The 124,734-nt window shown below is 42.0% G+C and overlaps 9 protein-coding genes across 11 annotated transcripts; 4 read left to right on the top strand and 5 right to left on the bottom strand.

The window, feature by feature from the left end:
• Positions 1 to 3,102: 3,102 nt before the first annotated feature.
• On the top strand, positions 3,103 to 12,303 carry prickle2b (prickle homolog 2b; the record flags this gene model as incomplete). The annotated part of the gene is given in 7 exon segments (XM_071537273.1): positions 3,103 to 3,199; positions 3,202 to 3,215; positions 3,973 to 4,110; positions 6,686 to 6,889; positions 7,521 to 7,707; positions 8,912 to 9,793; positions 10,015 to 12,303. Coding segments are annotated over 7 exon segments (2,478 nt in total), but the record flags the coding sequence as incomplete, so codon positions are not given.
• Positions 12,304 to 23,418: 11,115 nt separating this feature from the next.
• Positions 23,419 to 34,986, bottom strand: slc2a9l1 (solute carrier family 2 member 9, like 1). Its single transcript, XM_071537279.1, has 12 exons — positions 34,960 to 34,986; positions 34,426 to 34,521; positions 33,444 to 33,604; positions 33,233 to 33,357; positions 32,958 to 33,087; positions 32,398 to 32,546; positions 31,632 to 31,819; positions 31,361 to 31,471; positions 24,870 to 24,971; positions 24,190 to 24,265; positions 23,973 to 24,100; positions 23,419 to 23,604 (listed from the first exon to the last, which is right to left on the bottom strand). The coding sequence occupies exons 1-12, from the start codon at positions 34,981 to 34,983 to the stop codon at positions 23,419 to 23,421; spliced, it is 1,476 nt and encodes a 491-aa protein (XP_071393380.1). The 5' UTR covers positions 34,984 to 34,986.
• A 593-nt stretch (positions 34,987 to 35,579) lies between these two features.
• On the top strand, positions 35,580 to 40,107 carry psmd6 (proteasome 26S subunit, non-ATPase 6). 2 transcript variants are annotated; one of them, XM_071537271.1, is made up of 8 exons: positions 35,580 to 35,831; positions 36,261 to 36,466; positions 37,406 to 37,551; positions 37,747 to 37,966; positions 38,222 to 38,330; positions 38,697 to 38,865; positions 39,709 to 39,786; positions 39,889 to 40,105. In XM_071537271.1, exons 1-8 carry the CDS (start codon positions 35,687 to 35,689, stop codon positions 39,983 to 39,985), a joined length of 1,170 nt encoding a protein of 389 aa, XP_071393372.1. In that variant the 5' UTR covers positions 35,580 to 35,686; the 3' UTR covers positions 39,986 to 40,105. The 2 variants fall into 2 exon arrangements, with proteins under 2 accessions (XP_071393372.1, XP_071393373.1); XM_071537272.1 differs by having other exon boundaries at positions 35,672 to 35,714; positions 39,889 to 40,107.
• A 115-nt stretch (positions 40,108 to 40,222) lies between these two features.
• On the bottom strand, positions 40,223 to 72,169 carry LOC139659055 (ataxin-7). Its single transcript, XM_071537270.1, has 13 exons — positions 72,032 to 72,169; positions 69,258 to 69,355; positions 63,274 to 63,486; positions 63,014 to 63,082; positions 56,798 to 56,902; positions 52,163 to 52,460; positions 51,046 to 51,380; positions 50,149 to 50,231; positions 49,687 to 49,961; positions 49,047 to 49,239; positions 47,287 to 47,408; positions 45,883 to 47,035; positions 40,223 to 43,384 (listed from the first exon to the last, which is right to left on the bottom strand). Exons 3-13 carry the CDS (start codon positions 63,476 to 63,478, stop codon positions 43,367 to 43,369), a joined length of 2,856 nt encoding a protein of 951 aa, XP_071393371.1. The 5' UTR covers positions 63,479 to 63,486; positions 69,258 to 69,355; positions 72,032 to 72,169; the 3' UTR covers positions 40,223 to 43,366.
• A 307-nt stretch (positions 72,170 to 72,476) lies between these two features.
• thoc7 (THO complex 7) lies at positions 72,477 to 75,158 on the top strand. The gene is made up of 8 exons (XM_071537276.1): positions 72,477 to 72,506; positions 72,795 to 72,915; positions 73,038 to 73,165; positions 73,305 to 73,391; positions 74,073 to 74,130; positions 74,280 to 74,346; positions 74,476 to 74,545; positions 75,006 to 75,158. Exons 1-8 carry the CDS (start codon positions 72,488 to 72,490, stop codon positions 75,065 to 75,067), a joined length of 612 nt encoding a protein of 203 aa, XP_071393377.1. The 5' UTR covers positions 72,477 to 72,487; the 3' UTR covers positions 75,068 to 75,158.
• Positions 75,159 to 77,012: 1,854 nt separating this feature from the next.
• On the bottom strand, positions 77,013 to 81,338 carry LOC139659062 (interferon-induced GTP-binding protein Mx). Of its 2 annotated transcripts, none has more exons than XM_071537277.1 (13): positions 81,254 to 81,338; positions 80,943 to 81,145; positions 80,508 to 80,645; positions 80,179 to 80,333; positions 79,845 to 79,983; positions 79,549 to 79,747; positions 79,361 to 79,439; positions 79,138 to 79,260; positions 78,757 to 78,898; positions 78,501 to 78,659; positions 78,273 to 78,349; positions 77,885 to 78,142; positions 77,013 to 77,749 (listed from the first exon to the last, which is right to left on the bottom strand). In XM_071537277.1, the coding sequence occupies exons 2-13, from the start codon at positions 81,127 to 81,129 to the stop codon at positions 77,525 to 77,527; spliced, it is 1,881 nt and encodes a 626-aa protein (XP_071393378.1). In that variant the 5' UTR covers positions 81,130 to 81,145; positions 81,254 to 81,338; the 3' UTR covers positions 77,013 to 77,524. The 2 variants fall into 2 exon arrangements, with proteins under 2 accessions (XP_071393378.1, XP_071393379.1); XM_071537278.1 differs by having other exon boundaries at positions 80,943 to 81,168; positions 81,254 to 81,317.
• A 1,054-nt stretch (positions 81,339 to 82,392) lies between these two features.
• LOC139659054 (uncharacterized) lies at positions 82,393 to 85,043 on the top strand. Its single transcript, XM_071537269.1, has 3 exons — positions 82,393 to 82,576; positions 83,313 to 83,717; positions 83,923 to 85,043. Exons 1-3 carry the CDS (start codon positions 82,393 to 82,395, stop codon positions 84,813 to 84,815), a joined length of 1,482 nt encoding a protein of 493 aa, XP_071393370.1. The 3' UTR covers positions 84,816 to 85,043.
• A 195-nt stretch (positions 85,044 to 85,238) lies between these two features.
• On the bottom strand, positions 85,239 to 97,380 carry LOC139659060 (interferon-induced GTP-binding protein Mx3-like). Its single transcript, XM_071537275.1, has 15 exons — positions 97,250 to 97,380; positions 92,591 to 92,681; positions 91,458 to 91,660; positions 90,960 to 91,061; positions 90,572 to 90,634; positions 90,287 to 90,441; positions 89,965 to 90,103; positions 89,487 to 89,685; positions 88,367 to 88,445; positions 88,025 to 88,147; positions 87,729 to 87,870; positions 87,270 to 87,428; positions 87,092 to 87,168; positions 86,759 to 87,001; positions 85,239 to 86,081 (listed from the first exon to the last, which is right to left on the bottom strand). Exons 2-15 carry the CDS (start codon positions 92,665 to 92,667, stop codon positions 85,857 to 85,859), a joined length of 1,986 nt encoding a protein of 661 aa, XP_071393376.1. The 5' UTR covers positions 92,668 to 92,681; positions 97,250 to 97,380; the 3' UTR covers positions 85,239 to 85,856.
• Positions 97,381 to 102,842: 5,462 nt separating this feature from the next.
• Positions 102,843 to 124,418, bottom strand: synpra (synaptoporin a). The gene is made up of 6 exons (XM_071537274.1): positions 124,401 to 124,418; positions 124,206 to 124,271; positions 104,829 to 104,953; positions 103,705 to 103,903; positions 103,239 to 103,430; positions 102,843 to 103,094 (listed from the first exon to the last, which is right to left on the bottom strand). The coding sequence occupies exons 1-6, from the start codon at positions 124,416 to 124,418 to the stop codon at positions 102,843 to 102,845; spliced, it is 852 nt and encodes a 283-aa protein (XP_071393375.1).
• Positions 124,419 to 124,734: the final 316 nt, after the last annotated feature.

Below are 124,734 nucleotides of genomic sequence, written 5' to 3'. Positions count from 1 at the left end.
TATAGCAATTTCTAGTTCCCAACCTGAAATGCAAGTCATTCAAGCTGTGGAAACATGTTGTTTGACCTCTCACAGAGGAGCGGAAGTACGCCTGATGTGGGGCTTTTCACACCCTGCCATACACTGCAAGAGAGCAAGACGGAGCGCGAGGAGGGAGGGATGGGCGAATATGAGCTAATCTCCAGGATCTAAACGCTGGCTTTAGGTTTCCCCATAGGGAGTCAGCGCTCTGTATACGTCTGCTATTCAATCGCCAGTGGTGTAAAGTCACCACTCTGTAACAGGAGATTTCAGACCAGGACTGGGGTATTCAACAAACGTGTCTGACGGATTATGAGGGATAACTCATAAACATCAATACTTGTAGCTCGGACTGTTCAACTCCCCTGGGTGTGTGCGTGGATTTCCGTCAACAAAACCGTGTTTACAGAAGTAAGAAATCATTTCCAGTTGATTTATTCTCCACTTCAAGTCGTTGAAATATACAGGCTCAATAAAAAGAACATGCGTTCAAAACAGCCTTGCATCTTTATCTCCAAAGACAGCCATTATTGAGTGTGCTGGAGAAGTTATTGGGCCGCAGTGTGAAGAAGCGCCTGCCAAAATTCTCTCTCCCACTGTCTCTTCTTGCTCTCTTCCCTCCATCTCGCTCAAATAAAACGCCTGGAGGTTGCCAAGATACAGCTTGCCGAGGCCAAGAATGTTACTCAGCAGTGGCCTGTAACTGGTATCTCTCCACCGTCACACAGCAAGGGCTGCAGTCCAATGTAGAGTCTGTTGTGCATCTTCCACAGTCTGATTTTCATCTAGTGGTGAAGATGAAAGCTGCTTTATTGCATCAGTCACACACAGGATATTTAAACGGAGTAAAACGAGAAAAGAACAGAATTCAACGCAGGGTTATCATGCAAACACTTGTCTTTGACTTAACCAATAAGGACAATAGAATACAATAGAATAGAACTTTTATTATCTTGGTCTTACTTCAGGCCCTGAAGTAATCACAGACATAAACACAGACACAACCATCCTATCTGCTCTCATAGTTATGAAAACACCATCTCCACCGCCATGTTTGGCTGATTCTACCAGTGTTTTCCTAATAATATAATATCTAGGATGTCCAATAACCGCTCCAAAGTGGCTTGTTGAGAGAAAGTCAGGACTGGTGGCTGGTTGTGTCTTTTCCCCTGGCTGTCTGGCCATTAAGAGCGATAGAAACCAGCTGTGTGAGGCGATCTCTCCTGTCACTCAGCCTCTCTCCGTCGTGAAGCCCTACCATTTGCTTTAGCCTTTAAAAACACGCCTTTCGGTACAGTTCGAAATGCTGCCCTGTCTTTAGTTTCGTCTGCTTTCGATTACAGTTATTATCACAAGCTGGCTGCTCCTCCTGGCTCTCGCTGCAACTGTGTGTCCACTGTGTGTGTGTGTGTGTGTGTGTGCGCGCATGTGTGTATCTATCCTAGATCTTTTCCTCGGGGCAGTGTGCCTTTCACCCCTAGAGTGTAACCCTGTTGTTGTTGGAAGCATGTTTTGTGATTTATCATTTGAGGTGTGTGTGTGTGTGTGTGTGTGTGTGTGTATGTGTACACACGTCTGCAGCATGCATGTGTTTTTTTCCTCATGTGCATGTCGGCGCTGTGTGAGTTATTGTGCTTGACCACAGTCGGTCTTTCATGGACTATCCGGAGAACCCCCCCCCCCCAGCGCCCTAAGCCGTGCCGCTGGACACGGATCCCGCGTCCCCCGCCAGCACCGGCCGAAGCCAACAAAAGCAGAGCACCAGGAATTAGGTTACACTTATAACAAGAGGCCCCCGCTATAAATCCACCCCAACAACAAACATGCTTATATAATGCTACTTTCAAGAAACGCGCTTTGAAATATGAGGATTTTGAAGAGCGGTGTGATGATGTGTTGGAAAGAAGCGTCGGCTGTATAGAGGTTGTTTCTGAGTCGATACGTACTGATGCGTGTCGACATTATTCAAGTTAATCTGTGTGTGTGTGTATGTGTGTGTGACAGACTCTGTGTTATCATTGCCAAGGACAAAGCTGATGGGTTCCAGTCAGTAGATCCATTCATTAGAAAGATAGGCCATTAAGATTGGCTTGGCCCTGGCCCCCTAGTCAGCAAGTATTGATCGTTCTCTCTCTCCTCCACTCCCAGTCTTCTCTATGCCTCTCGCTCTGTTGTTTTTGCTCCTCTCTCATTTCATCAGTCTAGATTGTCCTTTTTGTCTCTGCTACTTCTAACTTCTGACTTTCTGTTGTACTTGCTTTCTCTGTTGCTGTCTCTGTCCATTTCTCCAACATTTTGGCATTCTCGTGTCTTCTCCCTTTCTCACCTCACCCCTCTCTCTCTTTGACCTTTGTCCTCAAATCTACCTTTAAATCCCATCCCTTTCGTGGCTTGGTCCCCCTCCAATCGCATTCATATATGACCGCTGGCCCCCTATTATAACGCGGCCCCCTGTTACACTGTAATAAAAAGACCGCAATAAATAACACAGAGATGACATTCATTGTCGGCCCCTGTAATGTAAAGAATGTCCAAGTGATTTGGAATGGTGAGATTAGCATTAATCCTCCTGTCGCACACACGCTACATACATGCACGTGCACACACACTGCTGCACGCATACATGTTTAATTACGTGTGTGTGCATGCGTGTGTGTGTGTGTGTGTGTGTGTGTGTGTGACAGGTCCATAATACATTCCCATGTCAATGTGCAGAGAGTGAGGGGCGAGGTTCCATTAAGTCTCCACCGGTGGGCCATAAATCAAAGTGTTTCTAAGTGTGTGTTTGCGGGAACATATGTGTGTCGGACCTCCGTTTGCATGCGCGGCTCCACTCGGTCACTCCAGGTCATAGGACTCCTCACTCCATCTTCCTGCAGTCACGTGTTTTCATTTTGTAAAGCAATATAGGTTTATTTCAGCTCTCTCTCTCTCTCTCTCTCTCTCTCTCTCTCTCTCTCTCTTCTCTCTCTCTCTCTCTCTCTCTCTCTCTCTCTCTCTCTCTCTCTCTCTCTCTCTCTCTCTCTCTCTCTCTCTCTCTCTCTCTCTCTCTCTCTCTCTCTCTCTCTCTCTCTCTCCCAGGTTCACCAGTATTACAGCTCCCTGCCCGAGGACAAGGTGCCCTACGTGAACAGCCCAGGAGAGAAATACCGCATCAAACAGCTGCTCCATCAGCTGCCCCCCACGACAATGAGGTGAGAGACCCAGAGACCATACTGCCCCTCCCCCCTCCTCCCTCCATCCCTCCATCCCTCCATCCCTCCCTGCCTTCAGGGCAAAACAGAGATAAGAGGGGAGAAGGGCACAGAGACGGACACAGCAAAAATGGAATCTGTCTTCTTAATGGGCGGGAATGGGATAGTGAGGTGTGTGTGTGTGTGTGTATAGCTGCTTAAACACATTAAAGGTGTAACATTTTAACATCAATAAATCATTACCACATTAATTTCGAGACATTAGTATAATTACCGAAACAAATGAGACCACCGCCATCGACCAGGAAGACCAGCAGCCTCTACCTGCATTTTACATTGCTTGCCACCGGGTCGGCTTTTACTGTATTGCTTTACAGCACCAAGGGATATTGCTTTACGGCACAAAACAGGAAGAGGGAGCTGAGTTTCTCACAATGGCAGATGGTGGAAGGAGTGAAAGGCTGATGGAAAAATCACTTCCCGCATGTTTATCTTCTTACATAAAGTGAAAGTGGTCTTAATCTTGGGAAACTCTAGCACTAGCAATACCACTGGTGTGAGATAGAGGCTGCCTATCATCTTAGCCACGGTCTTGTTTGTTTACGGTAAAACCAAGGTATCGCTATTAATTTGACAATGATGCACTGATGTTAAAAGATGCTACACACTGCATCTTTAACTCTCTATTCTCTCTATCTGTCTGCATAACTGTTTAACACTTAACAAATTTGCGTTTATGCGGTGTGTGTGTGTCCAGGTGCGCTACTGTAACAGCCTGGACGACGAGGAGAAGCGGGAACTCAAGCTCTTCAGTAACCAACGGAAGCGGGAGAACTTGGGCCGCGGCAATGTGCGACCGTTCCCCGTGACCATGACGGGGGCCATCTGCGAACAGGTAGACAGAAATATCTAAAATGCCATATTTGCATCGTTTTCCCCGTGACATAGCGGGAAGGATATAGGACAAGATCAAAGATGCTCTGACAGCAGCCCATCGTTTCACTTCTAAACATGTATCCCGTGACAAGAGAGAATTGAGCGTGACGAGATCAAGGTGTTGCCATGTGGCAGCTGGAATGAAAGCACCGAATCATGTGACAGACATACTGAATGGCCCGCTGGCATTTCAAGCCTTTGTTATGATGTATGAGAGGAGCTCTGTATTGACATATAAAGGGGCAGAGATACGACAGCGGTCGGCCTCTACAGTGGAGTGGTGACCTTGTCAATCTCACCTCAGTGGGTTATGGAGGTCTTGTTCTTGAGAGGGTCTTCAGGTGGTGTGTGTGATTGTGTGAGCTCCTCAGAGAAAGCTGTCTCTCATCCACACACTGAAATGGTGACTGTTTTGATTGTTCATGTGTTAAATCTTTCTCTTTTCCTTAATACCTCCAAGTAAAGTTGCTGGTTAAACCTCAAGGCACATGAAGGCCTAGATAAACAAGCCTGGACTGATGTTGTGCAGCTGTTCAGGATCCTGGAGTTACTCAAATACACTTTGACATTCACAATTGAACCGGTCGAACTGCCCTACATCTTGTCTTTCCAAAACTATTTCACTGCAGCACACAGTGTCCCATCAAACATTTAACATCTTGTGTATTCTTGCGATGGGCTGATGGGACTGAGAGCAGTAGAGAGTTCTTTTAACAACAAACTGGCCTCAGTTCAGCACCAAGTGTACAACAGGCATGAGCGAGTGTGTAGCTGTTCTCTGTTATGTTGGTGCCCCGGTTGTATACCTGCTTTACAGCTTTTGTTTTTCATTTGCTTAGTAGACTGCCACAGCACACACACATACACACACGCACACCAGGGTTTCCACCAGGGGTCCACGTGTCCTGGAAGATTTCAATGTCCCGGACAAATGGGAGAAATTCCGGTCAAATATTATCTGTGTTTATTGAGCTTAAAAACAATTGATAGGCAGGCTATATAAAGAATGACATCATCAAGGCATGTAGATTTATAATATTTTTTATTGAAAAGTAGGCTACTTTTGCTTATACATTACATTCCAAATAACTTAAGTCCCGTCAATAGACTCACATGCATAACGCTATCTCTCTCAAACACACACACAACGTTACCATGCAAAATAGAAAAATATCATCATCTACTATGAAAATTTGCACTTTACTTCGTTCCTGACAGTATTTTGTTGCCAAATAGCCATATGCTTTCACCATTACGCAATGCCAAATGCCAAAAACTGCGTGTCCCTCTCACCATTACGCAAGTCCCGTTAACCATCATCGCACATTGCCAATTGCTAAATACGCAACCTACAACCAAGAAAAACAACACAGTAAATATGTAAAAAGCACAGCCCAGCAAAAAGTCATGAAAATAAACTTGTAAAGGCATCTTACCTTCACCCGACGCACACACACATCGCCCCTGATTGTTTTTAATGTAGCGTAATGTATTAACCAATTTAAAATAAATCCTCCCCAGTTGTGTCTCGTGTCACTTAAATCAACTCACATAGTGCAATATTTATTATTACTTTACTGAAAGAGACTTAAAGCTACTCAAAGCTACTCAAAGCTAGTCGTCGGGAGCAGGTCGGGAGATAGACTGGGAGTAGAACTCAACCTGTTGCTGTAACTCAGTCTCAGTAAAACAAGGAGCACAATGTTCCAATAATTGTGCTTAGAGGGAATTATTTTCACCAGACATTATGACCAGCGAGATTTAAATATGTCGGACTTCAACAGATTTTCCCGGTAAAAAAACGGTAATTACCGGATACGGAAACCCAGACACACACACACACATACACACACACACACACACACACACACACACACACACACACACACACACACACACACACACACACACACACACACACACACACACACACACACACACACACACACACATGCTGGAGCGTTAGGGAGCAGATTGTTGGGAGAGTGTCTATTGATTGAATTCCCCTCCCCCCTCTGGCCTGGCCTTCACGCAGCAGTAGGCTGTGTGCCAGTTAGATAACCTGATTGTAACCCCCCCCCCCACCTCTCTCTCTCTCTCTGTGTCTCTCTCTCTCTCTTTCATCTCCATTTTCCCACCCCTCTAAATCTCCTCTGCCCTACCTGACCCTGTCTGTCTTCCTATCTTCTCTTCCTATTCCTACCGCCATTCCCATCTTCCTCTCCTCTTTATCCTCTCGTATATCTCTCCATCGTCGTCCCTCCCCTCTGCCCCACCAATCTTCTCCAGCGGCCCCTCTCCTTCCTGTACGCCTCCTCTCTGTCTGTCCCTGTCCACCGCCCACACACACCCCCACTGTCCCCCACACACACACACACACATATACACCCTCCTGCTTTCAATTCAATTCAGTTTCAACGCAAAAATGCATTATTTGTGTAGTTGATTACAGCGAGTCCTGATAGAAACAAGGCTGTTGTGCATGAACTCCTTTCTCAATAACTCTCTCCCCCTTCATCCTCCCCCCTTTCTAGTGCGGTGGCCAGATAAACGGCGGCGACATCGCGGTGTTTGCGTCGCGGGCGGGTCACGCCGTGTGCTGGCACCCCGGCTGCTTCGTGTGCAGCATGTGCGACGAGCTCCTGGTGGACCTCATCTACTTCCACCAGGAGGGGAAGATCTACTGTGGCCGCCACCACGCCGAGAGGCTTAAGCCGCGCTGCACCGCCTGCGACGAGGTATGCGCTCAACACATTGCGCACGCATGCATGCTAATGTGCTAGATCCACATACAACCTCCTTGAATGTACCTGCAATGTGGGACAGTGTCAGTGGAGCTATTTATAATATATATATATATATACGCACGCGCACATACACACACGGAACCACTGCCATAGATACGCACAGGCGTTACTCCCCAACACACACACACTTTCATTATTCAACGCATGGGTTTTTCCAATGTAATGGGGTCAGCTCTCTATCGTCTAATCTCCCCACCATTAACACTCTCTTACACGCTAGGACAAGGACACTTTGTTTCAATTTACAGGGTGCTTAGTACTTAAAAGGAACCCCAGTGTTTTAACAGCGGCGTAATTAAAAGTTAAAGCACCGTCTAGAATTTGGCAACTCCCCGCACACATTAGCCTCCTACACAAGTCAATGACAAAGAGGATGATCTAAGAGTAGCAACCTGCAGAGGAGAAAGTGGTGCGTACAGGGGGGGGGGGATGGCAACCCAAGCCTTTGTCCTGTCATTCACCGTACAGTAATAAGCCAAGGGAGGTTTTACCCCTGAGAAGCCATGATAAACGATACCGCATCCCTCTCTCTCTCTCTCTCTTACTCCCCCACCTTCCTTAGATCATCTTTGCGGACGAGTGCACCGAGGCAGAGGGGCGTCACTGGCACATGAAGCACTTCTGCTGTTTCGAGTGCGAGACGGTGCTGGGGGGTCAGCGCTACATCATGAAGGAGGGACGGCCCTACTGCTGCTCTTGCTTCGAGTCCCTCTACGCCGAGTACTGCGACTCCTGCGGGGAACACATCGGTACGCTGCGCTGTGACACCACCGCCACCCACTTAGGAATAGTTATACCATAGGAGATATGAAAAATGCCATAAAGTATGATACGGTCACTATAAACTCACTATTGAGACCTACAGACACAAGTCCCTATAGGAATATAATTTATAAGGGGATTTTTCTGTAAGGGGAAGATGAATGTGCAGCTGTTTCAGATGTAGTTACAGGTTTTATTGAGGGAGGATGGAGGAGTGACCTGGTTTTTGTAGAGAGTAACACAGTGGAGAAGAGAGAGAGCTACAGCAGAGAGGATGTGGCCTGATTTTCTTTAAGCATTTTATCACTGAATGATATCATCCAAAAGTGGTCCAGTGTTAGAGGCAAGGGTACAAACAAAGGATCATTGAGACCTTGGCTCATAGGAATGTATATCATGCAGCATGAAGATAGCCTGGGGCAAGGGCATTTCCATTTCAAGAGACTTTTCACCTTCAAGATTTGCTTTTATCCTGGTCACATTCACACAGTGTTAATTGATTGGTTATGTTTTCAAATTCAAACATCTCACAAGCTGAGAACATTGCAGCGTTAAGCAAACCCACTGAGAGAGGAACCTGGCATATTTTTCAGCAGTAAATCTTCCATATTAGCACCTCTTGGCCCCATGCCACCTCCTGTTAGAGTTGTGTGTTTGTGTTTGTGTGTGTGTGTGTCCCTCAACAGGATGCCCAGCTGTGAGTTGGCACGTCCCTCTCAACAAATTTGCTCTGTAATTATTTGTCAGACAGGATACAGAAAAGTATTTGGCTAAAAAAAAACTCAACTGATTATAAATTGAAACCATCAGAAAACATGCTGAAACCAGATGGCAGCCATTAGCAAATAGCTGGTTTTCTTCCCCCCTCCGACAACTCCAAACATACTTAAAATGCAATGTGTTTATACAGTGCTGGGCAAGCTCCATAATGAGTTTGCCTCAAACTCAGTTAAGTGTTACAGCCTCAGGCTCCATTTTCTCACTCCATCTCACTCAACCACCAACTTGTAATATCCTACTCTGTTCCCATAAAACAGCATTTTAAATAGGACATTTCTCACATTTTTAATATCAACCTCTTGGATAAGGATGAGGAGTTTTGTATTTTACTGGTAGATTAGCACTTAGCTACACTGTCCATCATTTTCCCTAACCCTTGTGGATGAACATATTTCTTTGTCTTTCCTGCAGGCATTGACCAAGGCCAGATGACGTACGACGGGCAGCACTGGCACGCCACCGAAGGCTGCTTCTGCTGCGCCCGCTGTAAGCGCTCTCTGCTGGGCCGCCCCTTCCTGCCCAAGCAGGGCCAAATCTTCTGCTCACGATCCTGCAGCCTGGGGGAGGAGCCAAATGGCTCAGACTCCTCTGACTCTGCCTTCCAAAGCGCTCGCTCCACTAGAGAGTCTAGACGCAGTTCCAAGGCGGGAAAGAGTGGAGCAGGAGGGCAGGCTGGCAGATTTTCAGGCGAGGTGGACCCACTGTCCATACAAATGGATCTTCTGAGCCTGTCCAGCCAGACACCCAGTCTGACTCGTGAGCCACCTGCTTGGCAGAGCCAGGACCAAGGAGGTGACTGCTATGCTTACGAGTCCCAATCTGACCCTGCTGCCAACCCCACGCCTCTCCAGCTCCTCAGCCAATGCAACGTCAGGACTGCCTATAACCCTGCCCCTTCTGGACAGAACGGTCAACCACAGGATCACAGGATCAAGGAGAACGGAGGTTTGAAGAGGCCGCCCATCTCGGCCGTGAAGGGCCACTCGCTGAATGAGACCTGGTTCCATCAGCCAGGTCCAGAGGACTACTATCCGGCCAAACTGAGGACCCAAAAGAGCTTCACCGAGGTGTCCCACAGCTCTCAGCACCACAACGGCTTCTCCTCTGACAAGCGCTCAGTCAGCCTGCATGGGTTTCAGAGGGACAGGGACAGAGAGGTGGGGGCACCACCACCGCCCCAGGTGGGGAGAAGCCGGAACCCCATCAACGCACTTAACTTCACCGAGCAACTCACCCCTCTGGAGCAGACCCCAAGAGGATCCATGGAGTCTCTGGCCCTTTCCAATGCTACAGGTTGGTATGGCATTAGTCATTAGATCTCTGCTTGGCTTAGTTGTCTGCTTGGCATTATGTTAGAATGAGATGTTGTATTTGAAGATGTTTGTTTTTACTATTCCCAATATAATAAATATGGTAGGTAGTGTATAACTTCTGCTGATGATCATGGTCTTCTCATACTCTCCCTTGAACAAAAGGCAAAGCTGACACTGAACTCGACTCTTTTTCATTTTCAGGCACCTCAGCAGACGGAGGAGGAAAGCGTCAGGAGCACCTTTCTCGTTTCTCCATGCCTGACCTGAGCAAAGACTCTGGAATGAACGTGTCAGAGAAGAGCAACATGGGCACCCTGAACTCCTCTGTGCAGTTCCGTAGCTCAGAGTCGCTTCGCAGCCTCACCGCTGGTCAGCCCTACATGGAAATGGATCCCCCCATGTCCTCCCAGTACCCAGTGCAGTACTGCGACCCCCCTGGCATAGGCGTGGGCATGGGCATGACTCATGTGCCGCCTGGCTTCACCTACCAGGAGGAGGATAGGGTCAGCTTGGTGAGCAGTGCCAACGCTGCGCGCCTGCCACCCATCAGTGAACGCAGGGTTGGTGGTGGAGTAGGTGGAGGAGGAGGAGGCGTCAGGGGAGCAAATGTCCGAATAGAAGCGCCGGAGGAAACCCCCCAGAGGCGACGGCACCACCACCACCGGTCCCGGAGATCCCGGCGTTCCCGTTCAGAAAACGCACTCCACTTGGCAGCGGAGCGGCGCGAGAGACCTCAAGAAAGGCCACAGCTGCGTGTCCGCGAGGATTACGACCGCTTCCCGCCGCCGAGGAGCGCTAGGGACCAGTTTGGAGGAGGAGGGGGAAGATACCAGCCCCAGCCGTTCAGGCAGTGCCCCAGGACCACCTCGGACCTGACACTCCAGAACCCCGGGGCCCACCGCCGCACAGGCCTGAGCCAGTACTCCTGGGATGATTATGAAGATGACGACTGGTGCTCCACCTGTTCTTCATCTTCCGAATCAGAGGATGAAGGTTACTTCCTGGGTGAGCCAATCCCCAGACCCATCCAGCTGCGCTACCTCAGCAACCAGGAGCTCATCCATAAGTACAACAACACGGGGGTGGGAGGACCCAACCGCAGCGGGCAGCTGCACACCCGCAAACGCCGAAAAAGCAAGAACTGCATTATCTCCTAACACCCTGTTCTCTGGCAAAGGAAATGACCCTTTGTCCAGCCTGTGTACACTAACATACTCCATCTGAAACAAAAACAAAACACCCAGTCCACTTCTTCAGTGTTGTTGAGTGTTAAATATCATGTGGTTGACAGTCCGTGGTAAATTACAGTTGGTAAACAGTGAAAAAGCACCAGTGTTTGCATGTTTATTCATTTTAATGTTTCAGAAATTCTCTTGAGTATTAAGGCTAACAGTTACATGAGCAATTCTATAGTCAAGCCACAATGTTTATCAAAGCTGATGTGCAGTTGTTATCATAACATCATTTCCATGCAGCAAACAGTGTGTAAGATCCAGTCAGTCTAGTACAGTCCAGCTTTTTCATGCAATGTGATTTAGATATAGGATATACTGTACTATTGTATTCAGTTCATAGTATGTACATAGGTAAATGAATTAATAAATTCACTTAAGTTAAGGAAGTCAATGTAAATACGGTTGTAAATGAGGCCTCACATATTTTTATATTTTGTATGGATAGAATCATTTATGTATTGAATATCTATAATGTAGAGATAGAAAATGACAAAAACAACGCATGCATGTTTTATTTGGCTGACCTGGTCCTGCATTTGGAATAAAGGAGTATTTCAGAGAGAGCTTTGATTGACAGCTGCCGTTTCTCCCTAGAGAATGGTGTGTGTGTGTGTGTGTGTGTGTGTGTGTCTGGTGTGCACAAGTGTGTGTAACAGTGATGATTTCTTGCCAACCAGTCACCTTCTCCATCTGTTTAATGCATAAATGAATGACAATATGGTGTAGAGGCTAATCAAAGTCACCCTCCACTGGCTTGCTAATATATATACTTGGGTGCTAATGGGTGCAGTCATATTCACACTCAGATTGTCACTGGGCCTCTGCTCCAATGCTCCACTGTGTGTGCAAACAGATGCCACTGAGGCCCTGGCTTAGTGTATCAGCCCATATAAGTTGGGAACTGCTGACTACAGTCTGGGGATTTACATATTAAAACTTAGTGGTTGTGTCTTGCTTTGTGATTGACTTGAGCGTTGCGTACTGTCCCCATTTTGTTACTTGAAAGAAACTACTCAAAATCCATACACACGTTAGCCTCTCCTGTTTAAATTGGTAAATATTGGTAGATATAACAGGTTGAGTTTGTATTTTGAAGCGTTAAGGAGTGTCGTACTGTAAATTGGATTGCCTCTGACGTCCATGTGGTCAGGGGATTACTGCCGCCAGCCCCCATAATCCACACACACACACACACATACACACACACGTTTGGAACACAGGTATGTTAACCTCAGTCTCTTGATTAGAGGCGATGAAGCACTAATGCTGTTGACATGATTGGCACATTAGTGGGTTTACTTCACCTAGCCTCAACTCCAAGCCATGTGTTCCACTTTTCGTGTTTACTCTGGGATACTCAGATAACTCCCAGACGGGGGGAAAGAGTCCTCATTTAGTCAGCCATGTTATGACAAAAACAGCTGCATAAACATGTGAGATGCATTATGTCAGTCTGCTGATGGCTTGGTTGGTGAATCTGGACTTTTCCCTACTTTTAGTAAATCCTCAAACTATGCCTGTTAGTCACATCAGATGAAACTTGGAATGTGAATCACTGCAATCGTTGTTAAATTAATGAGGCGCATACACACCCATACACACACACACACACAAACATCCACCTTCAATCATCTGGGAATTATTGTTCTAGACATAGGGGCTTTCCTTCTTGTCTTCATTAGCTTTGCACACATCTATTTATTTCTTTATTCGTTCCTTGCTCAGCCTTCACCCAAGGAGTGAGTGTGTGTGTGTGTGTGTGTGTGTGTGTGTGTGTGGCTTCTCCATGTGTTTAATTAAAAGCAAATGGAGGAGATACAGTGAGTGGTGCCACAGATTGCAGCCATATGCTTTCTGGGCCATGCCATATTCAAGGTAGCGGATGGTGGGGAGATAATCCTTGAGTTGCGTTGATGCACCCAGTAGTGACAGTCGTATTGTCAGCCAAGGTCTGACTCTGAGTAAATTAGATCCATGAGTGGTTAGGTACTTAGGATGAACTCAGTGCAACAAAGAACCTATAGTCTATTGACATTGTTTTGTTGAACAGAGACAAGTTTTTATAGGAAGAGGACATTTTATTGCTTCCTGATCATGTGGCCATTAATGATACAAAACTGCTTTTAAATCTCCCCAATTTAGATAATGATTTTCATTCCATCATGAGATGTCCACCATTTGAAAATATGTGACACCTAGTTTAACTCAAAGTAAAACTTACTATGAAATAATCTCTCTTGGGCCATTTACCTGGATTGAAACCACTGCTCTGAAATATTTTTTATTGCGCAAGTAAATGGCTCAAGGTAGATAACTATTATGTCATAATGAGTTTTACTTTCATTGAGTCAGTCTAGGTGTCACATTTTTCAAACGGAGGATCTCATGTTGGAATGAAACTCATTATCTAAGTTGGGGGGGAAACCATTCATATTTACTTGGGCGTTTTGTTTGAGGACTGGGTCTAGTTTACATTCATTAAGTATGTTAATAATATTCATAGGGTGGTGTAGCACCTAGGTTATTTAACATCTGGTGCTGCACATGCCACATTTTGGTATGAGTTCAAATCTCAACCCCATTCCACTCTTCACCTCCTCTACTCTTTCTCCTTCTCTCCTCCTTTGCCAGTGAAGGCAATGAGGAGAAAACAAAATATGCTTATCATGTGCTTTGTTCATATTGACAATTGCATAATAAAAAGTTTGTATAAAACTAGAAAAATGGTGTGAGTTTGTACAAAACCTGAAATGTGAAGAGCTGTGTATCTCCATACACATGTAATATCCAAGCGTATGCATTTTAATTTTAATTGCAGAATTAAGTCGTAACACCTAGTGTAACGACTATGAAAGATTTCTAATGAAGCTAAAAAGCAGAAGCTCTGCAAAATGCGAGTAATGATGCAACGTTTTGAACAAAATAAAACTGCTCTTGCATGCATGCAGTTCCATTACTTTATTCAGTTTAGTTTAATTATCATTGTTGGCGAGGAAACAGTCGCAGTCTGTTTAGCCTTGTTAAGTAAAACTCAGATGATTCTCATTGATTTTTAAGGTGTGCAGCTGGTGGCAGCCAGTTAACTAATATCTTTAACATTCCATTGGCTCAGGAATGCACAGAACTTTTCATGTGACTGGGCTATACTTGGTGGACTGTCATGATGTGTTACATAAAACACACAAGGAGTCTCAGAAACAGCTGATTTGTTTTTGTTTTTTTCCTCCAGTAACAATTGTCCATTGAATTACAATTACCACACTCTGTCCTAACTGGTTTGACAGAGATGTAGGTGTCCGGAGAAGAGATAGCCATGCTTTGGTTAACTTCGAGGTATGTGTCCATGTTGGATAAACAACGTGTGAATCAGCTGACTATGTGAACCTAGACAGTGGTCCTCTTCAGGGTTTTGCCAAACTCTGTGTAAACCCTGTTGTCTGGCTTAAAGATGCTCTGAAATGTATGTAATAGAATCAAAAATGGAAAACAAAATCATCACCTGAAGTTCACCATTCAGTATCCCTGAAAAATAAACAATTCAGTCAGTAAAAGTGTTGTGAGTGTGTCAGCGAAGGACCATAGGTTACCATCAAAAATGTCACTTTTCAAATGGTAGACATCTCTTTTGGAATAAAAACCTTCATTTCTTATATGGTGCAGATGAAGTACTGTGGATTTAAGACTATTGGTTTAAAACTCAGTATTAATATTTGTTGGGAAACAGAAAAAGAAATCCTGCATTCATACAAACCTTTCCTGCTATGCTGCTTGTCTATACCTATGTATTGAAATTCCCTTAAGCTGGCAAATGTACCATTTTACTTTAATTAGCAGCCACGCATTGAACTAGTGTGTGCCCTAGATGCACAGCTGTCATGAGTTGAAGCTGTTTGAGTTGTTTTGGAAGACTCTAAAAGCCATAATTACCGGTCCTTAAGAGCAGAACGGCTGCAAATTACAGCCGTGCTCTGAGCAAACTAAAATAGCCTGATTCAATTATTTACAAATGAAGAATGCTGGTGGTGTGTTATCGCACCCCACACACACAGCTTGCATACACACTTGTGCATGCGCTCACATACACACACTCTGTCTCCCTCACACACACACACATGCAATTACGCACAATCACACACACAGAGGGGACCAGGCTGGTGAATAGGAGACGCGTGACAGGAATGACTGAGGCCTTACCAGCAGTCTCCCACGACTCCTCTCCCTCTGCCTCATCATATGTGGCCAATTACCATGGTAAGAAAGCAGCAGAACAATGTAAACAGAATGCACAAATAGTCCTCCTCTGCAGCTATCACCGTAATACCTGACCTTTACCACAATCTGACATTTAGATGGATGAGCCAGACTGGGACAAAAATCATTCTTTCAAGGTGAACGGAGATTGCACAATGGAAGGTTAAATGCAATAATTTCCCTATTTCAGCAGGGATTTGTAATGTTTTCGATATCGATGTTTATGAAACATTTTCCCCGCGGTTCCCCCGGAGTGTGAATCCCCATATTCCAACAGTAAATCCGGATACATCTGGGATAATTGGTCTATATGGCCTGTAATCCGTACACTTAGGGGCAGGAGGGCAGCAGGGGATTTCCCTCCCTGATGGCCCACTCACAGAATCCCCTGTGTTTAGTCATGGGAGCAACTAAGTAACACAGTCCGATCTGAGTGGCTCACCCCTCTGCTGAGGTGGATGTGTTAATACAGTGTGACAGTAACCCCCCTGCCCATCTGCTGCAACTCTTCTCTTCTCTTCTCTTCTCTTCTCTTCTCTTCTCTTCTCTTCTCTTCTCTTCTCTTCTCTTCTCTTCTCTTCTCTTCTCTTCTCTTCTCTTCTCTTCTCCCTTCCTTTCGCCTAACAGCCTTAACTTCCGACATTGTGGATAAAAACCTGCATACCAGACCCAAATCTAATTTTTTTCAACAAGTTCGCCACTGTTTACATTCACACTAACCCTAGTTGATAAAGGATAGAGCAGAGACTTAGGCCTTGACTAAAACCTGAATACTAATCTTAAACTCCATTGTAACCCAGCTAACCATGACCTTTGCCCTTCCACTGGCCTCAGCTGTGACCAGTCATCCCCTTGTAGCCTACTCAACTTCACCTCAAACTAATCCCATGTTTTAACCTGTGTCTCACTTTGTAAAGCTGTAAAGCTGTAAAACAATGAGGGATGATCACCCATCATGTTATACAGTGATGACACACACTCTACAGCATTGATTAGAGCTTAATAATTAGCCTCTATGGGGCCCTCATTAGGCATGATTGTTGCCATTCAGCCACAGAGAGAGCACGATTTAACAATTCATTTCCAGTGTTTGCTCGATCTGACACGTGGCACAGTGAAGCGTTGCCAGGTTTGGCCTAATCCGCAGATCAAACGGTTCGAGGGGCACCTCGCCATAATGGAGAGTGGCATGCTGGGTACCTCGATGCTACGCTGCCAGAGGCCTCCGTCTGGTTCGTGATGTCAGCCTTCCCCACCCCTCCTGGTCGTGACTCATTAACAAGCCCAGGTCCCAGGAGGGGTCCCATCTGTGTGCCACCTGCACTACATCACCACAGCTAGCAACATTTAATGTAGAGGGACAGACCCCATTCACAGTGTTCCTTTTTCTTCTTATACATATCACTTTGGTGTCTCTTCATGTCATCGCTCTCTCTTCCCCTGCTTACTCTCTGTCTCTCTGTCTCTGTCTCTGTCTCTCTCTGTCTCTCTCTCGCTCTCTCTGTTTAGTTAACATGATGGATGGACCTATTAAGCCTCCAGCTGTAAATGAGGCAGAGATGGTCTGTGATGTTGACATTACAGCGGTGCATTTTTCCAAGACCCTCCAAGACCTACAAATTATCATTACACTGTGATTCCTCCACAGGCAAATGGACCTATTTAGCTCATAACGTTTGCAGTTGTGGTTATAGCAGATTAGAAATGCTTGAAGAAATTTGTTATGGCTGATATATATGAACATCTTCATTAACAAAAAAGCTACATATTTATTTAGCAAAAATATTACTCAATATTTTACATTTGATCCTCTAAAATGGTGCTATTTTGCAAGCAAAGGTCTTAAACTGGCTAATACCTCCTATGATATTTGGTAGTGACGTTTATTTTCATGCCAGCACTCCATTTTTCAAATGGAGGTATCTCATTTTTGGATTGAAACTGCTCATATGTGTACTATGCTTGTAGCTGTGTCTATAGGATCATGGAGTAGAGGCAACAAATTTGTTGATACCTTTTTACACCATTAACAACTGCAGTATAGAAAGCTTTCATTGGCATTAACATGAGTTCAAATTAGAGTTTGTCCTTCAACAAGGGCACTGACTGGTGTCAGTATAACCTGCTAATTCCCCTGGCATCTGTTACTCATTCTTTTCCACTTAGACAAAGTAGATAATCTTCAGACACAATGGACAATGTAATCAAGTGGAATTTGTGAGCAATCTGCACACTAACTGACATTGTTTCATTTATCGATCGTGTCCACGTGGCATACACATAACAATACAGGCCTATTCATCAGCACATGTACTATATGTGCAGATATCATCCAATCAGGCCAATGTACAACTTGGGACTTATGAAACAGTGACTCATTTAACCTGTATCTAACAGTGTTCACTCCTCTCCCATTCACTCTTATTGGCAGTGGTGCTGGTGAGCTCACAGTGTTGCCAGGCGGAGAGAGAGAATGGCCCTCATTTCACCTCTCCGTCCCGATGGGTTCACCACTGGAGGAGGCTTTCTGCTTGAGCTCAAGTCTTAGTGAAAGCTGTAAAAGGCTTAAAAAAATACCATTAGGCGCTCCAAAATGCCTCTTTCAAGGTATGACCCAGAACAATGCCTTTTGAAGTAATCGTCTCTTTTGTCTTTTGCCATTTGATACAAAATAGAAATAAGAGTTGTGCCTGATTGGATTAGATGTTGAGAGGCAGTATTGGGTGTCTACATTTGCAGAAAGAGTCCTAAAATATCCATAGTGTTACTTGAAAGTGAAAGTAAAAAGTAGGTCATTTCAAATTAACTTGCAGTAAAACTTAGAGTTACTTTTTGATAAAAGAGAATACTGCTTCATATGATTTTCCCATGCAATGCTAAAAGGATGAGTGGACAGAGTTCAAACTAGATTGCTTTAACTTAAAAACAAAAATCATAAACTAAAGTGCATAAACATAGTAAAAATTGGCCAAATTACAACTGGACAGTTTTTTATGTTATGCTTATGGAGAGCCTACAAAATTGTACTCTGATGTAATTTAAAATGTAGTGAAGTACAATACTGAAGTAAAAGTGGAATTACTCACTTCAGAAAATACTCAAAAAACTACAAATATACAAAAAAGCGACTCAATTATAGTACCTAGTGTAAAGTTAATTAGTTACTTGCACCCTTATACATTTGATTACATCAGCCTCTTCACTCTTTCTGCATATCAGTATAAAATGAGATGAAAGCACCCATAAACCTGTGAGCACATAGAACCACTTTAAATGCATTTGCCATTTGTTTTGGGTGCATCCTGTGAAGGTGTGAGAGTTGCTCTCAGTCTCAGACAGCGGCTTTAGGCTGTCAGCAGCAGATTGACTACGCCATCTGTTGACCTGAAAGGGCCATTACAGCTGTATTGGGAAATTAAAGCCACTGAGACCCAAATGTAGCACTGGAGTGACAGCAGATGAAGATACATCACATCAGCACAATATTTTGCAGCATTATAATTATAATAAGAATCTGAATGTCTTTCTCTTGAATTTGATGACATCTCTGTGTGATGGTTTTGGACATGCTGTGAATTGAATCCCTCTAGTTTTTTTTGCTTTTCTCAGTCTCTGTGCCATCATTTTTGCATTTTGCACCTACAAAAAAAAGAGGATCCATTGGCTACTGTGATAAGCTAGCCAGGTCTGCAGGAGCGAACCTTTAGCGGTTACTATGGTTCCCCCAATTAATCCTCCAGTTAATCCCCCTCCAGTGATAACGAGGAGCCGCAGGACATTGGTACAGGATGATCAGCCCAGCCACAAGATAATGCCAAGCACAGCTCGTATCCCTGGACCGCCAAGCTGTGGGCAATGTGTTTAGTGGCTAATGAAGACCCTGTGGCTGCTAGCAGCTGCTGGCCAGTGATAAGGCAGGGGAGACCCTCAAAGTCTCAACTATATCATTATAGCGGGTGAGCCCCTCAAAGAGCCAGCTGGGGGTGAGGAGGACTCACAGGCACAGAGCGACATTGGCAGAATTCACACTAATGATGCAGTAGAGTCTGGTGACTAAAGGAAAGGTTTAGGGACAACCTGAGTAGAACGCATGTGGACACTGGTGATTTACTGAGCGAGACAATGTACAGTGGGCAGTCTGCTGTGTAATTGTATAATATATTGGATTTAAGAATGATGGATCGAAAATTCAATTAATATGTTGTGCCATGATGCATAAACAGAACAATTTTCAGTTCCTCAAGTATATGCATTTATCTTCAAATTAATTTGAAACTTTTGGTGATGTCTGTATGGACGGATGGAATTACACCTAACAGGTATAAAGTGAAATCACAGGAGAGAAAACTATGGTTGTGCACAGCATTCCTGAAATTCCTTTTCCCCCTCAAGCTACAGTTTATTGTTCAAAGGGGAATTCTGATTTATACCATGCTTATTGTTGTAAAAGTAAATGTAAAGCAACAACATTCTGAAGATGTAAAACTGCACTTCAATCTAAATGAGTCAGGTCAGTACCCAAATACACACACACACACACACACACTGGCTACAGGATAAGGTAAAAGAAACCAGTTCTACTTCAGTGTGAGCATGACGGTGATTAACACCAAGATGGCCGACATGCCGCCAAAGTCCCCCCAAAACAAAGGCTTCCTCCCTTTGCGCTCAATCATCCGGCCTTGAGGGAGAGAGAGAGAGAGAGAGAGAGAGAGAGAGAGAAAGAGAGACAGAGAGTGAGAGAGAGAGAGAGCGATTACAATTCACCCTGTTGGGGGACTTTGTGGAATATTTACCATTAATCTTATTCCCTGCAGAGGTCAAAGAAGAGACAGCAGAGCCCAAACGGAGCAGTGGATGATTTATTGCTGGAAAGCTGGAGGAATGGAACTACTGACCTCTTGGTGACAAACACATTGCACCTGTGGGTGAAGTGAAATGTGTACCAGGTATGAGTAACCTATATCTCAGCACAGTTGCAGTGGTCTGGAGCTGGTTGCCCTCTTTTCTGCAGGTTCTTAGAGGGTTGAGAATATAAGAAATATAAAGAACGTCAAGCAAAATACTATTTTCCTAACAGGAGTGATTAGAAAATGGAATATTTCTCCAGGGTAAATCAGCACACAGAGCAACAAGCCAAAGAACCATCAATGGTGCTAAGTAGCACTTTTCATGTATCATGTTTAAGCAACAACTCAGTGCAGCTTTAATTGTGTGTAATTTAGTAGTAGTAGTTTAGCCAAATTGCTTTAGTCTAACTGCTCTGCCAAAGGGGCATAATAAACTAAAAAGACATTTTTAACAGAAAAACATGCCTTGGTTTTGCCAATGAAAAATGTTGAACCTCACAAAGCTGGTATAATATGCACCACCACTTAGCCACATTTCCAAATGCTTCACATCCTCTTTCCTGGACTGGCAGTGATCAAAGGCTTATTCCTTCCAACCAATTACAAGTAGCTGAGAATCCTCCATGTGCAAAACCAGCAAAATGGAATAATACCTATCCTCTGCACCTAAAGTGATATGGCCCCTGTGAAACCCTTATTTTTCCATATATGGAAGCCCTCATGTATATTAATATACAATGTTATGGCTTATTATGGTCTACTATTTATATTGCAGTACCACAAAATACTTGACCTTCTTTAACATTTACACTGCACAGTTTGAAGTAGCATTTCTACTGTAAGGCCAGTACAGTTTATTTTGACAAAAGGATCCATTGACCATCACTTTAATTTCAGGGGGAATTAACTGAAGTCAGATTGATGATTAATCTATATGTAACAGGTTGGACCTGAAGCACAGAGGATCATTCAGTCAGGTTCAACTGGGCAGGTATTCAAATCCTAGGTATTTCAGGAATTAATTTCAATGCTGATGGAAGATCTGGTCATTCTAGGATACTAGGTCAAATTTAATACAACGTAAATTAGCCAAATAATTAATAATTCTTCCAAACTACCTTTGAATAGAAAAACAGTTTCCTGTCTTTCCTTGAGGTAGAATCTTTTTGTATCTTCTGTCAACACTGGGATATTAATGCCAGATGTAAATCAGCTCTAAATGGTTTCACTTGGTTGTTTGCCTCCATACATCAAGCTAGCATCAAAGAATTTAGATGTTATCTTTGATTCCTGTTCCTTCAATCGGTACAGATGCTTTTATTCATTTTCAATGAGGATACACTTACCTGCTGCAAAGCGATACAGAAACTGTGCCATTACAATTTCAAAAGTTCAAGATTTGGCACCTGTACCTGTTAGCATGATCACTGCTGCAGCAATGCTGATAAAGTCGTTCCTGATCATCGCTCTCTTTCAAGAAGTGGGTGTGAATCAATCAGTGTCTTATATGAATACTTATAAGACAATGTAGCCTACCTGTATAAATCGCTCTCACATTCCAAGCCTGCCCGCTATAAATTTCATACTGAGAATATGCAGCTTGTTACTGCAACATAGATGTGCTTTTTACCATAAACACAGCTTACATTCAATAAAAGATCTAAATTATAGTCATCATGAGTAAAATACCAAGAAGTATTCAGAGAGAACACCTGAATATTAAACCTACTTGGTGCATCTTTCCATAAAACAGGTTAATTTTAGAGGGTGGAGGTCTCAAATAACCAATGATGTATCTGAGGGGGAACTGATAATAGTGGCATGGAAATCATTCTGACAGGATCCTACAATTCCCTGATGGGTAGGTGATGAAGAATAGCGCACTTCTGTGGGTCTGAAGTGCAAAGCAGAAAGAGTCAACATCTGCTAACATCAGATGAATGATGGCAGAAAATTATCTCCAGGACCAGTAGGATGTGTCACATCAAAGCCAATACATGAAAGAAAATGAAAAATAATGTATCCACCAGCTGAAAAATGTGACATCAGCTTTGACAGCATGAAGGTAAACGTCATTCAGAGACTATTGCTGAGGTTTTTAGTCATATTTATTGACAAAACTGTAACATTTGTACTTTTGGAATATTGAGCACTGTACATGAGGCAAAAAAAAAATCCAAAATGAATTTAAAGCATTTTGTAATGAAAGTCTTCTTTTTCTCATTCTTCTGAGTGAAATGTTTCTATTGCTTAACACTCGTCAGTTTCCATACCAGTTGATGTAATTTGTTATCTTAAGTTGTCAATGATTCATCTTTTCAGACAATGGAGATGTAACCTGTAATCACCATGGTGCCAGTGAAACGTGTTGACATGTACACAGTGATTTTGCTAGTTGTTTGTTGTGAGGGAGACTACAGACCAGCTTTAGCTTGTTTTGACTGTTGGTGTTTGCCAATGTGATCCCTGGAAAAAAAATCCTACTCAAACTGAAAATAAAATAGCTTCATTTTAAAACAACTACGTAGCACAAACTGACTTTAGACTGCAAGAGTCCACTGTGGAAGCCCTGTCCTTTTTTATTTTAAACCACAGCTCAGCTGACAAACCAACTCTGGTGTGGAAAGAAGATGCAAAACAAATTATAGAAATGTTCTGAGGGAAACCGAGCAGCAATGAATAGACCTAACAATGAGTGAGCAATGAAACATCATTTTATCACTAAAACATACAGCTCATTTCAGCAAAGACGCTCATGTTTTAGATGTTGGGCTCACCACGTCAGCCTCAGTGGAGTCTTCCTGCTAATAAGTCATTATTGCCTTCAATGGACAAGCATCAGGTAAGAGCGTCTGTGTCTCCAGACTTGCTGCAGTCATTTAACTCCAGCTGTTTGGTTATTCTAAGTGGAGACATTTGTATCATTGTCCATTAGTATGCACTGAAATTGTCCCGCCTTTTCTCATGTGACGTTCTTTGCTCTCCATGTTGACTGGCTCTCCAACAGAAGCAACAGCCAATGTTTTCCATAGTAACACATAGTACACATAGTTTCTGCTCACACAAAAGATATATATATATATATATATATATATATATATATATATATATATATATATACTGTATATATATATGTATATATTGGATGATGTATTTTCAGTAAAATTAAGATATTCACAAAGTATAAACATAGTCCTATTTGGTTACACAGTCCTATCCATAATTGCCCTGTTACTTTGGAACAACACTTTCTGAGGAGCTGAACTGCCTCATAACTTGGTCTCCACGCTCTTCTCCTCTGAGAAGGATTTCCCACAGACAGTGATGGCTTTGAAGTCTTCTGAAATCTCCAGGAGGGTCTTCCCCTTGGTCTCAGGCATGAAGAAGAAGGTATAGAGAGAACCCCACAGGCACACGCAGGCAAACAGCACAAAGCAGTTGGACTGGAGGGCATCCTGGGACAGAGAGGGAACACAGGGTGAAGCTTGAGGATGGGCTGTGCCAAACATTGGATGAGCGCTACGTGTTTTAATGTTTCATGAAAGTGGTGAAATGGTTTTTGTGTCTTTTGATACAATATGACACTCACATAAAGTCTCCTCTAGTGGTTTTGGAGTGCCTACAGTATGCTTGTCACAGGGAATGCGTATTTTCTGTAATCTGTCAATCTTAAGTCTCAAGTATCCCAGTATGAAGTGATGCCAAGACAGAGAAACAAGATTTGTGGTTTGTTTCATATTAGTGGATGCTGTGTGTTCAGTTTCAACACAATCACATAAATACTGTTATTGGGGTACATTAGCCTTGGGCCGCATGTACTTACGATGAGGAAGGGGAAGATCAGGCCAACCAGAGCGAAGCCCATCCAGCGCTGGATCCCTGTGAAGATGAATGCTGCCGGTCGATAACACTGGATGAAGATCTCATGGGTGACAGAACTCATCGTTCCCACTAGATGAAGTAGAGAGAGGAAAAAGGAGATCTGGTAGCAATGTGTGAGTCCCAGTTTTATTCACATTCAGCTGTATACATGTACATACTAGGTCCTCCGCTTGAGAAGATGACGAAGATGATGATCAAGGCCACGGTCATGTATGGAACCCAGTAGCTGGAGTCCTGTAAGAAGAAGTTATGGTGTATCTGAATGTGTAAGTGTGTATGTAACACACTTACTGTATATCTCTATCAGAATAAACTGGGCAGTGTTCAGTGTTATAAGACTGTGATTCCACTTCTCATCTTAGGAGTCAAGATCATTTTTGAGGCTGCAAAATGTTTCACAAAAAAATAGATTAAAAACTAATATACAAATACGTTATCACAATTATGTGTTTTTGTTATTTAGTAAGGAATACTTGCAGACTCTTGACTTCCTCGAATAATCAAATGAAATAGCTTAAAAAGGGAAAAATAATTTTCTTTGGTGTCATGTTTCCCTATTCTGTATGTTAGAGGGGTTGTGAGTAATAATAATAATAATAATAATAATAATAATAATAATAATAACTTTATTTGTATAACACTTTTCTAAAAGCAAAGTTTACAAGTCAAATTACAAAGAGTACAAGTCCATTTCTTTTTACTGGTTGTGAGCTAATACACGTATCAATGAGGCCTACAGACTCAGTCAGTGTATGTTTGCCAGCATTGGAATATGGTGAGCACTGCCTGAACTCACAGGCTACTCCTTCACACTCAAGGTCAAAGGTCACAAGTTTACCTTCAGGTTGAGCGTGATGGTGATGAACACCAGGGTGGCCGACATGCTGCCAAAGCCCCCCCAAAGCAAAGGCCTCCTCCCTATGCGCTCAATCATCAGGAGCTGATGGAGAGGAAGAGGGTTAGAAGAAGCAAGTGGAAACTAGAAAGGTGCATTTTCTGGAGAAAATGCGTGTGATTGCTGAGAGTGCAAACTGTGGCTTGTCAGAAAAAACACTGGTGCAGTTTAGTGTGGGTACAGCTCACTCTTTCTGTTGGCTGTCGGTGACTGGTCTATCACTCTCCTCTTTCCCTCTTTCTTATCCTATGGCTGTATTTATGTCTGTCTCCACTTGTTGTCTCTGTCTCATCTGCTTCATTCTCTCCCTGTTCTTCAGTTGCTGTCTCACTCTCTTGGTAAAACAGTGATAGGTAACATCAACTGACTGCATCTACATACTGGTGCTGATACTGGTCCTATATATGTACCAGTGGCTGTGTGTGTGTGTGTGTGTGTGTGTGTGTGTGTGTGTGTGTGTGTGTGTGTGTGTGTGTGTGTGTTGTGTGTTTGTGTGTGTGTGTGTGTGTGTGTGTGTGTGTGTGTGTGTGTGTGTGTGTGTGCGGGTGGATGTGTACTGGTGTGTAATGCATGTGGCAGACTATACACGCACTGGCACTCACACATAATGGTACCAGTAACTGTCTGTGTGTGTGTGTGTGTGTGTGTGTGTGTGTGTGTGTGTGTGTGTGTGTGTGTGTGTGTGTGTGTGTGTGCGTGTGTGTGTGCATACAGGTGGATGTGTACTGGTGAGTAGTGTGTGAGGCAGACTATACAAGTACTGGTACTTGCACATACTGGTACACATACTGGTACTATATACACACCAGCAGCTGTGTGAGTGTGTGTGCGTGTTTTTGAACATGACTGTGGATTGTCTGTTCAAACTGAAATGGCTGAAGCAAAGTATAATATGTGTATGTCATGTTAAAACTGTGAGAAATGTGGCAGTTTAAAACATGTCTGTGAAGGAGCTGTAATGAGTGTCAAAATGATAAGTAAAAATGTTATAAATGTACTAAAATTTCATAATAGTAAGTACAAAAGTAAGAAAATATGTAGGAAGGCTTATGTGTAAAAGGTGGAAGGAGTATGAAAGGTATGAAGTAGGAAGGCTATTTTGTGAAGGGTAGAGGGTAGAGGTGAAGGGTACAAGGAGTATGAAGAGTATGTTAAGTAGAAAAAAAAACAAAGCAAGAAAGTGACAAGTACTAATGTTAAAAATGTACTAAAATGTAATAAACTAAGAAGTAAAAAGGTATGAAAATATGTAAAAGACACGTTGAAATGGAGAAGAGTGAATTAAGCAGAGGAGCTGCATGTGTAAGAGAGCAGCAGTGCAGCAGAAACTACTGTGAAATAGAGTGGAACACTAGTGTCGAACAAACATTAATATCTCAAAAACTATACATCACATCGCTTATATATTGACATTGTGAGTGAGAGCGGAAGTAGCTGAAGGGTTTGATGTATAATATGTGTATGTAGTGTTAAAGTTGTGCGAACTGTCACAGTTTTAAAATGTGTGAATTCAGTAAAAAGTACAGCCTGTACAGTCTGCTAGAGTGTGTTATGACATCACACACTCTAGGCTGGCTCCATAGGATCCCATTATGAAGGTTGAAAAAAGTATAAAACTTAAACTGCGATTTCTCAAAAAGTACAAAAGGTATCAAAAAGCTGAAGAAGAGTAATAAAGTACTAAAAGTGGTGACCCGTTGAAAGTTTGAATTGAATGTCTAGCTTAAAGTATGAAAGAGTAGTTAGAGTTCAAAGAGGGCATGGTTTGAACAGTCTTCCCACAGACTTGCATTGTAAAAACAGGTACTAAAAAGTTGAATAGTTCAAAAAGTATAAAAGATATAAAAAAGTTAAATACATGTAATAATGTCCTCAACAAGCTGAACAATTTAACGTTTGAATGAAGTTTCTAGCTGAAAGTATGAACAAGTAGAGTTCAAAAAGTGCTGACTTTGAACATTCCGTCCATTGACTTCCATTATAAAAAAAGTGGAAAAAAGTAGAATATCTTAAAAAGTAGAATAGATATCAAACAGTTGAATATAAGCCCGCATGTCCTAAACAAGCTGAACATTTAGAGATTTTAGAGATTTAGAGATTTTAGAGATTTGGAGTTTCTAGCTTAAAGTATGAAGAAGTAGATAGGTGCCAAAAAACGTACGAAAAAAAAATAATAAAGAGCGAGAAGATTATACCTGTGATTGCTGACTCAGCAATCACACAATAATCCAAACTCATTTTGGGCATTCAATCGGAACCAATCAGAACACGGCTTTGCTTCTGCATGCTTCCATTCTGACCGATTATGACATCATTGGAGCTGGACTGTGCTCTACCAATCAGAGCCTGTCTCAGCTGCACTGATGACATCACAATCAGAATTCTGGCGTTTGGTCGCAGCAGCCCAGGGGATAAAAGGCCGCGCTCGAGGTGTTGAGCTTCATACCTTACCTCGGTAAGGTATCCTCCCCTGGGCGCTGGTAAAGCTGATGCTTGGACCGCGGCAAGAGGCTCTCTTTGGGAACCTTTTTACACGGCCATCATTTCAGACCAGTAGCTATTGGACGCTTGATGGGCGTGTTTGGAGACTTTCTCTTTATTTGTATTTTTTTTTCTAGCTAATTTTGATAGTTTGGACCAGGTGGCGTTGCGGCTAGTGAACGCGATTCATTGAAGAGCTGGTGGTTGGTACGAATAGGTTGGCCGTTCGCGGCCGTTCGCGGCCCGCTGAAGCCAACCTGCCAGACACTCCAAAGGTGCGGTCTGGCGGTTAGTGATGGCGTTTCATTGAAGAGGTGGTGGTTGGTACGAACAGATGCGGTTTGCCTCCCGCTGAAGCTAGCCTGACAGCCAGGAGCCTACAAAAGGTGGTCTGACAGTTGTGATCGAGGTGCGGTTCATGTCCCGCTGCGCCTGCCAGCTGCTCTAAAGAAGTGGTCTGGTGGTTAGTGGTGGCACTTCGGTTAATGCTATCTTATTTTATCTTGTCTAATCTTATAGAGTTGTAGGCCCTTGTCAAAGTCCACAGTAAGAGCTTTACCAGGGGCTCCAGAGAATGCGGTGGGTACCGCTGCTGCTGCTGCTGCAGCAGTACTTTTAAGCCGCGTTGTATTAGTCAGTAGTGGCAAGCAACAACACTGCTGCTGCTGCTGCTGCTACTACAGCTGCTGCAGCAGTATAGGCCTAGCAGTGGTAATTCCAGTAGTTCTCATTACAGATATCTGAAATATTTTAAAGTAGCATTTTGGCTAGTCATAATGTAATGAGCGATATTGTAAATTAGCATTTAGGATATCTCTCATTACATTATGACCAACCGAAATGCTACTTCAAGATATCTCTAATTACATTATTACTAGTGAAAATGCTAATTTAAGATATATTTTTTTACATTATAACTTGTCAAAATGCTAATTTAAGATATCTCTAATTACATTATGACTAGTCTACTTGAGGTATCAAACACAAGGCAGAGTCCAGTTTGGGATGAGGTTGGGATATGACTGGCATGCTTGGTGATTGATGACATATGTGGTTTCGATAGTGAATGTCCTGTATCACAAACAACCTGAATTGAACAACATTAAACAACTGATTGAAAATGAGATTAATTTTGTTTTGTATTGCCCACATTACCATGATTTAAGAATGAGACTGTTTAATAAAGTGGAGCACAAAGATGGAGACAAAATGAAAAACCAAACAAAACGATTCTCATGGATTATCACTTTAAGTGCCTACAAAAAGTTGCACATGAGAGTCATGGGTAGAGTCTTGCCAGAAGTTTAAAGGCCTAAATTACTATGGATACCTTACACAATGCATTGATACTGCAGACAATTCTTTCTTGAATACTAGAAAGGTGCATTTTCTGGAGAAAATGCGTGAGATTGCTGAGCGTGCAAACTGGTGCTCTTGACAGCCCATAGTAATGAATACCTAGCATATGTGGTGTGTGTAGGCACGTGTGTGTGTGGGCGTGGGCATGTCCCTGTGCGTGTGCGTGTTTCTTAACATGACTGACCGTGGATCGTCTGTTCAAATTGAAACAGCTGAACCAAAGTATAATATGTGTATGTAATGTTAAAACTGTGGGAAATGTGGCAGTTTAAAACACTTCTTTGAAGGAGCAGTAATGAGTGTCCAAGTGATAAGTAATAATGTTAGAAATGTACTAAAATGTAACAATAGTGAGAAGAAAAGGGTAAGCAAATTTGTAAAAGACACTTTAAAATGGAGAAGAGTGAAAAAATGAGAAGTGTGTGTGTGTGTGTATCCAACAACGTGAGTGAGAGAAAAGCTGGAAGGTACTAGTAGTATGCAGAGTAGGAAGAGTAGGAAGGCAGTGACAAGTAATAATGTTAGAAATGTACTAAAATGTCATAATACTAACAAGTACAAAGGTATGAAAATATGTTAAAAAAAAAAACATGTTGAAATGAAGAAGAGTGAAATAAGTACAAGAGCTGCATATGTAAGAGAGCAGCAGTGCAGCAGAAACTACTGTGAAATAGAGTGGAAATGTACTAAAATGTGCTAAAATGTAACAATACTAAGAAGTAAAAAGGTATAAAAATATGCAGTTGGTAGGAAGAGTAGGAAGGCTTATGTGAAAAGCTGGAAGGTACTAGTAGTATGAACAGTAGGAAGAGTAGGAAGGCTTATATATAAAAGATGAAAGGTACAACAAGTATGAAGTATGAAGAGTGGGTATATATTCAGTAGAAAAAAACAGAAAATACGAAAGTGACAAGTAATAGTAATAATGTTAGAAATGTACTAAAATGTAACAGTACTAAGAAGTAAAAAGGTATGAAAATATGTAAAAGACATGTTGAAATGGAGAAGAGTGAATTAAGCAGAAGAGCTGCATGTGTAAGAGAGCAGCAGTGCAGCAGAAACTACTGTGAAAAAGAGTGGAACACTAGTGTCAAACAAACGTTAATATCTCAAAAACTATACATCGTATTGCTTATATATTGACATTGTGAGTGAAAGCAGAAGTAGCTGAAGGGTTTGATGTATAATATATGTACGTAGTGTTAAAGTTGTGTGAACTGTCACAATTCAAAAATATGTGAATTTAGTGAAAAGTACAGCCTGGCTCCAGGCTGGCTCCATAGGGTCCCATTATAAATGTTGAAAAAAAGTATAAAACTTAAACTTGATTACTCAAAAAGTACAAAAGGTATGAAAAAGGTGAATTAAAGTGATAAAGTACTAAAAGTGGTGACCCGTTTAAAGTTTGAATGGAGTTTCTAGCTTAAAGTATGAAAGAGTAGTTAGAGTTCAAAGAGGGCATTGTTTGAACATTCCGTCCATTGACTCCCATTGTAAAAAAAAAAAGTGGAAAAAAAGTAGAATAGTTTAAAAAGTATAATAGATATCAAAAAGTTGAATACAAGCCGGCATGTCCTAAACAAGCTGAACATTTTAAAGTTTGAATGGAGTTTCTAGCTTAGAGTATGAAGGATAGGTGCCAAAAAACATACGGATTAAGAAGAAAAAAAATAATAAAGAGCGAGAATATTATACCTGTGATTGCTGAATCAGCAATCACACAATAATATTCTATTCTAATATTCTATCCTGAGCAAAATATCCCTTTCTGTCAGGAGATATTAAAGGAATACACCAAGTTTTTTGGCAGATTGGCCATGTGTCCCCAGCAGATCTTTCACTCGGCGCTCCATGCTAACACTTTAGCATACACTATGTCGAGTGATAGTAGGCAAATATCTAAAGTAAGTAAGTTGTTTTTATTATATGGCCTGTAAATTCATAAATTTAAAAAATGAAATACTGTTCACCCAATTTAGTTGATGTGCCATGATTATTTTTGGAACTATTTCCACCATGTATCCATCCGCTGCACAGTGATTTTTAGCTGTACAAAGTCTCCCACTGGAAACAGAAAAAGTAGTCCCTGATAGTTCAAAATAGCATGTTATTTTTCTATAATATTTGTGTACATTTTGCAAAGCATCTACACAAAACTGCCAGGTGTAGTCACATATTTAAGATTACTAGTATTTAGCTTTAGAGTTGCACAAGTTGTCATTTTGTCACTTTTGAGATAATGCTAGTCACCAACCAACATAGGTGACATGTTAACATGGAGCACTGGAGCAAATGATCTACTGGGGACACATGGATGAATTTGTGTCTATGTCATCACTTAATGGGTAAGGTGACCAATGGGCCAATCTCCCAAAAACTTGGCATGTTCCTTTAAGAGCCCAGGAAGTAGTTTTGACCATGAAAAAAAGATATGCTCCAGTACCATAGCCTGGAAAATATAGACTGGAAGTAGACTATCTCTGGACTTTTCATGCATCACACACACTACATGGTCAAACGACCCAGTAGAGATAAAGTTGAGTTGAGGAACTCAGTAAGGTAGATCATGTATATCCTGTCACCAAGTCACTCACACAGGTGAGGGAGGTGAGAATTTCGGATGCTCCAATACTGACGGTGACGTAGCGGATCTTCTCTCGTGGGATACCTGCCTTCAGGAAGATGTCAAAGGAGAAGACGCTGATCTGGGAAGGAGAGAAAGATTGGTTGAATTTGAAGAGGCGGACGATAAAATCCTGAACGCTTTAGAGTGATTTTAGTTTTTATGTTTGGAAACTAGAATTAGGATGAAATGCCAAATGATCATGTATGTGTATACGATACGAATATGATGGCCGTCCTCACCGCAGGTATGCCTGAGAACTGGATGCTGCTGTAGATCACAAACATGGTGATGAGCTGCCATCGGACGTTCCTGTCTCGAAGAAGCTCCAGCAGACTTTTAGGGCGGACTCCCTTAATGGCTGCCTGCTCGGCCACCATCTCCTCCATCTCCTGCTTGTACTCACCTTTGCCCCACAGAGTCTGCAGAGCTAGAATGACAGACAGAGAGAGAGACAGAGAGAGACAGAAAGAGAGACAGAGAGAGACAGAGACAGAGACAGAGAGAGAGAGAGAGACGGAGACAGAGAGAGAGACAGAGACAGAGAGTCAATGTTTCCTGACCTACAAAACAGGAACAAGATATGAAAAATGAGAATGATGGCTTTATAGTCCATGTGCAAAACACATAATGCTCTGTGACACAGGACAAAATGTTTAGTGTGTTGTGTCCTAACTTCTGACCAAGACACATTTCTTATACCAACATTTTAAGAGTTTAATTCCAAAATGAGATATACATAATTTAAACAAAAAAAATGACATCCACTCTCCCATATTGACTGCAAGTATAAAAATTAAGTACATTATGGGTTAGTGTTGAATTTAGGAATCATCTTAAGACATTTGTTTAGAAAGTAGTTCATTTTTTGAGGACAGAATCATGTAGGTTTTCAAATATTGGCTGGTGAATTTCAGGTGGCATTTTGGAATTAATGTTTAAGATAGGTGTGACTCGTACTACAAAGGGCTGTTTTGGGAAGGTGGACCTAACAGGAAACATACTAACCGTTTTTGCAAGCCTCGGCATCACCTTTGTCTATTAATGAGTATCTGGGAGCCTCAGGAAAGAAGGGCAACAGGAGAAGCTGAACCACTGAGAAACACGCTGGGACAGAGAGCAGGATGTTCCACATGTCCTCACGGCCCAGGATCTCACTGGAACAACCAAAATTAAGTGTTACGTTACAGCAAAATCATTTTATATGTTTCATGCTGTACAAAATTTAGCCTTTACATATGCACTCAGTGTACAAAATATTAGGGTCATCTTCCTGATATTGAATTGCAGCCCCTTTTGCACAATCCACATCTAAACGCTTAAAAATCCTTGTCTAACTCGCCTGCTCCTCTTTATCTACATCTCCTCCTTTGTGATTGGTTTAGGGGAAATCAATAACGGATAATGGCTTTTACCCGGATTCACCTCATCAGTGTAAATGTCCTTAATATTTTGTACAGTGTAGATTGAGCTCTGTGATCCTGATGAAATACTAGTAAAATGATCAAAACAATTCTTATCATTGCATACTTATTGTCTTTCTGACAAAATTGACAACAAATGAATACCTCAGTCCCAAAATCTGTCCGGACAGCTTGCCAATGGAGAGAAAGGTCGATGAGGTCAGAGTCACCATACCTCTTATGTGTTTGGGTGAACTCTCTCCAAGGTATATTGCATGGATGCTCCCTCCTAAACCTGCAGTTCACAGCTCAGGTTTCAATGCTGACCACTTTCAAACACATGACTCATTGTTTCACAGCTTATTCTGTACAAGTCAGGTAAAGTGATGTTTCATGTGCAGAGTGTTATGCCTGTCACTGAATATGTGCTGCTGCCTTACCTGCTGCAACGCCAAACAGAAACCGTGCCAGAATGATCATTTCAAAAGAGTTGGCACTTTTACTTGTCAGCATGATCACTGCTGCAGTGATGCTGATAAAGTTGTTGCCGATCATCGCTCTCTTTCTAGGGAAGGAACGGGTGACAATCAATCAACGTCTTTCACGGATTGCCACAGGACTATACTTCTGTATAAAGTGTCTCTTACTCACCGTCCGAGCGTACCGGCCATAAATTTGACACAGAGAGCCCCACAGAGTCCCCCAGCGGCGTACAGAGAGATGATAGCAGACCAGATGAGAGTGACTGTCTGCGGAGGTGGAGGCTCTTCATATCTCTCATACCAGCTGCTGTTGATGAAGTGCTGTATGTACTGCAGTGCAAAAACCCAGGGAAAGATTTAAGGAAGAACAGTCTGTACCCTAAACTTCACTCACTCTGAGTGACAGAGGAATGAAACAAGATGCTCGGACTGTTCACAGTGATGCAGACACTGTCATAGCTGTGCAGGGTTGGGGCCATTCATGAATTCAATTGAGAATGCATGGTAAATTCCAATTCAATTCATAGAGCTGGAATTGGAATTGGAATTGGAATTGAAATTAGAATTGGACACAGCTCCAAGGAAACAGAATTGGAATTGAATTGGAATGACAGGAAACTTCCATGAAATTCCACTTCTAAGAGAGGTTGTCTTGATTTGCTAAACATTATGAATCAAACATTATGAATTATGAAAATATGGAATTTCACAGAATTTCATTGAATTCAATTGAACTTCTTGAAATTCCAATTAAATTCCAATTCTGTTTCCTGTAGGCTTTTTCAAATTCCAATGCCAGTTCCAATTCTTCAGTTGAATTGGAATTGATGAGTTCATTCATGAATTGACCCCAATCCTGGTTCATACAGTAGCTGTGAGAGACGAGATGCTTCCTAGTCTCGTAGGCCTTCTACAAAACTTTGATCAGGTTAAAAAGCTCCAAACCTCAGACAGACAGAGCTTGTCTAGCAGATGTCTCTTAATGCTTGAAGGGCTGAGCTATACAGAGATAAAACTACCTGAAGTGTTTTAATGAGTCTTGGGAAAGGTGTTACATCTGGCATCTGTATCAGGAATATTCTCTATCACTCTGAACAACAGGCTGGTGAACAGGAGGAAGCAGGTTGCACATAACCAATGGTGTGTCTCACCGGTGAGGGGGAACTGATGCCAGTGACATGGAAGCCATTTTGAAAGGATCCTCCAATTCCCAAAACGAAGATGAAAAGTAGTGCATTGCCACTGGTCTGAGGTGCAAAGCGGAAAGAGTTTACAGTAGAAATAGGATTGAGAAATGTTTACAACAGGACTATTTATGTATTATGTTATGTTCAGTATCACCAGAAGAAGCAATGCCAATATTTTCTTTTCTTTTGGTATATGACTTCAGCTGTAAAACTGAAACCTGCAGTCATTTTTAGCTGAGTCACTATGGTCACAAGAATTATTCTAAAAAAACATACTGTTATACATTTTTCTTAACCACTTTCCCTGCTTGGAAAACATTGATAGGGCTAAAGCACTACATTACATACAGCAAAAAACAAAACAAAACTTTGTGATATAAACTCTCAAGGGTTCATGCTTCACCTGTTCTTCTTACTGATTAAAATGTTGTGTGAAGCTATCTTGAATGTTATGTGACTTCTATAAAATAAATTCAATAGAATTCAGTAAAAGCCTACCAGCTGCTTCAGCAAAGTTTCCATGTCGTCTTTATTGGGAGATCCATGTGCCACTGACTGTGGGAGCTTACATGTCTCCAGCCTTTTTGGACTCTGTTAGGTATTTTGGGCTACAATTAATTTTTTACATATGTGACTAGAAGAAAATTAACCAGCAGCCCACCATGTGTGAGTTACTGTCAGGGGCAGTAACTCAGTCACTCCTCTCTCCTGTGGATTGGACTGATACTGTGCAAGACAATGTGTCTGGTCAGGCTTGATTTAATGATCTATCAGGTTAATGCAGGGGTGTAGTGGAGGGCAAACCCCCATAAACTCACTTTAATCAGCTTTTTATTTGCAGAGTTTACCCACCTTTTTCTTGATTGGCATATATTTTCAAAATGTCATAAGTAGCATGAAACTGATGAGTTATACAAAGAAAAGAAAACCCAACATGAATTAATGCATTTCTGAAAATATAATTGATTTTGGTTTCATTTGGTGTTTGTTGGCCTTGGCCATCCATACTTGTGTCCAGGCGAGGGCGGTAAACAGTGAATGAGTCAGTAAATTGTCCCGGTCCCGCTTTTTTCTCGCCTCGTTGACTAATACTCCGCCGGAAGCAACAGTGCAGTGTTTTCCGTAGTCATCGTTGGCTAACTGGTGGAAGAGAGAGCTGATTTCTGTCTAGACAAAGAAACTCTTCTTTCGTTTAGTCCTTACTTTGCTTTTATATTTGGCCAAAATGCCGCTGGAGAATCTGGAAGAAGAGGGTCTGCCTAAGAACCCCGATCTTAGGATAGCACAGCTGAAATTTCTGCTCACGATGGACGGCCACCGACAGGATGCTAAAGTGAAGACCGAGCTCATGGACGCAATCAAAGCTAACAGTGAGTTAGCATGCCACTGCACTCCTGCATTTCAGTCTGGTCAACACATGCACAAGGCTGATATTAGTGCAGACTAAGTTGAATGTAGTTGTCATGCTCGACGTGTAAATGTCTCGTTATTGTTGGTAAAAGCTGAAAAACTAGCTCACTTCTAAACACAGCTAATTAGCAAACGTCAGCTAGCCAACAAGCAAACGTCAGTTGGGTGATTAGCGATTTGGTTAGCATCAGCTAAATGCTTCATGTTGTCAAGTTTGCAGACTTATTCTGAGCCTCAGGTAATGTTCTTTAATTTGCCTTAAAATGGTTTGAAACTACTCGTCTGCATCATTAATCACAGATATAAAAGTTGCTCGCCCCGGCTTGATTTGATTTTAGGCTTGACATACTCTAACAAGTCAAATGATGATGTGTGGTCTTCTGTTCCAGACATGGCACCATACTATGAGGGCCTGTGTAAGGACCTGAAGTGGCAGCTGGACAGTGACCTGCTGAGTAAAATGAAGAAGGCCAACGAGGAGGAGCTGAAGCGCCTGGTCGATGTCCTGGAAGATGCAGAGAAGAACCTGGGAGAGAGCGAGATACGAGATGCCATGATGGCCAAAGCTGAATATCTCATCAGGATTGGGGATAAGGTGTGATTGACCTCCTCAGCACACACAGCTGATATGATATTGTTATTTTGTTACTAGTAGGTTTTTGATGTGGCTAGTAAGTTTCTCTACTCTAAGCCTCTTTGGCAGGTAGGCAGCTATCATTTAGAGGTCCTATTCTGCTGTAAAAGTAACTGTTGCCCCCAGATAAGAACTTTTGTTTCCTTTGCTGATCGGTGAACACAGTATGTATGGTTATAGTCCCTGGTCAGGAGTCTCCTCAACTAAATGCTGCAATTTGTAATTGAGCAAGGCACATCCCTATCTTGATCAGGTCCTGGACAGAATACAAAACATAGAACAAAAGCAGAGTCTACACACTGCAAGTTGCTCCCACTAGATGTTAATAAATTCATACACCTTGGGGCAATTTGCAGCAGTGAACTCTACTTTTGTGCAATGTTGCTATTTGAGCCAACTGAAAATATCAAAAACACTCAACCATGTGCACTTTGAAGGGCTAAGGAGATCTGTCGAGTCAATTATCCATCACTGATATTTGCTTTTTGATAAATATTCCTTTGATTTATCCCAACTAGATCTATGAGAGAACTAATTTCGGCATTAAAAATTACACCCTCAGCATGCCTGTCATTACAAATTGTCATGGTCTCCAGTTTTGATTATTGGTCAAGTCCCCCTGTGGTTGAGTGGAGCTTTTATTTAGGCAAACAGCAGTCTGGTATGCTGAAGCTATAAATCCCTCGTAACTTGATAGGAAATGATAGCAGAAGTGGTTGACAATTTCCTTCTGAAATAGTAGAGAAGTAAAAGGCTGTGGATCATAGCAGGTTGTATCTAGCTTCTACGTCTTCTGCGTTTGTTTACCGGTGGAAATGTAATTACATGAAATAGTCACAGTTGACCACACAAATAGCCTAGCCTGACTGACATGTGTGTCTTTGCCTCATGCTTCCACAGGAGGGAGCCCTGACAGCATTCAGGAAGACCTATGACAAGACGGTGGCTCTGGGTCACAGACTAGATATCGTCTTCTACCTGCTGAGGATCGGCCTTTTCTACATGGACAGCGACCTCATCACACGCAACTCTGAGAAAGCCAAGAGGTAGATTTCTGGAGTCTGATTTTCTTTCACATAGTTTTTTGTTATATTTCAGTTGTATTATCATAACATAAACAATGCGGTGTACATAAGTTGTCATCTATTATATGCTGTCTGCTCCTCATCTAAGAACATGATTCCACTGACAGCCTCAGCACTCTTAAGCACTCCTCCCCCTGTGTGTGCGTTTGTCCACAGCCTTATCGAGGAGGGGGGAGACTGGGACAGGAGGAATCGTCTGAAGGTCTACCAGGGCCTGTACTGCGTGGCCATCAGGGACTTCAAGCAGGCTGCCGAGCTCTTCCTCGACACCGTTTCCACCTTCACCTCCTACGAGCTGATGGACTACAAGACCTTCGTCACCTACACAGTCTACGTCTGTATGATTGCCCTCAAGAGGCCTGACCTCCGCGAAAAGGTAGGCAAGGAGACGGAGTGTCCGGAGTTCTGTTTGTGTTTGACTGACCTTTTCATTGTGGGGTCACTTCTGTTTTTGGACGACAGTAATTTACTTTTACATCCATGTCGTATACGTGCCCTCTACTAACTTATTTACACTGGATTCCTGGCATACATTTGTACAGATTATGGTGCTAGCATTACACATTTTCAGACGCACATCTCTGCAGTATGACTGTTGTTTTAATGTGTCCCCTTTGGGCATTCCTCCCAGGTGATAAAGGGAGCGGAGATCCTGGAGGTGCTCCACAGTCTGCCTTCCGTTCGCCAGTATCTCTTCTCCCTCTATGAGTGCCGCTACTCCGTCTTCTTCCAGTCTCTGGGTGAGCAAGCCTTTTCTTTCACTGGCCTCAAAAAAAAAAATGTGTACACTGTAAATCATAATGTAGTAGTGTAGGCTGTAAGAGCATATGAGATTGCTGACAGTCTCTATATGCTTGTTAATATTATAAAGGCATACAGCTCTTACCAGTCTGCTGGTAGCAAAGATAGCCCAGTATGTATGTACAGTGAGGTGGTTAACAGCAACAAGTAAAAACAAATACATTTGGTTCCCAGACAATAGACCTAAAACTATGTGGTCTGGATGAGAATCTACGAATGACCGTGAAGTGTGCTCCCCACTAGCGTGTTTTTCCCACATGATTCATTTTCAGTAATCATGTATCTTTCCTCCCCTTGTGCCATAGCCATGGTGGAGCAGGAGATGAAGAAGGACTGGCTGTTTGCCCCGCACTACCGCTACTACGTGAGGGAGATGAGGATCCAGGCCTACAGCCAGCTGCTGGAGTCTTACCGCTCCCTCACCCTGGGCTACATGGCCGAGGCCTTTGGCGTCAGCACCGAGTTCATCGACCAGTGAGTCCCAGCACCTCGCGCTCACCTGCCACATCCTACAGAACAGCATAGGCCTGACCTGAGTTTGTCAAAAGCATCTTGTACACTAGTGGAGCCTAAGTCATCTTTGTGCCAGAGAAATCGTAGCTGTCGTTCTCAGTAGCATTCTTCTCAGGGTGACAGGGTGGTGCTGGAGAGCAGTTAATTCTATCAAATGATCTCAAGTGATAAATTGTAAGATGGCAAGGTGGATCAGCATTGTTTAGGGGGAACCCTTGTATCAGGATGAGTATTTCTCAAGCCTCAGGGGGTGGGTAGGTGACCTGACGTGCCAGTCGTCCTTGAAAACTGTTTGGAAAAGGGCAGACACTTTCAAAAAATACTTGGCAGGTGATTGGATGAACCATCTGTCTATCATCAAGCTAACTTCAACCAATCAGATCAACGAACCATATGATGTAGTAGGACAGCGCCGAAGAGGAAAAACAACAAACTATGTAGTTAGCATGTCGGTAGACAATTCTTGCCGTCTTTGTAAGGAAAATTTGCGCATAAATAGCACTCTTACTCTCCAGTTCCGAAATAACTGATGTTATAGCAGCATTTCAGGTGCAGGGTAAAAATCAGGAATACCCCATGTGCTCAATCTTGCTCCCTGGAAGCACAAAACCCGCACGTTTCATCCCAAAGTGGGTCTTTGTCAAGCAGTGATTCATTGTACAATCAAAGCTTCCTCGGAGCAACATTAAGTGTCTGGATATTCTTTGCTTTTCTTTCCATGTGCTCAGCTGAAGGTTTTAGAAAAGTGCCATGTCACCACTACCGTTTTGGACTAACTGAACTGATTTTCCTCTCTTTCCTCAGGGAGCTCTCCCGATTCATAGCCGCTGGTCGGCTCCATTGTAAAATTGACAAAGTAAACGAGATAGTGGAAACCAATAGGTAAAGTCACTATTCTAGATAACCATCAAAGCTCAGTACTCTCAGGAAACACCTCTATCAACAGAAGCAGAACTCTAAAGCTGTTGCTGTTCTTTCCCCCAGACCTGATAGCAAGAACTGGCAGTACCAGGAGACCATCAAGAAGGGCGACCTGCTGCTGAACAGAGTGCAGAAGTTATCACGAGTTATCAACATGTAGCCACTGGAGGCCATATTTTCTGTCTGATCAGACCTGCATTACTTTTCTTGTTGTACCCAATATCCAAACCAATAGTTTGTCTGACAAAGTGACCCTTATATTGTGTATATAATAAAAAAAAAGTTTTCTTTGACTGTTGATTGGATTTGGATTTGTTGAGACCAGTTTTTGTTTTCAGAAAAGAGGCAGAGACATCATTTCATATAAATAGCAGTATAAATTATTTTATTTACAGAAACTTGTTACAAAACAAATAGACTATACAATCTTTTTTTCTTTAAATATTAATTCTAACCTATCATGTTTTGTTCATGAATTACATAGCAGCCAATACATAAGTCCAGCTGATCAAAATGATTTTGATAATGTATACAAAAAAATCATCTATACACGCTTTTACATAGTATGAATGGTGGATTTTTTTTCCTCCCAGAAGCAAGCTGTATTCTCACTTTCACATTCCAAGTCTATGGTGCTCAATGATACTAATAAACACATCCTTGCAATGTTTCCATCTACTGGAGACAATGTCAAAGATGTCAGTGGAGTTTGAGGGTAAACAAAACACTTGATTGAACGTTTTACAAACAAATCCCAGTAAACCAGAGGGGCTTAAGCCGCACACTCAGGCTTACAGAAAATCTTTTGACGTCTTGTCTGGAAAACTTTGATAAATCCAAAAAACGCAAAACACTAAGTGTTTCATACCGGGCAGCTGACAAGCTCTCGGGTTTTACCACATTTAGGGTTCATAGGCAGATTTTAAAAGCAAGCTCCTAAACACTTTCAACATTCAAGTAAGGTAAAACTTAACCCAAAAAATACTGTCCTCAAACAGTCAGGGTGAAACAAATTCAGGCACTTTCTTAATTCATTATTTCTTTAAAAAGCTGCAAACTATTTCCTTAAAAGCTGTGATTCAAATTACTTGTTTGGCAACAATGATGCAAGCAGTTGGACTGTTTGAAGTGTTCCTCTTCCTTGCACTAATGATTGCTTAAGTCCCTTCAGCCTTATAAAAGGAAGTAAGTGTTTCAATCATGAAAATGTGTTTAAGGTATTCCATCTACAAAGTGTGTGACTGAAGAGTCCATGGAAATTGGTTAGACAACGGGCACAGCTTCAAGCCTGCAGGACATTTCAGAATCACAGGCTAATTGGGTCACATAGAAACATTTTTTGTTGTGTTGGTTCATAGGCAACGTAAAATGTATTGTAAAAGCACATGTGATCGAGACCTTGAAAAGTGAATAAAGGTATCCTCTGTCATACAGACACATGCTACAGTGGCAACACTTCACCTTTTTTTCCTTAAAGGATCCCAGTACATGATTCATGAGATGCTTCAGCTTCTACATTTAGGCGTATTGCATTATATAGACTTGGCAGTGAACCACTTCAAATAATCAAGTTCTTTGACTTGTCATCTTGTTTACTAAATAAATAATAAGGACTTTTCAATTGTACCAAAAATCCGTGTGTACGAAAAATGCCTGTGCAAAAATACATATTTCACTATGTACAATTTGTTAACAAAATATGTATTCTCAAATAGGGATACTTCAATACTTGTTTGATACATAAGCTACAAGAAGAAAGCTAAAGTAAGATACAAAAGAAAATTGTCTCCTCTACTCCCCACACTATCTGACATCAGTGGAGGTTCAACAAATCAACAGGTGTTACCAAGAGTTTTAACATTTCCTGTGAAGCCATCTCCATGAATCTCGCACTAAAAAACCCACTAACACCCAAAATATAGCAAACATCTCAATGAGATGGGGAAGTATTGCCCAATTTAAGACTCCATTTTGACAAAGGAATAGAAATACAATGTCTGGCTATCCATTCTATTGTGACACATCTTTTCTCACTACACACCGACAGTGTTATGGTGAGACATTGAAACATTAACAGCCAAAGCTGGGGTAGTGGTTACAACTGGGATGGACAATCTTGCCCACAGAAGACAGGTGGGGTGCATATATTTGCTCCAATTAAGACGTACCATACCTGATTCCCTGTGTAAAAAAAATGCAATCCAAAAACATCTGCTCACAAACACCTGTGTGGATTTCAAACAGCTGAATGGATATAAACAAGATGGCAAATAATTCCCCCAAGAGTATCAGAGAACAAGCTGGAGCAATAACGATATTGTTTGCACAGATTCAGTTCTTTCATATCCACACAAAGGCAGTGCACAATCACCGCTTCATGGACAAGACTGCCCACCCTTTAGTTAAAAAAAACACAAGGGTTGACCAAGCTAATAGCGGCCTTTGGCTAGCTTTGTGGGCTACTAAGCACTGCCTGTGGTGCAAATAGTTATTTAGTGCTGTTCACAGTTGGGAGTAGGTCTACTGTGGCTATCCTTTTGCACAATGAAAAGATCCAGGAAATAAACAGGTGTCCTCAAGACCAAGCTATCTCTCTGACAAAAGATTCAATTGAATGGTCACATCAGGCGTCCTTTTCACATTTGCAAGCACAATTGACTGTCTTCGCCACATCTACAAAGACTCTTTGTAGTTCAGTGTAAAAAGCTTGTAAGAAAACATAAAAAGGTAACATTTGCATAATTATTTTGGGTAACAAAGAATTGACTAGATCCGTCCCTACCGGCTCATCTGGGGCTACTGCATGTAACCTGAGGTTACTTAACGTGTCACTAAAAAGAGAAGTCGAACTAATGAAAAGTGAAACAACAGGGTGATTTTGTTGTTTAAGGTGTTGCAACTAACAGTTTGCTCCTTCTCCTGCTCTCTCCTTCCAAGGCTTCTGAGATCAGGCGCTGGGGGTGTAAATAAATTGGAAATTCCAGTAGTCCAGCAGAATCTGACGAGAAAAATAGTCACACATGCACACACATTCACACACGCGCACACACGGAAGAGATCGGCTTGTCTCCCCAGTTGTTCAGCGTCATGACGGCTTGTTGCGGCAGCGCTTGCGCCAGCCCTTAACCTGAACCCTATGAACTTTGAACCACAGGCCAAAAGAGCCATGGCTGCTGCTGCTGTTCCTCCTCCTCCTCCCGACCAGACAGGAAGACCTCTCAGAACACTGGGACAACACTTACTTGGGGGATCGCTGGCTTACTCCATTAGACCCCTGACGCTCCACGCCTGCCATTTCCCCAAATGGTGCCCCAGCCTGCCCCACACATACACATGGCTTTGGGAAAAATAGTTTAAGGGCCATGACAACGTTGACGTCACTGGGCTGTCCAGATCATCTCCACCCTGAGGATTGTGGGAAGCTGAGAGTAATGCGGGTTTGATTTTAGAAGGCCTCGTGCAGTCTGGAGCAGTATGCGGGCTGCCCCCTCCTCTTCCCCGTCCGCCTGCCGGTTCCATACACAGAAACCGGACACCGCTGTCAGGGACGGGCCTTTGGCTGGGGAAGAGGAAATCAATGTCAAAACGGGTGTAATCTGTCAATATAGTTCTGTCGTTTAATATTAACCTCTCTCAAATTCTATTTAATTCTAATCAAGCATAAGGAGTGGCAATGGGTGACATTCACCATTTTATATTTCTTCACATTTGACATTTTTAATCAATACCGAGAGTTAGCTTTGTTATTTTATTACTTCAACACATAAATCAAGAGAGATTTCCACCAATAATAGGGAGTAGTGAGGAATAAAAAAATCACAACTTGCACAAAAGGTGTTAATGTGCTAGTATGCCTGACTGCTTTAGGGCTAAAAAAAAAAAAAAAAAGTGAAGCTCTAACTATATACAGCATTAGGTCCACTTGCTCCTTCCATGAAATTAATTGACAAGATGAATCCATGTGAAAGCTGTGTGATCCCTTATCAATTTCATCTTTTATATCCACTTCAATCAATGGTAGAAATGCAGATGAAGAGGAGACAGACTAAAGAAGGACTTTTATGCCTTCAGAGAACTGAGACATGGATTGCAAAAAAGAGGGAACAACTCTATTAGTAAGGTGTTGTTAATGTTTCGTTTGCAAAATGTTTATAAATGTGTATTGCAGATATATTGACATCGTCAGGATGGATTTTCTTTTTAAGTAATGCTACATTTTAGCACAGATTTTGAGAACTAAATTTGAGGGATATATTGCAGAGATACAGTTGAGGCCATATATTTAAATACACCTAGGCTAAAGACATTCAAACTCAATTTTTCACAACTCCACATATTTCATGTTACCATACATTTCTTGTGTTAAGTCAATAGGGTGTCTACTTTATTTCCATAAGAAATCATTTCAAAATAATAGCCAAGAAAGATATTTATTTCAGCTTTTATATACTAGAACAGATTTTCAGTGGGTCAAAAGTTTAAATACACTCTGTTAGTATTTGGTGATGTTGCCTTTTAATTGTTTCACTTGAATCAGACGCTTAGGGTAGCCTTCCACAAGCTTCTCACAATACTTTGCCGGAATTTTGGCCCATTCCTCCTGACAGAATTGGTGTAACTCGGTCAGGTTTGTGGGCCTCCTTACTCGGACACGCCTTTTCAGTTCAGTCCACAAATTCTCGATTGGATTCAGGTCAGGGCTTTGTGATGGCCACTCCAATACTTTTACTTTGTTGTCTGTGATCCATTTTGTCACAACTTTGGCAGTATGCTTAGGATCGTTGTCTTGCTGGAAGACCCAATTACGACCAAGCTTCAAATTTTTAGCTGATGTCTTGAGATGTTGCTTCAGTATTTGCAGATAATCCTCCTTCCTCATGATGCCATCTATTTTCTGGAGTGCACCAGTCCCATTTCTAGCAAAACAACCCCACAACATAATGTTGCCACCCCCGTGCTTCACAGTTGGGATGGTATTATTTGGATGGAAAGCTTCACCCTTTTTCCTCCACACATAGCGCTGATCATTGTGGCCAAACAGTTCAATTTTTGTCTCATCTGACCAGAGAACCCTCTTCCAAAAGGCTATGTCTTTGTCCTGGTGATCATCTGCAAACTTCATTCTCGCTTTTTTATGCCGGTCTTGGAGTAGGGGCTTCCTCCGTGCACGACAGCCTTTCAGGCCTTGGCGATGTAGGGCTCTCTTAATAGTGGATTTAGACACATTGGTACCCTGTGCCTCCAACTCCTTCACCAGCTCCTTTGTTGTTGTCTTGGGGTTCAGTTGAACCTTTCGGGCCAAGGTTCGTTCAGCCCTAGGGGATAATTTTCTCCTTCTTCCTGAACGATTCAGTGTCTGTGTGGTTCCAAGATTTTTATACCTGCGTACAATGTTTTGCACAGACGCTCGTGGGACCTTCAGTCGCTTGGAAATCGCCCCTAAGGAGGAACCAGACTTGTGGAGCGCCACAATTCTTTTTCTGAGGTCTTGGCTAAGTTGCTTGGATTTTCCCATGGTATCAAGTGCAAAGAGGCACTGACTCTGAGGGTAGGCCCTTAAATAAAGGTGCACTCCCCATTACAACACAGGTGCATTCCCAATTAGCTCCTAATTATGACAATTGGCATATCACAAGCTTCCAAAAGTAATTCCATCAATTTCTGGAATCTTCCATACAGTTTAAAGAGACAGTCAACTTGGTGTATTTAAACTTTTGACCCACTGAAAATCTGTTCTAGTATATAAAAGCTGAAATAAATATCTTTCTTGGCTATTATTTTGAAATGATCTCTTATGGAAATAAAGTAGACACCCTATTGACTTAACACAAGAAATGTATGGTAACATGAAATATGTGGAGTTGTGAAAAATTGAGTTTGAATGTCTTTAGCCTAGGTGTATTTAAATATATGGCCTCAACTGTACATCATGCAAACACCAAAGACATTCTTCAGTGGCAGCTATATCTAATATTGGTTACTGTGTTCTCTAACTGACATGATGATTGTGTTCATGAATGTGTCTTGATGCGTATTTACATGGAAGACAAAACCCACCTGATGTAAATGGGAGTTGTTGGGTAGCCCTGGGGTCCCTGGAATGCTGCGCCCGTGCTTCCCATGGATGTTGTTGATGGCGGGTGACTTGGCCACCTTGGGCCTGCCTGGTCCTGGTCCCCCTCCTCCTCCCAGCCCTCCTCCTCCACCTCCGCTGTTAATACCGCTGGAGGCAGGGGAGCTTTTGCGCTTCTTGCCCTCCAGGCGCCCGTCAGAGGAGTGGTGGCTGAAGCTGGCATGGTGGTCAGATGAAGACTGGTGGTGGACAAAGGGCCCCAGGGAGAGGGTAGAGTCGCTGCTGTTCATCACCACACTCATGCGTTTGATGGACTCTGCGGGGCTGCCCGAGGGAGGGCCTCGCGCCGGGGGCCCCGAGGAGCCGCCTGCCGACCCTCCGGAAGGCTCAGCCTTCAGGCTGAGGGAGTTGGTCCGTACGCTAGGGCCACAGTTCAGCCCCACGCTGTGGACCCCGCTGTGGGAGGAGGACAATGATGATGATGATGAGGAGGAAGGGCCTAGCGAGCTGTGGTGGTAGGTGCTCCCTGAGCTGCCGACGTTTGCACAGTTCTTCTTGAAAGAGGAAGAGGAGGAAGAGTAATTGGCATTAGAAGAGGATTCAGAGGAGCCATGGGATGAAGAGAGGATAGAACTGTTCTTCCTCTTCTTCCCCGAGCTGAAACTAGTGCTGCTACTGTTGTTGTTGGCCCCACTGCTGCCCCCACTGGTTGAGTTGGGGATGATAGGTGTGGAGGAGCCAGAGGAGATGTCCTTGGGCCTGAAGGACGACGATGACGACTTGGTAGTGCTGCTGCTGGAGGAACGGGACTTGAGCGCCCGGCCTGAGGCTAGGGAGGGAGCTGAGGAAGAAGAGGAGGAGTGGGCTGAAGGCATCTGCGGCGACGAAGACACTTGTCGGGCCTGCGTGGTGCCATAGGCCGGGTGCTCAGCCCCGCCCTGTGGAGAGCTGCGGGCATTTAAGGTGGTCCCATAGGAGAGCACTGACTTGCCCTCATAGGATTGGCTGTATGGAGGCTGGGACAAGGTGGCAGGGGGGCCCAGGAAGCCCGAGGCGGGAGTGCTACCGTGGGAGTTTGTGCTTGTCCTATGGGCAGGTGCAACAGAGGAGGAGTTCTCCAAGGCCAAAGGGATTTTCCTACAAGGAGGAATATCATTAATTAGAATCATGCATGACTGTTTAACAAGCCAAAAGTGTTGACCATAAAAATCATATTTAAAAGGCAGGGTTCTCTCAATGGTAATGTTCCTTTGTGTAGGCACCATGTAACCTACATCCACTGCAACTGGTATATTTATAGATGCATTCCAGTTATGTATATATCTTACTCATGCCAATATCAAACTACACATGCAAAGAATCTTGGCGAGTGAGCTGGAGAGACTTACTTCCACATCTGAGAGTTGACATGCTTGTCCATCATGGCGGTTAGCGCACATCGCACTCGGTCCCAACGCCGGTCAAATGAGTAGCAGCCTCTCCCAAACAGTCGACTTCCAAAGGTACAGTACTGGAAATAGAGAGGGAGTGAGTTAGAGCTTATAAAGCCAAGCAACATGCTTGCTTGGGATGCAACCACTGAACTGCGTGTTAGCTACGCCTACTTTTTTCAAAACGCAACATAATTTGGGGGGTCAGGCCAAGCTTTCCTCTGATGTGGCAGTCTAATTGGTGTCTGGCATCCTGACTGGATCAGCCAATTTATGAGTTGGACATCAGAACTTTGATCCAGGTTATTCATAGCATGAGAGAATATTTACAGCAAGCATTACATGTGCAAAATGCCACCCTGATCAAGTGGCGAGTGGCCCAGTGACTGGTTTGAGAATAGAATCCACAAAGCTTGTGTTGACAACAGTGTTATCACAATACCAAAATTTTGACTTTGGCACGATACCAGCCCATTTCTCACAGCTTTGATTCTTAAACGATACCTTCACAAAAAATGAATTAAGAAAAAATCTATCAAATAGCTATTGATAGTAGGGCTGAACAATTAATCGAAATTTTATCGAAATCGCAATATGGCCTCCTGCAATTTTCAAATCGCAGGAGGCGCAATATTTGTTAAAGGCGAAATATGTGTCAAAATACCATTTTAAATTAAATATTGTCGTGCTGCAGAGATGTCCTGGCCTGCACATCATATTCTACAGACTTAAGAAAACATCTTTGTTTGGTACAGATCCCCGCAAAAATCACACCATAATCGTAATCATAAACGTTTTTCAATGAAAATGAGAATAATGATGTAAAAATTATCATTCCCTCTAATATCGCAAATCATATCGCAATTGCAATATCAGTCAAAATATTAGATTTAAAATTAGATATTTTTTCAAAATCGTTCAGCCCTAATTGATAGTTCTTTTGAGGAGGACCAAACTACAAAACATATTTGCTGTTGGCCGTGTTTTACTGAAACAACTTCTATCTAGAGCATGATTTTCTGTAAAATGTAAACAAAACAAGGATGTTTTTGAATGGGAAATTCTTGCAAGATGAAATTTTACATGAAAAAATGGAGCACTGGTTAACCCAGAAGTCTTGTATAGTACCATTTCTCAAATAATGTACCATGGTGTTTATTCACCATGGTACATTATTTGACACTAGTTGACAAATGAATAAAGCATCTCTTCAAGGTTTGGGGATTAGCCTACGTCAAACACTTGACTACTGTGTGTGTAGGCTGAGGATTCATGTGTCATTGGCCAAGGGGATGAATCATTCACTGATGAAATTGCTTTTGGCTCAATATACTGTACATGTGAAGAAATCGGCCCTAAAGATGGTGGGTTCAACTCCATCAAAGTGACACACTAAGGTAAATCTTACAGTCAATATGACAAAAAGGAAAGTTGAAGAACTGAGGAATTGTATACGGTACACTGTGGTCATGTTAGTTGACCAAAGTTGACCTAGTTTCAGGGTGTGTCTGTACTGTCTGTCATCTATGTAACTGACCACTATATGGATCACAGGTGTCTCTCAGTACAGGAAGAGACTAACATCACTGACTTTGTTCATGTTCCTCTCCAATGATGCATCATTAAACATCTGCTAACTGATCAGATTGTCTCTTCCTGTGCTCAGGTATCAATATCACCATACATCAGAATGACCAGTGATGGTAGAGTGGACTTACAGCTGCCGGTCGAGGGTGGTAACCTGAATAGTGACAGTCCAGTTTGTCGGCGTTCTCCTCCCGCTCCTCGTTCTCTCCCTCATCACTGGAGGGTCGCGAAAAGCCATCGGGGGCAGTTGGGGGATGGTGTGGTGACTCGTGGACTACTGCGGGGTCTCCGGGGGTACCCCCACCTCCGTGACTGCTGTTTAGTCTGATGGAAGGAGAAAGGGTGTCAAGAAATTTTCACCTTAATGAAACCACCAAACATTCATTTTTGCAGAAAGAACCAAAGAAAATGTGCTGAATAAATGATCTGTGTGTTTTTTGTAAATCGCCACATTAGGAATTCTGGACTTTTTAGTGATCATTTCTTAGTGATTAAGGCCTTGTCTCTTACACTGCTCAGCCCAAGTGAACACCTAACCTATCATAGACAGTCTATATGCAAGGTAATGCTGCCCTGGGAGAATTATTCATTGCAAAAATGTCCAGCGATCAAATTCTGATGGCCCCCTGCATTAAGGATCATGTTCTATAATGGGGCCAAATCTCATATCTGCCCCACTTCTACTGGGAACAAGAGGCTAGCTTCTATAGGCCAGGCTATTGTCCATAAAGAATAAAGGGAATACAAGAGTGGGCCTCAAGAAACACTTACCGTGGAAGACCAGAGTTGTGAAGTTTGGGCTTGCCAAGCGGCAAAGGCTTAGTGGCATCTGGGGCGGGGCCGTTTCCGTGGGCCACCTGGTGGGGGTCATGGGCAGCGGCAAGGCGGGAGGAGGGGTGGGGGTCCCTGAGAGGGGGGGTCTGCTGGGAATGGGGTGGGTGGAGTTCCCTCTCCCGCTCCCTGGCTCTGCTCTTGTGCTCTGCCAGCAATGTGTCAAAGCGCTTCCTCCGCCCTGGCACCGCCCTCCGCTGGCTTAAGGAATGTGTCTGGTGCCACAGGGGAAAGGTCAAAATTAGGTGTTTGCATAGTTTGTCTGCTTGGTTTCCTGACTTTATTCAGATATGTATATGAATATATAGATACAAATCTCCATAAATGGGTGAGTTTGAGTATTAACAAACTCAAATGAGATAATAAAAGCCCCAACTGATAATGCAGAAAGAGACTGGGTACCTTGCATGTTAGGGATCTTGTGCATGGTTTTCGAGCTGTCATATCCACAACGCCACAGTGGATATCTGGATTGAACTCACGTTCTGAAGGCATAGGAGAGGAGGAAGAGAGAGAGAGAAACTATGTGATTCACAGACACTGACAAATCCGTTGCCCTGTTACCACAACTTGGAGTTCAGCAGACAAGTAAAATATGAGCTTCAGACAAGCAAACCCTGTTACCTTACCATTGCAAGCATAACTTAATAATTTGTACAATGAATCATTTAAAAACACACTAGGGCTGCAACTAACGATTATTTTCATTGTCGATTAATCTGTTGATTATTTTCTTGATTAATCAATTAGTTGTTTGGTCTATAAAATGTCAGAAAATGGTGAAAAATGTCAATCAGTGTTTCCCAAAGCCCAAGAAAATATTCACATTTAAGAAGCTGGAATCAGAGAATTTTGACTTATTTTTCTTAAAAAATTACTCAAACCGATTAATTGATTATCAAAATAGTTGGCGATTAATTTAATAGTTGACAACTAATCAATTAATCGTTGCAGCTCTAAAACACACTGCAATTTACTATGCCTAATGTGACTGGAAATTGTGACAAACTATTCTACTTTTTGGTGGATGTTTATTAATCCACTATTATTGGTGGACCCTTTTGTCTGATGTATTTGGTATTGTAAAGATGGGCAGTGGCACTAGCTGCCCATTTTTTACTGGTTACTGGTAACTTTCTAGGTTAGGAGTGCTAGCTGTGTGTGTGTGTGTGTGTGTGTGTGAAACCAGATGTAATAATGGCAACAGAATTAATAAATTAGACTTGACAACAATAATTGTTGACAACACAAAACTGTAAGACCCTCAGCAGTAGTCTCCCGTCCCGCCCTCCAGCTGACCTGACAGTCTCTTGTAGAGGTGGCGTCTGCTACTGGCACTGCTGCTGCTGTCCTGCTTCTTGTCTGAGAGGACCGAGAGGTGGCCCTTGCCATTGGGAATCTGGCCAGGGGCCAGTAAGGGAGGCTTTGGTATGGAGGGACAGTTAAGGCCTGGCTTTAGGGCTGATGAGGAGGAGGCGGTGACCGTGGTAGTGTTGGAGCTCACAGTGGTGCTAGAGGAGGACGTGGAGGAGGACGAGGACGAGGAGGCGGCAGGGGCAGAGGGGGCCTGCGCCAACTTTGCCGACGGGTCCACCTTCAAATGCATCTTCTCCACCTTGACGGCCGGGGTGAGGCTGCAAGAGAAGGTTACAGAAACAAAGGGGGGTAGCACGGAGGAGGAGGAGGAGGAGGCAGAGTGTTACAATGCATAAAAGAATGAACCAGTCAGAAAACTATGGCAAGAGACAGAGATGTGCACATATGGATGGGGCCGAGAGGAGAATACATTAATCTAATGTGACGCATCATTCATCAAAGACTTGAGTATAACCATCATTTTAAAATAACGGGTTTCAAAATGTATTCCTTTTCTCTGGCAGATCCTGAACACACTTTTAAGTGGGTGGAAAAAACGATTTTGATAAAAAGGACCCCACTTTGCACTTTAGTTCTTTAAGGCGCTGACTTAGTGAGTGAAAGTAGCTCATTTAAATGGTAGGTTGGTGAGTGGGGGAACTTCAGACACAAGTCGACTTCTGAAGACGAGACATGAGGGAATAAGATTAAGAGGGAGAGGATCTGACTCAGGAACAAAAATGACATGCGAGGTGATGTGAACGAGAGCTATTAGAGGGAGAGAGTTCAAAATTCAAAATGCCAATGCATTAGCACAGTTCAGCTTGACTGAGGCTTGTTTATCATAATTACAATATGATCATAATTACGATCATATTTTGTTTATCGTAATTACACTAATTATAATTGTAATTACAATATTAATTTAGCCAGGCGTGGTTTGTGGCACAATCAGGAATTGCTCAACATAATATAATGAAACTGGGTATAGATCAGCGCTGCTCCCTGTATTTTGGCATAGCTGAAAACAATTTAACACATTTTGTACAGTGAAACTCACATCTTGTCTGGCTGCAGCACCCTGAAGGGGGGGAAGTGGGGTCTTCGCTGAATGCTTGGCAGCTTCTCTTTGGCTGGTTTAAGGGGTTTGGAATTGGAGGAGGAGGTGGTGGATGAGGAGGAGACGCTGGATCCAGTGGTGGAGGATCGGCCAAGGATCCCTCCAGTCGAAACTCCAGACCCAGACCCCGAGCCCAACCCAGGCCCGGCCCCAAGCCCACTGCCACTGCTCCTGTTTCGGCCCGGCAGAGGGAAGGGCGAGGTGGAGGTTGGCTTGCTGGCCGAACTGTGTCTTCTCTCTGGAGAGACAGTAGAAAGCCAGGCTAGTGTTTAGAAATATACATTCAACTTTAACAGATTATCAGATTTAAGCCTTCATAAAGCTTTGATAAAACACTACAATAGACTATATGGATAAAAATGGCTATAAAGTAGGCCACAAGTCTAGAGAAAACCAAGATATATGGGAACATAGAAATCTTCCTCCAACAGTAGTTTACCTCAACAACAAATAAGTAGAAAGTATTTGTGATTCATGTCAACTCAGCCTGAAATAGAACCAGCTAACAGGTCAAGAGCTTTATTTCCTGTCTGAGCTTCTGAGTAGAACAGCTACTGTGAGAACTGATAAAAGACAGAATGACACCAGAAAAGGCTGGGACAATACTAAACTATGGAAGTAAAGACAAAAATAGAAGAAAGCAACAAATGCTGGTGAAGGCCAATTGCTCTCATTCAAAACTAAATATCTTTTCCTCTTTGAAAAAAATGAAAATACAGTATGGTTTGCTGCATCAAACAGGTCATTTGCTTGCACCCATAAGTAAGCACAGAAGCTTCAGGGTTTCAAAGGAAGCTCTCATCACTAGCTATTTCAAGTAATGGACAAGAATGAAATAGCATAGTCCAGACAACTTCACTGAAGTTTGCACTATCGTTCTGCCCCAAAGATCATCATTTCTTATGGCACACTTCCGGCAGGAAAAAAAACAAAACCAAGAAACAGAAAAATAAGGCATGCAAGTCCAGGACAACAATTTCACAAACTTAGGCTCAATTGAGAGCATTGTGGGGTTTTTTTTAATTCAGAGGTTACTGTAACTCTGCCGAAGCCTTAAATCTTAGCCAGAGAGCAGCTCCATAGCAGAGATACTGGACCTCCAGGGTCATAGGAGGGTCACACAGACAGACAGACACTCCTGTTGCTCTGACCATAAGTGGAGAGAGAGAGAGAGAGAGAGAGAGAGAGAGAGAGAGAGGGACTCAGGCATCCGCTGATGCACTGAGAGCTGAGGAAAAACAGCCTACTGGAAGTTAACTTGACCCTCTTGTTTTCAACACTCCTCTCTCAACTCTGGCATACCAACAAAAGAGCATAATGTCAAAAATGAGAGCAGGCGAAAAATACCAGAGAACGTTAAAGCGAATGTCAGTGGATACAGCCTCAGGAGCATGAAAATACTGTGAGGGAACAGGTTTTGATAGAAAGCGTCTGAGTCGGTAGCTCAATACCATGGTGAGGTGCAGGCCTGGTTAGCTAACCTTATACTGGGCTAACTCCATGGTGTAGCTGGGACTGGGCTATAGGCCAATGCTCAGTCTCAGCAGGTGAGCTGAAAGCAAGCTTGTTGCTGTTGAAACAGTGGAGGGACTACTAACACACACACAGCTGCCACTCCCCACCCCCCTGGCCCCACACACACTTCTCCACCAAACTGTTTAGCCCTTCCACTGGCCTCCCTTTTCTTGGAGAAAAGTGCTTTCGAGAGCACTGCTTCACACCTGAGGCCTCTCTAGATTCAGCCTACCCATTCATGACACGCTCCAGCTCCCTCCCTCTCTTCCCTCTCTCTCCTTAGAAGCCAAATGCCCCTAAGCCTTTTCTTTCTCTCCCGCCCTGCTCCCCTCTCTTCCCTGCTGTCTTGGCCCGTCCCAGTCATCGTCAACAGCACACCCCGCACGCAAACTCACACCAGGAAGCCCCAGCGTGACACTCCCACAATGCACTGCCAAATGCTGAGAGCAGACAGCCAACTCCAGTGGCCCTGGAAGAGGGATAAAAGAAGAGTAAAGAAAAAAAAAATGTGGGGGGAAAAAAACGACAGAAGGAGTAGGAGGAGCCTTAACATCCTCTTTCACACTGTCAAACAGTTGGCTCAATGCTAAGGGGAATCCCTGGCTAAGGGAGAGAGAAAAGGAGAGAGAGAGAGAAAAAAATGAAAGCGTGTAAATGTGACTGTCTTACAACATGTCCACAAGCACCAGTCTCCAAATGCAGCATGGACTAGGCCTCGCCTATGTGGTCTGTGTGGTATCTTATAACACTAATAATAATTTTGGTCTTACTAGAAAAATAATAAATAAGTTGCTGCTTTAGGCCTCATATATTAATGTTTGGGTTTGTTAATAATGCTCTGCCATCTCTGCCTCTGGCAATTCAACTCAAGGTGCACGATTAAAAAATGTGTGGTCACCAAACCGTGGATGTGTGTGTGTATGCATGCTCAGCCAAGGTAATACGTATGAGCAGAGCCGCGAGGAGACAAGTCTTTGTTTGACAGTTTCATAAATGAATGCATAAAACAGCAGCCGAGCTTGCAGCTTCCCGTTCTACGGTGAGTGTCACCCCTGCTGGGAGCAGCCGCAGCCAAGAAGCACAAACACCTAACGGCAGACAGATGGGCTTAAAGCAACACACTGAAATCATATGGAGACCATCTCGATGGTGCTGAGATCGGTGCCTTTCCCTGTGTTAACGCTGCATGGGGTCTTCCCATAGTGACATCAGAGAGAGAGGGGAGGAAAATCACAGCACATAGAGCACTCCTACTGCACTTGGCTACATATTGTAGCATGGCTTCTCCGATTCCACTCACACTGTAGCCTGTTTCATCTCTGGTGCTTGCAACTCCCATATGGATTACATTACAATTCACTGTTAATTCAGCAGATTGTACAATTTAATCTATACAATAACTCAGTAGCATATAGCATAAAAGAGCGGTGAGTGGTGAAGGGGTATATTCGCATATTAACAAGAGTGTGTACATGTAATATAATGTATCCAACTTATCCAATAACCCATCCAATAATTTCCAACTTATGCATTGATTGAGAGTAACAATTGGCTATGAACTTCAGCTTGAAATCACTGCCAAATGGCTGAGCCAACTGTTTTGGGTACCTGTACTCCATGGATAGGATTGTAAATGGTCTGCATCAGAAAAACACCTTACTGCAGATATACCACAGCCACCTACTGTTATGCTTCCAGTATTGTTCCACTTGATAGGCTCTTAAAAACCCTATGATGTATGTCCACTTCTCATGCGAAAGGACCACGCAAGTATGTAAACTCAATCTGGTGGAGAACTATAGGCTTGTCCAGTTAAGCTTGTATCAAACTAATATCCTTTAGCAGAGTGAGAGGAGTCCTCTCTTAGTGTTGTTGACACAGTAGCAACGACAGTTCCTGCCATGTGTTGTTATACCTCCCTCTTGTGGCTGACCTTGAGAACTGGTATTGCTGTCACACCTCATGAAGTGCACTCTATTGAAAATAATTCTATAAATTAAGCTTAACCTACATTTACAGAAAAACAAATCCAAGATATAGGTTATAAGATCGAGTCCATTCTGAATGTAAATGTTGGGAACAGTCAGGATGGGCCCAAACTTGATACCAAATAGGGTCAAAGATGTCAGAATCTTGTCAGAATCACGGCCACATGAACAGACTTTCAACAATTCATCTGCGCTGAAATTGTTCTGATCCATAAAGACTCCAAACAAACTGAAAACAAACAGGCGTACATGACAGGACATTACAAGTGTCACTGTATCTAACCTGCTGCCGCGCTATCATCTCAAGGAAATGAGCTGGGGAGAGAACAGACAGCTAATTGCTTTCAGTGTTGAATTGGCATTTGAGAGTCTGCGTGAGTTTGACGAGATCCGTGGTGAAGTAATCCCTTGATTCATAGATCTATAATTCATCAATTCTCCTCAGCACTGTTGAAACACGCCAGTTTAACTGCCCACGCAGCCTGAGATGGGAAACCCACGTGCGCACACATACTGTACATGTCCCCCAAGTATTAACGAAACCAGAAATCCGATCTGAGCTTTACGTGGTAAAACAGGACATTACTAGGAAGACTTGGAGAAGTACATCAAATATTAACAGGGGAATTGTAAACACACACGCACACAACTGAGGCTGGGGGTTGAAAAAAAAATTAAAAATTAAAAAATCAAAGGCTGCGCTATTCCACTCTCAGGTTACTGTGTTGAGAAGGAAAAGTGGTGGGGGAATAGGAAGAGGGAGGGACCGTGTAATACGCCAGAGTGTGTTAATGTGTGAAATATCACCACCAACCCACTGAGTGGTGAGCAGGTTTCTTGTAAGGTTCCCAGAGGTGCTGGAAACTGTACGGTAACATCCCACTTGACTGATCTACCGTCTCTACTGTCCGCATACCCCAGCCCTCCCCTCGGGTTAGCTATAAAATTCAAAAACTATTAAACCGAACTCTGCATCAGCTCTCTGGGACAGTGTTTGCATGAATGATGGCTCTGAGTATATGCATGCTTTAAGTCATGCATATGCATGTATGCATGCGTGTGTGAGACTTACCATAGTGTGCTTGGAAGGCCTGGGGCTTGACTACCTGACTGCAGTGGCTGCACATCACCAGGTAGAAGTCGTCCTGCGCAGGACACTGGCCAAATATGGGCATGTCTGTACACAAAGGAAGAATAAACCAGAAAGGGCAGAAGTCAGGGAGAGGCAAATAAACCAGACCTGCGTTCACCTGGTGTCCCAGTCGGGAGCAGACTTCATATCTGCACTGAAATATCATCATCCATTATCGTCTTTTAAATCTCTTCTTAAAACGCACTTTCATAAACTTGCCTTTATGTAATTGCTTTTGACCCTGCTTGCTTTTAACGTTGTGTTATTATGTTTGTTTTAGCTAATTTCTTCAATGTATTTATCTTTCTTTTAATATTTTTTTCCATTACCCAAGCTTCTCATTTTAACTTGTCCATTATGTATGTTCCTTTTCTTGTGTCTGTTTTCTTGTAAAGCACTTTATAAAGTCTGCTTTCAGATAAGTGCTAAATAAATAAAGCTTATTATTCTTCTTATTATTAACAACATCATAAAATAGTGTGATAGCTCAAGCTACGGTGCACAAAATTAATTATTCTAATGTGCATAATAATTTTTTTCTTAGCATACTTTGTTGAGTATTGGAAGAGAACAGAGCAGAACATAACAGAACGGAAACGACACAAGCAGAAAATTTGGTGTTGTACTTTGGTCATACAATTCAGACACCATTGTGCAGCACATACAAGTCAATATCAAATCCATAAGAACATTAAAAATAACAGAAATGTTCACTCAAGGTAACCTGACGAGCCAAATCTGCACATGCAAATACAGATCACTCCGAAGTACTAGTACCTTTTCAGAGTAGAGAACATGAACTAGTGATAAGAACAAAGAAAGGGCCAAGCCAGCAATCCAAAGGTTACCTGCTGTCGCAGAATGAATTTCTATCTCTCCCACTCACACACACCACACACACACACACGGCTGTAGCAGAAAGTGTGGATGATTTGTGATTTCAAATAAAAATAGCTCACATTGAGGAAGATGCCGCATAAGTGCCTTTCACTCTCAGATTTGGTTCTTTAAGATTTGTCCACTACATCTGAGATGTGTGATTATTTGACAATGCAAAGGAAAGAAAAAAAAAATAACTGAGACGTAGAGACAGGTATTGGTACTTTTCACCAACTATCAAGTTGTGAAAGTTGCACCGCAATATGCAAAAAGCTCAAAATCCACTACATTAGTATACTCCTGATCCAGCTATGTTGGTCATGTACATATGAGTCAGGACCCTTCTCTGAAACACCCTCCCTTAAAGTTAGTCCATGCTTCACGCAGAAACAGACGCAGCGGAATGTGCGTGGTCAAAATGATGTAATTGCAGCCAAAACGACTGAAATTTGAAACACAGGCCGCGCTGCAGCACCACCATCCAGGATTGGTTGAACAAAGAAAAAACGGAATTACTAGCCAATTCTGGTGGGGTTCTTTTTAATTTTTGGGTGTGTGGAGAGCTCAATGGAGTTTTCAGGCATGCGGTCGTCATGAGAAGTGCGATAAGCATGAATGCCAAGGTACACGTACGGCAGGTCTGCGGCTCCCGCACGCCAAGCCATCCAAAAAGCATGAACCAAACCTTACTTTCCAAAAGCATCTTCAAGGCAAATCAGAGGGTAGTGCGGCTCCTCACCAGAATGTGATCAAAATTTACCCTGGCGCAGAGAACCAGCAACCACCTAATTAAGGAGGCTAATTAAGAGATTGCCTGGGGCGTTGTGATGAGATGAGTGGAGGAGAGGAGACAAGAGGAGAGAAGTGGAGTTCCTCTCCAATATATACTCCGCCAGGGCCGTCAAGGGTCCTCCAAACATCACTGGTGGAGTCTGGAGGGGATGAGGGCCATTAGCCAAAGCCCATATGAAAGGGCCTACCTGGCGGGTTCTCTCTCTGGGAGGTCATCGGCAGTCTTGTGTGGATGAATTGACAAGCCTGATGCTACTTAATGTGTGTCAAGTGTCTGAAGCCACTCTGCTAAGTGTTTCCTTCAACAGCCGCGGAGTAAAAAGACTTATTTTCACCACTATTGGGGTCTGCCACAGAGAAAGGCAAACGCCTTCATTTAATGGACAAAGGCATTTAAATTATATAGAACATGAGTGGGAAAGCACACTGCTGATGTGCATAGCTGAGGGTTTGACTGCTCTGCATAAGAGAACAAGTGTGGAAACGTGATGTAGAGGGTAACATTCACTGCTTGCCAGTCGCATAAGCCATAAGCTTATGCCATTAAAGCAGCGGTTGGAAGCCGGCCTCAAAGTTCTGGGCAACTTGTGGTTCTACTTGTCTGTTTTCATTTCATTCGCTCTATGACCCCTTCTCCTCTACCACCAGCAAACCCAAATCATAATGAGAGGCAAACATATTTGCTAATTTAATAACTTCTTAAGTGCCCTCAATTTAAACTCAGCCTTCTCCCAATTCCTTCACTGAAATGGGCTAAGAACAGTGGAGTCAAACAGGCCAATGCATTTCCTGGCAAGATCAATAGCAAGGTCAAATGGAACTCATTCCCAAACTGCTGGTGTTGTTCACTGTGGAGTGTTCTCCTAACGGGTTGCTCAACTAAAAAAGCAGCCTGGCCGGATCGCCGCGCCACTCTGCATTCAGTGCACTGGCACTGACTGTACCGCTGAAATGGCCTGACTTGAAAAGTGGTGGAACGCTATTGTGTCGGCCCCATTCTCACTCTCCATTTTCTTCTTGTGTGAGGAGGAGATGAAAAGGATAGAGAGAGAGAGGAAGTCAGTGTAGAGGAGAAAGACACAGAGAACAAGAACGGTGCAAGCCAAGACATAAGCAAGACAGAGAGAACTGAGAGAAAGGAGGAGAGAAACAGAGCAAAGACGCAGGCCTAGGCCTTAGCGAGACAAAGCGAGCATGGAGCAGAGGACCTGTGCTAGAGGAGAAGGAGAAAGAGAGCCTGTGAGCATGAGACGGAATAAGAGAATGAGAGTCCAGTTAATTTCAGCGTCCTCATCCATGGCAGTGATGAATGATCTAGGTGGAGTGGTAGCAGCTCCGGCTGCCTCTCAGCAGCACACAGGCTGGCTGTACACACACACACACACACACACACACAGGCCAGCAGAATCTGACCTGCGGCTGACATTGGCACTACATTTCCCAGCTACTCTAACTTTGAATTCATCAGTCACTAATCTAATTTTTTACATTGAGCTCTGAGGGTGGTGCATGTCTGCGTCATACGTGTGCAGTTACACCAAGGGAGGTATCTGGTGGTGAGTCATGGCAGAATTGTTGTCATCCACTTGTAATACCCCCACTACACACTCACTCACACATACTCACAGACTGTGTGACTCTGCTATGAACACATGCTCCTGCCACGAGGACCACACATGAGTTGATCAACGCAGTGACACAGACGATAGTCATAGAAAGAAGCTGCTATGCGATAGAGAGAGACAGAGATGTTTTGAGCCAGTTGTACGTCGAGTGATGTAATAGCCTTGAATTTAAAGTGACCGATCTGTCTCTCGGTCTTCCACTTCTTGACCTAGCAAGACAATAATCCTGGCTGTTTTAAAACAGCATTTCCTCAGCATGACAACATCTATTTAGGTCAGTCACCACCTCAATGTAGGGAAATAGTGTATGTAGCCTACCAGTATATTTCACACTGACAACATTTCTCACTCAAGTAAACTAATTATTTACTTGTTAGTACAAAAGAAAAATGTCTTACATGTTGAATATCACAATATTTTACTAATTTTCTGTTCTGTTCCATGCTATAACAGCCACAAGTACGCCAATATGAAAGGTCTTTTTTCTTGTCATTGAGAACTCTAGGACACCAATTATTTGCTACTGAAATTGTGCAATGGTCTCGCGGTATGCACACAGGCCACATTGTTGGCCAATGCAAATGCTACGCTAGATAAGTGCCTGCAGTGTAACCCTTTCCTTTACAGCAGCACGTGGAAAGAGAGAAAAAATTGGAAGAAAGCTGAACACACACTGATGACATCACAGGTGTGGGCCAAGATCATGTGACCTGAGCAAAATGTGCCTAATGTGTTCCTTTGTATCCCTTCTGCTTGCTTTATTGTTAGTCCTCACTTGGATTAAACTTCTGACTGACACCCAATTCTTCAAATGCCTTATCAGACAGGTTGAATGAGAAACAGACAAAGAAATATTTTCAATCCACACATCTATGGGAAATTGCAGTAGTATTTTTAAATGTGAAACAGTCTTCATCTGCCTCTGAAAAATGGATACATTTGACACCAAATAAGGCTTTCTATGTATGTATGTCAACAATTAAGAGCTTCTCAACTGTGAGATACCTATCAACTGCTGAAACACTTATACTCACTTTGTTGTTGCTATGTACACAATAATTACAGTTTTGCTGTTGAGTGTTTGAAGATGAGCCACATGGAAACTAAAGCCTTCGCTTGATTAGTGTCAGATTGTAGAACAGCACATAGGTTGGAGAATAAAATGTTGGGTCCTTTCAGTCCTCAGTCCTTGAGCAAGACATTGAAACCCTCCCTGCTAACTGACTGCAAGTCGCTTTGGATAAGAGTGTTAGCTAAATGCCTAAAATGTTAAATTTAAATATACTACCCTTGTGGACATCCACATTTAAAGATGCCTCCCTGCTGACTGCGTGTGATTGTACATTACACCATCTAGGCTTCAAACTTCATTCACTGTTGAAGTGTAGTAGCAGAATTCATTCATCATTCATTCATCTAATCCTGTGTGTAGTGAACTGGATTGTCGTCAACTCTTCCTGATGTTGACTGTCAATCACTTTGTTCTCATGTCACCTTAGAGCTTGGTAGGCCCTATGAGCCTGAAAATCAGAGCAAGATTGTTGACTGGTCATCAAGCAAGGTGCTGTTTCGTTGTTACAACAGCTTAGCTTTGTGGGGAAGTACATTCTAAATCCAAGTCTGCCTGGGTAAGGTAAGAATACATCAGTGAGGCATTTCCAAAAATAAGAAATGCAGTATAAACTACTCTGGAGCTTCCTTTCCTCGGCTCAGAAGCTGAGTGCTACGTGGTTCTGACATTGTGGGTTGGGATTCAGCTTATCACCTATGTCGAATGATGTCCTCTTTATTCATGACATCATGACTGTCCGGCTTCCCGTTACTGTCCACTACAGCATGAATAAATAATGATCTTCAAAACACCAGTAGCTGGACCTAACTTCTGTTTTAACTTTAAGGGGAAAAGGCTGGAATAATCCATACATTTAACATGCCATTTCATTATAGCTTGGAGCAGGGCAATAATCGATCTGTCACATTGTTACCAATGCATGCCAGCTAGTTTTGCTCTTCCTCAGTGATGGTAGAATTTCTACAGTGTTTAAATTTGAGTTACATGATGAAGCCTACATGATTTAAAGTGGAGTGCAAAACATACATGTGCACACAGGCACGCTGGTTAGCAAATAAGTAATAGACGTTCAAAAGGTTATCTTAACTTTGAACATTTTACCTTTTTAGCTGCAGTTGTTGAAATATCTGTTGAAAAACATCACTGTTGAGGATATTTTATGCTCAGGCAACAGGGAAGGAATGTGAGAACTGGAAATGCCATAACTTGACCTCATCTCATTCTAGGAGAGCTATGATGAAGACTTAAAATCACAATCTGCATTTCCCTAGTAATATTTCCAACATGAATTACCTTCTAAAGGTAACATAAACCCTTGATGTTCTCTAAGGTAGGGGGAGACACATGGAATATGGTGGAAGAGGTTTCATATTTAAAATGGTAGAAATGAGGATGCTGTCAACAACACCTTAAAATTGGAACTGAACAGAAGGCCAATCACATAAAACACCATTAAATGCATACTGCAAACAGAGTATGACAATGTTATTACTACATTTGGGCCTACACTCAACTAGAGCAAGTCTAAGTTGCTGTTACTCGTGAAGTTGTTTTAGTGATAGATGAGAATGTCAACTAACAAATAAATAATAGACAAATGTTTCATTGATTGTGTCCCCTTGTCAAGTCAATTCAGGATGCGCTTGATTTACAGTGATCTTAGATTCTGGCCGACCGACGCATGTGAAGTGTGTGGATCCGGGGTGTGTGTGTGTGTGTGTGTGTGTGTGTGTGCAAACCCCCCCAGAACCAAAATACACCTTTGGCCAGAAAGAAAAAAACACTCACCTTCTCTGCACAAACGCATGGCTTCTCGATTTTTCCCGAAGTCTTTGAAACTTTCCTCCGATTCAGCACCTGAAAATGAGGCGATCCGACACACACAGACAAATAAATAGTTGCACTTGCTTGCCTGCCCGTGCTGTTGCTACCAGTAGCGTTTCTTCATATTCCCCCAAAAACTGCATGCAATCGGCCAAAAAAAAGACTGGCAACTGTCGCGCTATACCTCGCTTCTACACGCACATTCGGGACGCTGGGGCACTCACCGTCGTTGCCGTGGAGTTTGGCGGCGTCGACCCAGTTGCTCCAAGGCTGTCCCAGCATTATTTCTGGACTAGGCAGGGATCTCCGCTCCGCAACAGTCGCCATTGCTGTGGAGCCTTCTCCCCGCTGGATCTGCTGCTGCTTCAGCTGCTGCCTGGCCGCTCGGCGCTGCTCCCCCCTGACGTCATCCTCGGCCCTTTCCGACATTCTTTCCGCTACAATGTAACAAAACAGGAGTCAGCCGTTGGTCGCGCTCGGGATAGGACGACTTCTTCATTGATTGACACGGGCAAACGCATGTTGTCCCCCCCCCCCCTTCATAAAAAAACCCCCAAACCATCTCGATGTGTGGCCACTTGACAGGCAACAAGTACAGACACTGTAAATGACTTACAGTATATCGAATTAATTATCAGTTTATTTGAAGGTGATCTCAGCTCTCTGGCTGCCTAGTTGATTAGCTGCTTTCATCTCCTCTATACAGGTTTGTTTGGGTACTTGGCTTGCTGGTTGACGTTAGCAAACATAGCTTATAATATATACATACATAGAAACACTGCTTATACAAACAATGTGCTGTATTATAAAATGTAGTAGGTGTGTGTTATCTTACGATAGGTATATAGCGATACATAACTAGTAGCCCTTGAACTCGGAATTAAGTTGATGTTATGTAATGTAAAAAAAAAAAAAAAAAAAGAAGATAATTGTGAGAGTGAAAATTCGCAGCCAACATGCGAAACTTGGTAGTTTAAATTAAATTTTCACTATAATAGAACTTGTACTTCCCTTTATTATTTAGATCCTGCTCAGTAAATAAAGACTTGATTTGGGGGTCTTCTGGAGTGAAGGGTCTCTAACTCCTTTGGACTGATGTGATTTTGCCTCTTGATGACCACAGCACTAAAAAAGGGACTGACTGTGTCAATGTAAGCTTACTAACAGTGCAGTGTTGCTGTGGCAGAGTGACAGTGTCGGCTGCCCCATGCTTATGTATTCTGAACAATCATAGATATTGAGATGATACTTGATCACTCACTTCCCACATGCATACGTATTTCCACACCGAGAATCGTTCAAAATAAAAAATCTAGGTTATTCTCATCAGCCGTGAGTACACAGTTATAACTCTACAGGCCTACAAACTCAAGACTCACATTTTCTCACTATTTTACAATCCGCTAAAAAAAAAGTTGTTTGCCATGTCTTAAGGCCTTTGGATGGATGTGCATTACACCAAACAAATGTTCATATTTACTGAGTAGACTTCCAATTAGTGGTTGTGTAATACCATTGCAAGTGTAGTAAGTATGTTCTGTCTGTGGGCATTTATTTTTGTAAATCCTCACACATCAGGATACACTAGAAACATATTTACAGCTCAGCTGATTTAGTATTTATGGAAGTTGTATCAGTGCTTCTGACCCATTGTCAATCCAAATGTATCATACTGTATAGCTCATGTTATTGCTTATGGGACAGAATGTCTACAGTAGACTCATAGTAGCCTAATGAATGGGATATGTCTGAACTAGACCTACTCCTATAAGGAAAAACTTTTCACATGTGCAAATCCACTGTTGTGTAACATCCATGTACTCTTCACTTTCACTTTCAAAATGAGATTTTGTTTGTGAATTAGCAGTGATCAACCTGCCAAAAGCTCTCTATACTGTAGGCTAGAGAAACACGAATATCAGGAGTCTAAGTCAGCTCTTCCTTGCCAAAGACATACAATACAGTAGCAAGAAGTGCAGATTCCTGCTGAGAGGAGGTAAACTGAATAGGTTCAAGCATGTAGGCCTATTTCAATGAAAAATAGATAATTTAGTTGGAAATATGAATTGCTTGACATTGAAAAAAATATATACACAATAATACATTGATTGACCTGAATTTCTCTAGTCTCCAGTCATACCTTTATCCAGTACTGTGTATTTCACTTTATATGAATGGTTACATGGAATCAACCGCTTCATCGTTGATTCATTCTTTTCTATCTAGAATTGCCTTAAACTCCAAAGACACACCGATCAGTTTGACAGCATTATAGAACCAGTTTAGACAGTCTTCTAAATTGTTTTTCTGATATCAAATGTTAGATGTCTGTAAACTCTCCTGATAAATGGCAACCAAGTGTATTTTTTTCCTGTTTGGCTCCCACCCTGCAAGAGCCCAGAGTGAAAATGACCTTGGTCCTCTGTTGCTAACTTCAAATGTACAGTTAGGAACCTTGGCTTTGTCTTTAACCCTACACTAAATTTAGACACACAAGTTAATAAGTGTGTCCTGCCCTGCTTTCTTCAATTAACAGCCAAAATGAAGACTTTTGTTTCAGTGTCAGACCCGGAAAAATGATCTATGCTTTTATTTCCTCTAGTTTTAATTATTACAACCCCATGTGCACACGCCTCAGTCAGAAATCGATCCATCGCCTCCAACTTGTTCAAAATGCAGCAGGGAGACTTTTAACCTCAACCAGGAAACTTGATCCCATCACCTCAGTTTTAGCCTGTTTACACTGGCTGCCGGTCTGTTTTAGAGGTGATTTTGAGACTTCAGTAATTACAAACGGTTGTTCAGTCTTTCCTCTATCAATTGACAAATTTCTATAAAATTAGATCATTTCTTTCCACAACTGACCTGGAGAAAAGTGATCCATGCCTTCACCTCACCTCACACTGACTACTGTAAGTCCCTGTATGGCCTTGCTCCAGCATGTATTTCAGAGCTGTTATCTCCTTATGCACGGAAGTGTTGTTTTAAATCGGCAGACAAAACTCTTTTGACTGCTCTAAAGGCCAGATTAAAGACTAAAGGTGATCAAGCATAAAGGGCCCCTAAACTTTGGAAAAATCTGCTTTTAAGAGCCAACTGCAAACTCGATTTGTTGTTTCATTTTACATCCGGCTGCTTTTTGTAACTTTCCCAGTATAAGTCTTATATGTGCATGTGTTTGTTTTCATTCTGTGAAGCACTTTGTACTTTGCATGAGAAAAGTGCCGCAGACTATATCATCATCCTTTTAACCTCATATGAATCAAGAGCACTCCCTCTTATCCTCAGTCTCTCAGCTCATGTTTACAGATTTTTCTTTATGTAATTGTTTAAGGAATAATTTTTCTATTGTTATTTTTGCTGCTATTATTGTTAATCTATATTCATTGGCGTTCTTTTCAAGGCATTTATGCATCTCTAGTTATTGTTCATGTCCCCTGTCATTGATTGTTTTTAATGTATTTATATATATTTACTTTTCTGTCTGTTGGTGTTCTGTCTCTTGGTACGTTTGCTTTTGAAATATGCCATACAAATAAAGTTTGTATTATGTTCAGAAACCAATGTGTTGGTCATATGTGGGTAAAGTGGCACTTCAAGTGTCATACTCTGAAGGGATTTAAAATGTCACTTCTACAGTGAATAGGTGGTGCACACAATAGTGCAACATGTTAAATGTTCAGCAGTGTTTCCCACACATACATTTATTTGTTGTGGTGGCCAACCGCAACATCTGACAGGCCCACCACAAATAGATTTCCCAAACTGACACAAACATCAACAGCATTTTTTGTGATGCATGTACACAGCCTTTTTTGCACTATCTTACCCCACCACAAATGACATGAGAACTAGTGGCGTTGGAGTTGGTTGTTAGCAGGCTAGCCATATCTTTCTTTCTAGTACTTGTCCATAACCTACATTAGAATACCATTGCATTTACAACATAGTGAGCCCTTGAAATTAGTCTATCTGTGATGAGTAGCAATCACTTTTGGTCTGGGGTGTGACCATAAGCGAGGTAGGTCTAAGAGATACTATGCACAGGATTTCCCCAATGATATATCAGTGATAGCGTGATGGCCAATTATTAACAAATAAAACACAACCTCCATTTTTATAAACAGTATGACCAATGAGCAGCTTTGGCTTTCATTTGAGAAGATCAATAAGTTTTTTAATTCTACCCATGGCATGTAGACTCAGGGATGTGTGATTACACCAGAAACTAAGTTAAAGGAAAACTCCACCCTAAAACAATTTAACACTGTTAAGAAAACTGCTATTGGTGGTGTACCATGCATTTCTGGAGATTGGTGGTGTACCATGCATTTCTGGAGATTACATGACGCTAGGGCTGGGCGATATGGACCAAAAATCATATCTCGGGATTTTTAGGCTGACACGATATATATCTTGGTATTTTCTACGAAGTAGGCTAAATGTTCAGTTGTAAGTCAAAGCCACATGTGAGATGTCACAAGCACTTTTATTAAAACAAGACTGTGATCAAAATAAAATGCAAAGACAGGGTTTCCTTCCCTGTTTTAGAACAGTCTGGTAAGTTCAGAAAATGACATCACTTTACTGTAATGCAGCCTTTAAAACCAGGAAAAGACAACACTTATGCCATATCACGATATTACGATATCCAAAATCTAAGATGATATCTAGTCTCATATCATGATATCGATATAATATTGATATATTGCCCAGCCCTACATGATGCCAAGTTGAGATGTTTCCAGCGCAGCTACAATGAAGTTTAATAGAAGCATTTTCAGTGATCTAAAACATCAATGGTAAACGTCAGGTTTTGGTGTCAGTCGCTCAGAATCAAAGAGCGAGGGCTTCTTTCTAGAGCCGCCATTTAGCACTGATGTTCAACAATCATACAGGGAGAAATCCATCATAGAAGAGATACTGATTTATCCACTGACAGTAGCCTCAATGGACCAGAATACAATGCAGCCACAAGACATGTTGTGTTTTGAGAAAGGGGTGCGACTCTCAACTGGAAAAACTCTCACTCCGCTATGACTATTGATCTTTCTACCTACATGTACAACCCACAGCTGAATGGAACAAGTTCAGGCTGTTCTCTGGGGGTTGCCAAAAGTAATTCTGAGAAATGTAGGAAATCACTAACTGAGGTAGAAGTAGACAAGGCAGGCTATGGGGAAAGTGGGCACACCAAAAAAGTAAATTACAACACTTTGTCACAAAATAACTCCTGGGATGCACTGAACATCACAGACTGATGATATACAGTATAACAGTGTAAGGGTGGATTTTACCTTTAGCTTTTACTAGACATTAGTTTATTTTAAAGCAATATTCTAATAAATTTTAAAATGGGGGTTATTCGTCACTTGACCGCCATGAAAACCAGAATATAAACTAAGCACCAAGATCGGACGCAGCGGGGACGAGTTTGTAGCGTTCAGACTTTTACTTCACATTCATTTAAATGAGGCCACAAACAAAACCTGAAAACTGACATTTAACACGTTCGTGAACATATTCAACAACAGATCCCACTACTGTTATTTTCAATGGACCTTTGGTCCGGCGTTTTAGAACATAATTTCGCCATACAGCATTTTTATTGGGAAAAGAGAACATAGTGGAAGGATACCATTTAGGAGAGATAGTTCCTGTTTGGGAGACCGGATCTACTTACATTTTTAAATACTAATTTTAGTGTAAACCAAGAATAGAAATGCAAAATGAGGATGGACCAGTTACTGCTTTATTGACTTAAAAGCAGGATATGTTGTTGAATCTGTTCACAAACGTGTTTTCAGCAGTTTTCAGGAATTTTCATGGCCTCATACAAACGCTACAAACCCGTCCCAGCTGCATCTGCTATTGGTAATTAGTTTATATTCTGGTTTTCATGGCCGTCAAGTGCCGAATAACCCCCATGTTAAAACTAAGTGGAATATTGCTTTAAAGCTAAATTTCAATTTGGTATAACATTGTAATCTTCCAGCACACTCACCTCAATGTGACTACATGAACAGTCAGCATCTGACAGTAATCGCTAGTGGAATCTATATTAACAACTAGTGTTTTGTTTTTTTATCCCTTACTTTCTTTACTGATAAGTGCAAACAGGCAAAATTGCCCCTTGAGAAAGAGGAAACAACAAAAAAATTGCATTTTCTCAGTCACCCGCATAGTGAGTAGTACTTAAATACCTTACCTTGTCAAATGTGAAAAAAGGAACTCAGTTTTAACTCAGTCAGCCGATCCTCATTAGTTTGGGTGATCACTGGCTGCCACACAAGTTGGAGAGGAAATCTGGACACACGCACACACAGACACAGATTGAGGGGAGATGAGCCAGTATCAGGTTCTTTGTTTTCCTGTGTCTTGATAGAGTTAATCAGTGGTTAGGGAATTACAGGGTGGTCTGTCTGGAAGGTAACACCGCCTTCCCTGAGCCTTCTCATGGAGGATCTGGCACTCTGCTTGCTACTTGTGGAGTTCCTCACCACTACACAGTAATCCAATCCAATAAGCACTATCCCTGGTTAACCACTCTCTCCAGCCCCGCAGTAATCCCTTTTAAAGACTGGGAGGGGGGGCAGCAACAACAACAGTTCAATCAGTTACCCTTTTCACAATTATTCTTTGGTGTCTTAACAGATACAAGATATATATTCAGAGAAGTAGCCAATGACTTGATTAAGCACACCACACAGCCTGCTGTAAATTACACTCTGGAGTATGGATGATTGCTGTGTATGAATTAGGACAACTTACTTTTTAGTTTTGTGTATATTTGAATGGTAATACTTCAAAAATGTATTTGTCAAATAATTTGTAACTTAGGCCTAAAATGTTGCTGTACCCCATTACAGATAGCCCAGGCCCAAATTTAGTCAAGTTCAAATTCAGCTGCATTTCCAAAGTTCTTACATTTTTGGACTTGGTAACACATCTTATTATACTGAGAGTGAACGGATTGTTTATAATAGGTTAGCCCACAGCCTTGGGGAATGCACATGCCATTATGCCATAAAGACAGGGCGTCCTGAAGCCCAAGAGACTGGTATGTAGAGGAATTCCCTCTATAGGTGTTGGTATGAGGACTAAATCAGTTACAGCCAATAAATCCATTGCCATGACATAGACTTATAGAAGACACTTCATAAATTTCATAAAACAGTCTAATAATTTATCCTAACATTTTTTTCACAACAACTCTGTGATTTCACATAATTTATATATATGTGCCTCAAATTCACACCTAATCCGAAACCACAGCAGCTCAAGTACTGGCCCATAATGTTTGACAAGCAAAATACTACAGCCTCATCTTCACAGTTTAACTTATGTACACAGAAAACTCGGGTTGAACCCCAGACTTCGGACTATCCCTCACAGATTTTGCTGTGGTTATTTTTTTTCCTTGTATGTCCATGAAGAAAGTAAGTGACAGGATCAGAAGATACAATGAGACCTACACTACACACTCAATTGAATGTTCAGGACTATTTCAAATAAAAATAATGGATAAATGATTTGAAGCATATTAGGATATGCAAATAAATCTACAGGTAAAATACACCACTGTAATAGGCTATTCCTTGATAAAGCAAAATAAAGCATTTTTGAGTTACACACTTGCTGTATGTTCTATCTAAGCATGTCAATTTGGTTTTGAATTGTAAAAAAAACAAAAAAAAGATCCTTTACAGTTTACAAATTACAGACTTGGATAAAGAAAGACCACCTTGAAAAGTGCGCAAGAGCCCTTATGGACTTGCTAATGTTGCTATGGATGGATCTTAGAAGGAATACAACTCCAAGGACTCATATATTCCTGAATATTTAAGAAGTAGGCTAGTCACCCATCTACAGGCAGAGTGAAAAATAAGCACCACCCAGCAGCCAAATATTGATACAGGTGTCAGGTAAGGCCATATCACCCACTGTGGCAGGTAATCAACTGGAGGTAGTATTCTGTTCTAAAATCTAGTTGGCGGGTAAGATATTTAAAGTATGTAATTAATTATGGGATGTACCACCCACTATGCCTGCCTGTCCTGGTTCTGCCCTGGTGTTGACATTCTAGGTCTGAATATTATAGCCGTACATAAAAATAAGTCAGAATATCAAGATGACCTAGTTTTACAAGCAGAAGCATGTATTACAAAACTAACCCTGATCTTCACAGGATGGCTAGGATTCTTGGTGAATGGCAGCTCTTCTATAGTCTTGCAGGCTTGGCTTTCATTTCATTAGTGAGACACACTATACCAAACCACCTCTATATATGGAAAACATAATGCCAAACCAAATAGCAGCCAGAACAGACATTATAGCCAAAACCCACAACATTGCTCTGTTTAGCAACTCTGCTTTTAACAACCATAGATCTGTGCTGATCTTGCAATATGCATATATTCAGTCAGTATTCATTATTTAGCCTACATTATATTCCAGTTTGTGTTTGGTCAAATGTGTCATGAAAAGAAAAGCATGTGGTGAACTCCTTGATGCACGATATGGCATTTCTATAGCAGTTACTTATTTTGTGTATGTTAGAGTTTGACACCAAATGCACAACTTGACAGGTCAGCTGAATTAGCTAGCTAGCTAACATTAGCCGACAGAGCAGCACCAGAAGCAGTTTTATGGGCTAGCATTGCTGCAACCTATACAACGTGCTAACGTAAAGCAGATAATTAAACATTTTGGGCAATGCTGAAACATAAAGTAAATAATATGAATGTTTGAATTATACTTTATCCATTAGGAAATATGCCATGAAAATAGGCTCCTTCTAGTGCGGTTAAAATGTTGCTGGGTCTGTGACTAGTTACTACTTCAGAGGAGTGGCTAAATTAGCTTGCTAGCTCAAGCTTCTGGCCAGCCATGACTAGCGTTAGCGATGAAGCTGGCAAAAGCCTGGCAGCACGGCAGAAGTCATTAACAGTCGTCATGGATTAACAACAACTTGACTCTTACCAAGGCTCTGGACGCTGTAGATGCAAACGTGACACCAGACAGGTACAAATCTGCTGGATGTGGTGGGCAAAGAAGAAAGAAGATCGTGAAAAAGAGCGAATGCAGCGCTCAGTGGCTGTGGAGGTCTTCACCTGGTGCTTCCATGTCTGTTTACCAGACTGCATTCTGGGACAAAGACGTCACCGCGCCAGCACGCATGCACTCGGGTGAGTTATTCCAATCGAACCATTCACGACTTGAACTTAAAACACTTTTCAATGAAATAAATAAAATGTCACATTAGTGAAATGAAAGCCACAAGAGCAGATGATGTGCAGCGGGCCGTTTTGCTGTCATGTCAAAAAGTACGTGCTTGCCTTTTTGGCCAATCACTGCTGTCTGTTTTTAGAGGCGGGGCGCCTTGTTCACTTCCTGTTGTTTCAATAAAGTTTATTTAATCGCACTATTGCCACAGACATGGGGGCTGTTACTGATGGTAAGTGACCGTTGTGGATAACTTATTGATTTAAATGATCTGTGAAACACCGTATGTAAGAATGTATGTCGCAGCTAGTAAAGTATTAACCTCTACTACCAAATTCAACAACAAACCAATCATACATACGTTTAACTAGCAGCCAGCTAGCGTTCATAGCTGCTAACATAAAGAAGCCATGTTAGCTAGCTAACGTTAGCCCACCGGTTCTTTACCTGAATTGTTTTGTTTGAAAAGCAGTTTTTCAATCCCGTTTTTGCCCTATTATTATTATTATTGTTATTATAGATGAAGTTATTCGGAAACGTCTTCTTATTGATGGAGACGGAGCTGGAGATGACCGCCGGATCAATGTGCTCCTGAAGAGTTTCACCAAATGGTGCAACTCGCCTGGGACCCCGGAGGAAGGGTAAGTTAGCTTTACACTCTGGCCTTGGACCTTTTCAGTCGACTAAATTTATCAACATGACAATTATGAAACCTTGGAAAATATTTTGTTTCTCTCACCCATCATCTTTTATTCCTGTTTAGATTCACACAGTACCAGAGGATGATGGGCACACTGGCCCAATGCGAATTCTCCATGGGGAAAACCTTAATGGTTTATGACATGAACCTTCGGGAAATGGAGAATTATGAGAAAATCTACTCCAATATAGGTAGGCAATGGCGATTTTTGTAAAGCCTTTACCCTGAATATGTAAAAATGTATGTTGTTTCTCCAAAAAAAATGTATGTGGTATTAAGCTATTACAAGAAATACTTACATTCTTCACCGCCTTGCTTTCCACATTGTAGAACAAAACATCACATCTGCACATGAGAAGATATCAGAATGCAAAAAGGAAATTCAGAGGGCAAAGAGGATACGAAAGAATCGTCAAGGTAAGAATGTTCAGGGCTTAAAACTTTCTCCTCCAATTATTTACAAGAGACACATACTTTTAGCTTTTTTCTAAATGAATAAAAGAGCAAAGGCTGTTTAGTGGCACCAAGTAGAAGTGACATACATTTAATCCAACAATTTAATATAACAAAACCAATTTCCTCATGGAGGACGCTAAAATAACTATACAATGTAATGCGTATTTGGAATGCATAACTATAATCTTAATTGTGGTTTATCAAAAGCTAGTTTATGGGTTGACAAAAATTCACTCATCAAAAGGTTTACATTAAATTTGATTGCTAACTGAGAAAGACCCACTGAGTTGTTGGCTGTGGTAAGTGGTAGCAGTATGGAGAGAGTCTCTATCTAATCTCTATCCAATATAGAAAAGGCCACATCAGAATTGGCCCATATGCTTGTGTGAATTTACAAAAGACAAAACATTGCTTCACTGTTCTTCCTTAGGGAAAGTAATGAATCAGTTTCTGAAAGTTGGCTGGGTTTTGCCACTAGTCTTGGCACAACCAGTGAAAACAATTAGTGGCAATATAAGAGAAAAATAACTGCAAAATGCATTGGAAAGAATTGCATAAAAGGGTTTCTGGTTGGCTTTATTGTCTTTCTGCTTGTCCTTCATTTTGTCTTTCCTAGCCTTTACATTCTGTTTTGTTTTGCAGAGTATGATGCTCTGGCCAAGGTTATCCAGCAACATCCTGACCGACACGAAACACTAAAGTGAGTTCACCTCTCTTGTTTCATCCAAATATTGACAAGAGCTCTTGTTACCCTCTACATGTAAGAGGTCACTGGAGAGGACCGTTTTGTCCGTCATGAAAATGATGGCTTATGAGATCATTTCTCATTTGCTTTTTTTCTCCCTACAGACAATTAGAGGCACTTGACAAAGAACTCCAGCAGCTGTCTCATATCAAGGAGAATGTGGATGCAAAGGTAAAGCCAAATACATTCATGGTCCTTTTCATCTAACGTGTAATGTTATCAGATGGTGGGGATAGGTTGTTGTTTGTTGGAGTTTTTTTTGTTCATTTTTTTTTTTTATCTCCCTTTCCCCCCATTCAGTTGGAGTTGAGGAAGAAGCAGTTCCACGTGCTTCTCAGTACCATACAGGAACTACAGCAGACACTTGAGAGTGAGTAAACAAGGACGTCTATGGCTGCCATATTGGCACTGTGTGTGTTTTTAGAGTAGTTGTGTTGTAATCACAAGTTCAGAGGCTTTCCAGCAGCTAAGGGCAATGTAGTGCACAGCACAGCACTACAGAAAACACCCCTAAACCTTGTTTAGCTCAAAGGAGGTAGGAAGGAGCGAGTTATCTAGAAAGCACTAAGTAAATCTCACTGAAGTCTCTGCTTGTACGCTGGTCAACAATAAGCACTGGCTCACTTCATTATGCTCACCTTGGGTGCAACCACAGGCTCTTGTCTGTGTTGGCTAAACACAGCTGTCATGCCATATTCTGTAATCTCCATAGCCATTGATTTCTACATTGTTCAACAAACCAAAAAATGTTGCCTGATTAAATTTGTAAAGGTGAGGAAAGAGTGGAGGTACCTGTGAAATGCCTTACTGTTGATTTTTGTCTTTTCTAGATGATGAGAAATCAGACAATGATGACAACAATCAGGAAAGCCCCACAGAGAATGGAGAATGAACCGTCCTTGGTGGAATAAATGAAGAGAACCATTTTTAAATGATTTTGCTTTTGTATGTATTTTTGAATAAAGTTGCCAATAAAGTCCTTCCCTGTCTCCTTGTTCCATGTGTCTACAGTAATGATGGCTTTTAGATGTATTTATTTATTTTTAACTGGAGTATTTTTTCCCCACCATATATCACACAGTCAGCAAACTCAAAGGAGGTTGCGATTTAGAGCAGAGTTCTGCTTGGGACCTGGGCATGTCTATGACCCTCTAGTCATCAACAACGGGGGAAATTTACTAGTTAAAAATTAAGTGGTCAGTATTCTAAATTTGTAGATATTTTGGAAATGTATGCAACTTATCTGAATTTTATTATTCATAAAATTCTTTCATCTGAAAATAACAGGTTGCTCATAATTTGATTCTATATGACCACTTCATTTGAATAAACATCATCTGAATTCTTAATGTGTGACACAATTAGGTTATGCCTCTGTGACCCCAATTGATTTCAGGTTGTCCTTTATACCCAGGCCAGGGATGCAGTAGAGGGTAAACCTAAACTCAGTTTACACACCTTTTTATTTGTAGAATAGGCTGACAAATCTTTGACAGAAATTCATTGTAGCCTATGCATCATAGTAAGTTGTACCAAACTGGCATAAGTTACATGAGGATAGGGTCTTTAAAGGAAAGAAAATCTGAAAATAGAAATGGATGTTTCTTTACACTGGTGAATATTTGCTTTATGATCACTGGACTGGAGGTCATGGTAGACTCACCCAGGCACCTTGATTGCTGAAGACCACATTCACCTGTTTGACACATGCAGGAGGTGTCATTATCATACTACTGAATGATTGTGTTACATTATTTGTAATGTGTCATTTGTAAGAAATTATGTTCAACTTTTAAGGATTTCATTCCAAAACACTATTTCTGTTTTGAGCAAAACTGTCACCTGATGTTCATTGTTCAATATTCAAAAATTACAACTGATTAAATCATTAGATGTTCATTAATATTCAAAAATTGCAATTGAATATATCATCTAATAGCTAATATCATATATTGTGACCACTAGTGATTTTTGCTTTAATGCCAGAAATAATTTTTCTAGGGTAGGTGGTATGACTTTTTCAAATTGGTAGACATCTCATTCTGAATTTGAAACTCTTCCTCTTAAAATCCACAAGGGGGAGGTAAAGTCCATAGTTTGATGCTATACTGTTACTCATTTTGAGCTTTCATGAATGAGTTTGTCATTTCCAGTACAAAATTCATCACATCCATCAAGCATACAATGGCTAGAGGAAGTAGTAATTTACTTGGAAATTGAAGTTACATTCCATGACAAGTCACAGTAGTTTGTAAACAATACAAACTGTACAAAAACACATAAAAACTAAGGCATTCACTATATCAAGAGTACCAGTTACGCATAAAATACAAAGTGGAAAAAAGTTTTATTTACGTTTTCATTTAAGGCCACAAGGTAGTCTAAACTTTGACTTCTGATATGGACTGAATGTTTTCAGAAAAAGAAATCCTTTGCCATAAGTGAAGGAAAGGTGGCAGGCTGAGCGGCCTCCTGCCTGCAGCTCTCCCTGCTGGTCCTCCAGCGACCTGGTACAGACCGCCCCAGGTGAAGGGAGCTTCTTTTGCTCGCTGTGATAACACAACAGATTTCACTGCTGACTAAAATCAGTTCCTTTCAATCAGGTTTCCAAAGTACACTGATTGTTAATGTAAAGAAACAATAATCTAACACAAACAACCTTGATTCATCATTTTAAGAGGAGCACTAGATGATGGACAAACTGTCCAGCCCAGGTCAGACTCCCCCCACTTGGCCAAGCTAGTTGGGATGGCCAAATTGGGCCGACAATCCAATCCAAGTTAAAAAAAAATAACCAGGTTAAACAAGGAAAAACACACAGTCAACAGTTTTACTGATTTGTTTTAATTTATTTAACAAGACAATTGTCAACATGCATTTATGCGTAGAGATAATATGGCACTTATCAGAGCTGGGCCAAATAGTATTTGCAACTGTTATTGTCATTCTTATTCTTTTTTTTCTTCTTAATCACACTGGTGAACTTTACTGCATCATGACACTTGAGATGGTGTCGGGTAAAACTATCACAAAAAGTACACTAAATTCACTTTTGAATATTTTCCTGTGATTGAGACTACAGGTTTGACTGTATCTTAATGTTTATTCAGACTCAGCTGTTACCTACATCTACAGAGCACCTGTCCATTCTCCACAAAGGTGCAATGCAGCCTTCCCTTCTGTTAATGTCCAAACCAAAGACTATTTGACATAGGCCTGATCAGTAGCTGATCAACATACAGACTGGATACAATTAAACAATAACAATATCAAAATAATAACATAGGAATACTATAGACACAACTGCGTGCGGCAAATGGCCACATGCAGTTGTGCAAACTGCCCCCCTCTAGAACTCCACCAGGTAGCAGCGGGCCTGCATCAGGCGTTTGAGGCGACTCTGCAAAGCAGCTCTCTTGCTACCGATGTCAAAATCCTCCTTCAGCAAGAACTCCATGTTCTCCTTGTCCTGAAGCATCTGTAGCATCTCCCTCTGCAGCTGCGTGGCAGTCTCCTGCAGCATCAGGTAGCGGATCACCAGAGGGATCTGGTCAGCCAGACGCTGGCTGGCAATCTGAAGGAGGTAGAAGAAAGAGGAGGTAGATGGAGGTAGATTAATGGCAAGGGCAGTTACTAAAATACCATGTACCTGTCAATCTTTTTTTTGTATTAACTATTTCATGAATCATCCTTCTAAACTAAAACTTACATTGTAATAGGATTTCAGGTGCAACATCATCTCCTGCAGTGTGGCGTGGTTATCCATGCTGTAAACGGTGCTCCTTTTGTCATGGTATTTTACGCTCATCATCTCACCCTCATCGTCCTCCTCCTCCTTCTTCCTCTGGCTCAAACTGCTGCTGTATGTGCTGTCCTGGGTGTAAACGATCAGCTCCATCTTGAACTGGGTCCTCAGCATGGACTCTGCAGTCGACTCCTTTTCCTGCTTGATGGCTTCGATCTTACTCTGGAAAACAAACATTAGGTCATTCTGAACATTGGCAAACAATGATGTGTACCAAATGAGAACCAAAAGTGGTGCCAATAACTACCAGATTGAAACAATTCCAATATCAAATTCATAGATGATCCGTTACCTTGGCTGCTTTCATGAGGTGAGGAAACCCAATGAAGCTAACATTGGCCAGCTGTATGAACACCTTCCTAACAGCATCTAGACGTAATGGAAATACAACAAGATACAACAGCTTGACTTTCCAACCTGGTGCAAGCTTGAATTATGCCATTGAGCAGATGACTCATGGTTTTACCTAGGAAGGCTGGAGTAAGGAAGTAAGACACATTATTGGGTAAACTGGTTATACCTGCTATATCCTTGAGTTTCTTGACAGCGGGTTCTTCCAACTGTTTGATCTGATCCTTCACCATCCCCTCAAAGGTCTTGTAGTTGATGAACCCCGGCAGTTCTCTTCCACGGTAGTTCTCTTCATATTGAGCCACTTCTCTCTCAATTCTCTTGTTAACTGCAAAACACAGACTCAAATTTCAAAATCCTGCTGATGTGAGAACAAGATAGTGTAGGAGGACAGACCTAGACCAAAACAAAAACGATGCACTCACAGTTTTCTCCGGAGTGGTCAAGTTGGGCCTTCCATTTCCCAAACTCTCTTCTCAGTATGGAAAAGACATTGAGCCTGTCTCCACACTTCAGTTCCTCTCCTGCAGTCAGATAGATGGCATCCTGAGTGAACGCTGTCACTTTCTGGAAGACAAATGGAACAGGAGAAAGAGTTGTTCATATTTGTTTAATGATATTGATAGGTAAACATATTCACATATTCATACTGACTTTCAAAACAGGTTTTTACGTAGTCACTACAAAAGAAAAGTTATCTTTCATGGTGAGCAACAGGAAATGTCTTTAGAGCAAAGTAAATTATGTAGACTTGGTAGAGAGAGAGATTGTCTATGTTCATGGCGTGGTCAGGTGAAGGAGCTCACATCGATGAGGAAGATGAGTCTCTCTGCTGCGTCAGATGGGGGTCCATTGCCATATCTGTCCAGCTCTGCCTGGGTCTGTGCTAGCTTCTCCTCAATCTGCTCCTCCAGTCGAGGCAGAGATTTCTGGAAGCCACACAGGCAGGCAACAACGGTCAATCTTCTAACACCTAATCTGAGCAAACTGATTATAAAGTGTTACACTGGGGGGATAAGAAAGATTCACCTCAATATGATGCACCAGCTCCAGGGTGAGTTTCTCAGCCAGTTTAGGAATGGTGGCATGGCCTTCATCGTAGAGAGTGCTGTGGCAAGAATGGAATGTTACTGAGTGCCTCAACTTGCCAAACAAGTAATTACAGAGCCAGCACCACACCAAACACTGAGCGTCATTACCAATGAGAATGGAATTACCGGAGGAATGCATGCTCTTTGAAAAACTCCTTCTCTCTCTCTGTCGCCTCGCTCAGGGACACTTTCTCTGTGATCTCCTTCTGGCCCCTGCACCTGACAATCATGTAGCCCTTCTTCAGGTGGATGACCTCATTGTGAACAATGTCCACCACTGTCTCCTCTGTGCCTTTGTCAACCAGGTCCGGCTTGGTCAGGATACCTGAGAGAGAAGGTTAAGTAGACCTAGAACTACAACAGGGGGAGCAAGGTCGTTGTGTTACCTAAGAGCAGAGTGCCCATCCTTGAAACCTATTTACCCAAAGTCCTCTCTCCATCAGGATCCACCTCCTGTGCCATCTTCAAAGCCTCTGTGGTGGCGATGTCAACATTGCATGGGACAACCACCAAGCTGATGGTTTCTTGTTTTTTGATGAACTTCTGGATCAGTCTCTTAATCTGAAAATATCACATTTGTCCATTTAGTACACATTTTGTCATATTCGGCTTGGGTCTGCTCTTATCATATAACCTGGCAATATACCACCAAAATGACCCTAACGATGCATTTCACACCCTCCGTTACAGTATGTGATTAATAGCCTAAGTACTGGGGAAAGTTGGGCTCCAGTAAGAGGAACTGCACAAGCGTACCTGATCCCCAATGTTCTCTGGTTGTCCCTTGACCGCCACCCTGGCGATGCCAGGCAGGTCGATGAGTGTCAGGTCTGGGACATCAGGAGAGGCAATCTCCAGACTGATGAGGTCATCACTGATCCCCACCCCGACCCCGGCCATTTCATCCTGAGCTGGTGAGGGAATATGATACATGATGGTTTCAAGAAAATGGAAATGCTAATCGCTGAAAAGCAGCTATTCAAACTACCTGTAGGCATAATCATTTCAGTAGCACAATCCATACTTGGCTTTTGTCAGCCAATAGTGATTTGTGAGAATGTCTCATGTAGTTTGGAGAGACCCACCTTCTCGAATCTTCTTCTCCACATCTACAGGGTCTTCTATCTCTTCCTCGCAGCCCTGGTAACTTATCTTTCCAAACCAGTCCTCTCCCTCCTTCTTTCTCTTCATCTTCAGTTCAAGAGGGCATCTTGTCACAATACCTGAATTAAGTGAATGATGAGAGAGGGGGAAACAAGTCAAAATAAAATCAAAGGTGAAGCATTAGGTGAAATTATGAAAGGCACCAGCAGAATGTGGTAATTAGGCTATCTAAGATTTAGCAGGGGGGCTATGGATGGATGGGGCTGTGTCCGGCCATCCCTCACACATGATATCTCAGGTGACATCTCCGACACCACAGGTGTGATTTTGACGAAAATGTGGTGATGATGCATCACACTGTGTTCCAGGCGCTATAATTAAAGTTCAAGAGCAATAGGTTTCTCAATTTTACATACCGCTGCCCCTCGGCAAAGCCACTCCTGACAGCGCCTCCAGCACAGAGCTCTTCCCCGAGCTTTGGTCCCCGATCACGGCGATAGCAGGCAGCGCCAGGTCCTTCTCTACACCCAGGGAGCGTAGGGAGTCAATGAGGTCAATGCAGGGGCGCACCTTCTCCTCATAATGTTGGTTCAGGGTGCTCATGATGGCCGATTGTCTCCTATAAAAAGAGAAATACAAAAGCTACAAAATTATATATAACGATTCCAACCACTGAAATGAACTGTGTCGCTGATATGCCTACTCTTCGGCAAAGAGCTTTACTTACTGTTATACACGCTGAGAGAATAAAATTCACTCTGGCAGCTGCCGACTGTACAGGCAGCTCAGCAGTTGTGATGGAACCAGACTCCAGAAACCGGCTGAGAGGAGGCTGCAGGGAAATCGATTCTTAAGGTATAGGTTTCGCTTTCGTTTCTCTTGCTTTTTTCCTTTTTAGGAATTCATGAAACTTGGTCAGAAAGTTTAGGCTACCCATGAGAAAAAAATATACTTCACACATAGGCTATGCCTACAACAGAATAGGCCTATGTTTAGGGATATATATCAAAATCCTATACAAAATTCGCCAAAAAGTGATTTTTAGCTTGTAGCCTAGATGACATTTTGAGTGGCCAGAATATTTAGATATAGCCTACTTGCAGATGTTCAAAGGCGCTTAGGAGGAAAATGTAGCCGGTTCCAGAGTCCAAAACAGCTATAGCCTATAGGCATATTTAATGACTTAAATGTCATTATGTAAAAACATACATTTTTTGATTAAGTTTTCAGTATTGGCAAATAATATGACCCTAATGTTAGATGCTCTCTCAGACAAAATCACAAAATTGTAGCCCAGACTAAGAACATTAAATAGTAGGCTACAGCCGGTAGCACAGTGCTGTATTGTGCTTTGGTGGCAATGGCATAGAATGAAGAGGAGAAAATCCATATGTCAGGCATAGCCTATTTGTTGTATAGACTATTAATGGATTTACTAAAAACAAAATGCGTGACAACAAGTTAAGAAAAAGAGTAAAAATAGAAGTAGCCTACTAGAAATAGCCTAGATTTACATGTATGTCAAACATATAGTTTAATAAATAAATTGCATCATTGTTACCATCAGTTATTGATATGGCTTACATGCTTTGCGCACCCTAAACGTCACATCTCAGCAACTTGGATCTTACAGAAAATGTTACCACTTCGTTGGGTAGTGTATGTGAGGTCAAGCCGTAATTTCCGACAGCACATGAAGGCAGAGCAGGAGGAGAAAGCTCCTGGCCAGCAGGTGCCGACAGCAGCCTGACTGAACGCTCTCAACGCATTTAAAAACACAGCAGAAAGGCACAGAACAAGGAAGTCACATCCCGAGATGAAATTGTGTTCACCACCGGGGTCTGTCAGAATACATTTAGTGTAGAAATGGCTACACTGCAGTTTCTGAACGCCTTTATTTCCGAGCGGCTGACAGCGGCGGCGGTAGAGATTTTCGGGGCGGTGGAGAAAACACTGATAGAGTATCAGGGAGAAATCAGCCGGTCCAAGGAGGAGATAGACCATCTGCGGACACTGGTGCTCTGGCCTGAAGTCAAATTGCACAGGGCAGGTGTGTGGAATAAATGAATTCACTCAGTGATAATCTCAGCCATCAGTCAATGCTATTGTGCAATTTGCAAAGGAAGCATTATCATCTACTGTGAGGGTTTTCATTCATTTGAGTTTTGTGTAGGCAATAACCAAAATTGGGTTTTGCACTCAACATGAGGTCCCATTTTATTCAGTTTTTATTATGTTGTTATCAAATATATTGTGGCTCTGAACAAGAATAAAGTTCCTCATGCTGTTTTGCAAATAAATGTTTAGTTAAAAGGGTTGCCTATTATGAATGAATTATTTTTTAAGACCAAATCCTCATAGGCAGAACAGTCACAATAGCCTACTGGACCATGACAGGCAATACCAGCTCCTCTAATTTAAATGATGTAGCCTAAACTTACGGAGTGGAGGCTTTTGGGGGTGGGGGGTAGGGAGGGTATGAGTTCAAATTCTGTAAACTTGTCTGATTTGAAGAATTTGTTTGTTTTTGTTTATTTTAGTGAGGGGGCTTAAGACGAAATCCAGATTTGATTCCAGTTGATTGGAGTTAGCCTGAAACTGAAACTTTTTTGATGTTGCAATAACTTTAAATTCAACCCCTCAAACAAAATCAAATTTTAACATAGTCTACATGAAATATCTTTAATCATAATGTACTCAAGTAGAGGAAAATTTGGAAAAAAAAGTTTCTACAGTTTCTACAATTTCTACAGTAGGGCCGCTTTAATTTCTCTCATTCCTTTCAGCACATCATCAGGTCATAACTCCTGGCTGTGATGAGGAGCTTCCCCCTGGGCAGCACCACAGTGAGGAGGAGTGGGGCCCTAATGTGAGCCAGGAGCACCCCAACACCCTTCATATTAAAGAGGAACACGACCCCAGGGCCGATCAGCACGGGTCGTCCTCGAGGCAGAAGTCCGATGCCGTCACGTGTTCCCCCTTTGTGAAAAGAGAGTGCCATCAGGACTCCCCTCCGCCCTTGCACCTCTACCGAATATTAACTGTCGAGCACAGTGCCATCAGCACAACAGAAGATATCAAAGCGGAGCCTGACGGTGACGGGTTTGTAACATCTCCTTCCACCAGGAGGGCTGAGACCCCCTGCGGAGTAAATCCAGAGTGTTCTGGAGTTCAGCGAGAAACCCTGCAAGGTGAGCCATCAGAGCAAAACAAAGCACTGTTTTTTTTTCTTACACATTGGGAATGGACATTAAATGAAAACAATTGACTAAAAAGAAAGAGGGCATAGATGGTGTGGATGCTATCTGAACCTCATATCCTTTTGTCCTTTGGAAAGTCAGACAGCTGAGATGTATTTGCAAAATTGGGTTTATTTTCACATCTTTTTCCTTGTAGGTCCCCTGGAGGTCACTCATCGTGAGGAGGACAGATCTCCAGAGCAGCAATATGGTGAACGAGACTGGAGCCCCAGTCAGGACCAGGAGGACCCTGATCCCCCACAGATCAAAGAGGAAAAGTTTACGTCGTCTGGACCAGAGGAGGAGTCGGACAATGACTGCAAACTCCCCCTTCAGTCAGAGACGAGCGTGTATGACGAGCCTCATTCTTCAAGCCCTGGCCAAGACCCGACTCTCAGGTACAGAACATTTTACATAACAGAGGAAATGACAAGAGACGCCGATGGAGAGGGCTACGAACTATCAGGGGCGACCCGAGCCTCTCGGCCCATCTACTCTGTGAATCCAGACTACGCTGCGGCTCACTGTGAATACGGCGAGAACGCGGAGGGTGTGGAGAATGGAGAATGGCTACAGGCATTCACACCAAAAGGAACAAGGACAACGAAAAGGCAAAACTCAAACTTGTGCACCGAAGGAAGAGAAGGCATCGGAGCGGAAGGAGACGTGAATGATCTCACCAGGGAAAGACGCCACACATGCCCCATCTGCAGGAAACGTTTCAAAGAGTCGAGCCATTTAAGGGACCACGTGAGAATCCACACAGGAGAGAAGCCATTCCAGTGTAAGGAATGCGGTATGAACTTCAGGCAGAGCGGAGCTTTGACTTTGCATATGAGGACCCACACGGGGGAAAGACCATACCAGTGCAGCGACTGTGGCCGGCGCTTCAATCGGAAAGGAGACATGGAGACTCACAGGGTGACGCACACGGGGGAAAGACCACACCAGTGCATGGCATGTGGGAAAAGCTTCAGAAGGAAGAGCAACTTAAACACACATTTAAAAACACACACAGAGGAGAAAATGGATTACACTGAACCATTATGATGTGTCAATGTGACACGACAGTGACCTACTGTATAACGTGGCTCATCAGACTGTATTAATACACTTATTGCAATGCTAAAATACAATTTTATCCATGGCCCTGGATATTTATTTTGTCCAGGAGACTGCACAGTCAAAGATTTCCCAATTAATTGGAATTATTTACACTTTTTATCATCACATAAGGAGAAATGACAAATATGAACCACTATATGAATTATGAAGTTTGTAATTGATGCAAGTCTTTGCAAGGGGGAAATGGCACTTTAAGATGTTGCGATGCACCCCTGTAAACTGTAAACATTGAAATATTGTATGAGAGAATTTGAACAGTTTTGTGATGTAATTTTGTCACTTTGTCATGGCACACATATCACATAAGCTAGCCACTATTCATTAAACTGCATTGGGTATAGTTACTTTTATACTTTTATTTATTTTTCCCACAAGTGATGACAAATGAACAGCTTCATATTATTGCTACAATGTCAACAGGACTATAGTAAAACATTATGTAGAACAGAGCAGCACCCAGCATATTGGCTCCAGGTCATCTTCAGTGGTGTGCTGTGTGAGGAAATGGTCACAAGCCACATAAAAGATAGTAAATCAAACAGCCACTCTTCACGATGACAGTTAACATATAAGCTGACAGACTGAGCGAGCAGCAGTCACTTGATACATACCCAGTTACAAATAAAAAGCACGTATCAATTATACACGCACATCAAAGGAGAAGAAAATTGGATGCAAATAAATGCCAGTAAAACAATCATAACTGAATGAAATACACCAGAATAAAATTTTCACAGTAAAGTATTCACAAAAAAAAGTGCTACACTCGGTGATAAAGCTTTGTGCTATACTAAAGCTTCAATCAATGTAACTAGTTACTCTGTTTTTCTTTTAAACAAAATAGATTACTGGGTTATAACAAAAATATGAAAACTTCAAAGATGAAAAGTAAAGAAATATGGCAATTCAGTAATCTATTAGACATTTGGTCTTGAAAATCTGCACTGCTAAGCTTAGCTGGCCAGACTAAAACCTGACCAACAAACTCTGTGCCTGTCTCAGGCGCTCCAGGCGATTCTGAAGATTGATTCTCTTGCTGTTGATACCGGACTCCTCATAAAGCAGGGAGTCCACCTTCCCCTTGTCCTGTAGCATCTGTAGCATCTCCCTCTGCAGCTGCTTGGCAGACTCCTGCAGCATCAGGTAGCGGATCACCAGAGGGATCTGGTCAGCCAGACGCTGACTAGCAATCTGAAGTTGGGGGGAGGGATTTCATTCATAGCAGTCAGTGACGTTTCTTTATTCCATTCAAACCAGAGCAGTTTTCACGTGGTAGATGGAAAATCATTTGTGGAAAGAGTGAAGAGGTAGCTACTCAAATTTCAGTGGATAGCATGATAGATTGTTGATAGATCTCTGTTCCACACTTGGATGAATTTCTTGAGTTTAAAATGTCAGATCTATCTTTCAACAGGACTTCCATAGTCCTATCATCCCCACAATAGACACACTGTAATCCCAGGTGCATCATATGAAGCAAGGTGGTCTAAAAATATCAGTAAAAACATACATACCACTAAATTTAAGAATTCGTATATTTTCATGATCAAGCCCTAAGAGTCGAGCCTGTGATGTAATTAACATCATCCTCTGTAATTAACTTCATCCTCTGTGGAGGTTGAATTATTAGTTCTCTGGTTTTAGAGAGAGGGAGTTGTCCATATTGACAAATTTTGATTGGACCATCCTAAACCATAAGAGTAACATTTTAATTCTTAAAATTCATAAAATTAAACCTCTTGGTTACCTTTATGTATAAAATGTACAGTTTCTATTACATGCAGTGAGGCACAAATACTGAAATGTCACACATCCAATGTTATATAAATGACTTTAACTTTGGGTAGAACATGCAAAATGACACTTACTTGGTAATAGGATTTGAGGTGCTGCATCATCTCCCTCAGGGTGGCCTCATTGTCTTTACAGCTCACCGTGTTTACTATGTGAAAACCGTTGGTGGGAAGCTGCTCATCTTTCCTCTTCCTCTTCTTTAAATTGTTGCTGTATGTGCTGTCTTGAGTGTAAACAATCAGCTCCATCTTGAACTGGGTCCTCAGCATGGACTCTGCTGTAATCTCCTTTTCCTTTCGGATGGTCTCGATCTTTGCCTGCAGAACAAGTATCAGTCATGAAATGATATTAGCTAATGTTCAGTCAAATGGTACATCTATAGTGGTAACTGACGCTGAAAATGTTACCTTGGCCGTTTTGATGAGGTTAGGAAATCCAACAAAGCTGCACTGGGCCACTTCAGTGAACCCTTTCCTCACAAGATCTAGACAACATGTACAAAACAGTGACAAAGTCAAAAATACATGGTTAAAATACTCTGAAGGACTATCCTAATTCAGACGGCCTGCTATCATTTTAACATACCTGATATGTCCTTGAGTTTCTTGACAGCGGGCTCTTCAAGAAGTCTGAGCTGATCCTTCACCATCCGCTCAAAGGTCTTGTAGTTGATGAACCCTGGCAGTTCTCTTCCACGATACCTTTTCTCATAATCAGCCACTTCTTTTTCAATCTTCTTGTTGACTGTAATATTAAATTGCATTTATTCAAGTAAAATAGAGATAAGGTAGGTCAGGACTGGGACAGTAGTGGTCAATACAGTAACTAGGAACAATGCCTAAACTTAAAATGACTAAATTGCAAGTTAGCATGATTCAGTTTTGAAAGTGAAAGTGCAATTTTTCACAGTGAGTAACAGTAACCCTAACCCAGAAACATTTATATTTACATAATGGGGTGTGGTTTGGGGGTATGGATGCCACAGCAAAGACAAAAAAAATGATGAAATGACCAAGTTCACAATGCAAACACATTATGACTTACAGGTTTCTCCAGAATGGTCTAGGAGGTTCTTCCATTTCCCAAACTCCTCTCTGAGCACAGAAAAGATGTTGAGCCTGTCTCCACATTTTACTTCATCCCCTGTGGTGAGGCTGATGGCGTCCAGAGTAAATGCTGTCACTTTCTAAAACATAGCAGGTTCAGACAAAAGATGGGGGCAAAGGAAAATAAATGTTCGGACTATTGTTAGGCCTTAGTAGCTCAAATCTCATCAGCCACATTGTGATGAGGTGTATTGTAAGTTACTGAAATGACAATAAACAGCATGCCAGACTCACATCAATGAGGAAGAAGTCTCTCCCTGATGTGTCAGATGGGGGTCCAGTGCCAGATTTAGATAAATCGTTTTGTATTTCTATGAGTTTCTTCTCAATCTGTTCCTCCAGTCGAGGCAAGGATTTCTGCGCATAGGAAAGAGGTGGAAATCAAGTAATTTCACAGTGAGATTCTAAATATGTGGAGAAAATCATACACACTGCATCTTTAAATTATTTAACCTGGCCTTATTAGTTGATTTTTAACAAAGATGACAACAATTCTGGAAAGTTCTATGTGCAACAGAGGTCACTGTATTTAATTTTGATTCAAGGGACATAAAAAAAAATAATTAAAAAAATCACCTCGATGTGGTTCACCAGCTCAAGGGTTAGTTTTTCAGCCAGTTTGGGAATGGAGGCTTGACCATCATCATACAGTGTGCTGCAAGAATGGAGAAATAGCAAACCACTGAGCACTATGCCTTACTACCCAGCAAATGACCAACATGGCAATGACTAAGTCTACCATAAACCACTTGTACTTTAGTTGTATCTGTGAGAAGACTAAAGCAGTGGTAAACCTGAGCTATAATTCAGTTTCATTATGAAGCTTTCAAACGCCCTTAAAACAATCAGTTCACAATACTCTCAACGCCTGAGAGCACCTGCTGTGCTTATCTACATTTGCACCCAATAATAATTAAGTTACAAGGCACCTAACAATGTTGACCATTAACTACACACAAGTAAAAAGCTTTAAAGGATAAGTTTGGCGACTTTGGACATATATATTATTTGTCTCTTACATTCCTGTAGTACTTGGACCCACAAAGATTATCGGCTCCTGAGTCAGCTGTTGGTTGCAACGGTGGGCTCCCGTTGCCTCTTGCTGCTAACAATGGATCTAAATGGGGGTCATAATATCTCCAAACAAGCTATTTGTAGGCTCCACAGGGGGGTTGAGAGAAGTTGAGAAAAGTTGCAAAGTACATGAATTGAAATTTGCTCTGGTTTCATGACACAATTCTGCCATTACGCACACTTTCACTAATCAATGCTGCAGCACAGACTGCTGTGGGGTGAAAAAGCGTTACTGGCGGTGTGATCTAGTTTTGCGGACAGTCAGGTCAGATTGTAAACAACTGCACATGGAGAGTTGGTAGAAGACAATCCACTGAGCAGAAATGGTGCTGTGCTGCTGCTTCCTGGGCTGTGGATAGAAATACGTTGGTTGGTCGCGATATCGGTTTTTGCAGACTGTCTTTTTTGGAGATATTTTGACAAACCCCATTTTGGTTAGCAGCAAGAGACCTTGAAACAGGAGCTCCCCATTTCAACCGACAGCTGACTCAGGAGCCAATATTGTCTGAAGGGTCCAAGTACTACAGGTATGTAGGAGACAAATTATATATAGGTCCAAAATTGCCGAATTTATCCTTGAAAATAACAAGCACTCTTGACCACACAAAAATCTGAGTCGGACCTGAAGTGTGCATGTCCTTCAAAGAAGGCCATCTCTCTCTCTGTGGCCTCACTCAGTGAGACTCGATCCACAATCTCCTGCTGGCCCCTGCACTTGACGATCATGTAGCCCTTCTTCAGTGGGATGACTTCATTATGAAGAGTCTTGACCACTGTGTCCTCTGTGCCTTTGTCAACCAGGTCAGGCTTGGTCAGGATGCCTATACATATCGTGAGAGCATTTATGTTGCATTCATGTTGCATTCATTCATTCTTTACCCGGTAATTTCTTTTCAGGGTCACGGGGCCTGGAGCCTATCCCAGCATACTCTCGTCAGAGGGCAGGGAAACACCCTGGACAGGTCGGCAGTCCATCATAGAGTTACATTCTAGTCATTTATTTATTTGGATCCCCTTTGGCTGACATCTCAGAAACTGCTAACCCAACAAAATCAACATCATGCAACAAACAATAGACATGCTATAGAAATATACAGCACCCAAAGTCCTCTCTCCATCAGGATCCACCTCCTGTGCCATCTTCAAAGCCTCTGTGGTGGCGATGTCAACATTGCATGGGACAACCACCAAGCTGATGGTTTCTTGTTTATTGATGAACTTCTGGATCAGTCTCTTAATCTGAAAATATCAATTCACATTTGGTACACATTTTGTCATATTTGGCTTCAGTCTGCTCTAACCACAAAAACTGGCAATACATCACCAAAACAACCCTAATGATGCATTTCACACCCTCCAGTATGTGATTAATAGCCTACTGGGGAAAGTTGGGCTCCGGTAAGAGGAACTGCACAAGCGTACCTGATCCCCAATGTTCTCTGGTTGTCCCTTGACCGCCACCCTGGCAATGCCAGGTAGGTCGATGAGTGTCAGGTCTGGGACATCAGGAGAGGCAATCTCCAGACTGATGAGTTCATCACTGATCCCCACCCCGACCCCGGCCATTTCATTCTGGGCTAGAGGTGAACAAAAATATAAGAACACTACTACCGCAAGTTGTCAAGTACAGCCTCCATGGATTTGAAACTATAAAATTTTGTTGTACACCCTTTGGCTCTTATGTATACTCAAACCAGCAAGAGTAACCTTGCTCAATGAACTGTCCCACATGTGCAGGATCCTCAATGTATGCTTCGTAGAGAAGACACCCTAGGGGAAAAAGTATTTCATATTAGATGTTAAAATGTTTAACCTGATGGTTCACATTGGCACAAATGAGAAATTTTGCTCAACCACTTCAACCAATCAGTTCAAGGAACATTAATACAATACATCTTTATCGATCCAGTTAGGTCTTTATGGCTTTATCACTGAGTTAGAAAACATCATAGTCACATGAATACATTTTTAATCTTTCCTTGAGGACACTGCGGAGGCCTAATCTCTTCCCTCAGTGGAACACATCTGGGTGCAACAATTTCTTTGGGACAATGTCATAACCCTCTTTCAGTTCATGGAATAAAATTTTACCAACCTGTAGGTCCGTTCTTTACAGGATAGCTTATAGTCCCTTCCCAATCCTCTCCTTTCCTTTTTCTTTTCATCTTCAACTCCAGAGGACATCTTGTCACAATACCTGTATGAGGAAGATAGGAGTATTAAATTGAGTCGAGGTATGGCAGAATCACACCCCTTTAAGGTCAATCAGTGTAATTCTGAAAATGCCAGAACAGAGCAATGACATCATTCCCTGAAGATTCCTCACAATCCAATCAATGGCTTCCGAAATATTGTGCGTGACTTACAGACAAATAAAAAAAACTGATGTAGCGCTCCCCTAAGGCCATTCAGGGTAATTTTGAAAGTGCCGGAACAGACCAAGAGATTCATAGTCCCTCCGCCAATTTCATTAAGGGAGACAATACGTACACAGGAGTAGGCCATCTAGTCAATATACATAGACGGATTCACTCCAAAATGAAGAAACAAATCCTAGTTGTTTGTCTACTGCTGCAGGTGTAGGAGCTCCCACCGTTTCCTCTTGGCAAAGCCACTCCTGACAGCGCCTCCAGCACAGAGCTCTTCCCCGAGCTTTGGTCCCCGATCACGGCGATAGCAGGCAGCGCCAGGTCCTTCTCTACACCCAGGGACCGCAGGGAGTCAATGAGGTCGATGCAGGGGCGCACCTTCTCCTCATAATGTTGGTTCAGGGTGTTATCCATGCTAGATTGTCTTCTGGCGAGAAAGACATCAAATTTAGCTTAATTCCAGATCAATATGACATTATAATCAGGGACGTGCAGTGTAAAACAGTCTGTGGAATAATCTGTGTTTTTTAGGAGTGCAGCAATGCGGTGTTGTTATATCCCTTTACTCATCTGTTGCATTTGCTTCCATCACCTCCCTTTCCATCTCTTCTCCCCCTCATCTCTCTGCATTTCTGTCTGCCTGTGCTAAATATTAAAGGTCCCATATTCTACACTTTCCAGTGTTTTGTTTTATGTCTTGAGGTCCATTCAAAGCTGTTTGTGTGGTGTCATGTACCAAAAACACGCTCAATCAATTTTTACACGTTCATTTTCCAGCATCTCTCTGAGCCTTGCCAAGAACAGGCTGTTTTGGTTGCTGTGTCTTTAAGGCTCATTAATATTAACGACCCCTCTGTTCTGATTGGCTAACTGTTTCAAGAGTGAAACGTAAGACACCACAGAGCGAGAGGCAGGGAAAACTCTCCAGTAATAAACATGACAACAACTCAACTGCTTTGAAATAAAAACTTTGTTAGCCTATTATTTCTTAAAAAAATGATGAGTGAACCTTTGTGACGCCACAAAGTTACGGAAGTCCAAATGGCTCGTTTAGAGGCTCGGTTTTCTAATATGGATTTTATTGTGTGGATTTAGATGGTAACTGTGCGATTTGATACTTTCACAATGTTTAGATAGCACATCCAACTCCTTTATAATCAAATTTTACACGATATGGGACCTTTAAATAAAATAAAAAAACTTATATTAGTGATTAATCCTCTATTATCTTATGTAACAATCTTCATTGGATAGTTTTTATGATAAAGTCACTAAATTAATTTTTTTCCTTGCATGATAAATATGAAGTTAAATTAGCTTGCCCTGCCACCGTCTGACACCCCAGTCTGCCTCTCACCTGTTGTCTTGAGTCCCTCTCGCTGCCTTCTGCTTTACTTTCTCTTCTTCTTTCACCATTCTTGCTTTTGAGGACATCTTGCAGCCACTCACTATGTAAAATGAAAAAATAATGTTAGCAAACGAGAGAATCTGGGCTACTGGGCTAAGAAAGTCATAGCAGCAGCATCAAGCTAGCTACATTGATTCATTGACAGTCTACAAGAAATAATTGCAGAATATGTGATTTAATTGCCAGGTTTAAATAATGGCTGTAACTTATATTTATTAAACGTACCGATACCTATCACAGTAGATACAATTTACTAAGTACTCGGAAAATGCCTAAAATAAAATACATTTATAGAACAAAAGAAAAATAAATGAACATTCTGTCATCATCCATCTACTTTTTAAAAATGTTCACACTTGTGCGCTCCCAGACCTGCCGTGTCCATGCTCTGCTTGACGACAACTTGCAATCCTCCCCATTTCCATGTTTACACTGCTCAGGTCTACGCAAGCATGAACATTTTCAACAACAGCTGTAGTGAAGATCTGCCCTAAATAATGCTGTAAATAAATATAGATCTTTTCCAGTCACCATGTGTTTGTTTGCCTTCAGAAGGATTATGCTGCACAAGCTGTATGGAGCAATTTTATGGTCATTTTCTGCCCTTTTTGGAACACTAAAGAGGTCCCCAATGACTTCAGTTGTTTTGGAGAAGGCTGCTACGAAGTTGTGCTGGCAACCTCCCTGTGTGTTAAATGGACAAACAAACTTCACCTGTGTTTCAGCTGGCATTAGGGTGAGTAGATAATGACAGAATTTTCATTTTTGGGTGAACTATTCCTTTAAATAATTCCTTTGACTAATTAAGACTTTTACTGCCCCACAGCACAAACTGCTGATCACCACAGAGGTCCATAACCATTATTTGTTGCCCATTTAAGGTTACCCTAATCAGGGATGCAAACAGGGGTCTGGGTCATGGTCCCCCATGAGGAAAATTGGAAAAATTTGCATTTAGAAGCATTTTGAACTGAAAGATCAATCTTCAACCATTTTATTTGTGGGTATACCCTAAAGGTTTTGTTAAGAGACTGACTTCTAAATGGAAAATACAATTTTTATAAACTATTTAAAACCATTACAACTCAAATTACAAGCAAATTTTACATAAATGTCTACAAACTTTTACTTATTCAAAATACATTAAAAAAAAAAACAACTCCTGCAGCTGTTGCATACAGCTGGTGCTTTGATCTCAAACTCTGTTGTACAATTTGAAAACAGAAAAATTATTTCAAATGTTGTGTTTTGGGTTTCTGTTGATGGGGCTCTCCTTTTGTTTACATTTGAATCATTGGACCTATGATGTCATTACAAAATCATTTGAAGGGTAATTTTGTTTCAAAGGATGAACAGTTAAAAAGAGTCCATTAGAAAAAATATCACTTCCACATTATATAATTTTTCATGTACCAGTCTTCAACCACTGCTGTGAAGGTAATTAGCCTACATAACTTCACTAGTTTATTTTGTCAGGTAACAATAAATAAATATAAGCATGCCAACTCATCAACTACCTAGCTGCTAAGAGATATTGCTGGTTGTTTACTGTTAAATTCTACTAAAGTTAACAGTTTGCTTCCCTTCACAGCAGTGGTTGAGGCCTATATTATAATATATAATTTCCAGTCACTTCCCGAAAATATTTTTTAAAGTTGACACAATCAATCATAATTTACTATGAAAACACCCAAAGCATCAACAAGTACAGCAAATAAACTAGGATGCTGTCGGGGGGACAGCAAGGGTATATCCCCGAAATTCCCCAATCCTCGAAGGCCCCATTAAGTCAAATGTAATAAAAAGCCATTCAGTTCATTCCCCAATAACAAAGGGTATGTACCTTAACTATTTTTTTAACACTCAATAATAAATTTAACGACTAAATAAATATAGCCGCTAGCGGCGATGGCTGCATGGGTTCATGCCAGTACAGCAGCCAGAGCTGAAATGTGGAAGTTTGCATTAAGATTACTGTCAGTTTTGTCATTTTAGGCTGTTGAGCCATCAGGCCCCAAGCTATCAAGTTCTGATAATGAACAATGTAATAGCAAGTTAAAAGGTGTTAATATCCAACTTCGTATTGGCTTTACTGTGTTTAGCTGTACACTCAAAATGCTGCTGTGGGGCAAAATCTGGTCGGATCTGTATTGAAATTGGTGTACATGTTCCACATAAAGGTTGAAACATGATTGCCAAGTTTCATAGCGATTGGTGAAATTCTGTTTGAGTTATAAGCCAAAATGTCATAGCCACGCCTACTTTCACTAATCACACCAAACTTCAGATTTTGACTAGGACATGGTCCTAGAGCATGTGTAGCGAATTTCGTGCAATTTCACCTATTGGATTAGGAGATAGTTTTCTGGCCTTTGTGGCGCCCCCTATTGGTCAATATTTGAATGGCTTTGCACACATGTTAATTCATTATATCTGAACATGTTCTCCAAGTTTCATGATGATTGGACCATCTATCACAAAGTTAAAACAATTTAGCTTATAGGCCACGCCTCCTTCACAACTTTAAGAGTTAATATCTTCAAAACTACAGTAGATACCAACAATCTATTAACAAAATTTAAAGAGCGTAGGACCATAGATGCTACTGACCGATTTTGGTGGTAATTAGTCAAACGTGTAGGAGGAGATGTTAAAAATGTGTTTTTCAAATAATTAAAAATATCTAAAAAAATTTCCAGGTGGACCTTGAGGGTCGTTATGGCAAATTTGTAGAGTGGGGTTAGGTGAACATGTGTACCAAGTTTCATGTAAATCGGACAAACGTGTGGGAGATACAGCCCTTTACACCTGAACATAGCCCCTCCCCTCCCCATGCAATTCTCAGGACTAAAGCAAGGTGGGGTACTCTGGACTAAAGGATACACATGTAACATTAGTATATGTAAACAATCCAAAATAGCAACAAATCTCAATAGTAGAATAAAGAATAAAGAGAATACTCCAAAGAAAGGCATAATGGCTCCAACACTTTTTATTTTTGACCTGTAATTATAGCGCCACCATCAGGCCGATTATAATCATAAACACATCAAAAATCAATACATTTCTTCCTCTAGGGGTCATTGATGTCCATACCAAATTTTAAAAGATTCTTACAAAAACTGTTGAAGTTATCGCGTTCACATGAAGGATCTGCGGTGGACACTGCTGCGGACGCGGCGGCGGTTGGGGTGAATCCATAATATCCCCGAAATGAGTTTCGGGGATATTATATATTATATATTATATAATTACCACTGATGTGACTGCCAAGGTAGAACCTGTTTGCAACTTGAGACTTAAAATCTTCCCTTATGCAAACTGTGCTGCAGGCTACTCCAATGGACCCTCTTCACAGCAGCCATTTTGATGTGTCACAGTAAACACAGGTGTAATTAATAACCTAAATGGAATGGAACCATCATTACTGTTACTATATTGTTGCTGTGACATACCCTGCTGTGACATCAAAATGGCTGCTGTGAAAAGGGTTTATTAACAGTCACGCACCTGGCTCTGACGGATTCCTTGCAGCCAATCAGTCAGCTGCCGCACCCATCCAGGTATATCAAATCACCCTAGTAGCGTTGAAGTTGGTTGAAGAACAAGCAGACCATAGGGTTAGGCCGCGGCCACACTGATCCGTTGTCTCTGTCCGTCTCCGTTCATTTCAATTTATTTTCAATGAGAGCTGTCCGTTGTCCGGGCAGCGCTGATGACCGTCCGTCTCCGTCAGATATCCGTCCGTTTTGACCGACAGAAAGTTCAACCCAGTTGAACTTTTTCTGGACGGATGGATTCGTCACCGCAAATCAGAGGCGTTTTTTTTTTTTAAAATAGCGTTGATATTCCTGTCCGTTTTCTGACGGATCAGTGTGGCGGCGGCAGGCTTGTTTATTTCCGCATTCGAACAAGGGGACCACCTATCACCCCCCCAAACTATTTTCTCCTCGAATCTGCACAAATGACCCATTTCGGGATCAAAACTGTGAGGCGAAAGGTATGGAAGCCCGTTTCCGCCACCACATTTTTATTTTTTTTTATCAGGTGAGATTTTTTCTCATTATGACTAAGTCGGCTATCTCATACGTATGAGATACTAAGTCTTATGAGATAGCCTACTATCTCATAATTATGAGATACTATGTCATAATTCTGAGATAGTAGCTTATCTCAACATTATGAGTTACTAAGTCATAATTAAGGGTATTTCAACATTATGAGATACTAAGGAGGCCTAATAATCATGAGATGCTAAGTCATAATATTGATAACAAAAATCTCACTTCATGATTAAAAAAAAAAAAAAAAAATGAGCTAGATTTTTTGTGGCGGAAACGGGCTTCCATAAAGGTGACAACTTTGCATTCCTGCCTATACAACCAAAATATAGGTTTACCCTATAATCTTTTGCCATGAAGAACTAGCCTAAAGTAATCATATGATAAATTTTAGAAGGATGCACAAACATCACAGCACACTTTACTTGTTGTTATTGGTCCAAAACCACAGAATACAATGGACTATAGTCTACCACAGACAACCCATAAAACAATATTAACGCTACAGGAATAAAGCCATTTGTCATCACTGGTAATTTAGGCCTACCTTTATGTGGATTATTGGTAAAAGTCGGATGATGGGGATTCCAAAAACGCTGAGGTATACGGTAGTATTATAGGAGGTCTAACTTAATGTCCGAGTTGTACAGACACTGACTGGCATTTAAGGAAACCGAGGATGATAAATGGCGGAAACCGAAACTTAGTGGAGCAGTTTAACTTTCATTTCGTTGAGGGTCGTTTTGGTTTGGTGATGCCTTTTGTGTGAAAGATAACAGTTTGCTATGAGGAAACAAAATCCAAATCTAATCTAAATCTAGGAATCTAAATCTAAATCTAGCAAAATCTGAACTGATATCAAGCCTAAAACTGTAATACTGTTTTACTATTTTAATTTGTTTTAAAGTGAAGGGGTGAGTAGATAATGACTGAATATTAATTTTTTCATATTGAAGGGGAGATGTTTCTGCCACTTGATCCCTATTCACAGACTACTAATCCAACAAAATTTGATCTCCTGCCCAGTATTCTGTGGCAGCCTGGGCAATACATCCTTATCACTTTAAACCCCCAAGTCTAAATAAAAAGGGAGTCTCCCTTTCCCCATGATTACCAAAAAACTTTCAGATGTTGTCTTGCCCAAACTTATGTAAGCACACACATAGATGCACTATAACCACAAGATGGCCCTGTCATACCAGTAGGTGTCACTGGCATTCAAGGAAACCGAGGATGAGCAGAAACCGAAACTTAGTGGAGCAGTTTAACTTTCATTTCGTGTAGTACAGTGATGCTTTTTTTCTTGAATTTTTTGTTGATGAAGTTTCAGTTTCTTTTCTTTCTCCTTCTAGTCATTCCAAACAAAAACATTGAAAGCATCACTTCCTGTGTGTGTCAAATGAAAATATTAAACCGAATATTAATATTAACCGAATCAATGACTAATTTAGTATTACCCAGTCCCACCAAAAACACAGTTACCAAGGATGCATCGCTTTGCCCACTCAAGTTAATGAGTTGAGGGAATATAGAGGAATTTGCACACTAATCTGGCATGAGCAACCATGACATTTCTGAGGCATACTCTATTGTTAATCAGTTCTCGTATTACCAGTAGCAGTTATTTAGTAAAATTCTAAAGCACAAAAGACACTATAGATCCCTTGTCTAAAAAAATAAAGTGCTTTTAATAATCAGATGAACAGTGTGCTCCCAGGGAATGTAGCTGCCTGCCCTGGATGTCTGGCACCAGGTCAGAGGTGACACATCTGTTAATGACGCAGAGAAGGAAGTCCTCCAAAGCCATCTTCCTCTCTTCTTCTCCCTCTAGGTCCCCAAAGATCTCCTTGTACTGAATCCTATAATAAATAAATAAATAAATAGATAATAACCATGTTACAAACTGATAAATAAATTGATCCCATCAAATGAATTGAGAGTTAGGGTCAATTACTTGTCGTTGTGCATGTGCGTGTATAGCTTACTGTATGTGGCAGTACAAATATGGTGTAGATATGTGTGTATGTCTATGTGTATGTCAGTATATCTGTTTGTCTGTGCGGCGATGAAGAGCGCTAACAGTCTATGCAGAGGCAGTGAAGCTCCACTCGTGTGACAGAAGCGACCCCAGAGCAAAGCCCCGATCAGCTGATGTGCATTGCTGCTCCTCTTAATGACCAAGACCCATCGGAGCAAAGAGACATGCTCAGACACACTGACCAATAGACACACACACACACACACACGCACACACACGTGCACTGGTTGCAGGCAATATACAGACCTCCTTGAGAGGTTGTGAACCTGTGAACCCACACACTTTTAATGGTCCAACCACAAGCAGGGAGGGCTTCTTTACCTTGATGAAAGCCTGAAACTGTGTGAGCAGCATGTCCCTGACCCTCTGCTCTGCTGACTCGGCTGTCTGGTTCTGAGCAGCTGTTGAAAACCAAGGCCACAGTAGCTGCAGCTCTCTCTAACTCCCTGGCACCATCCAGGGCTACTGGACAGATGAGAACAGAAGAGCGAGAGAGAGCAGAGATAGAGGGAGGGGAATAGTGGGAAGAATGGGCTGTTCAGTACCTGTTTGGTATCATTCAACCTGGAAATTAGACTTTTAGCTGTTGTTGCTGTGATGGATTTAAATTCCACACTGTATCTTTTGATGGAGGATAGTTTCAGTCTGGACACATCAGACCTTTATCAAAAAAAAGAAGAAAAAAAAGTAACAAAAGAAATTGAAGAAACCTGAGCAATGCTTTATGCAAATCAACACATTTTATTCTAGACATTCTAGGGTCTATACTGCATGACCCTGTTCTAAGAGCAACCTTACCTGCCTGAATTATTAAGTTAATTAAACATAGCGCTTTCTGCTGGTTGGATTTGGCTTCGATGTTGACCCGCTCATCTTTACAGGAAAAGGAGGCACAAAACACAAATCGCTCGGCAACAGCCATTCATCAGCAAACTTTATAGCCTCTTGGTAAGTAGGCCTACACATCCAGATATGTATGGCAGGCATCTGCAGAAATACACGCGTGAACACATGTACACATGAGCACACATCCATGCACACACAAAGATCAAGTCAAATAAAATACACTGAGCTTGGACCAAAGTTTATTTTAAAAAATGACTTGGGGAAGCTACTTTGAAATCTAGTTTTATAAGCTACCAGTTACTTCACTGAAGTTACTTTAAAAAACACAAAACAAAAAACTACTAGTAGTTGAAACTTATTTGTAAAAAAAAAAAGCAATGTCATACACCAGTGTATGCCATGTAATATACATGTAATACAAAATTACATGACGGCAAAAAAATACCACTGATTAGGATGTTAACAAAAATTTTATTTGAAATAAATCTGTGTAGGTTCATTTTCAAAACATCCAGGTGATAGAAAGTTTAAACTTTTAAACTATTTGAAATAAAGTGCAAGGTATGTTCACTGTGTTTATAAAGCCTGTACTCTGACAGCTGCCTGCCAGAAACTAGAGTCCAAGCCAAATAATTTGTCTGGGTTCATCACAGGAAGAAGTGAAAGGAATGTTAACATTCTTCTGGATGTAATGTCTGTCACTCCTACATATCCACTCAGTCTGGACCTAAACCCTAACAAAACAACCCAATCTGGGTTCTTCACAGTAAAAAGTGGAAGGAATGTTAACTTTTTGTTGTATGTAAACTTGAATGAATAAAACAGGATGTTGAATCAAACATGAGGCAGCAGTTAAAAATAATAAAAACATTCAATTAAAGAGTGAAACATGCAATTTCCTTATTTTGTTTTATAGCCAAAAGTAGTTAGTAGTTGCTACACCTCAAATTACAAATTGTAATAAAGTTCTAAAAACACTAGCCACTAGCTAGTTTTATTACATGTAGTCAAACTACTCCTCCTGCTGACTACTGCAGTGAAGATGAGAGATATCAAAATATAAACTATCAGAACAACATTGTAATTTGATGCATCCCAGGGAGATTTGGAAGTTAAAACGTTTCACAGTCAATGCAGAAGGAATAGCAAGAGTATTGTCACTTGCATGTTGTTCTTTCCCACATACAGTGATTCACCAGCGGGCAATTTTGTTTTCCAATGAGAACATCCTTCTGGAATGTCAAGTCAGCACATGACCTGTGTTTAACTGCCAATAAAAGCAAGACAAGCTATTGGTTTCATTCAACTGCTTGGGGAATATACCTGCAACACCAAAGCTTCTAAACTATGTATTGCTAGTTGGACCCTGATGAGTTTGTGTGTAAAATCATTTATGCATTAAGGTTTTTGATAAGGATCTAGTCTTGAAAATACACATACTTCACTGTTCCTGATGAGCAACAGAAAGGGCAAACAGTCCAACCTGTCACTGTGGGCTGTAAATCTACCTGACAGTCTCACGGATCACAGAGCATCCCTCACGGACCATCCCTGTTGCTATGGTGACACAAGGCATTAGGTCAAAGGTGAAGGGTGAACCTCACTTCACTGTGGGTGAAGTGAGGGCAAACCATTAAGCATACAACCAGATGGGACACAGATAGACTGCCTCATTGTTCAAGTTTTCAGTTCATGTTTTTTTTTTCTTCTAAATGTTCAGAAAAAAGAGAAACATCCGGATCAGAGCAGATACACGAGGATACAGCTTTTAGGGATGGATTTGTGCATCATCTTTATTAGCATGAATCAGAATGGCTGTAAAATATCATCCACACTCAATAGTCATGAACTAATTACAAGTGCCAGTGTATGGACTCGTACACATTATCATTATCACGGACAGAAGAATATTATACATACATGGACGTTCAATCCTTTTTATTACATTGATGCAAGCCACATGCTTAGGAGGTCAAGAAACGGGATTGCACACTTCATATTAATGTAAACAAACAGCAACCAACCATTATCCTTTGATTATTACTATTCATGAATTGCACAGATTTTCCAAAGTTGTACAAACCTGAATCATTTAAAGTAAACAAAATATCCTATGGATGCTCAGAAATCGTTATGAACAGAGATGATTGGCTAAGCCCACTATTCACTATTCTTCTATTGTCACTATTTTTTTGTTAGGTTCTAGTGTTGAAAATGGATTCTCTGGCCATGCTGTATGATTTATGTTTAGTATTTCACAGTAGTCTGAGCACAGCATAGAAAACAGTCACAACAATTTGAAACAGGAGCGGCCATTTGTAAACAGGGAGAGCAACAATCTTCCTCTTTACATTATTGCAAAAAAGTGATAGTATGATAGCGTCTGTGAAGAGGCAACTTAAAAATGAAAATCATGGAAACAGAAAAACACTCTGCAATGGTTGCATACTGTATTTTTTTTTTTTCAGTACAGACCTTGTATATTGTATTTTGTAGTATGCAGTTATTGCTTCAAGTTTTTCTTACTTTTTGACATTATCAAAACCAGTGTCAGAAACTCGTATTTCAACTGACTAAATAATATTCTGAATCTGTATAATCTGAATTAAAATTATCCAGTATCAAAATATATTATGGGTTTCTTAATAGAATAAAAAATTAAGTCAAAATATTATTCTAAATACACTTTGAGAAATGAGTCATGACAGTGAATTCTGTAAACTTTCAGAGATAAAATACAGTTTGTTGGGTTTTTGGGTTTTTTTTTTTTACTAGTAACACAGCGAGCATAGCAGCACACGACATCATGCACTTAGTCAACAACATTTTAGAAACCTCAACAATTATACAAACACAGAGCACTTTTTTTCTTCCACAACAGACAGTGCCAACCAGTCTGAAAAAGACATCCAGTCAAAAAGGGGGGTGGCAATGCACCAAGCACAGAAAAAGAGAAACTACAAGCAATACAATATTCAGCAAAACAACACCTCTGAAAAAGTAGGAGTAAAAGACTATGTCTAATAATTTTGTACAATACCCAACAATACTTGTTGTACCTATACAACTGGTGTACTTATCAATTAACAATTTGTATCAACTGACAAAACTGACCTTTGTCACCCACATAGACCATCTTTTTTTGCACAGACAGAATGATGACAAACTCACCAGAGAGTCTAAATTAATTCCCTCTCTCTTTTCACCCCGATTGCCCTGGTTTACAATGCAGAAGTACCAAAATGAGATGGCACGGCTACATCTGATTGGAGTAGGAGGTGGGCCCGCCCACCTGGCTGTATTCAGATGGCTGGCCGAGGTCTCCCTGGGCGCTGTAGCCCCCTGACTGGTCAAAGCTACCCTGGTTGTAGGGCTGCTGGTTGAAGGTGCCGGCCTGTTTCTCAGGTGCCCCGCCCGGGTACCTGGCAGTGCCCTTGTGCCAACCAGTCTCCTTGAAGACAAACCAGATGTTCCCAGCCCATAGGACAAAGTTCAGGAACCCAAAGACCTGGGGAGAGAGAAAGAGGAGAGAAACAGGGAGATAGAACGAGGCAGACAGTCAGACAAGGACAGAGAGATGCACAAAATGAAGCATACCACAAAGAAATAACTTTTTTTGTTTTGTCCCTGAAACACATCCTGTGCAACCTACCACCGAGGTATTGAGTCCGGACCAGCGCGGTCCATGCACAGAGCCACACTTGTTGGTCTGGTCTTTACAGGCAGAGATGAGGAGCTGGACCTCATCCGGATCAGTGGCTACCTTGACGTCAGACAGAGCCTTGGCCCAAGCAGAGGAACTGACCAGCCACATGAAGGAGAACACTACTGTCACAATAAAGTCCTGGTGGCATGGCAGAGAGAAGATAAAAAAAAACAATTACAGAAATGAATAACTCAAGGAAAGTGAACAAAATATGAAGGAGTGTCATTACTTTGTGAAGAGATACTTTTGCTTGATAGATAGGGCTTGCTTAGCACAGATGTTCAGATACTGATAATCTGGCATCATGATTCTTTTGGTAGAGTTGGTATAAGATTAGACTATTTGCACATCCTGTTGAGTAATTGCCTAATATATCCTTATAACGTCACAGGTCAGAGGCCACTGTACTCACAATGAGTGGTCCTCGGTTGTTTTCGCGGTACTTATTCTGGAAGAAGATGTAGACGATGGTGGCCATGAGGGAGTAGAGGAAGGCAAAGACGGCAATGGTGACGAAGAACTCTGCAGAGGACGAGTAGTCTCCAATGAGGAACAGGTGCTCCCTCCTCATCCCCTCGCACAGGGGCGCCTCAAAGGCCACCTGGTGCAACCTGACACACACAGAGAGACTCAGGGCTTCAAATCCAGCAGATTCCGAAATGGTGTGTATGTCTTTTCTGTTTTTTTGTTAAAGCTGCACTAGACAAAAATACACCCATCTTATCAAACAACACATGTACGCACACATCATTTCAGAATTCAATAACCTCCTAAATTATATCATGGAGACCTGTGGATATAAAATGACTGCAGTCTGGCACGATAAGCCCTGTAATCTTAATGTATTATAAGGCTATGAGACCATTTCAATGCATAATTTCAAAAGAAGGAACTCATGACTGTTGCTGCTGGGGTAACATAAAAGTATGCTGGTTCGACTGTTGAAGTATATTCATGTTGTGCTGTCTGCCTATAAGTTGGTATGGAATTACACACCTCAGAGGGCAGCAAGATCCAAGGGAAACACCAAAGTACAGATCACACTCACACACACACACACACACACACACACACACACACACTTTTCCTTCCCCTCCCTCTCTTGGTTCATTATATCTCAGACAAAATAAGTGGATTTTAATGAGCAGTAAAAACTGTAACTAACCATGCCTATTCTCTCCGGATTCATTAAATGTGGTATACGACTTAATGTGTTAAAAAAAAACACAAATCCACCATTGCATTGATGTATTTGTGTTCATTAGACTAGTGGTGTTGTCTTACTCTTCGATTATTACTAATGCAAGTAAAAAATTGTCCACACACTCTGCCTGTGTACATAAACATGATGCGGGGTGGACTGCTGTGTGGGACAATAAGAGCATTCAACAGTGGGTGAATAAGAGCATTCATGAGTCCCAGCGTGATTGACATTATCATTCATTGGACTACTGGGATAATGAACTGGACAGACAGATATGGACAGAAAGGCAGACAGACTTAGAGGAAGACGATAGAGAGATGGAGCCTTCTCACCTGAAAGGATAGGAGAAGTCGATGCCGATGCTGAGGTTGCTGCTGGCCTTCTCCATACAGTCCACACTAACCCGCAGCTGCCCAGTGTAGCCCCCACATGTCGCAAATGCAAAGATGGCAAAGAGCTGCAGAGCCACAAAAGCAAGACATTTTAAATTTATGAGTGCCATGGAAATTGCCCTACTGAGTTAAATAAACTTCACTGAACTGAACTGAAGCAATAATATTTCCATACTGCTAATTATGGGAGCACTAAACAGTTACAGTATATTGCCACCTTACGCAGGCACAAACACCATATGTTTGCACATACACGCAATACACAGCCATACACACACACACGTACACACACTGGCACATGCACAAAGCACAGCCACACACAAACACAATCAATTCCAACCACACGCTCCCCCAGTGAGTGGAGTGAGGGTCACTTCTCCTGACAACAACATCTATCAGATCTACCGGGGACACTCACTATCAGCACAGCTTTCCCTCTCACTGTCCCTCTGAATCTGTTTTCAACATGCTGATCCTACAGAGAGGGCCCATGTGAGCACAGGAGCATCAGCTCTAATGAAATGCATTAGCGGAGCCCTGAGAACAGAATTGGCTCTTGCTTGGAGGTTAGGGCATTTTCTAGCGCGCCTGTAGAGCAGATATTGAGCTGGCCAGTCAGCAATAGGCAGAAGCAGGCGGATGAGGAGACAGGGTCTACCAACCAGTGGGAATGAGATTTTTCTTTTTCTCTGAATGTGATTACCACCCGGACCATGAGTCAGGTGTCAATGCTCCATTATGAAGCAAATAGATGTATGGGGAGTGTTATTCTCAGTGGCATCTGCACCATTCCATTCACAGCTGAGACGGCAGGTCAACACACAGCATATAAAATAGAAACAGATGTTAGTCTACTAAACGCTTTATCACAGTTTCTTGTATACTGTACAGTAAATGCAGACGTTCAAAGGTAAACACAGTAGGATTGGTAAAGGTCAAGGCCAAAGACTGGCTTCCCCACATGCCAAACACAAACATTTGCTTTTTGATTAATCATACAATGTTGACTATCACAGAGAAATACCTTTAGATTTGTAAAAACAACTTGTTGAATCCATTTTGAGAATCCCACATTTTATCATTCCAATATCTCTCAATACCATTTGACCCAGATAAATATTAGGAAATGACCACTGCATACTGTGTTTTGATGAGAATGTCTTTTGGTTTGGCAGCATGATTTGGTAATGACAATTTTATTAGAAAATGCAGCATTGACTAGAATTCAACAAGGAACAAATCTAATGTTCTGATGCAACGATAAACCTTTTACATAACGCACAACCTCATTCGATACAGGTGTTTTCATTTTGCATGTGTGATTTGGAGCCCAAAATTGAGAGTTTTGCACTTGGAAACTGTGTTGTGAAAACTGAGTCAAAGCAATAATAAAAAGTTTTGGTACCAAACCCGAGTAGTGAGTATGTATATCAGCAGTCTGACCACCAGAACACTTTGCTGACAGCCATTCTCAACAATTTCTCAGCTGTGACGCCAATTTAACACAGACAGCATTTTGGCCACATCAGCACCTGGGCCACAATAGCTGCAGTGACACTGATATTCTGGCCATGTGGCTGTCATCACTGACAGTCATGGGCTAAGCAGGGGCTGAGCGAGGGAGGACAGGGTCACAGCCGGTAAAAGAGATCCCTCTCTCTGTGCTCCCTCCGATGGCGCCTAATGATGACTTCATCACCACACTGATTTACAAAAGAAATTCCCGTACTTCATTAAGCATGTGTTCCATTTGAAATTAGCCTCACAATGCAAGCACCGACTGTTTCTCTCCTGGGAGTGTGAACAGAGCGGCACAGGAGAAACTGAACTCTGAACAATTAGTTTGTGTGCATGCACAGATACACACACAGGCAGAGAAAGACACGAGAAAGGAGAGAGAGACTGCAAGAATATCGCATATGAAATAGATGAAATTCCACAGATGAAATTTCAAATAAAAGATGGAATCTGACAGAGCTGCTTTAGTGAGAGGGACGCTAGTGATCACATTCAAGTTACATCAGAACTGAGGTTCTGCTTTGGAAATATACCAAATAAAGACAGAATTGATTTCTAATCGAGTCAATATAGACATAATGAACTTCACAGCTCTTTTGCATTATAATGACTGTAAACTTTGGCCATGCAGTAATCTTCATCATCAGGTAATTTTATTTATAATGCGACCTGATGAGGAATGTGTTACAGAACAGCAATATTTCCTGATCACACATGGTCTAGATAACCCACATGTTGAAACACATCTGCCACTAACTCTATCTTCACTGTTTTACCAAGACACTTGATTGTCTCTGATTCATACAGAAGAATCTTATAGATCCACTATAAAAACTTGAACTTACCGGAGCAAATATAACCATACACATTGAAGAAGGGAAGATGTAATCCAGCTTTGTTACGCTACAGGGCTTCCAGAAGCATTCTGATAATGAAACCAAAGCTAGAAGACCCTGCCCGAGGAAAGCACAGGAGTGTGTGTTTGTGCGTGTGAGTTTGAGTTCCTACTTCTCTCTATCTTGTGTCTCTCCATCCCTCTTCCCATTCTCCCCCTACCTCCAGTTCGGTTATCATGAAGTAAAAAAAAAAAAAGAAAAAAGAAAAGGGGAGAGGGAGGGTCAATCATGAGGAGAGAGGAAGAAGCTAGGGCTAGAGAGAGAGAGAGAGAGAGAGAGAGAGAGAGGGAGAGAGAGAGAGAGAGAGATGAAATTAAACATCACAATGGACAGATACCTACAGATGGCAGCGTTTTAGTTCAATGTCTTTGCCTGTCCCACAGCACCGTTTAGACTTTAACAACTGTATGTTCAAAGCAAACTTTGCACGCCTGAACCATTAGCATGCATCATCACCCAATTCAGTCTTCAGTATTTTTGGCATTTTGACAGTCTTATCCAGAGCAGCTTACAATGCATGCAACAGTATAACCTTAAATTCCCAAATTGCCAGCATTAAAAGCAATAGTAAGTTGTGCAAGTGGTCAAAACAACAGCTCCCAGATATTGCTGCATTCTTTGAAAATTCACACAACTGCCAAAACAGAAATAAAACCCAGGGAGAAAGACAGGTTTTTTTTTTAAAACTTTGCAATCCTGACTGGGGAGGGAAGGTCATTCCACCATTGGAGGGCAAACAATGAGAGGAGTTTCTCTTGAGTTTGATGTGAATAGCCACAACCTGAATTATGTGCTGGAATGATTTGCAGGCCTACTTCTTGTGGGTTAATGATACATTTTCATGAGCCTGGGTCTCCAAGGAAAGCCACTTCTGGATTTGGAAATGTTAAAGAAACCTTGATGTGCAGTATACAAACATTGCATGATCCCCATTACAGTGAGAAGTTTTGGAAAGAAAAGGCCTTCCACAACATGCAGCAAATATGTCGTGTGATACCAGAAAGGACCAAATATGTGTGTCACAAGATATCTGAAAGGTTAACAGAACACTATACCATCATTTGAGGAGAGAGGATTCATTGAATAATCATCTCGCAACACGCAATCATTCTTAATAGCATAGACAATAGCAATCCAGCAAGAAGTCCACAGAACACACCACTGACACCAGACTAATGAAGTACCTGTTCACTCAAGCCTAACCTGGTGGACAGAGCGATCAGCACTCCAGGACATATGACTATTAAAGCTTTAGTTACTGACTGGGTGCTATTGTTCAAGGACAACACACTGCTGGTTACTAATCTCTTTGTTAGTACGCCTAGCCTGCTGATCTCACACTAACACAATGTCACTGTGCTTGTTATAATGAAATGGATGACTGACCGACCCCTCAGACAGCTCCACAGCTGATTAGAAAACACGGCTGAGATATTTGATTGCAGGACAGGAAGCGGCAAGTTGATTCAGTATAGAAACATTATAGAAACAGCAGCAGCTTCATTTGTTATGAGTTGCAGATCAACTCACAGCCCAAACGCAAATAGCAATTAGATAACTTCTTGCAGGCCAGACAGATTTAATGTTGGATGGTGGAAAATATTTTGCTGTGTGTGTATGCAGATGAGTCAGAGAGGAAAACAAAAAAAATTGTGAAGACTTTTTGTGATACAATGGATCAAGATGCTCCCTCAACTGCCGAGGGAGATATTCAAATATATCAAAACAAAAAAAGGTTTTCTAATAAAAACACAGGAGGGGGAGAGCAGGCTTGAAGGTTCAGCCTAATGGCATTTTGCTGATACTCCAATGCAATAGGGGAAAAAAAATCTATTTCTGTATTTAATGTGTACAAATCCTACAGCTGAAAGAAAACAACCAAATCTGTGGCATCACATGACATTATCCCATCGTCTTGTTGTCTCCGGAGATCTTTAACAACTCATACAAGAGCAGTGCAAACAGTGACGAAGAGTTTAATATGTGTGTTTTGTTCAACCGTTTGTGGCGCCATTGATCGAATCCATCCAATAATTCCTCTTCTTAATCACTCCTGCTAACACCTGGACTGGGTTCCGTTCTGTTTATTGTAATCCATACCTCTACCCCCCCACCCCACCACCACCACCACCACCACACACACACACACACACACACACACACACACACACACACACACACACACACACACACAGCTAGCAATTGTGCTGTGTCATATCCAGTGCAGGGAATCTATTCTTCATCTCCAACGTCATTCTGTTTTCTAACAATTCATGAAAGATTCATTTTACTGGAGTGTTAGTGAGTTTGTTACAGTGTTTCCCTACTCTCCCCTCCTACATACACATACATGCCACTGCTGCTGATTAAATGAATGTGCGAGTTGTTTCCTCTCCTCCCCACTCCGATGACACTCTGGCCCAAAGAGACATCATCATTGAGCCGGATGCAGGGTAGGTGCTGAAAAGTTTCTCTATTTACTTTGCCTGCCTTATTTGACAAAGAGGAGAGGGATAATTGGTTGAGTGCAGTTGCTGCTCAGTTTTACTAAGCATTTCCAAACTTTTTCCTTAATACTCATTTTTGAAATATACCTGAGTTGCACTTGAGAACAAACAAGGAGGGAGTTCAGTTCTGGCCCATCTTGAATGAAATGACTATTTATTGAAAACAAAGAGTTAAAGTAGAGGATAGATAGAGGAAATTAACAAGGTAGTAGGCAAGGAACCTGGAAAAGACTTGGAATTGGCTGTTGTTTGGTCAACCTGAGTTGCCATTTGTGCTGTATTAATGCTAGACCTCCCCAAAATGACTCTGATCGAACCAAGGGGCAGATTGGCATGGATCAAGGTGGTATTTTTGGATGCTCGTAGTGGACACAGGGAGGACAGGATATCTGTTAGAGCCAAAGGAATACACTACAATCTGGTCATGAAAGAGATTAAGTGGTCATGCTGGCTCAAGAGAAGGTGGGTCTCCAAGGAGGTTGTCACAGCGAGGAGGCGGACACAGCCAGCCTGGCACTGAGATTAAGGAAATACATTTTTGAGAGATTGCCCCATTGACCAATTTACTTGTCAAAGTGATGAGAACATAGACACCAAAATCATCCGTGTGTCCCCGGTAGATTGTTTGCTGCACCATGTTAACACTTGAGCATACAATATGTTAAGTGATAGTAGCTACTAGCATCATCTAAAAAGTGCGAAAATGGGAGCTTGTAGCAGCTCTAAAGCTAAATTAAATCATTTTACTTATGGAACTTGGTCTGGCAGTTTTGTGGAGGAGATTAGTAAAATTTACAATAAATATGATACAAAAATAATGTACTGTTCTGTTCCTCCTCATGCAATACTTGTTTTGTTTCCACAGGATGTAAAGGTGTTGGACAATGGGAGACTGTGTACAGCTAAAATCACAGCGCAGTGGATGAATGATACTTGCTCACCTGAAATAGTTCCAACCCAAAAAAATAAACCTGGCTACATCAGCTATATTTCATTTCTAAAAGTTATGAATATACAGGCCATATAATAAAAACCACAATCAACTTTTTGTTACTAAAAGGTCAGTCTTCTTACTATGGATAACTCTATACAATCACCTAGTAAGCACCGGAAGGAACTTGATTGATTTTGGTGTCTATGTCCTCATCACTCACTCAAGCAGTGGCTATCAATCCACAGGACTCAGAGCCCTGCTGCTTTTCATTCCAGCCATCCAATCAGGGACTGATTTACACAGAGGCTGCCAGGTGATTAATTAATGAACAGTTAACTGCATTTAACTAGCTGGTAGGATAGAAAACCAGCAGTACTCTGGGTCACAAGGACCAGGATTGAAAAACTGACCAAACTTCCAAAACCACATCACAGACACACATATGGAGTCACCCAAGCTCTTAACCCACACACACACACACACACACACACACACACACACACACACACACACACATTCCTCATTTTCTCCCTCTGCCCTTATTACTCCCTCTCTCTCTCCCTCTCTCTCTCTCTGTCTCTCTCTCTCTCTGCCCAGTTTTTCCATATAAAGCTCCTATAGCCTGCAGAGCTCTCAGAACCATGATCACCATAATCAGAGCTGACGCCTGGTTAGCATGAGCCTCCCCACTCCCATATTACAGGCAGCTGGACACGCGGCCTGCCAGCAGCAGGAGGGGAAGATGCCTCTTTGGTTTGAATGGCCCTCAGCCTCTGGAGAGCTTCATTCAGTGTGGTTAAGCATTATCAGATCGTTCAGCCTGACCACACACACTCATCCCGGGAATGTGCGGGGACATGTTCTTGAAGTGCAAGGAGATGAAGTGTGTGTGTGTGTGTGTGTGTGTGTGTGTGCATGTTTGCATCGCACATGGGCATCTGTTTGTCTGTACTGATGGTAAGTATGAGTATATGTATCATGTTGTGATCTGTCCCTCCCTGAGTATGGCCCTCTTTTGGGGAAAATTATGATTCATACCACTGATTATCATGCACTGTACATGCTCTCAAGCTCAAGTCAACACACACACACACACACACACACACACACACTCCTCTCAAATGTTCCTTCATGAATCTGTGTCTGGCTGAGACGATCTTTTCAAGCAGTTTTTAATTTGAAGAGATAACATCGCTAAAAATTCTCAGACAAATTAGTCATTGATACCCCCATGTTACCATGGAAACATGGCCCCTGCTTCAACAGAACAATGAGTTTTAATTCCACGCTAATAAAAGTTCGATATCAGCCACATAAGAAATGACACGCTCACTTCCTCTGGCTTCAGGATTCATATAATTGCAGTTGAAAACATATATACTTCTATTTCTGGGGTACTGCAAGGATATCGCGTATCAGAGAGGGAATTTATGGACTGAGAGAAACCGCAGCTTTATCAAGTCTCCCATGGTGGCATGGCATATCAGATTGACCTGGAGGGAAGATGCAGGCTGTAGGAAGGAAGAGCTCTATCTTTCCATTTGGTTTGTATTTCAGAAGGATCTATTTTCTATTTCTATTTTCTCCTCTGGCAAGTTTTTGATTTGAATGATCTCCATTGGCCCATTTATGGAGCAAGCACCATCACTTCTGCCTGCTCACTGGCCTATTTTGTGCCATCGACTGCTTCTTAATAGGCATCATAAACCATTTCTCTGTTCATTGACCTCGCTGAACATTACATTAGGCCCGGCCATACTAATGGCAAGGTGAGGTCCTTTTCACTCACAACAAACTGCAATGCTGTCGATCGAATTGAGAGACACACATTGTGAAATTTGGTGAGGCACAGGAATGTTTTCAGGTTTAGACCACACTAGCTGCCTGAGATGTTACTGAACCAAAATATCTGTTTTCTCACTCAACTTTCATTTGAAAAACCTATATATCAATATGTATTAATACATACAGTATATGAAGGGTTTCATTCAAAAAGCTATATATACATTTTGAAAAAATCTTGCTCCTTGACACACAGATGATTTTATCTTCAAAAACAGTAGTGGTCTCAAGATGACTCATGACTTTAACAGATAGCCACAATGTATTTTCCTTTCATGCCAGCAATAATTTGGAAAAAGCAGGCATCTGTTTTCTCTGGGTTAGGGTTAGCAGGCATCTGTTTAAATGGTGCATATCTCATTTTGGAGTGAAACTCCTCATATATAAAATAAGTATGAATTCTTTGCTAATTTGATCAGTCTTCCCAATCTACCTTACCACCAGCCTATCTTCATAAAAGAGGCTGTACTTTTTGAGGCATCAGCAGAACTATTGCATCAAGGGCATCCAAACAGAAAGCATCATATTATTTGTTATTTAACCTTTATTTAACCAGGTAAAATCCAGCTGAATCCCGTCTTTTTCAAGGGAGACCTGGCCAAGTTAGCAGCATAAAAAGTTAGACAGGACAGCACTAAAACAGTTAAAAACTAGAAGCTAAAGCACTGAACAAACAGCTTCAAACACTAAAAATGACAAAGCAACAAGAAAAAAACAGAGTAAAAAAGTTATGTACTAAGTGGGTCACAGTCCTAAAAACAAGATAAAGTACCTAAGAATAGAGACAGGTACCAATGGAGTCATTCACCATATAACTTCGAAGAGTTTTAGAGGGCTATGTGAGCAAACTGTGAAATCAAACAAAGAAATACTTGCTGTTGCTTTAGGAAATCCAGAACTACTGATTTTAATTTGATATGAAAACTGGGTGCGTAAAATTGTAACAGCAGTAAAATGGTACTGAAGTCACACAACTTTAGAATTCAGGAACTGAATGGCTCAAGACATGCTTTGAACACTTACATCATATGAAGCTACTGCCTCAGTACACTATGTGAAATGCATTATCAGGTGATTTATGCCACCTTGTGGCTGAAAGCAGACACTGAGGGAACTCCTCATGTACCTTCAAGTGCATTAATGGCTTGTTATTTTCTGATGAATGCAACGTTCAAGCCAAACCAGGCTGGTTTTACCGGGCTAGGATAGATGTAGTCACACTGAGCCTACAGTAAGGCATGATTCAAAACAGAGCTTCTCAGGCACAGTGTGGAGGACACTGTGTGGACTGAGATTACTGGAGCACTGTGAGGGGGGATGGCCTCGAGTCAAAAGGAGAGTTTTGTAAGAATTGGGCAGGTCAAGGGACTGGTTGGTTGACAGTTTGATTGTTACATCACAGCCTTGTCACAGCTAATAAAGGGATGTGGCAGTGGGATCCTGTGTACAGACACACACTCACTCACATGCACGCAAACACACACTCATACATACTGTATACAGACAGACAGACACACACACATAACCAAAGAGATTTTGACCAAGATACCGGTATTAAAAGGAATCAGTATCTCTTGTCAAGTGATTAATCTTTTGTGTAGCTTGTCTCCTCTCAGTGGAAGTGACTCCACATGAGTGCTGCTGTGGAATGCTGCGGTGCTGCATGATCACAGTGGCACAGTGTCCAGTACACAGCTTTGGACATCACCATACTAAACTATGCTTTGCGAGGCTAATCTAGGTCACAGCGGGCTAAGCCAGGTTTGGCTGGGCTAAGTGAGCCCTAATCAAAGCCAAACACCGTATGATAAACCCGGGGTTTGGATTTCCGCTCTTCCTCGGCAGCCCCTGGCCTCAGGTGGAGGCTAAACGCTGCTTGCCCGGCTTTGGCGCACAGCTGGGACCACTGCAGGGAATTCTTCTACTGAAGTGTCTTTTAGTAATTCCCTCTCTTCAGCCTCTTTTGGTTTCCGAGGTGTGATAGGACACACAAACACACACGCGAGCACACATCTGCACGCATGCACACACACTTTTACACATTCACCCGTCAACATGTGAAGTCACATGTAACAAAAAAATCTCACAATTATTGCAAACTGTGCGCTTATCTACGCACACAAATGGAAGGAGATTGAGAAAGTGAGCGGGAGAGAGAGGGAGAGGATAAATACTCCCTTCCAATTATCACAAACCCCCCTACAGACACGCCCCTTTCCTTGCTCGCTCTCTCTCTCTCTCTCTCTCTCTCTGTCTATGTATCTCTCTCCCTCCTGCAGCTGCCTCCTCTCCCTATGATTTTCGGCTTGGGTTTTTAGCCCCTCTCGTTTCTGGCTGAGGCCTTTGAACAGGAGAGCGTGGCATTGTGGAGGGAGGGTGGGTGCTAAGCCCCGCGCCCCCGTGTGTTTATCTGCCTCTCCCAGCTGGGCTCCTCGGGGAAGCAGCAGAGATGGAGCGAGAGAGGGGGAGAGAGAGAGAGAGAGAGAGAGAGAGAGAGAGATTCGGGTACAGGAACGAAAACCGTCTGCAATGCAAACAAAGCTCTAAAGCGTCTCCCGGTATGCCCTCTTCTCCACTGACCTACATGGGATATAAGAGCACAGCACGAGAGTAAAGGACCACTGTTTGCTTTCAAATGCATGTAAGGTAGATTTACACTTAGAGCAAACAGACGAAAACATAAGGTTTGTTGTTGACTGCAGACTGAGGTGAATGGATGTGGAAAAGAATGCAGGGATGTGGTCTGAGGCGATAGATAGATAGATAGATAGATAGATAGATAGATGGATAGATAGATAGATAGATTGATAGATTGATAGGAATGATGGCAGGGTGAAAAGAACATTTGAAGAGAAAAGCAGAGACGGTAGAGTAGATAGGAGGATGCGATTCGAGCGGCAGAGGAAGCGGTGGAGGTAGCGCTGAGTGGGGAGGTGAAGATCATGTTAAGTGGCAGACAAGCTAAAAGGTGCATTCATTGATGAGCTGCACTTGACATTTTCGCAAGCCTCCCCGCAGATGCCGCGCGCACACATTCACACACACACACACACACACACAAACACACACACAAACACACCGTCCACCTGCTCTATTCAAGCCGATAGGAATCGTGGCGGTGTCAAGTGGCTGCCTCAGGAGGAGAAAACGCCTCAAATTTTCAGCCCCTCTGCCTGCCTGACTGGGAGGAACAAAATCTGGGACACTCTTTATGAAGGCAGAAAGAAAGAGTGAGAGAGAGAGAGAGAGGGAGAGAAAGGGAGGCCTATCTCATTCGATTTGCTTATCCTCCACTATAATTACCAGCATCGAAGAAGCCATATACTCTAACTGTTAGCTGAACTACACTGAAAGCTGTGAGAACCAAACGTTTAGAGCTGTGTGGTTTGGATAGGTAGCGAAAAGGGATGTCAGGGTATCTGCAGGTTTCAGAGAGTCAGATTTAAGACTTTTTAAGACCTTCATAATGCTACCTGGAGTTGAATTTAAAACCAATTTAAGAAACAAAATAAAGAACGAACCTGGCAAAGCGATCCTATTTCAGATTGAGCATAGCTAATGAAAGTTCTGAAACTATAAAGAAAAAGTGTTTTGTCAAGCAGATATGATGAAAAACATGTTTTGCATATTGTACTACTAACCCAGTTCTGTATTAATCTAAGCGTGGACGTGCAGCAGAAAACCTGTCATTACATGTTGGAAAAAATTTAAGACCTCTAATTTGATATTTCAGTACATTTAGCTAATTAATTAAAAAATAAAGACTATTCCAGGACCCCTGAATACGCTGGACTGCTGGACTTCTCTCTCTCTCTCTCTCTCTCTCTCTCTCTCTCTCTCTCTCACACACACACACACACACACAAGGCTGTCCATCACAGGCATGTCTATCTCTCATTTTCCCTCCTAAGCTAGAGGTTTCATCCTGTCTGTGTACATGTTTTTGTGTTTGCATTTACATGCATGCAAGCATGTGTGTATATACAGTATCTCTATACGTCTATATGTGCCTGTTTGTGTGTGTGCATGACCGCCTGTGTGCTGGGGAACGTGCGTAACCCCTGTATGCATGCACGTGTGTTTATCTGCGTGTTTGAGGACATGGATGTGTGCATGCATGCGTGCACGTATGTGTGAAAACGTGCACGTACGTGTATGTATGCGAGTGTAGGGTAAAAATATCCCCGTCGCTCCACTCAACCAGAAGCATTAGCCACAATCCACACACACAGTGTGTCTGTGGCTCCCACTGCTACGCTCCGCCAGTGTGCTAACACGGGCAATTTTACGGCAGCTAGTTAAGTACAAAACAAAACGTTGAGCGCGTATCAGAAACAGCAACACAGCCAGGGAAGCAGACAGATACACACTTGAACTGGAGGTGGAGGGCTATCACCTTCACCCTATATATCACTGTTGCCATTTGAAAACATCATTATGCCACATTTTGGTGATTTTCATGTTTTTACTTCAATTGAGGGATTTCATGGTCCTCTGTGGGTTGAAAAAATCCTGACATCCTTGGGTTTATAAAACCCTTTCAGCTCAAAAATGCATGGTGGTCAAGCTAAAAAACAAGGCTGAAAAGTTGACATTTTGGAGATATGTGGTTTTCACCCAACAGCAATTGTGTCATGTGGAACAAAACAGAAAAGAACAGAATAGAAAAGAGCAGAGGAAAGAACAGTGTAAAATAAGGAGAGCCATAGCCAATTTACACCTGTAATAATGACAACAAAAAGATTTTCCCACTACTCGTCACACAGATGTGGATGGAGGTAATCCTCCAATGATACAGATCTCAGCCAAAAATCCTACTTCACAAAGGAACTAGAACCACAGGCGTTCATGTGAAAGCAGTCTGATCCCGGCTTCGGCAGCAGGAGCAGCAGCAGCACAGAACAAAATCAGAAGCTCATTTAGTGGCGGCTGATCCCTCCTGCACAGGCAGCAGGCCTCTGTGCCCCGGATAGTCCACATTCATCTTTCCCTCCATCTCTCTGCCTTCTCTCTCTCTCTCTCTCTCTCGCTCTCTCTGTAAGCTTGACTGACCACAAGCAAGCAGAAAATCTCCATTTATTTTTGTAACAGTGTCTCTTCTTGGTGCTCCTCTTCTCCCTGTGGGGTTTCCATGGCTACTCGGTCAGGTGACCTCACTGGAGCCCGGCCCCTGTGCCCCGCGGTGACTGTCACTGCACTTACTAAGCCAGGGCCACCCAACGGGAATGTAATACAACCACACTGTGTGTGTGTGTGTGTGTGTGTGTGTGTGTTTGTGGGTTTATTGGTGTCATGAGGACCAAATGTCCTCACACGAGGATAGAAAGATGAAGAAAATCCTCCAAAGTGATGACAGTTCCTCAGTCTTGTCTTCTAACAGGGACTGTTGCAGAGTCCAGGATGGGAGCAGTGGGGGTGGGGGGGTGGTTGGGTGGTAGAACGTTGGGTTAAGGTTGCTGAAAGGGTTTTAAGATCAGATATGTAGTGGGGAGGATTCAGGGTTAGGGAATGAGTGAAGCCAGTTGAAGGTCCTCATGTGAATTATAGTTATGGACTTTTCATTCGTTTTTATTTTATATAGTTTTCAATTTTTAGTTCAATTTCAGTTTAATTTGAGTTAGTCCTCAGTGTGTGATTTGTAGTTTTAGTTTAGTTTTGATTTGATTTTTTTATTTTTACAAAGCTTTATTTTGATGTAGTTCCAGTTCCAGTTTTAGTATTTTTGCTGGGTTGGTGTTATTTATTAAGGTATAATAATAGAGGTTCAGAGTAGGTATTTTGTATATGTTTGCAACAGGTATTGTGTAATACAAACAATAAATCATAAATTCTTCTTAAAATGTATTTACATAAACAAAAAGATGAAAACTAAAAACATTTCACACATATTTCAGTATATACATGTTTTTTAACACCTAGTTTCTGTCCTAGTTTTAGTTTATTATAATAACCTTGGTGTCTAAACGAGTCTGTGTGTGTGTGTGTGTGTGTCTGCATTGAACCAGTGCTGCCTGTGTATATGCCTACGTACTGTCTCTGTGCCTGTGTGTGTGTGTGTGTGTGTGTGGGATGTCTTATTTGACCGGATGTCCAGCCTTGTCCGCCAACAGGAGAAGACAGGCCAACCTTTCCCCGTCTGAGTCACAGATGGCGAGCCATCGTCTCAGGGTTGAGAGGGAGGCAGAAGCCTGGCTCCAACCTGACGGGTCAGGAAGGCCACGTCACACCCAGCAGCTCGTCAGCTACCACAGTCCAGGCATACTTCAGGACAAGAGAATTATTGGAAATGTGCTTCAGATGCTGGTATAGATAACTTACCAATTTATAGCCATTTTATAGCCATCTATCTGTAAGGGACCCATTGCTGCCATTTGTATGTTAATGCTTCATCTGCACATTACAATAAAAGAACAAACAATTCTGACTTCTGGATTCAAAGGTCCAAACTCTCACATGTTCAATGGGATGAGGTTCATTTAATGACTGTAAAAAGAGGCAAGTGTACTGTCCATAATGCTTCTGATCCAGGTTGGAAATCTCATTATTGTAAGAATTATTCAATTAAAAATTCAAACAAAAGACAAAAAGGATCCAGGTGAGGTTTGCAATAGAGTTTCCTGGACATTTTCTGCAAATGTTGCACAATGCAACATTGGGCCTCAGTGGTTTCAGAATTGTTATTTAATTTCATTTATAAAATTCTGAAAGTTCTTTAAATATATCAAGCTTATACTCAGTAAAACACGATTTCTTGCTGAGTGCGCAGGGAACATTAAACTTGAGACACTACATTGAAAGACAGATATATTTTTACAGTTTTGGAGCATTTTGTTATGATGTTTATGAAATGTTCCATTTTGCGCCTGTCAACAATGGGATACATCCTGATACTGATTTATATCTGAAAGGCCAATATCAGATGATATTATTAATGCTCTAATTCATCTAACCCAAGTAGACCTCTGAAGTAATGAAACAGAGCAGTTTCTTTGAATGGATCTTACAAGCTTGAAGCCAGTTTCTTGAAGCATTCAATTCTTCAGCGCTGGCCCCACATCCGCTTGTCAAAAGGAATTGACTGAGTTCTGTGCTGAAAAACAGATCTTTGACCTGGTAAGTCTCTTGCGATATCTGTCAGCAGCTGTCGCCAATCTCTCCGCATCTCGCTCCTTTCACTCTTTCACTTGTTCTCTCTCTTTGTGTGTGTGTGTGTGTCTGTGTGTGTGTGTGTGTGTGTACGAGCCCCTGCACACGTTAATCATGAACACTGTGCATCAATCTGTCATGACGCAAAACTCACAACACTATAACACGTTACCCAGGTGATCAGCCAATCAACAGAGGATGCCTCAAATCCAGAAAGAGAGAGAGAGAGAGAGAGAGAGAGAGAGAGAGAGAGAGAGAGAGAGAGATTGTCCTAATAGAAGTTGCATCTTATTTTGTCAATCCCTCTGCATTCAACATCATTTTAATCTGAGACGTCATTTGCTTGTGTGAAGCGCTACATTTCGCATTTGCATAACTACAGAGGATTTCTGGCCCGTCTCCCCCTATTTCCAAATGAAAATATACTGTATAACCAGCGTTCATTTGGCCCAGTGTTTGGGGATTAAGATTTAATTCCCAATATGTCTCTCATTTGCAATATCAAAAGACGTCGATATTAGATAGAGATAGAATTTGATTTCACAGTTTCTCATGGACCTATATATAGGTTGATAGGTTCACTTCATTATAACGGACAAGGAATATAAATTACAATTTTGACTTAAAGTGCAATGCCAGCAATAAATACAGATATGAGATACATATAGATTATCATATATTATAGTAAGTATCTTCATATGTAGTCTTCTTATTTAGCAGCTATTTTCCATTTTCAAACTGCAGCCTTAAATAAACACAACCCTACAATTCCTGATATTTTCTAGCTGTAGGACCTGTAGAGCTTGCAGAAGAAGGAAGAAGAAGAGGACAGATTTCACTTTAAATTCTGTTGATAAACTGTGTTATAGGCAGTTATTAGTGTCATCATTCAGCCTCCAGATATCCCTCTGTGTTGAATTCAGTTCAGTTTTATTAAGATCTCTAATGGCCAACTGACAGGGCCAAACAAATAAGACTTGATGGTTTACAGAGAGGGATTTTGATCTCTTGTTGAGCCATATTACACTAATTGATTGATGAATAATATGAATCCAAAGTCTGGCAGTTGGTGCTCAGTCTGCTCATCATGGGGAGTGACACAGCCATGTGACTGAAGACGGTGCACCCAACCAGAACGATACAAACTTCCTCACTGCTGACTCCAAGTTGTAAGTGACGTCAAAGAGGCTTCCCACACTCTTTCTATTCTTTTCATATTGGAAAGAGTCCGGTCGGGGCCAAGCAATAGCCGAAACCCTTGTGACAAATAATCTTGCATTGTGGCACGGGCTTATCGGACACACACAAACACAAACACACACTGTACTCTGACATAAGAGCCCTGTCCACCCGGGGGCGAGCTGAGCGGGCGTAAAGTAAAATACGGAGGATGACATCACAGGACAGTGGGTCAGTCCTGGGACTCTGGATGAGGGGAGGACCCTGACTCATAATTGAGACTCGTGACGGACTCGTTCCCTGTGACTCATCGGCTTTAGCCTTGCTGCGGTCGGCGGCAATGGAGTGGATAGAGCAGTGGCAGAATTGGCCTGTGTGTGATGATACGAAGGCCACGGTGATGCTTTAGCGCACAAGAACATGCATGTATATTTGCGTCATGTGCTCAATCAACTGTGCAATTTTGCTCTCTCTTTCTCTTTGCATCACTCTCTCTCATGCACACATGCACACACACACACACACACACACAGGCGCACTCACATAAAGACACACACCCACACGCAGTGAAGAGTTTGGGCACATCTCAAAGGACAGCTTCTGCATGAGTTGCTCGATGGAGGAGAGGAGGGGACCTTACAGCTGTTTGGAGCAGAATATGCCAGCCACTGACAGTGTGCCAAACAGGGCAAGCACACACACACACACATGCACATACACACACACACATATACACACACACACACGTTGAGCTGTATACCATCCTCTAGAATCTCCGACAGACATGGCTGATTATGAATTCGCCTTATCCTTGCGCAGACCCAGTACTCAGATGAAATCTCTTATGGAGGAAACCCATTGGTCTACTGCAACTGTCTGGACTAAAGTCAGCATAACCTTTAAAGGACCTTCTTCTCTATTTGTCCACATGACCATTCAGCCATATATGCAAAGGTTCATTAGCAAAGTAAATGTCATTCCCTATCTAAACGAATGCCTCTAATGCCTGGGGGCATGTAAACAAACCTAACTGACAACCATGTGTTTCTGTTGGTGTTTTAATGTGCAAAGCAATCTATAACACGTCTGTCTAGGGCTTTTGATAACGATTGTTTCACATACACAGAAAAAATAAATATGGCTGACATTGTTTTCATGGTTTTACAGACTCTTAACAAGCGACTGCCATGTCAACTCCAATCTAAGTTCAACTTAAAATGTTTACGGCCAGGAGGAAGTCGCTGTTTGAATGGCAGTCTTACAAAACCGGAGAGAATAAAAAAGCCTTTATACTCTCCAATCTAAACTGGAAAGCTACATCAGATCCTACATCTGTGCCCATCAGAGTCTCCTGAGGCTGAAACCGAAGCAAGCCGGAGTCAGAGACTAATGGAGGGCCAAATGAGGGCAGATGTACAGTAGCTCCATCATTTAGGCTCCAGATGGAGGCAGATACAGTAGAGTGAGATAATTCTGGGACCAATGGTGTAGTTGAGGCTATATGGAGATCGCTCCGCCTCCTTTTCTGGCTATTAAGCATATACTTAACTATCCGCCTAACACCCGCTGAAACAGGATGGCGTGACTGCACTATATCACCTCCCCTACAGCACCATGCCATGCCACTGTTGGGGACCGATCTGTGTTCTTGAATAAATCAGAATACCTGGGTCATGATTTGAATTGTTTGCATTTTTTATAAGCCTATTGGCCAGAGGGGTAGTTGGAAAAGTTTCCTTCTCTTGAGATATGGGTGAGGGGGAAAAAAGGCATGGCAAAGCAAAGGTCACATTTATAATAGTGTAGCGTGTTTCCTTGAGGTTGGTGTGTGTGTGTGTTGTGGAGTGTGGGGGGTTTGTGTGTTTAAAAATTTAATTTGGCTTATATAAGATTGTGTACGATTATTTCAAATTGCTAAATAGAATAAGTCAGTCAATTATTGACAACACTACCTGGTTATCAATGGATCAATACATGACACAGGATGTCACTGGATGGCACACAGTCATGCTCACACAATCACACATCGCCAATCCCCACACACACTTCTCCCCACACCACACACACACACACACACACACACACACACACACACACGGACATGGAGACGGAGCTGTGACTGAGTGTTATCTTCATCATACAGATGGTGCTTTGGATCATCTGCCTGTTCTTTGGCTCTGGCCCGCAAATATCACAGTGAATCTGGTCACGCACAAACAGCCGATGGGACGCACTCAGTAACTCACCTCGCTGATAGAGATCTTGCCTTATCTCTGCCAAAATGTCACATGTGTCTGATGCAAGTGTGTTTGAGCAAGGTTCACTCCTTTTTGCATGTCCATAAAAAAAACACAAACAGTTATTTTATGGCTCAGCGGCGAGCTCTCCCACGGAGGAATCTCTGCACACTTGATGGCGTTTGTAAAAGTGAGAAAGACAAACACAAGCGTGAGGACACACACACACACACACACACACACACACTACACACACACCATATCTGTGCATAAGCTGAATACCCTCATGGCTACAGTAATTTCTCTAAACTCACATCAAAGAAAAATCACTTATCTCTTTTTGCCCTTGGGCTACTCAGCACTGTAAAATAAATGAGGGAAATAGAACTACAAGACTACAAACGACACCCAGAGAGAAAGAGGTAATAAAGCTCTGATTCAGTCAGAGCTAGGACACCCCAGTCTTATTGTTGGTTCCTGTTATATCACTTGACTTGGGGTAAAATGGGGCATTTCTTTTTAGAGCACTCTGGCAGAAGACGCACGGGATTGGCACAACATATCCACAAGACGCATAGTGGAAAAGCTACATAGCGTTTTACCCTGGCATATATAGTTCATTACATAAACTTGAGCCATTTGGTCACGGTAAAACGGATCATTGCCGCGCTGATTGATGATGCGCTGGGACTGTCCCTCACCGTGTGGAAGAGCAGCATCACATTCAGCATTATGAAAAAAACAAACAAAAAACAATAGATGCCAAAGGTAAAGTTTCACCAGAGTGCTACGGGAATTTATCAAGTCAAAAGCAGATGTTTGCGTGTTTTATTTCCCACTCAATGTAGTCAATCACCGTGAGTCCCCCCACCGGGGGTTCAGCGCTTTGTAAATAACACGGGCACACTACACACACACACACACACACACACACACACACACACACACACACGGACCCCCAAAAATCGCAGAACACATCCTACATTATGTAATTCATTTGGTGCATGCGTTACAGCATAATGAAGTTATTTCGCGCAGAAAGCAAACTTCCAACTTACCCACTCCAAAACACGGATAAATCCTAGAGGTAATTTGAGCACTTGGAATGTTCCCACTGATGCGAGCTGCATAAAGACAGAGGGAGATAAAGACATTCTCATTTCTATGATCAATTAACCAAACGCGGCCAATTTAACAGAGAACTGTACGCAGCTCTGAGACAAAACTCCCATGTTATTAACTGGTGTACTGACCTGATTAGCGGTGTCCATTTCAACAGCACTTTCTTTCTGACTTCTTTGATTGAATGTAAACAATTTCAAAACGCAAGCCAAGACCCGATTGATGTGTCGCGCGTAACGGGGGCTGTAGGCTCTAATTCCGACCCCGTACGGAAAAACCCGAGTCCTCTTCGGATTTGTTGGGGAAAATAAATTGCCATGGAGACAGGCGGGGATTGGCTTGCACGAGGAGGAGCGACGCCTTCGTTATTTTCTCATTGGACTGAATTGATTTGTTATTTTCTCGATCCTGGTTGTTTATTTTGTCTATCGTGCCTCTCTGCCTCTTACACTGAGCGTTAATGAC

This window comes from Centroberyx affinis, unplaced genomic scaffold (genome assembly GCF_046629955.1).
Source record: "Centroberyx affinis isolate AG114_WGS23_722 - 3 ecotype Tasmania unplaced genomic scaffold, CSIRO-AGI_Caff_v1 ptg003003l_1, whole genome shotgun sequence".
Classification (NCBI taxonomy): domain Eukaryota; kingdom Metazoa; phylum Chordata; class Actinopteri; order Beryciformes; family Berycidae; genus Centroberyx; species Centroberyx affinis.
This window is presented reverse-complemented; position numbering and strand designations above follow the sequence as displayed.

Excerpts from the sequence above, each read along its gene's own strand:
- slc2a9l1 (XM_071537279.1), bottom strand. The coding sequence starts at position 34,983 with ATGGAAACTTTGCTGAAGCAGCTG. Across the intron at positions 33,605-34,425 it reads GCATCAGTTCCCCCTCACCG|TACATACAGCACTTCATCAA; the intron begins GTGAGACACACC and ends TTTGCACTGCAG. Across the intron at positions 24,972-31,360 it reads TTCTCACCTCCCTCACCTGT|CTCCTGATGATTGAGCGCAT; the intron begins GTGAGTGACTTG and ends CCTCTCCATCAG.
- thoc7 (XM_071537276.1), top strand. Across the intron at positions 73,166-73,304 it reads GAAAATCTACTCCAATATAG|AACAAAACATCACATCTGCA; the intron begins GTAGGCAATGGC and ends TCCACATTGTAG. Across the intron at positions 74,546-75,005 it reads ACTACAGCAGACACTTGAGA|ATGATGAGAAATCAGACAAT; the intron begins GTGAGTAAACAA and ends TGTCTTTTCTAG.
- synpra (XM_071537274.1), bottom strand. Across the intron at positions 103,904-104,828 it reads GACTTCTCCTATCCTTTCAG|GTTGCACCAGGTGGCCTTTG; the intron begins GTGAGAAGGCTC and ends TGTGTGTGTCAG. Across the intron at positions 103,431-103,704 it reads ACAACCGAGGACCACTCATT|GACTTTATTGTGACAGTAGT; the intron begins GTGAGTACAGTG and ends CCATGCCACCAG.
- LOC139659060 (XM_071537275.1), bottom strand. The coding sequence starts at position 92,667 with ATGTCCTCAAAAGCAAGAATGGTGAAAGAAGAAGAGAAAGTAAAGCAG. Across the intron at positions 90,635-90,959 it reads TGTAAAGAACGGACCTACAG|GGTGTCTTCTCTACGAAGCA; the intron begins GTTGGTAAAATT and ends TTTTTCCCCTAG. Across the intron at positions 89,686-89,964 it reads TGATGGAGAGAGGACTTTGG|GCATCCTGACCAAGCCTGAC; the intron begins GTGCTGTATATT and ends CGATATGTATAG.
- psmd6 (XM_071537271.1), top strand. The coding sequence starts at position 35,687 with ATGCCGCTGGAGAATCTGGAAGAAGAGGGTCTGCCTAAGAACCCCGAT. Across the intron at positions 37,552-37,746 it reads AACTCTGAGAAAGCCAAGAG|CCTTATCGAGGAGGGGGGAG; the intron begins GTAGATTTCTGG and ends GTTTGTCCACAG. Across the intron at positions 38,331-38,696 it reads CGTCTTCTTCCAGTCTCTGG|CCATGGTGGAGCAGGAGATG; the intron begins GTGAGCAAGCCT and ends CTTGTGCCATAG.
- LOC139659062 (XM_071537277.1), bottom strand. The coding sequence starts at position 81,129 with ATGAGCACCCTGAACCAACATTATGAGGAGAAGGTGCGCCCCTGCATT. Across the intron at positions 80,334-80,507 it reads GGAGAAGAAGATTCGAGAAG|CTCAGGATGAAATGGCCGGG; the intron begins GTGGGTCTCTCC and ends TTCCCTCACCAG. Across the intron at positions 79,984-80,178 it reads CAGAGAACATTGGGGATCAG|ATTAAGAGACTGATCCAGAA; the intron begins GTACGCTTGTGC and ends TGATATTTTCAG.
- LOC139659055 (XM_071537270.1), bottom strand. The coding sequence starts at position 63,478 with ATGTCGGAAAGGGCCGAGGATGACGTCAGGGGGGAGCAGCGCCGAGCG. Across the intron at positions 63,083-63,273 it reads CAAACTCCACGGCAACGACG|GTGCTGAATCGGAGGAAAGT; the intron begins GTGAGTGCCCCA and ends CCTCATTTTCAG. Across the intron at positions 49,240-49,686 it reads CACAACTCTGGTCTTCCACG|ACTAAACAGCAGTCACGGAG; the intron begins GTAAGTGTTTCT and ends TCCTTCCATCAG.
- LOC139659054 (XM_071537269.1), top strand. The coding sequence starts at position 82,393 with ATGGCTACACTGCAGTTTCTGAACGCCTTTATTTCCGAGCGGCTGACA. Across the intron at positions 82,577-83,312 it reads AGTCAAATTGCACAGGGCAG|CACATCATCAGGTCATAACT; the intron begins GTGTGTGGAATA and ends CATTCCTTTCAG. Across the intron at positions 83,718-83,922 it reads TCAGCGAGAAACCCTGCAAG|GTCCCCTGGAGGTCACTCAT; the intron begins GTGAGCCATCAG and ends TTTTCCTTGTAG.